This window comes from Anser anser (genome assembly GCF_964211835.1).
Source record: "Anser anser genome assembly, chromosome: 18".
Lineage (NCBI taxonomy): Eukaryota > Metazoa > Chordata > Aves > Anseriformes > Anatidae > Anser > Anser anser.
In genome coordinates, this window is record NC_139739.1 from 14,771,672 (window position 1) to 14,909,413 (window position 137,742).

Here is a 137,742-nt window from a genome sequence, read left to right on the forward strand (position 1 = left end):
ACCCAGGCTGTGACAAACCCTCTTTGGGCATCAGAACAGAATCTTGAAGTCTGCGGTGCCCAAAGTGAAACCTTTTTCTTCACTCCTTATAAAATAAACATTAAAGTTAACTCTTAAGGAGATAATGAGATTAAGGAAGTACATGCTAAACATAGAAGACTATAATACGCAACTTTTTGCCCAAAATATGCTCATTGTCATCCCAGGGTGGGACAGATAAGCTTAGGATATAAAAGTGTTAGGAGGTAGTGGTAAAAAAGTTAATGACAGCAAAACCCTAGAGTGAGGAAAAAAGGGAGAGCTGGGGAGTTGGGGGGGAGAAGAAAAATTGAAAACCTACAAGAGGCAGTCGATGTTCTGTGCTCCTTCTCCACCAAGACAGGGACACCTCCTTGGTAAGCTCTGCACCTTCACCTTCACTTTGGTGAGGAATACCTGCGATAGCATTTATACGTTAAATAAACATATTAACTGCCTATTGGGTTAGGGGCATAGATTCATTTTACCTGCCTATCGGGTCAGTGGAATAGACCCACAAGAAAGAGGACAATCCCTTGTCATGAAGACCTCAGGGTTCTCCCATTTGGCTGCATCTGTTCAAAAACCAGCCTGCATACAAGTGATGCAGGAGAAGGATCTCACGGAGATCCCCAAAGGCTAGCCCTGATTGATCTGGCAAGGTTAACTCCCTCTTAGCTGTAGCCTCCCAGACAGCATAAAGACACATGTAGCTAGTCTCCAAGACCACATACAAACTGCCTGTGCTATCAATGCTGCCCTGGATGCCACACAGCTGGCAGATCTGGTTTGCCAAAACCTTGTGGCTACCTACACATACAGATTTACTTTGGGATCCTGCCCTCAGATCGCTTCAGGCTAGGTACCTGACAACTTTGCCCAATTTCCGATGGAGGTACCTGCCTGGGTACCTTCACTTCCCTTCCCTCATCTTGTTTTCCAAAACTTCTGGGCTAGCTCCAAATACACAACTGCTTGTCAATACCAGCTGAAGACCCCTCCACGTTACGTCTCTCTCAACTTTGGCCCTACTTTGGACGTAGCTGCATGCCTGCAAGCTCCCTCTGCTTCCTCCACAAGAGGTTCTCAAAATGTATGGGATTCTGCCTGAGACACATTTAGCTCTGGGTACCAGCGGCAAAGCCCTTCAGGGTAGGGACACCACAAGTTTCGCCAAGTTTAGAGGGAAGTGTATGCCTGGTAGCTACCCTTGCCCTCTCACCTCGGCATGCTTCTGCAAAAGATTTGGCTTCCTCCAACAGAGATTTTTTCTTTGGGGATCCTAAACTCGGATACCTCTGGGCTAGGTAACAGAGAATTTGGGCTACTTTGGAGGTTGGTACATGCCCGGTAGCATACTTTGCCTCTGCCAGATTGTACTTAGGAAAACGTTTCGCCTACCCGCGGCTGTTCTGGACAAAAGCAGTGTACCCGTCTGGGGTAGCTACCTGAAATTTGGCCAAATTGGGAATTATGTGCATGCCCAGTAGCTACCCGTTCCTCCTCCCAGGCATACTTTCTGAAATGTTTTGGACTCTTCCAGAGAGATAGGGACTTGTGGATTCGGTCCGCAGAACCCTTTCAGGATAGGTACCCGAGAACTTTGCCCAATTTTCGACGGAGGTGCATGCCAAGAGGCTTCTCTTGCCTCTGCCTCATCTGGTTTGCCAAAACCTTGTGCCTACCTCCACATACAGATTTACTTTGGGATCCTGCCCTCAGATCGCTTCAGGCTAGGTACCTGACAACTTTGCCCAATTTCCGACGGAGGTACCTGCCTGGGTACCTTCAATTCCCTTCCCTCATCTTGTTTTCCAAAACTTCTGGGCTAGCTCCAAATAAACAACTTTTTGTCAATACCAGCTAAAGACATCTCCACGTTACGTCTCTCTCAACTTTGGTCCTACTTTGGACGTAGCTGCATGCCTGCTAGCTACCTCTGCTTCCTCCACAAAAGTTTCTCAAAATGTATGGGATTCTGCCTGAGACACAATTAGCTCTGGGTACCAGCTGCAAAGCCCTTCAGGGTAGGGACACCACAAGTTTGGCCAAGTTTACAGGGAAGTGTATGCCTGGTAGCTACCCTTGCCTTCTCACCTCGGCATGTTTCTAGAAAAAAGATTTGGCTTCCTCCAACAGAGATTTTTTCTTTGGGGATCCTAAACTCGGATTCCCCTGGGCTAGGTAACAGAGAATTTGGGCTACTTTGGAGGTTGGTACATGCCCGGTAGCATACTTTGCCTCCGCCAGATTGTACTTAGGAAAACGTTTAACCTCCATGCGGCTGTTCTGGACGAAAGCAGCGTACCCGTCACGGGCAGCTACAGGAATTTTGGCCAAATTGGGAATTATCTGCATGCCCAGTAGCTACCAGTTCCTCCTCCCAGGCATACTTTCTGAAATGTTTTGGGCCTCTTCCAGAGAGAGAGGGACTTGTGGATTCGGTCCGCAGAACCCTTTCAGGATAGGTACCCAATAACTTGGGCCGATTTTCGACGGAGGTGCATGCCAAGAGGCTTCTCTTGCCTCTGCCTGATCTGGTTTGCCAAAACCTTGTGGCTACCTCCACATACAGATTTACTTTGGGATCCTGCCCTCAGATCGCTTCAGGCTAGGTACCTGACAACTTTGCCCAATTTCCGACGGAGGTACCTGCCTGGGTACCTTCACTTCCCTTCCCTCATCTTGTTTTCCAAAACTTCTGGGCTAGCTCCAAATAAACAAGTGCTTGTCAATACCAGCTGAAGACCCCTCCACGTTACGTCTCTCTCAACTTTGGCCCTACTTTGGACGTAGCTGCATGCCTGCTAGCAACCATCGCTTCCTCCACAAGAGGTTCTCAAAATGTATGCGATTCTGCCTGAGACACATTTAGCTCTGGGGACCAGCTGCAAAACCCTTCAGGGTAGGGACACCACAAGTTTGGCCAAGTTTATGCATAACTGTATGCCTGGTAGCTACCCTTGCCTTCTCACCTTGGCATGCTTCTAGAAAAAAGATTTGGCTTCCTCCAACAGAGATTTTTTCTTTGGGGATCCTAAACTCGGATTCCCCTGGGCTAGGTAACAGAGAATTTGGGCTACTTTGGAGGGTGGTATATGCCCGGTAGAATACTTTGCCTCCACCAGATAGTACTTAGGAAAACGTTTCACCTCCATGCGGCTGTTCTGGACAAAAGCAGCGTACCCGTCTGGGGTAGCTACAGGAATTTTGGCCAAATTGGGAATTATGTGCATGCCCAGTAGCTACCCGTTCCTCCTCCCAGGCATACTTTCTGAAATGTTTTGGGACTCTTCCAGAGAGAGAGGGACTTGTGGATTCGGTCCGCAGAAGCCTTCAGGCTAGGTACCTGAGAACTTGGGCCAATTTTCGACGGAGGTGCATGCCAAGAGGCTTCTCTTGCCTCCGCCTGATCTGGTTTGCCAAAACCTTGAGCCTACATCCACATACAGATTTACTTTGGGATCCTGCCCTCAGATCGCTTCAGGCTAGGTACCTGACAACTTTGCCCAATTTGGGACCGAGGTACCTGCCTGGGTACCTTCACTTCCCTTCCCTAATCTTGTTTTCCAAAACTTTTGGGCTAGCTCCAAATAAACAACTGCTTGTCAATACCAGCTGAAGACCCCTCCATGTTACGTCTCTCTCAACTTTGGCCCTACTTTGGACGTAGCTGCATGCCTGCTAGCTCCCTCTGCTTCCTCCACAAGAGGTTCTCAAAATGTATGGGATTCTGCCTGAGACACATTTAGCTCTGGGTACCAGCTGCAAAACCCTTCAGGGTAGGGACACCACAAGTTTGGCCAAGTTTAGAGGGAAGTGTATGCCTGGTAGCTACCCTTGCCTTCTCACCTCGGCATGCTTCTGCAAAGGATTTGGCTTCCTCCAACAGAGATTTTTTCTTTGGGGATCCTAAACTGGGATACCTCTGAGCTAGGTAACAGAGAATTTGGGCTACTTTGGAGGTTTTTACATGCCCGGTAGAATACTTTGCCTCCGCCAGATGTTACTTAGGAAAAAGTTTCGCCTCCCTGCGGCAGTTCTGGACAAAAGCAGAGTACACGTCTGGGGTAGCTACAGGAATTTTGGCCAAATTGGGAATTATCTGCATGGCCAGTAGCTACCCTTTCCTCCTCCCAGGCATACTTTCTGAAAAGTTTTGGGCCTCTTCCAGAGAGAGAGGGACTTGTGGATTCGGTCCGCAGAACCCTTCAGGCTAGGTACCCGAGATCTTGGGCCAATTTTCGACGGATGTGCATGCGAAAAGGCTTCTCTTGCCCCCCGCTTATCTTGGTTGCCCAAACCTTGTGGCTACCTCCACATACAGATTTACTTTGGGATCCTGCCCTCAGATCGCTTCAGGCTATGTACCTGACAACGTTGCCCAATTTGGGACGGAAGTACCTGCCTGGGTACCTTCACTTCCCTTCCCTCATCTTGTTTTCCAAAACTTCTGGGCTAGCTCAAATAAACAAGTGCTTGTCAATACCAGCTGAAGACCCCTCCACGTTACGTCTCTCTCAACTTTGGTCCTACTTTGGACGTAGCTGCATGCCTGCTAGCAACCATCGCTTCCTCCACAAAAGCTTCTCAAAATGTATGGGATTCTGCCTGAGACACATTTAGCTCTGGGTACCAGCTGCAAAGCCCTTCAGGGTAGGGACACCACAAGTTTGGCCAAGTTTATGCATAACTGTATGCCTGGTAGCTACCCTTGCCTTCTCACCTTGGCATGCTTCTAGAAAAAAGATTTGGCTTCCTCCAACAGAGATTTTTTCTTTGGGGATCCTAAACTCGGATTCCTCTGGGCTAGATAACAGAGAATTTGGGCTAGTTTGGACGTTGGTACATGCCTCCTAGCTACCTTTGCCTCCGCCACATTGTACTTTTGAAAAAGTTTCCGCTCCCCGCGGCAGTTCTGGACAAAAGCAGCGTACCCGTCTGGGATAGCTACCTGAATTTTGGCCAAATTGGGAATTATGTGCATGCCCAGTAGCTACCCGTTCCTCCTCCCAGGCATACTTCCTGAAATGATTGGGCCTCTTCCAGAGAGAGAGGGACTTGTGGATTCGGTCCGCAGAACCCTTCAGGCTAGGTACCCGAGAACTTGGGCCAATTTGGGACGGAGGTGCATGCGAAAAGTCTTCTCTTGCCTCCCGCTTATCTTGTTTGCCAAAACTTTGTGGCTACCTCCACATACAGATTTACTTTGGGATCCTGCCCTCAGATCGCTTCAGGCTAGGTACCTGACAACTTTGCCCAATTTCCGACGGAGGTACCTGCCTGGGTACCTTCACTTCCCTTCCCTCATCTTGTTTTCCAAAACTTCTGGGCTAGCTCCAAATACACAACTGCTTGTCAATACCCCCACGTTACGTCTCTCTCAACTTTGGCCCTACTTTGGACGTCGCTGCATGCCTGCTAGCTACCTCTGCTTCCTCACAAAAGTTTCTCAAAATGTATGCGATTCTGCCTGAGACACATTTAGCTCTGGGGACCAGCTGCAAAGCCCTTCAGGGTAGGGACACCACAAGTTTGGCCAACTTTATGCATAACTGTATGCCTGGTAGCTACCCTTGCCTTCTCACCTCGGCATGCTTCTCGAAAACAGATTTGGCTTCCTCCAACAGAGATTTTTTCTTTGGGGATCCTAAACTCGGATTCCCCTGGGCTAGGTAACAGAGAATTTGGGCTACTTTGGACGTTGGTACATGCCCGGTAGAATACTTTGCCTCCGCCAGGTTGTACTTAGGAAAACGTTTCACCTCCATGCGGCTGTTCTGGACAAAAGCAGCGTACCCGTCTGGGGTAGCTACAGGAATTTTGGCCAAATTGGGAATTATGTGCATGCCCAGTAGCTACCCGTTCCTCCTCCCAGGCATACTTTCTGAAATGTTTTGGCCTCTTCCAGAGAGAGAGGGACTTGTGGATTCGGTCCGCAGAACCCTTCAGGATAGGTACCCAATAACTTGGGCCGATTTTCGACGGAGGTGCATGCCAAGAGGCTTGTCTTGCCACTGCCTGATCTGGTTTGCCAAAACTTTGTGGCTACCTCCACATACAGATTTACTTTGGGATCCTGCCCTCAGATCGCTTCAGGCTAGGAACCTGACAACTTTGCCCAATTTGGGACCGAGGTACCTGTCTGGGTACCTTCACTTCCCTTCGCTCATCTTGTTTTCCAAAACTTCTGGGCTAGCTCCAAATAAACAACTGCTTGTCAATACCAGCTGAAGACCCCTCCACGTTACGTCTCTCTCAACTTTGGCCCTACTTTGGACGTAGCTGCATGCCTGCTAGCTACCTTTGCTTCCTCCACAAAAGCTTCTCAAAATGTATGGGATTCTGCCTGAGATACATTTAGCTCTGGGTACCAGCTGCAAAGCCCTTCAGGGTAGGGACACCACGAGTATGGCCAAGTTTATGCATAACTGTATGCCTGGTAGCTACCCTTGCCTTCTCACCTCGGCATGCTTCTGCAAAAGATTTGGCTTCCTCCAACAGAGATTTTTCCTTTGGGGATCCTAAACTCGGATTCCCCTGGGCTAGGTAACAGAGAATTTGGGCTACTTTGGACGTCGGTACATGCCCGGTAGCATACTTTGCCTCCGCCAGACTGTACTTTTGAAAAAGTTTAGCCTCCCTGCAGCAGTTCTGGACAGAAGCAGCGTACCCATCTGGGGTAGCTACCTGAATTTTGGACAAATTGGGAATTATGCGCATGCCCAGTAGCTACCTGTTCCTCCTCCCAGGCATAATTTCCAAAATGTTTTGGACCTCTTCCAGAGAGAGAGGGACATGTGGATTCGGTCCGCAGAACCCTTCAGGCTAGGTACCTGAGAACTTGGGCCAATTTTCGACGGAGGTGCATGCCAAGAGGCTTCTCTTGCCTCTGCCTGATCTGGTTTGCTTAAACCTTGTGGCTACCTCCACATACAGATTTACTTTGGGATCCTGCCCTCAGATCGCTTCAGGCTAGGTACCTGACAACTTTGCCCAATTTCCGACCGAGGTACCTGCCTGGGTACCTTCACTTCCCTTCCCTCATCTTGTTTTCCAAAACTTTTGGGCTAGCTCAAATAAACAACTGCTTGTCAATACCAGCTGAAGACCCCTCCACGTTACGTCTCTCTCAACTTTGGCCCTACTTTGGACGTAGATGCTTGCCTGCTAGCAACCATCGCTTCCTCCACAAAAGTTTCTCAAAATGTATCGGATTCTGCCTGAGACACATTTAGCTCTGGGTACCAGCTGCAAAACCCTTCAGGGTAGGGACACCACAAGTTTGGCCAACTTTATGCATAACTGTATGCCTGGTAGCTACCCTTGCCTTCTCACCTTGGCATGCTTCTAGAAAAAAGATTTGGCTTCCTCCAACAGAGATTTTTTCTTTGGGGATCCTAAACTTGAATACCTCTGGGCTAGGTAACAGAGATTTGGGCTACTTTGGAGGTTGGTACATGCCCGGTAGCATACTTTGCCTCCGCCAGATTGTACTTAGGAAAACGTTTCGCCTACCCGCGGCTGTTCTGGACAAAAGCAGTGTACCCGTCTGGGGTAGCTACCTGAATTTTGGCCAAATTGGGAATTATGTGCATGCCCAGTAGCTACCCGTTCCTCCTCCCAGGCATACTTTCTGAAATGTTTTGGCCTCTTCCAGAGAGAGAGGGACTTGTGGATTCTCACCGCAGAACCCTTCAGGATAGGTACCTGAGATCCTGGGCCAATTTTCGACGGAGGTGCATGACAAGAGGCTTCACTTGCCTCTGCCTGATCTGGTTTGCCAAATCCTTGTGGCTACCTCCACATACAGATTTACTTTGGGATCCTGCCCTCAGATCGCTTCAGGCTATGTACCTGACAACGTTGCCCAATTTGGGACGGAGGTACCTGCCTGGGTACCTTCACTTCCCTTCCCTCATCTTGTTTTCCAAAACTTCTGGGCTAGCTCAAATAAACAAGTGCTTGTCAATACCAGCTGAAGACCCCTCCACGTTACGTCTCTCTCAACTTTGGTCCTACTTTGGACGTAGCTGCATGCCTGCTAGCAACCATCGCTTCCTCCACAAAAGCTTCTCAAAATGTATGGGATTCTGCCTGAGACACATTTAGCTCTGGGGACCAGCTGCAAAGCCCTTCAGGGTAGGGACACCACAAGTTTGGCCAAGTTTATGCATAACTGTATGCCTGGTAGCTACCCTTGCCTTCTAACCTTGGCATGCTTCTAGAAAAAAGATTTGGCTTCCTCCAACAGAGATTTTTTCTTTGGGGATCCTAAACTCGGATTCCTCTGGGCTAGATAACAGAGAATTTGGGCTAGTTTGGACGTTGGTACATGCCTCCTAGCTACCTTTGCCTCCGCCACATTGTACTTTTGAAAAAGTTTCCCCTCCCCGCGGCAGTTCTGGACAAAAGCAGCGTACCCGTCTGGGATAGCTACCTGAATTTTGGCCAAATTGGGAATTATCTGCATGCCCAGTAGCTACCCGTTCCTCCTCCCAGGCATACTTCCTGAAATGATTGGGCCTCTTCCAGAGAGAGAGGGACTTGTGGATTCGGTCCGCAGAACCCTTCAGGCTAGGTACCCGAGAACTTGGGCCAATTTGGGACGGAGGTGCATGCGAAAAGTCTTCTCTTGCCTCCCGCTTATCTTGTTTGACAAAACCTTGTGGCTACCTCCACATACAGATTTACTTTGGGATCCTGCCCTCAGATCGCTTCAGGCTAGGTACCTGACAACTTTGCCCAATTTCCGACGGAGGTACCTGCCTGGGTACCTTCACTTCCCTTCCCTCATCTTGTTTTCCAAAACTTCTGGGCTAGCCCCAAATACACAACTGCTTGTCAATACCAGCTGAAGACCCCCCCACGTTACGTCTCTCTCAACTTTAGCCCTACTTTGGACGTCGCTGCATGCTTGCTAGCTACCTCTGATTCCTCACAAAATTTTCTCAAAATGTATGCGATTCTGCCTGAGACACATTTAGCTCTGGGGACCAGCTGCAAAGCCCTTCAGGGTAGGGACACCACAAGTTTGGACAACTTTATGCATAACTGTATGCCTGGTAGCTACCCTTGCCTTCTCACCTCGGCATGCTTCTCGAAAACAGATTTGGCTTCCTCCAACAGAGATTTTTTCTTTGGGGATCCTAAACTCGGATTCCCCTGGGCTAGGTAACAGAGAATTTGGGCTACTTTGGACGTTGGTACATGCCCGGTAGAATACTTTGCCTCCGCCAGGTTGTACTTAGGAAAACGTTTCACCTCCATGCGGCTGTTCTGGACAAAAGCAGCGTACCCGTCAGGGGTAGCTACAGGAATTTTGGCCAAATAGGGAATTATGTGCATGCCCAGTAGCTACCCGTTCCTCCTCCCAGGCATACTTTCTGAAATGTTTTGGCCTCTTCCAGAGAGAGAGGGACTTGTGGATTCGGTCCGCAGAACCCTTCAGGATATGTACCCAATAACTTGGGCCGATTTTCGACGGAGGTGCATGCCAAGAGGCTTCTCTTGCCACTGCCTGATCTGGTTTGCCAAAACTTTGTGGCTACCTCCACATACAGATTTACTTTGGGATCCTGCCCTCAGATCGCTTCAGGCTAGGAACCTGACAACTTTGCCCAATTTGGGACCGAGGTACCTGTCTGGGTACCTTCACTTCCCTTCGCTCATCTTGTTTTCCAAAACTTCTGGGCTAGCTCCAAATAAACAAGTGCTTGTCAATACCAGCTGAAGACCCCTCCACGTTACGTCTCTCTCAACTTTGGCCCTACTTTGGACGTAGCTGCATGCCTGCTAGCTACCTTTGCTTCCTCCACAAAAGCTTCTCAAAATGTATGGGATTCTGCCTGAGATACATTTAGCTCTGGGGACCAGCTGCAAAGCCCTTCAGGGTAGGGACACCACGAGTATGGCCAAGTTTATGCATAACTGTATGCCTGGTAGCTACCCTTGCCTTCTCACCTCGGCATGCTTCTGCAAAAGATTTGGCTTCCTCCAACAGAGATTTTTCCTTTGGGGATCCTAAACTCGGATTCCCCTGGGCTAGGTAACAGAGAATTTGGGCTACTTTGGACGTCGGTACATGCCCGGTAGCATACTTTGCCTCCGCCAGACTGTACTTTTGAAAAAGTTTAGCCTCCCTGCAGCAGTTCTGGACAGAAGCAGCGTACCCATCTGGGGTAGCTACCTGAATTTTGGACAAATTGGGAATTATGCGCATGCCCAGTAGCTACCTGTTCCTCCTCCCAGGCATAATTTCCGAAATGTTTTGGACCTCTTCCAGAGAGAGAGGGACATGTGGATTCGGTCCGCAGAACCCTTCAGGCTAGGTACCCAAGAACTTGGGCCCACTTTCGATGGAGGTGCATGCCAAGAGGCTTCTCTTGCCTCTGCCTGATCTGGTTTGCTTAAACCTTGTGGCTACCTCCACATACAGATTTACTTTGGGATCCTGCCCTCAGATCGCTTCAGACACATTTAGCTCTGGGTACGAGCTGCAAAGCCCTTCAGGGTAGGGACACCACAAGGTTGGCCAACTTTATGCATAACTGTATGCCTGGTAGCTACCCTTGCCTTCTCACCTTGGCATGCTTCTAGAAAACAGATTTGGCTTCCTCCAACAGAGATTTTTTCTTTGGGGATCCTAAACTCGGATTCCCCTGGGCTAGGTAACAGAGAATTTGGGCTACTTTGGAGGTTGGTACATCCCCGTTAGCTACCTTTGCCTCTGCCACATGGTACTTTTGAAAAAGTTTCGCCTCCCTGTGGCTGTTCTGGACAAAAGCAGCGTACACGTCTGGGGTAGCTACGGGAGTTTTAGCCAAATTGGGAATTATGTGCATGCCCAGTAGCTACCCGTTCCTCCTCCCAGGCATACTTTCTGAAATGTTTTGGCCTCTTCCAGAGAGAGAGGGACTTGTGGATTCGGTCCGCAGAACCCTTCAGGCTAGGTACCCAAGAACTTGGGCCCATTTTCGATGGAGGTGCATGCCAAGAGGCTTCTCTTGCCTCTGCCTGATCTGGTTTGCCAAAACCTTGTGGCTACCTCCACATACAGATTTACTTTGGGATCCTGCCCTCAGATCGCTTCAGGCTAGGTACCTGACAACTTTGCCCAATTTCCGACGGAGGTACCTGCCTGGGTACCTTCACTTCCCTTCCCTCATCTTGTTTTCCAAAACTTCTGGGCTAGCTCCAAATACACAACTGCTTGTCAATACCAGCTGAAGACCCCTCCACGTTACGTCTCTCTCAACTTTGGCCCTACTTTGGACGTAGCTGCATGCCTGCTAGCTACCTCTGCTTCCTCACAAAAGTTTCTCAAAATGTATGCGATTCTGCCTGAGACACATTTAGCTCTGGGGACCAGCTGCAAAGCCCTTCAGGGTAGGGACACCACAAGTTTGGACAACTTTATGCATAACTGTATGCCTGGTAGCTACCCTTGCCTTCTCACCTCGGCATGCTTCTAGAAAACAGATTTGGCTTCCTCCAACAGAGATTTTTTCTTTGGGGATCCTAAACTCGGATTCCCCTGGGCTAGGTAACAGAGAATTTGGGCTACTTTGGACGTTGGTACATGCCCGGTAGAATACTTTGCCTCCGCCAGATTGTACTTAGGAAAACGTTTCACCTCCATGCGGCTGTTCTGGACAAAAGCAGCGTACCCGTCTGGGGTAGCTACAGGAATTTTGGCCAAATAGGGAATTATGTGCATGCCCAGTAGCTACCCGTTCCTCCTCCCAGGCATACTTTCTGAAATGTTTTGGCCTCTTCCAGAGAGAGAGGGACTTGTGGATTCGGTCCGCAGAACCCTTCAGGATAGGTACCCAAGAACTTGGGCCGATTTTCGACGGAGGTGCATGCCAAGAGGCTTCTCTTGCCACTGCCTGATCTGGTTTGCCAAAACCTTGTGGCTACCTCCACATACAGATTTACTTTGGGATCCTGCCCTCAGATCGCTTCAGGCTAGGAACCTGACAACTTTGCCCAATTTGGGACCGAGGTACCTATCTGGGTACCTTCACTTCCCTTCGCTCATCTTGTTTTCCAAAACTTCTGGGCTAGCTCCAAATAAACAACTGCTTGTCAATACCAGCTGAAGACCCCTCCACGTTACGTCTCTCTCAACTTTGGCCCTACTTTGGACGTAGCTGCACGCCTGCTAGCAACCATTGCTTCCTCCACAAGAGGTTCTCAAAATGTATGCGATTCTGCCTGAGACACATTTAGCTCTGGGGACCAGCTGCAAAGCCCTTCAGGGTAGGGACACCACAAGTTTGGCCAAGTTTATGCATAACTGTATGCCTGGTAGCTACCCTTGCCTTCTCACCTTGGCATGCTTCTAGAAAAAAGATTTGGCTTCCTCCAACAGAGATTTTTTCTTTGGGGATCCTAAACTCGGATTCCCCTGGGCTAGGTAACAGAGAATTTGGGCTAATTTGGACGTTGGTACATGCCCGCTAGCTACCTTTGCCTCCGCCACAATGTACTTTTGAAAAAGTTTTGCCTACCTGCGGCAGTTCTGGATAAAAGCAGCGTACCCGTCTGGGGTAGCTACCTGAATTTTGGCCGAATTGGGAATTATGTGCATGACAAGTAGCTACCCGTTCCTCCTCCCAGGCATACTTTCTGAAATGTTTTGGTCCTCTTCCAGAGAGAGAGGGACATGTGGATTCGGTCCGCAGAACCCTTCAGGCTAGGTACCCAAGAACTTGGGCCAATTTTCGATGGAGGTGCATGCCAAGAGGCTTCTCTTGCCTCTGCCTGATCTGGTTTGCTTAAACCTTGTGGCTACCTCCACATACAGATTTACTTTGGGATCCTGCCCTCAGATCGCTTCAGACACATTTAGCTCTGGGTACGAGCTGCAAAGCCCTTCAGGGTAGGGACACCACAAGGTTGGCCAACTTTATGCATAACTGTATGCCTGGTAGCTATCCTTGCCTTCTCACCTTGGCATGCTTCTAGAAAACAGATTTGGCTTCCTCCAACAGAGATTTTTTCTTTGGGGATCCTAAACTCGGATTCCCCTGGGCTAGGTAACAGAGAATTTGGGCTACTTTGGAGGTTGGTACATCCCCGTTAGCTACCTTTGCCTCTGCCACATGGTACTTTTGAAAAAGTTTCGCCTCCCTGTGGCTGTTCTGGACAAAAGCAGCGTACACGTCTGGGGTAGCTACGGGAGTTTTAGCCAAATTGGGAATTATGTGCATGCCCAGTAGCTACCCGTTCCTCCTCCCAGGCATACTTTCTGAAATGTTTTGGCCTCTTCCAGAGAGAGAGGGACTTGTGGATTCGGTCCGCAGAACCCTTCAGGCTAGGTACCCAAGAACTTGGGCCAATTTTCGACGGAGCTGCATGCCAAGAGGCTTCTCTTGCCTCTGCCTCATCTGGTTTGCCAAAACCTTGTGGCTACCTCCACATACAGATTTACTTTGGGATCCTGCCCTCTGATCGCTTCAGGCTAGGTACCTGACAACTTTGCCCAATTTCCGACGGAGGTACCTGCCTGGGTACCTTCACTTCCCTTCCCTCATCTTGTTTTCCAAAACTTCTGGGCTAGCTCCAAATAAACAAGTGCTTGTCAATACCAGCTGAAGACCCCTCCACGTTACGTCTCTCTCAACTTTGGCCCTACTTTGGACGTCACTGCATGCCTGCTAGCTACCTTTGCTTCCTCCACAAAAGTTTCTCAAAATGTATGGGATTCTGCCTGAGACACATTTAGCTCTGGGTACCAGCTACAAAGCCCTTCAGGGTAGGGACACCACGAGTTTGGCCAAGTTTATGCATAACTGTATGCCTGGTAGCTACCCTTGCCTTCTCACCTTGGCATGCTTCTAGAAAACAGATTTGGCTTCCTCCAACAGAGATTTTTTCTTTGGGGATCCTAAACTCGGATTCCCCTGGGCTAGGTAACAGAGAATTTGGGCTACTTTGGAGGTTGGTACATCCCCGTTAGCTACCTTTGCCTCTGCCACATGGTACTTTTGAAAAAGTTTCGCCTCCCTGTGGCTGTTCTGGACAAAAGCAGCGTACACGTCTGGGGTAGCTACGGGAGTTTTAGCCAAATTGGGAATTATGTGCATGCCCAGTAGCTACCCGTTCCTCCTCCCAGGCATACTTTCTGAAATGTTTTGGCCTCTTCCAGAGAGAGAGGGACTTGTGGATTCGGTCCGCAGAACCCTTCAGGCTAGGTACCCAAGAACTTGGGCCCATTTTCGATGGAGGTGCATGCCAAGAGGCTTCTCTTGCCTCTGCCTGATCTGGTTTGCCAAAACCTTGTGGCTACCTCCACATACAGATTTACTTTGGGATCCTGCCCTCAGATCGCTTCAGGCTAGGTACCTGACAACTTTGCCCAATTTCCGACGGAGGTACCTGCCTGGGTACCTTCACTTCCCTTCCCTCATCTTGTTTTCCAAAACTTCTGGGCTAGCTCCAAATACACAACTGCTTGTCAATACCAGCTGAAGACCCCTCCACGTTACGTCTCTCTCAACTTTGGCCCTACTTTGGACGTAGATGCATGCCTGCTAGCTACCTCTGCTTCCTCACAAAAGTTTCTCAAAATGTATGCGATTCTGCCTGAGACACATTTAGCTCTGGGGACCAGCTGCAAAGCCCTTCAGGGTAGGGACACCACAAGTTTGGACAACTTTATGCATAACTGTATGCCTGGTAGCTACCCTTGCCTTCTCACCTCGGCATGCTTCTAGAAAACAGATTTGGCTTCCTCCAACAGAGATTTTTTCTTTGGGGATCCTAAACTCGGATTCCCCTGGGCTAGGTAACAGAGAATTTGGGCTACTTTGGACGTTGGTACATGCCCGGTAGAATACTTTGCCTCCGCCAGATTGTACTTAGGAAAACGTTTCACCTCCATGCGGCTGTTCTGGACAAAAGCAGCGTACCCGTCTGGGGTAGCTACAGGAATTTTGGCCAAATAGGGAATTATGTGCATGCCCAGTAGCTACCCGTTCCTCCTCCCAGGCATACTTTCTGAAATGTTTTGGCCTCTTCCAGAGAGAGAGGGACTTGTGGATTCGGTCCGCAGAACCCTTCAGGATAGGTACCCAAGAACTTGGGCCGATTTTCGACGGAGGTGCATGCCAAGAGGCTTCTCTTGCCTCTGCCTGATCTGGTTTGCTTAAACCTTGTGGCTACCTCCACATACAGATTTACTTTGGGATCCTGCCCTCAGATCGCTTCAGACACATTTAGCTCTGGGTACGAGCTGCAAAGCCCTTCAGGGTAGGGACACCACAAGGTTGGCCAACTTTATGCATAACTGTATGCCTGGTAGCTATCCTTGCCTTCTCACCTTGGCATGCTTCTAGAAAACAGATTTGGCTTCCTCCAACAGAGATTTTTTCTTTGGGGATCCTAAACTCGGATTCCCCTGGGCTAGGTAACAGAGAATTTGGGCTACTTTGGAGGTTGGTACATCCCCGTTAGCTACCTTTGCCTCTGCCACATGGTACTTTTGAAAAAGTTTCGCCTCCCTGTGGCTGTTCTGGACAAAAGCAGCGTACACGTCTGGGGTAGCTACGGGAGTTTTAGCCAAATTGGGAATTATGTGCATGCCCAGTAGCTACCCGTTCCTCCTCCCAGGCATACTTTCTGAAATGTTTTGGCCTCTTCCAGAGAGAGAGGGACTTGTGGATTCGGTCCGCAGAACCCTTCAGGCTAGGTACCCAAGAACTTGGGCCAATTTTCGACGGAGCTGCATGCCAAGAGGCTTCTCTTGCCTCTGCCTCATCTGGTTTGCCAAAACCTTGTGGCTACCTCCACATACAGATTTACTTTGGGATCCTGCCCTCTGATCGCTTCAGGCTAGGTACCTGACAACTTTGCCCAATTTCCGACGGAGGTACCTGCCTGGGTACCTTCACTTCCCTTCCCTCATCTTGTTTTCCAAAACTTCTGGGCTAGCTCCAAATAAACAAGTGCTTGTCAATACCAGCTGAAGACCCCTCCACGTTACGTCTCTCTCAACTTTGGCCCTACTTTGGACGTCACTGCATGCCTGCTAGCTACCTTTGCTTCCTCCACAAAAGTTTCTCAAAATGTATGGGATTCTGCCTGAGACACATTTAGCTCTGGGTACCAGCTACAAAGCCCTTCAGGGTAGGGACACCACGAGTTTGGCCAAGTTTATGCATAACTGTATGCCTGGTAGCTACCCTTGCCTTCTCACCTCGGCATGCTTCTAGAAAAAAGATTTGGCTTCCTCCAACAGAGATTTTTCCTTTGGGGATCCTAAACTCGGATTCCCCTGGGCTAGGTAACAGAGAATTTGGGCTAGTTTGGACGTTGGTACATGCCCGGTAGCATACTTTGCCTCCGCCAGACTGTACTTTTGAAAAAGTTTAGCCTCTCTGCAGCAGTTCTGGACAAAAGCACCGTACCCGTCTGGGGTAGCTACCTGAATTTTGGCCAAATTGGGAATTATGTGCATGCCCAGTAGCTACCCGTTCCTCCTCCCAGGCATACTTTCTGAAATGTTTTGGCCTCTTCCAGAGAGAGAGGGACTTGTGGATTCGGTCCGCAGAACCCTTCAGGCTAGGTACCTGAGAACTTGGGCCAATTTTCGACGGAGGTGCATGCCAAGAGGCTTCTCTTGCCTCCCGCTTATCTTGGTTACCAAAACCTTGTGGCTACCTCCACATACAGATTTACTTTGGGATCCTGCCCTCAGATCGCTTCAGGGTAGGTACCTGACAACTTTGCCCAATTTCCGACGGAGGTACCTGCCTGGGTACCTTCACTTCCCTTCCCTCATCTTGTTTTCCAAAACTTCTGGGCTAGCTCCAAATAAACAAGTGCTTGTCAATACCAGCTGAAGACCCCTCCACGTTACGTCTCTCTCAACTTTGGCCCTACTTTGGACGTAGCTGCATGCCTGCTAGCAACCATTGCTTCCTCCACAAAAGCTTCTCAAAATGTATGGGATTCTGCCTGAGACACATTTAGCTCTGGGGACCAGCTGCAAAGCCCTTCAGGGTAGGGACACCACAATTTTGGCCAGGTTTTCAGGGAAGTGTATGCCTGGTAGCTACCCTTGCCTTCTCAACTCGGCATGCTTTTAGAAAAAAGATTAGGCTTCCTCCAACAGAGATTTTTTCTTTGAGGATCCTAAACCCGGATCCCTCTAGGCTAGGTAACAGAGAATTCTGGCTAATTTGGACGTTGGTACATGCCTGCTAGCTACCTTTGCCTCCACCACATTTTACTTAGGGAAAATTTTGCCTTACCTGCATTACTTCTGGAAAAGCAGCTTACCTGTCTGGTATTTGTTACCTGCCTGTGTCTGCATGTCCTGTAGCTCTCACGGATTACCTCAAATTGCACGGAGGTTCCCCACTTTTTTCTCCATTTGTTGAGGTCTGGTCCTGTTTGACCCTTAAGGCTCTTTCCAAGCATCTCTTTGAGCCTTTCCTTTTGGCATTCTCTGAACACAGCTGAAACCTCGGCTTGCTGCCTCAAACTCCTCCAAGGCTGTTGCTCTAATTCCTTTGTGTCCATCGGTGTACGTTCCCAACCCTGCAACAATGGAATAGACAGTTTTTCTTTGATTTTGTTTTCTTTGGGTGTTTCTTTGCATTACGACCTTTTCTTTCTTTGGTCTTTCCTTCAATCCTACCACTTTTGTTACTTTGAATCTCCTCTTAGTTTTGTTGTTTCTTTGCTTTTTTCAAACATCAGCACCCCACCCCATATTCCTTGTGCACCGCCTCCCTCATAGAATCCTACAATGCCTGGGGTTGGAAGGGACCTTAAAGACCATCCAGCTCGAGCCCACCTGCACTGGTGCCCCAGGACCCTGTTGGGAGCCGCACGTCTGGGCTGGGGCCAGCTCTGCCTTGGGGGTGACTGAGGCTGTGCCTGTCAGCCCTGCACTGGGACATGGCGGTTGCCTAGCACCACTCCGGGTCACAATATGCACTGCCCCTCACAGCACAGGGCTGCCATGTGGTCACGGTCCCTGTCCTTGGCTTCCCAAGGAGCTGCATCCCCATGCTTGGTCCTGAGCGAGGTGGTGCATGTGCGAGTCCAGGAGTCCCCAAGTGCCACAGGGTGGACTTCTCTCTCTTTCCCCTGGAGATGAACACTCTCTTTTGCATCCACCATACCTGTGCCCCTGAGAAGCTCCGCAGCCAGGACGTCCATGGCCCAGCTCTCTCAAGCTCACGGCTGGGCTGTCCTGCCCCAGGGGGTCCTGACAGGTGCCTGGAGCACACTGGAAAAGTTGGGCCTACATGCCTTAGTTCTGAACAAAAGCAGCATACCCAGGCTGTGACAAACCCTCTTTGGGCATCAGAACAGAATCTTGAAGTCTGCGGTGCCCAAAGTGAAACCTTTTTCTTCACTCCTTATAAAATAAACATTAAAGTTAACTCTTAAGGAGATAATGAGATTAAGGAAGTACATGCTAAACATAGAAGACTATAATACGCAACTTTTTGCCCAAAATATGCTCATTGTCATCCCAGGGTGGGACAGATAAGCTTAGGATATAAAAGTGTTAGGAGGTAGTGGTAAAAAAGTTAATGACAGCAAAACCCTAGAGTGAGGAAAAAAGGGAGAGCTGGGGAGTTGGGGGGGAGAAGAAAAATTGAAAACCTACAAGAGGCAGTCGATGTTCTGTGCTCCTTCTCCACCAAGACAGGGACACCTCCTTGGTAAGCTCTGCACCTTCACCTTCACTTTGGTGAGGAATACCTGCGATAGCATTTATACGTTAAATAAACATATTAACTGCCTATAGGGTTAGTGGCATAGATTCATTTTACCTGCCTATCGGGTCAGTGGAATAGACCCACAAGAAAGAGGACAATCCCTTGTCATGAAGAACTCAGGGTTCTCCCATTTGGCTGCATCTGTTCAAAAACCAGCCTGCATACAAGCGATGCAGGAGAAGGATCTCACGGAGATCCTCAAAGCTAGCCCTGATTGATCTGGCAAGGTTAACTCCCTCTTAGCTGTAGCCTCCCAGACAGCATAAAGACACACGTAGCTAGTCTCCAAGACCACATACAAACTGCCTGTGCTATCAATGCTGCCCTGGATGCCACACAGCTGGCAGATCTGGTTTGCCAAAACCTTGTGGCTACCTACACATACAGATTTACTTTGGGATCCTGCCCTCAGATCGCTTCAGGCTAGGTACCTGACAACTTTGCCCAATTTCCGATGGAGGTACCTGCCTGGGTACCTTCACTTCCCTTCCCTCATCTTGTTTTCCAAAACTTCTGGGCTAGCTCCAAATAAACAACTGCTTGTCAATACCAGCTGAAGACCCCTCCACGTTACGTCTCTCTCAACTTTGGCCCTACTTTGGACGTAGCTGCATGCCTGCTAGCAACCATCGCTTCCTCCACAAGAGGTTCTCAAAATGTATGGGATTCTGCCTGAGACACATTTAGCTCTGGGGACCAGCTGCAAAGCCCTTCAGGGTAGGGACACCACAAGTTTGGCCAACTTTATGAATAATTGTATGCCTGGTAGCTACCCTTGCCTTCTCACCTTGGCATGCTTCTAGAAAAAAGATTTGGCTTCCTCCAACAGAGATTTTTTCTTTGGGGATCCTAAACACGGATTCCCCTGGGCTAGGTAACAGAGAATTTGGGCTAGTTTGGACGTTGGTACATGCCCGCTAGCTACCTTTGCCTCTGCCACATTGTACTTTTGAAAAAGTTTTGCCTACCTGCGGCAGTTCTGGACAAAAGCAGCGTACCCGTCTGGGGTAGCTACCTGAATTTTGGCCCAATTGGGAATTATGTGCATGCCCAGTAGCTACCAGTTCCTCCTCCCAGGCATACCTTCTGAAATGTTTTGGGCCTCTTCCAGAGAGAGAGGGACTTGTGGATTCGGTCCGCAGAACCCTTTGGCTAGGTACCCAAGAACTTGGGCCCATTTTCGATGGAGGTGCATGCCAAGAGGCTTCTCTTGCCTCTGCCTGATCTGGTTTGACAAAACCTTGTGGCTACCTCCACATACAGATTTACTTTGGGATCCTGCCCTCAGATCGCTTCAGGCTAGGTACCTGACAACTTTGCCCAATTTCCGACGGAGATACCTGCCTGGGTACCTTCACTTCCCTTCCCTCATCTTGTTTTCCAAAACTTCTGGGGTAGCTCCAAATACACAACTGCTTGTCAATACCAGCTGAAGACCCCTCCACGTTACGTCTCTCAACTTTGGCCCTACTTTGGACGTAGCTGCATGCCTGCTAGCTCCCTCTGCTTCCTCCACAAGAGGTTCTCAAAATGTATGGGATTCTGCCTGAGACACATTTAGCTCTGGGTACCAGCTGCAAAGCCCTTCAGGGTAGGGACACCACAAGTTTGGCCAAGTTTATGCATAACTGTATGCCTGGTAGCTACCCTTGCCTTCTCACCTCGGCATGCTTCTAGAAAAAAGATTTGGATTCCTCCAACAGAGATTTTTTCTTTGGGGATCCTAAACTCGGATTCCCCTGGGCTAGGTAACAGAGAATTTGGGCTACTTTGGAGGTTGGTACATGCCCGGTAGCATACTTTGCCTCCGCCAGATTGTACTTTTGAAAACGTTTCACCTCCATACGGCTGTTCTGGACGAAAGCAGCGTACCCGTCAGGGGTAGCTACAGGAATTTTGGCCAAATTGGGAATTATGTGCATGCCCAGTAGCTACCCGTTCCTCAACCCAGGCATACTTTCTGAAATGTTTTGGGCCTCTTCCAGAGAGAGAGGGACTTGTGGATTCTCACCGCAGAACCCTTCTGGATAGGTACCTGAGATCTTGGGCCAATTTTCGAGGGACGTGCATGACAAGAGGCTTCTCTTGCCTCTGCCTGATCTGGTTTGACAAAACCTTGTGGCTACCTCCACATACAGATTTACTTTGGGATCCTGCCCTCAGATCGCTTCAGGCTAGGTACCTGACAACTTTGCCCAATTTTCGACGGAGGTACCTGCCTGGGTACCTTCACTTCCCTTCGCTCATCTTGTTTTCCAAAACTTTTGGGCTAGCTCAAATAAACAACTGCTTGTCAATACCAGCTGAAGACCCCTCCACGTTACGTCTCTCTCAACTTTGGCCCTACTTTGGACGTAGCTGCATGCCTGCTAGCAAGCATCGCTTCCTCCACAAAAGCTTCTCAAAATGTATGGGATTCTGCCTGAGACACATTTAGCTCTGGGGACCAGCTGCAAAGCCCTTCAGGGTAGGGACACCACAAGTTTGGCCAACTTTATGCATAACTGTAGGCCTGGTAGCTACCCTTGCCTTCTCACCTCGGCATGCTTCTAGAAAAAAGATTTGGCTTCCTCCAACAGAGATTTTTTCTTTGGGGATCCTAAACTCGGATTCCCCTGGGCTAGGTAACAGAGAATTTGGGCTACTTTGGAGGTTGGTACATGCCCAGTAGAATACTTTGCCTCCGCCAGATTGTACTTAGGAAAACGTTTCACCTCCATGCGGCTGTTCTGGACAAAAGCAGCGTACCCGTCTGGGGTAGCTACCTGAATTTTGGCCAAATTGGGAATTATGTGCATGCCCAGTAGCTACCCGTTCCTCCTCCCAGGCATACTTTCTGAAATGTTTTGGGCCTCTTCCAGAGAGAGAGGGACTTGTGGATTCGGTCCGCAGAACCCTTCAGGCTAGGTACCCAAGAACTTCGGCCTATTTTCGACGGAGGTGCATGCCAAGAGGCTTCTCTTGCCTCTGCCTGATCTGGTTGCCAAAACCTTGTGGCTACCTCCACATACAGATTTACTTTGGGATCCTGCCCTCAGATCGCTTCAGGCTAGGTACCTGACAACTTTGCCCAATTTCCGACCGAGGTACCTGCCTGGGTACCTTCACTTCCCTTCCCTCATCTTGTTTTCCAAAACTTCTGGGCTAGCTCAAATAAACAACTGCTTGTCAATACCAGCTGAAGACCCCTCCACGTTACGTCTCTCTCAACTTTGGCCCTACTTTGGACGTAGATGCTTGCCTGCTAGCAACCATCGCTTCCTCCACAAAAGTTTCTCAAAATGTATGGGATTTTGCCTGAGACACATTTAGCTCTGGGTACCAGCTGCAAAGCCCTTCAGGGTAGGGACACCACAAGTTTGGCCAACTTTATGCATAACTGTATGCCTGGTAGCTACCCTTGCCTTCTCACCTTGGCATGCTTCTAGAAAAAAGATTTGGCTTCCTCCAACAGAGATTTTTTCTTTGGGGATCCTAAACTCGGATTCCCCTGGGCTAGGTAACAGAGAATTTGGGCTAGTTTGGACGTTGGTATATGCCTGGTAGAATACTTTGCCACCGCCAGACTGTACATTTGAAAAAGTTTCGCCTCCCTGCAGCAGTTCTGGACAGAAGCAGCGTACCCATCTGGGGTAGCTACCTGAATTTTGGACAAATTGGGAATTATGTGCATGCCCAGTAGCTACCCGTTCCTCCTCCCAGGCATACTTTCTGAAATGTTTTGGCCTCTTCCAGAGAGAGAGGGACTTGTGGATTCGGTCCGCAGAACCCTTCAGGCTAGGTACCTGAGAACTTGGGCCAATTTGGGGCGGAGATGCATCTGAAAAGGCTTCTCTTGCCTCCCGTTTATCTTGGTTGCCAAAACTTTGTGGCTACCTCCACATACAGATTTACTTTGGGATCCTGCCCTCAGATCGCTTCAGGCTAGGTACCTGACAACTTTGCCCAATTTCCGACGGAGGTACCCGCCTGGGTACCTTCACTTCCCTTCCCTCATCTTGTTTTCCAAAACTTTTGGGCTAGCTCCAAATAAACAAGTGCTTGTCAATACCAGCTGAAGACCCCTCCACGTTACGTCTCTCTCAACTTTGGCCCTACTTTGGACGTAGCTGCATGCCTGCTAGCTACCTTTGCTTCCTCCACAAAAGCTTCTCAAAATGTACGGGATTCTGCCTGAGACACATTTAGCTCTAGGTACCAGCTGCAAAGCCCTTCAGGGTAGGGACACCACAAGTTTGGTCAAGTTTACAGGGAAGTGTATGCCTGGTAGCTACCCTTGCCTTCTCACCTCGGCATGCTTCTAGAAAAAAGGTTTGGCTTCCTCCAACAGAGATTTTTTCTTTGAGGATCCTAAACCCGGATCCCTCTAGGCTAGGTAACAGAGAATTCTGGCTAATTTGGACGTTGGTACATGCCCGCTAGCTACCTTTGCCTCCACCACATTGTACTTAGCGAAAATTTTGCCTTAACTGCATTACTTCTGGAAAAGCAGCTTACCTGTCTGGTATTTGTTACCTGCCTCTGTCTGCATGTCCTGTAGCTCTCATGGATTACCTCAAATTGCACGGAGGTTCCCCACTTTTTTCTCCATTTGTTGAGGTCTGGTCCTGTTTGACCCTTAAGGCTCTTTCCAAGCATCTCTTTGAGCCTTTCCTTTTGGCATTCTCTGAACACAGCTGAAACCTCGGCTTGCTGCCTCAAACTCCTCCAAGGCTGTTGCTCTAGTTCATTTTTGTCCATCGGTGTACGTTCCCAACCCTGCAACAATGGAATAGACAGTTTTTCTTTGATTTTGTTTTGTCTGGTTGTTTGTTTTCATTATGACCTTTTCTTTCTTTGGTCTTTCCTTCAATCCTACCACTTTTGTTAGTTTGAATCCTCCTCTTAGTTTTGTTTTCTTTGCTTTCTTCAGACATCAGCACCCCACCCCATTTTCCCTGTGCACTGCCTCCCTCATAGAATCCTACAATGCCTGGGGTTGGAAGGGACCTTAAAGACCATCCAGCTCGAGCCCACCTGCACTGGTGCCCCAGGACCCTGTTGGGAGCCGCACGTCTGGGCTGGGGCCAGCTCTGCCTTGGGGGTGACTGAGGCTGTGCCTGTCAGCCCTGCACTGGGACATGGCGGTTGCCTAGCACCACTCTGGGTCACAATATGCACTGCCCCTCACAGCACAGGGCTGCCATGTGGTCACGGTCCCTGTCCTTGGCTTCCCAAGGAGCTGCGTCCCCATGCTTGGTCCTGAGCGAGGTGCTGCATGTGCGAGTCCAGGAGTCCCCAAGTGCCACAGGGTGGACTTCTCTCTCTTTCCCCTGGAGATGAACACTCTCTTTTGGTTCCACCATACCTGTGCCCCTGAGAAGCTCCACAGCCAGGACGTCCATGGCCCAGCTCTCTCAAGCTCACGGCTGGGCTGTCCTGCCCCAGGGGGTCCTGACAGGTGCCTGGAGCACACTGGAAAAGTTGGGCCTACATGCCTTAGTTCTGAACAAAAGCAGCATACCCAGGCTGTGACAAACCCTCTTTGGGCATCAGAACAGAATCTTGAAGTCTGCGGTGCCCAAAGTGAAACCTTTTTCTTCATTCCTTATAAAATAAACATTAAAGTTAACTCTTAAGGAGATAATGAGATTAAGGAAGTACATGCTAAACATAGAAGACTATAATACGCAACTTTTTGCCCAAAATATGCTCATTGTCATCCCAGGGTGGGACAGATAAGCTTAGGATATAAAAGTGTTAGGAGGTAGTGGTAAAAAAGTTAATGACAGCAAAACCCTAGAGTGAGGAAAAAAGGGAGAGCTGGGGAGTTGGGGGGGAGAAGAAAAATTGAAAACCTACAAGAGGCAGTCGATGTTCTGTGCTCCTTCTCCACCAAGACAGGGACACCTCCTTGGTAAGCTCTGCACCTTCACCTTCACTTTGGTGAGGAATACCTGCGATAGCATTTATACGTTAAATAAACATATTAACTGCCTATTGGGTTAGGGGCATAGATTCATTTTACCTGCCTATCGGGTCAGTGGAATAGACCCACAAGAAAGAGGACAATCCCTTGCCATGAAGAACTCAGGGTTCTCCCATTTGGCTGCATCTGTTCAAAAACCAGCCTGCATACAAGCGATGCAGGAGAAGGATCTCACGGAGATCCCCAAAGGCTAGCCCTGATTGATCTGGCAAGGTTAACTCCCTCTTAGCTGTAGCCTCCCAGACAGCATAAAGACACACGTAGCTAGTCTCCAAGACCACATACAAACTGCCTGTGCTATCAATGCTGCCCTGGATGCCACACAGCTGGCAGATCTGGTTTGCCAAAACCTTGTGGCTACCTCCACATACAGATTTACTTTGGGATCCTGCCCTCAGATCGCTTCAGGCTAGGTACCTGACAACTTTGCCCAATTTCCGACGGAGGTACCCGCCTGGGTACCTTCACTTCCCTTCCCTCATCTTGTTTTCCAAAACTTCTGGGCTAGCTCCAAATACACAACTGCTTGTCAATACCAGCTGAAGACCCCTCCACGTTACATCTCTCTCAACTTTGGTCCTACTTTGGACGTAGCTGCATGCCTGCTAGCAACCATCGCTTCCTCCACAAGAGGTTCTCAAAATGTATGCGATTCTGCCTGAGACACATTTAGCTCTGGGGACCAGCTGCAAAGCCCTTCAGGGTAGGGACACCACAAGTTTGGCCAAGTTTATGCATAACTGTATGCCTGGTAGCTACCCTTGTCTTCGCACCTTGGCATGCTTCTAGAAAAAAGATTTGGCTTCCTCCAACAGAGATTTTTTCTTTGGGGATCCTAAACTCGGATTCCCCTGGGCTAGGTAACAGAGAATTTGGGCTACTTTGGAGGGTGGTATATGCCCGGTAGAATACTTTGCCTCCACCAGATTGTACTTAGAAAAACGTTTCACCTCCATGCGGCTGTTCTGGACAAAAGCAGCGTACCCGTCTGGGGTAGCTACCTGAATTTTGGCCAAATTGGGAATTATGTGCATGCCCAGTAGCTACCCGTTCCTCCTCCAAGGCATACTTTCTGAAATGTTTTGGGACTCTTCCAGAGAGAGAGGGACTTGTGGATTCGGTCCGCAGAACCCTTCAGGATAGGTACCTGAGAACTTGGGCCAATTTTCGACGGAGGTGCATGCCAAGAGGCTTCTCTTGCCTCCGCCTGATCTGGTTTGCCAAAATCTTGAGCCTACCTCCACATACAGATGTACTTTGGGATGCTGCCCTCAGATCGCTTCAGGCTAGGTACCTGACAACTTTGCCCAATTTCCGACGGAGATACCTGCCTGGGTACCTTCACTTCCCTTCCCTCATCTTGTTTCCCAAAACTTTTGGGCTAGCTCCAAATACACAACTGCTTGTCAATACCAGCTGAAGACCCCTCCACGTTACGTCTCTCTCAACTTTGGCCCTACTTTGGACGTAGCTGCATGCCTGCTAGCAACCATTGCTTCCTCCACAAGAGGTTCTCAAAATGTATGGGATTCTGCCTGAGACACATTTAGCTCTGGGTACCAGCTGCAAAACCCTTCAGGGTAGGGACACCGCAAGTTTGGTCAAGTTTACAGGGAAGTGTATGCCTGGTAGCTACCCTTGCCTTCTCACCTCGGCATGCTTCTAGAAAAAAGGTTTGGCTTCCTCCAACAGAGATTTTTTCTTTGAGGATCCTAAACCCGGATCCCTCTAGGCTAGGTAACAGAGAATTCTGGCTAGTTTGGACGTTGGTACATGCCCGCTAGCTACCTTTGCCTCCACCACATTGTACTTAGCGAAAATTTTGCCTTAACTGCATTACTTCTGGAAAAGCAGCTTACCTGTCTGGTATTTGTTACCTGCCTCTGTCTGCATGTCCTGTAGCTCTCATGGATTACCTCAAATTGCACGGAGGTTCCCCACTTTTTTCTCCATTTGTTGAGGTCTGGTCCTGTTTGACCCTTAAGGCTCTTTCCAAGCATCTCTTTGAGCCTTTCCTTTTGGCATTCTCTGAACACAGCTGAAACCTCGGCTTGCTGCCTCAAACTCCTCCAAGGCTGTTGCTCTAATTCCTTTGTGTCCATCGGTGTACGTTCCCAACCCTGCAACAATGGAATAGACAGTTTTTCTTTGATTTTGTTTTGTCTGGTTGTTTGTTTTCATTATGACCTTTTCTTTCTTTGGTCTTTCCTTCAGTCCTACCACTTTTGTTAGTTTGAATCCTCCTCTTAGTTTTGTTTTCTTTGCTTTCTTCAGACATCAGCACCCCACCCCATTTTCCCTGTGCACTGCCTCCCTCATAGAATCCTACAATGCCTGGGGTTGGAAGGGACCTTAAAGACCATCCAGCTCGAGCCCACCTGCACTGGTGCCCCAGGACCCTGTTGGGAGCCGCACGTCTGGGCTGGGGCCAGCTCTGCCTTGGGGGTGACTGAGGCTGTGCCTGTCAGCCCTGCACTGGGACATGGCGGTTGCCTAGCACCACTCTGGGTCACAATATGCACTGCCCCTCACAGCACAGGGCTGCCATGTGGTCACGGTCCCTGTCCTTGGCTTCCCAAGGAGCTGCGTCCCCATGCTTGGTCCTGAGCGAGGTGCTGCATGTGCGAGTCCAGGAGTCCCCAAGTGCCACAGGGCGGACTTCTCTCTCTTTCCCCTGGAGATGAACACTCTCTTTTGGTTCCACCATACCTGTGCCCCTGAGAAGCTCCGCAGCCAGGACGTCCATGGCCCAGCTCTCTCAAGCTCACGGCTGGGCTGTCCTGCCCCAGGGGGTCCTGACAGGTGCCTGGAGCACACTGGAAAAGTTGGGCCTACATGCCTTAGTTCTGAACAAAAGCAGCATACCCAGGCTGTGACAAACCCTCTTTGGGCATCAGAACAGAATCTTGAAGTCTGCGGTGCCCAAAGTGAAACCTTTTTCTTCACTCCTTATAAAATAAACATTAAAGTTAACTCTTAAGGAGATAATGAGATTAAGGAAGTACATGCTAAACATAGAAGACTATAATACGCAACTTTTTGCCCAAAATATGCTCATTGTCATCCCAGGGTGGGACAGATAAGCTTAGGATATAAAAGTGTTAGGAGGTAGTGGTAAAAAAGTTAATGACAGCAAAACCCTAGAGTGAGGAAAAAAGGGAGAGCTGGGGAGTTGGGGGGGAGAAGAAAAATTGAAAACCTACAAGAGGCAGTCGATGTTCTGTGCTCCTTCTCCACCAAGACAGGGACACCTCCTTGGTAAGCTCTGCACCTTCACCTTCACTTTGGTGAGGAATACCTGCGATAGCATTTATACGTTAAATAAACATATTAACTGCCTATTGGGTTAGGGGCATAGATTCATTTTAGCTGCCTATCGGGTCAGTGGAATAGACCCATAAGAAAGAGGACAATCCCTTGTCATGAAGAACTCAGGGTTCTCCCATTTGGCTGCATCTGTTCAAAAACCAGCCTGCATACAAGCGATGCAGGAGAAGGATCTCACGGAGATCCCCAAAGCTAGCCCTGATTGATCTGGCAAGGTTAACTCCCCCTTATCTGTAGCCTTCCAGACAGCATAAAGACACACGTAGCCAGTCTCCAAGACCACATACAAACTGCCTGTGCTATCAATGCTGCCCTGGATGCCACACAGCTGGCAGATCTGGTTTGCCAAAACCTTGTGGCGACCTCCACATACAGATTTACTTTGGGATCCTGCCCTCACATCGCTTCAGGCTAGGTACCTGACAACTTTGCCCAATTTCCGACGGAGGTACCCGCCTGGGTACCTTCACTTCCCTTCCCTCATCTTGTTTTCCAAAACTTTGGGGCTAGCTCCAAATACACAACTGCTTGTCAATACCAGCTGAAGACCCCTCCACGTTACGTCTCTCTCAACTTTGGCCCTACTTTGGACATAGTTGCATGCCTGCTAGCAACCATCGCTTCCTCCACAAAAGCTTCTCAAAATGTATGGGATTCTGCCTGAGACACATTTAGGTCTGGGGACCAGCTGCAAAGCCCTTCAGGGTAGGGACACCACAAGTTTGGACAACTTTATGCATAACTGTATGCCTGGTAGCTACCCTTGCCTTCTCACATTGGCATGCTTCTAGAAAACAGATTTGGCTTCCTCCAACAGAGATTTTTTCTTTGGGGATCCTAAACTCGGATTCCCCTGGGCTAGGTAACAGAGAATTTGGGCTGGTTTGCAGGTTTTTACATGCCCGCTGGCTACCTTTGCCTCCGCCACAATGTACTTTTGAAAAAGTTTCGCCTACCTGCGGCAGTTCTGGATAAAAGCAGCGTACCCCTCTGGGGTAGCTACCTGAATTTTGGCCAAATTGGGAATTATGTGCATGCCCAGTAGCTACCCGTTCCTCCTCCCAGGCATACTTTCTGAAATCTTTTGGCCTCTACCAGAGAGAGAGGGACTTGTGGATTCTCACCGCAGAACCCTTCAGGATAGGTACCTGAGAACTTGGGCCAATTTTCGACGGAGGTGCATGCCAAGAGGCTTCTCTTGCCACTGCCTGATCTGGTTTGCCAAAACCTTGTGGCTACCTCCACATACAGATTTACTTTGGGATCCTGCCCTCAGATCGCTTCAGGCTAGGTACCTGACAACTTTGCCCAATTTCCGACGGAGGTACCTGCCTGGGTACCTTCACTTCCCTTCCCTCATCTTGTTTTCCAAAACTTCTGGGCTAGCTCCAAATACACAACTGCTTGTCAATACCAGCTGAAGACCCCTCCACGTTACGTCTCTCTCAACTTTGGCCCTACTTTGGACGTAGCTGCACGCCTGCTAGCAACCATTGCTTCCTCCACAAGAGGTTCTCAAAATGTATGGGATTCTGCCTGAGACACATTTAGCTCTGGGGACCAGCTGCAAAGCCCGTCAGGGTAGGGACACCACAAGTTTGGCCAAGTTTATGCATAACTGTATGCCTGGTAGCTACCCTTGCATTCTCACCTCGGCATGCTTATAGAAAACAGATTTGGCTTCCTCCAACAGAGATTTTTTATTTGGGGATACTAAACTCGGATACCTCTGGGGTAGGTAACAAAATTTTGACTATTTTGGACGTTGGTACATGCCCGGTAGAATACTTTGCCTCCACCAGACTGTACTTTTGAAAAAGTTTTGCCTCCCTGCGGCAGTTCTGGATAAAAGCAGCGTACCCGTCTGGGGTAGCTATCGGAATTTTGGCCAAATTGGGAATTATCTGCATGCCCAGTAGCTACCCGTTCCTCCTCCCAGGCATACTTTCTGAAATGTTTTGGCCTCTTCCAGAGAGAGAGGGACTTGTGGATTCGGTCCGCAGAACCCTTCAGGATAGGTACCTGAGATCTTGGGCCAATTTTCGACGGAGGTGCATGCCAAGAGGCTTCTCTTCCCTCTGCCTGATCTGGTTTGACAAACCCTTGTGGCTGCCTCCACATACAGATTTACTTTGGGATCCTGCCCTCAGATCGCTTCAGGCTAGGTACCTGACAACTTTGCCCAATTTGGGAACGAGGTACCTGTCTGGGTACCTTCACTTCCCTTCGCTCATTTGTTTTCAAAAACTTCTGGGCTAGCTCAAATAAACAACTGCTTGTCAATACCAGCTGAAGACCCCTCCACGTTACGTCTCTCTCAACTTTGGCCCTACTTTGGACGTAGCTGCATGCCTGCTAGCAACCATCGCTTCCTCCACAAAAGCTTCTCAAAATGTACGGGATTCTGCCTGAGACACATTTAGCTCTGGGTACCAGCTGCAAAGCCCTTCAGGGTAGGGACACCACAAGTTTGGACAACTTTATGCATAACTGTATGCCTGGTAGCTACCCTTGCCTTCTCACCTTGGCATGCTTCTAGAAAAAAGATTTGGCTTCCTCCAACAGAGATTTTTTCTTTGGGGATCCTAAACTCGGATACCTCTCGGCTAGGTAACAGAGAATTTGGGCTACTTTGGAGGTTGGTACATGCCCGGTAGCATACTTTGCCTCCGCCACATTGTACTTAGGAAAAAGTTTTGCCTCCCTGCGGCAGTTCTGGACAAAAGCAGCGTACCCGTCTGGGGTAGCTACCGGAATTTTGGCCAAATTGGGAATTATCTGCATGCCCTGTAGCTACCCGTTCCTCCTCCCAGGCATACTTTCTGAAATCTTTTGGCCTCTTCCAGAGAGAGAGGGACTTGTGGATTCGGTCCGCAGAACCCTTCAGGATAGGTACCTGAGATCTTGGGCCAATTTTCGAGGAAGGTGCATGCCAAGAGGCTTCTCTTGCCTCTGCCTGATCTGGTTTGCGAAAACCTTGTGGCTACCTCCACATGCAGATTTACTTTGGGATCCTGCCCTCAGATCGCTTCAGGCTAGGTACCTGACAACTTTGCCCAATTTCCGACGGAGGTACCTGCCTGGGTACCTTCACTTCCCTTCCCTCATCTTGTTTTCCAAAACTTCTGGGCTAGCTCCAAATACACAACTGCTTGTCAATACCAGCTGAAGACCCCTCCACGTTACGTCTCTCTCAACTTTGGCCCTACTTTGGACGTAGCTGCATGCCTGCTAGCAACCATTGCTTCCTCCACAAAAGCTTCTCAAAATGTATGGGATTCTGCCTGAGACACATTTAGCTCTGGGGACCAGCTGCAAAGCCCTTCAGGGTAGGGACACCACAAGTTTGGACAACTTTATGCATAACTGTATGCCTGGTAGCTACCCTTGCCTTCTCACCTTGGCATGCTTCTAGAAAACAGATTTGGCTTCCTCCAACAGAGATTTTTTCTTTGGGGATCCTAAACTCGGATTCCCCTGGGCTAGGTAACAGAGAATTTGGGCTGGTTTGCAGGTTTTTACATGCCCGCTGGCTACCTTTGCCTCCGCCAGACTGTACTTTTGAGAAAGTTTCGCCTCCCTGCGGCAGTTCTGGACAAAAGCAGCGTACCCGTCTGGGGTAGCTATCGGAATTTTGGCCAAATTGGGAATTATCTGCATGCCCAGTAGCTACCCGTTCCTCCTCCCAGGCATACTTTCTGAAATGTTTTGGCCTCTTCCAGAGAGAGAGGGACTTGTGGATTCGGTCCGCAGAACCCTTCAGGCTAGGTACCTGAGATCTTGGGCCAATTTTCGACGGAGGTGCATGCCAAGAGGCTTCTCTTGCCTCTGCCTGATCTGGTTTGCCAAACCCTTGTGGCTGCCTCCACATACAGATTTACTTTGGGATCCTGCCCTCAGATCGCTTCAGGCTAGGTACCTGACAACTTTGCCCAATTTCCGATGGAGGTACCTGCCTGGGTACCTTCACTTCCCTTCGCTCATTTGTTTTCAAAAACTTCTGCGCTAGCTCAAATAAACAACTGCTTGTCAATACCAGCTGAAGACCCCTCCACGTTACGTCTCTCTCAACTTTGGCCCTACTTTGGACGTAGCTGCATGCCTGCTAGCAACCATCGCTTCCTCCACAAAAACTAATCAAAATGTATGGGATTCTGCCTGAGACACAATTAGCTCTGGGGACCAGCTGCAAAGCCCTTCAGGGTAGGGACACCACAAGTTTGGCCAAGTTTATGCATAACTGTATGCCTGGTAGCTACCCTTACCTTCTCACCTTGGCATGCTTCTAGAAAAAAGATTTGGCTTCCTCCAACAGAGATTTTTTCTTTGGGGATCCTAAACTCGGATACCTCTGGGCTAGGTAACAAAATTTTGACTATTTTGGACGTTGGTACATGCCCGGTAGAATACTTTGCCTCCGCCAGACTGTACTTTTGAAAAAGTTTTGCCTACCTGCGGCAGTTCTGGACAAAAGCAGCGTACCCGTCTGGGGTAGCTACCGGAATTTTGGCCAAATTGGGAATTATCTGCATGCCCAGTAGCTACCCGTTCCTCCTCCCAGGCATACTTTCTGAAATCTTTTGGCCTCTTCCAGAGAGAGAGGGACTTGTGAATTCGGTCCGCAGAACCGTTCAGGCTAGGTACCTGAGAACTTGGGCCTATTTTCGACGGAGGTGCATGCCAAGAGGCTTCTCTTGCCTCTGCCTGATCTGGTTTGCCAAAACCTTGTGCCTACCTCCACATACAGATTTACTGTGGGATCCTGCCCTCAGATCGCTTCAGGCTAGGTACCTGACAACTTTGCCCAATTTCCGACAGAGGTACCTGCCTGGGTACCTTCACTTCCCTTCCCTCATCTTGTTTTCCAAAACTTTTGGGCTAGCTCCAAATAAACAACTGCTTGTCAATACCAGCTGAAGACCCCTCCACGTTATGTCTCTCTCAACTTTGGCCCTACTTTGGACGTAGCTGCATGCCTGCTAGCTACCTTTGCTTCCTCCACAAAAGCTTCTCAAAATGTACGGGATTCTGCCTGAGACACATTTAGCTCTAGGTTCCAGCTGCAAAGCCCTTCAGGGTAGGGACACCGCAAGTTTGGTCAAGTTTACAGGGAAGTGTATGCCTGGTAGCTACCCTTGCCTTCTCACCTCGGCATGCTTCTAGAAAAAAGGTTTGGCTTCCTCCAACAGAGATTTTTTCTTTGAGGATCCTAAACCCGGATCCCTCTAGGCTAGGTAACAGAGAATTCTGGCTAGTTTGGACGTTGGTACATGCCCGCTAGCTACCTTTGCCTCCACCACATTGTACTTAGGGAAAATTTTGCCTTAACTGCATTACTTCTGGAAAAGCAGCTTACCTGTTTGGTATTTGTTACCTGCCTGTGTCTGCATGTCCTGTAGCTCTCACGGATTACCTCAAATTGCACGGAGGTTCCCCACTTTTTTCTCCATTTGTTGAGGTCTGGTCCTGTTTGACCCTTAAGGCTCTTTCCAAGCATCTCTTTGAGCCTTTCCTTTTGGCATTCTCTGAACACAGCTGAAACCTCGGCTTGCTGCCTCAATCTCCTCCAAGGCTGTTGCTCTAATTCCTTTGTGTCCATCGGTGTACGTTCCCAACCCTGCAACAATGGAATAGACAGTTTTTCTTTGATTTTGTTTTGTCTGGTTGTTTGTTTTCATTATGACCTTTTCTTTCTTTGGTCTTTCCTTCAGTCCTACCACTTTTGTTAGTTTGAATCCTCCTCTTAGTTTTGTTTTCTTTGCTTTCTTCAGACATCAGCACCCCACCCCATTTTCCCTGTGCACTGCCTCCCTCATAGAATCCTACAATGCCTGGGGTTGGAAGGGACCTTAAAGACCATCCAGCTCGAGCCCACCTGCACTGGTGCCCCAGGACCCTGTTGGGAGCCGCACGTCTGGGCTGGGGCCAGCTCTGCCTTGGGGGTGACTGAGGCTGTGCCTGTCAGACCTGCACTGGGACATGGCGGTTGCCTAGCACCACTCTGGGTCACAATATGCACTGCCCCTCACAGCACAGGGCTGCCATGTGGTCACGGTCCCTGTCCTTGGCTTCCCAAGGAGCTGTGTCCCCATGCTTGGTCCTGAGCGAGGTGCTGCATGTGCGAGTCCAGGAGTCCCCAAGTGCCACAGGGCGGACTTCTCTCTCTTTCCCCTGGAGATGAACACTCTCTTTTGGTTCCACCATACCTGTGCCCCTGAGAAGCTCCGCAGCCAGGACGTCCATGGCCCAGCTCTCTCAAGCTCACGGCTGGGCTGTCCTGCCCCAGGGGGTCCTGACAGGTGCCTGAAGCACACTGGAAAAGTTGGGCCTACATGCCTTAGTTCTGAACAAAAGCAGCATACCCAGGCTGTGACAAACCCTCTTTGGGCATCAGAACAGAATCTTGAAGTCTGCGGTGCCCAAAGTGAAACCTTTTTCTTCACTCCTTATAAAATAAACATTAAAGTTAACTCTTAAGGAGATAATGAGATTAAGGAAGTACATGCTAAACATAGAAGACTATAATACGCAACTTTTTGCCCAAAATATGCTCATTGTCATCCCAGGGTGGGACAGATAAGCTTAGGATATAAAAGTGTTAGGAGGTAGTGGTAAAAAAGTTAATGACAGCAAAACCCTAGAGTGAGGAAAAAAGGGAGAGCTGGGGAGTTGGGGGGGAGAAGAAAAATTGAAAACCTACAAGAGGCAGTCGATGTTCTGTGCTCCTTCTCCACCAAGACAGGGACACCTCCTTGGTAAGCTCTGCACCTTCACCTTCACTTTGGTGAGGAATACCTGCGATAGCATTTATACGTTAAATAAACATATTAACTGCCTATTGGGTTAGGGGCATAGATTCATTTTAGCTGCCTATCGGGTCAGTGGAATAGACCCATAAGAAAGAGGACAATCCCTTGTCATGAAGAACTCAGGGTTCTCCCATTTGGCTGCATCTGTTCAAAAACCAGCCTGCATACAAGCGATGCAGGAGAAGGATCTCACGGAGATCCCCAAAGCTAGCCCTGATTGATCTGGCAAGGTTAACTCCCCCTTATCTGTAGCCTTCCAGACAGCATAAAGACACACGTAGCCAGTCTCCAAGATCACATACAAACTGCCTGTGCTATCAATGCTGCCCTGGATGCCACACAGCTGGCAGATCTGGTTTGCCAAAACCTTGTGGCGACCTCCACATACAGATTTACTTTGGGATCCTGCCCTCACATCGCTTCAGGCTAGGTACCTGACAACTTTGCCCAATTTCCGACCGAGGTACCCGCCTGGGTACCTTCACTTCCCTTCCCTCATCTTGTTTTCCAAAACTTCTGGGCTAGCTCAAATAAACAAGTGCTTGTCAATACCAGCTGAAGACCCCTCCACGTTACGTCTCTCTCAACTTTGGCCCTACTTTGGACGTAGCTGCATGCCTGCTAGCTACCTCTGCTTCCTCCACAAAAGTTTCTCAAAATGTATGCGATTCTGCCTGAGACACATTTAGCTCTGGGGACCAGCTGCAAAGCCCTTCAGGGTAGGGACACCACAAGTTTGGCCAAGTTTATGCATAACTGTATGCCTGGTAGCTACCCTTGCCTTCTCACCTTGGCATGCTTCTAGAAAAAAGATTTGGATTCCTCCAACAGAGATTTTTTCTTTGGGGATCCTAAACTCGGATACCTCTGGGCTAGGTAACAAAATTTTGACTATTTTGCACGTTCGTACATGCCCGGTAGAATACTTTGCCTCCGCCAGACTGTACTTTTGAAAAAGTTTCGCCTCCCTGCGGCAGTTCTGGACAAAAGCAGCGTACCCGTCTGGGGTAGCTACAGGAATTTTGGCCAAATTGGGAATTATCTGCATGCCCAGTAGCTACCCGTTCCTCCTCCCAGGCATAATTTCTGAAATGTTTTGGACCTCTTCCAGAGAGAGAGGGACTTGTGGATTCGGTCCGCAGAACCCTTCAGGCTAGGTACCTGAGAACTTTGCCCAATTTGGGACGGAGGTGCATGCCAAGAGGCTTCTCTTGCCTCTGCCTGATCTGGTTTGCCAAAACCTTGTGGCTACCTCCACATACAGATTTACTTTGGGATCCTGCCCTCAGATCGCTTCAGGCTAGGTACCTGACAACTTTGCCCAATTTGGGACCGAGGTACCTGCCTGGGTACCTTCACTTCCCTTCCCTCATCTTCTTTTCCAAAACTTCTGGGCTAGCTCCAAATACACAACTGCTTGTCAATACCAGCTGAAGACCCCTCCACGTTACGTCTCTCTCAACTTTGGCCCTACTTTGGACGTAGCTGCATGCCTGCTAGCAACCATCGCTTCCTCCACAAGAGGTTCTCAAAATGTATGCGATTCTGCCTGAGACACATTTAGCTCTGGGGACCAGCTGCAAAGCCCTTCAGGGTAGGGACACCACAAGTTTGGCCAACTTTATGCATAACTGTATGCCTGGTAGCTACCCTTGCCTTCTCACCTTGGCATGCTCTAGAAAAAAGGTTTGGCTTCCTCCAACAGAGATTTTTTCTTTGGGGATCCTAAACTCGGATACCTCTGGGCTAGGTAACAGAGAATTTGGGCTACTTTGGAGGTTGGTACATGCCCGCTAGCTACCTTTGCCTCCGCCACATTGTACTTTTGAAAAAGTTTTGCCTACCTGCGGGAGTTCTGGACAAAAGCAGCGTACCCGTCTGGGGTAGATACCTGAATTTTGGCCAAATTGGGAATTATCTGCATGCCCAGTAGCTACCCGTTCCTCCTCCCAGGCATAATTTCTGAAATGTTTTGGACCTCTTCCAGAGAGAGAGGGACTTGTGGATTCGGTCCGCAGAACCCTTCAGGCTAGGTACCTGAGAACTTTGCCCAATTTGGGACGGAGGTGCATGCCAAGAGGCTTCTCTTGCCTCTGCCTGATCTGGTTTGCCAAAACCTTGTGGCTACCTCCACATACAGATTTACTTTGGGATCCTGCCCTCAGATCGCTTCAGGCTAGGTACCTGACAACTTTGCCCAATTTGGGACCGAGGTACCTGCCTGGGTACCTTCACTTCCCTTCCCTCATCTTCTTTTCCAAAACTTCTGGGCTAGCTCCAAATACACAACTGCTTGTCAATACCAGCTGAAGACCCCTCCACGTTACGTCTCTCTCAACTTTGGCCCTACTTTGGACGTAGCTGCATGCCTGCTAGCAACCATCGCTTCCTCCACAAGAGGTTCTCAAAATGTATGGGATTCTGCCTGAGACACATTTAGCTCTGGGGACCAGCTGCAAAGCCCTTCAGGGTAGGGACACCACAAGTTTGGCCAACTTTATGCATAACTGTATGCCTGGTAGCTACCCTTGCCTTCTCACCTTGGCATGCTCTAGAAAAAAGGTTTGGCTTCCTCCAACAGAGATTTTTTCTTTGGGGATCCTAAACTCGGATACCTCTGGGCTAGGTAACAGAGAATTTGGGCTACTTTGGAGGTTGGTACATGCCCGCTAGCTACCTTTGCCTCCGCCAGATTGTACTTTTGAAAAAGTTTTGCCTACCTGCGGGAGTTCTGGACAAAAGCAGCGTACCCGTCTGGGGTAGATACCTGAATTTTGGCCAAATTGGGAATTATCTGCATGCCCAGTAGCTACCCGTTCCTCCTCCCAGGCATACCTTCTGAAATGTTTTGGGCCTCTTCCAGAGAGAGAGGGACTTGTGGATTCGGTCCGCAGAACCCTTCAGGCTAGGTACCCAAGAACTTTGCCCAATTTGGGACGGAGGTGCATGCCAAGAGGCTTCCCTTGCCCCCCGCTTATCTTGGTTGCCCAAACCTTTTGGCTACCTCCACATACAGATTTACTTTGTGATCCTGCCCTCAGATCGCTTCAGGCTAGGTACCTGACAACTTTGCCCAATTTCCGACGGAGGTACCTGCCTGGGTACCTTCACTTCCCTTCCTTCATCTTCATTTCCAAAACTTCTGGGCTAGCTCCAAATACACAACTGCTTGTCAATACCAGCTGAAGACCCCTCCACATTACGTCTCTCTCAACTTTGGCCCTACTTTGCACGTAGCTGCATGCCTGCTAGCAACCATCGCTTCCTCCACAAAAGCTTCTCAAAATGTATGGGATTATGCCTGAGACACATTTAGCTCTGGGGACCAGCTGCAAAGCCCTTCAGGGTAGGGACACCACAAGTTTGGCCAAGTTTACAGGGAAGTGTATGCCTGGAAGCTACCCTTGCATTCTCACCTCGGCATGCTTCTAGAAAAAAGATTTGGCTTCCTCCAACAGAGATTTTTTCTTTGGGGATCCTAAACTCGGATTCCCCTGGGCTAGGTAACAGAGAATTTGGGCTACTTTGGAGGTTGGTACATGCCCGGTAGCATACTTTGCCTCCGCCAGATTGTACTTTTGAAAAAGTTTTTCCTCCCTGCGGCAGTTCTGGATAAAAGCACCGTACCCGTCTGGGGTAGATACCTGAATTTTGGCCAAATTGGGAATTATGTGTATGCCCAGTAGCTACCCGTTCCTCCTCCCAGGCATACTTTCTGAAATCTTTTGGCCTCTTCCAGAGAGAGAGGGACTTGTGGATTCGGTCCGCAGAACCCTTCAGGCTAGGTACCTGAGAACTTGGGCCAATTTTCGACGGAGGTGCATGCCAAGAGGCTTCTCTTGCCTCTGCCTGATCTTGGTTGCCAAAACCTTGTGGCTACCTCCACATACAGATTTACTTTGGGATCCTGCCCTCAGATCGCTTCAGGCTAGGTACCTGACAACTTTGCCCAATTTGGGACCGAGGTACCTGCCTGGGTACCTTCACTTCCCTTCCCTCATCTTGTTTTCCAAAACTTTTGGGCTAGCTCAAATAAACAACTGCTTGTCAATACCAGCTGAAGACCCCTCCACGTTACGTCTCTCTCAACTTTGGTCCTACTTTGGACGTAGCTGCTTGCCTGCTAGCAACCATCGCTTCCTCCACAAAAGCTTCTCAAAATGTACGGGATTCTGCCTGAGACACATTTAGCTCTGGGGACCAGCTGCAAAGCCCTTCAGGGTAGGGACACCACAAGTTTGGCCAAGTTTATGCATAACTGTATGCCTGGTAGCTACCCTTGCCTTCTCACCTCGGCATGCTTCTAGAAAAAAGATTTGGCTTCCTCCAACAGAGATTTTTTCTTTGGGGATCCTAAACTCGGATTCCCCTGGGCTAGGTAACAGAGAATTTGGGCTACTTTGGAGGTTGGTACATGCCCGGTAGAATACTTTGGCTCCGCCAGACTGTACTTTTGAAAAAGTTTCGCCTCCCTGCAGCAGTTCTGGACAAAAGCAGCGTACCCGTCTGGGGTAGCTACCGGAATTTTGGCCAAATTGGGAATTATCTGCATGCCCAGTAGCTACCCGTTCCTCCTCCCAGGCATACTTTCTGAAATCTTTTGGCCTCTTCCAGAGAGAGAGGGACTTGTGGATTCGGTCCGCAGAACCCTTCAGGCTAGGTACCTGAGAACTTGGGCCAATTTTCGATGGAGGTGCATGCCAAGAGGCTTCTCTTGCCTCCCGCTTATCTTGGTTACCAAAACCTTGTGGCTACCTCCACATACAGATTTACTTTGGGATCCTGCCCTCAGATCGCTTCAGGCTAGGTACCTGACAACTTTGCCCAATTTCCGACGGAGGTACCTGCCTGGGTACCTTCACTTCCCTTCCTTCATCTTGTTTTCCAAAACTTCTGGGCTAGCTCCAAATACGCAACTGCTTGTCAATACCAGCTGAAGACCCCTCCACATTACGTCTCTCTCAACTTTGGCCCTACTTTGGACGTAGCTGCACGCCTGCTAGCAACCATCGCTTCCTCCACAAAAGCTTCTCAAAATGTATGGGATTATGCCTGAGACACATTTAGCTCTGGGGACCAGCTGCAAAGCCCTTCAGGGTAGGGACACCACAAGTTTGGCCAAGTTTATGCATAACTGTATGCCTGGTAGCTACCCTTGCCTTCTCACCTCGGCATGCTTCTAGAAAAAAGATTTGGCTTCCTCCAACAGAGATTTTTTCTTTGAGGATCCTAAACCCGGATCCCTCTGGGCTAGGTAACAGAGAATTTGGGCTAGTTTGGACGTTGGTACATGCCCGCTAGCTACCTTTGCCTCCACCACATTGTACTTAGGGAAAATTTTGCCTTACCTGCATTACTTCTGGAAAAGCAGCTTACCTGTCTGGTATTTGTTACCTGCCTCTGTCTGCATGTCCTGTAGCTCTCACAGATTACCTCAAATTGCACGGAGGTTCCCCACTTTTTTCTCCATTTGTTGAGGTCTGGTCCTGTTTGAGCCTTAAGGCTCTTTCCAAGCATCTCTTTGAGCCTTTCCTTTTAGCATTCACTGAACACAGCTGAAACCTCGGCTTGCTGCCTCAAACTCCTCCAAGGCTGTTGCTCTAGTTCATTTTTGTCCATCGGTGTACGTTCCCAACCCTGCAACAATGGAATAGACAGTTTTTCTTTGATTTTGTTTTGTCTGGTTGTTTCTATTCATTATGACCTTTTCTTTCTTTGGTCTTTCCTTCAATCCTACCACTTTTGTTAGTTTGAATCTCCTCTTAGTTTTGTTGTTTCTTTGCTTTCTTCAGACATCAGCACCCCACCCCATTTTCCCTGTGCACTGCCTCCCTCATAGAATCCTACAATGCCTGGGGTTGGAAGGGACCTTAAAGACCATCCAGCTCGAGCCCACCTGCACTGGTGCCCCAGGACCCTGTTGGGAGCCGCACGTCTGGGCTGGGGCCAGCTCTGCCTTGGGGGTGACTGAGGCTGTGCCTGTCAGCCCTGCACTGGGACATGGCGGTTGCCTAGCACCACTCTGGGTCACAATATGCACTGCCCCTCACAGCACAGGGCTGCCATGTGGTCACGGTCCCTGTCCTTGGCTTCCCAAGGAGCTGCGTCCCCATGCTTGGTCCTGAGCGAGGTGCTGCATGTGCGAGTCCAGGAGTCCCCAAGTGCCACAGGGCGGACTTCTCTCTCTTTCCCCTGGAGATGAACACTCTCTTTTGGTTCCACCATACCTGTGCCCCTGAGAAGCTCCACAGCCAGGACGTCCATGGCCCAGCTCTCTCAAGCTCACGGCTGGGCTGTCCTGCCCCAGGGGGTCCTGACAGGTGCCTGGAGCACACTGGAAAAGTTGGGCCTACATGCCTTAGTTCTGAACAGAAGCAGCATACCCAGGCTGTGACAAACCCTCTTTGGGCATCAGAACAGAATCTTGAAGTCTGCGGTGCCCAAAGTGAAACCTTTTTCTTCACTCCTTATAAAATAAACATTAAAGTTAACTCTTAAGGAGATAATGAGATTAAGGAAGTACATGCTAAACATAGAAGACTATAATACGCAACTTTTTGCCCAAAATATGCTCATTGTCATCCCAGGGTGGGACAGATAAGCTTAGGATATAAAAGTGTTAGGAGGTAGTGGTAAAGAAGTTAATGACAGCAAAACCCTAGAGTGAGGAAAAAAGGGAGAGCTGGGGAGTTGGGGGGGAGAAGAAAAATTGAAAACCTACAAGAGGCAGTCGATGTTCTGTGCTCCTTCTCCACCAAGACAGGGACACCTCCTTGGTAAGCTCTGCACCTTCACCTTCACTTTGGTGAGGAATACCTGCGATAGCATTTATACGTTAAATAAACATATTAACTGCCTATTGGGTTAGGGGCATAGATTCATTTTACCTGCCTATCGGGTCAGTGGAATAGACCCACAAGAAAGAGGACAATCCCTTGTCATGAAGACCTCAGGGTTCTCCCATTTGGCTGCATCTGTTCAAAAACCAGCCTGCATACAAGCGATGCAGGAGAAGGATCTCACGGAGATCCCCAAAGCTAGCCCTGATTGATCTGGCAAGGTTAACTCCCCCTTAGCTGTAGCCTCCCAGACAGCATAAAGACACATGTAGCTAGTCTCCAAGACCACATACAAACTGCCTGTGCTATCAATGCTGCCCTGGATGCCACACAGCTGGCAGATCTGGTTTGCCAAAACCTTGTGGCTACCTCCACATACAGATTTACTTTGGGATCCTACCCTCACATCGCTTCAGGCTAGGTACCTGACAACTTTGCCCAATTTGGGACCGAGTTACCTGCCTGGGTACCTTCACTTCCCTTCCCTCATCTTGTTTTCCCAAACTTCTGGGCGAGCTCCAAATACACAACTGCTTGTCAATACCAGCTGAAGACCCCTCCACGTTACGTCTCTCTCAACTTTGGTCCTACTTTGGATGTAGCTGCATGCCTGCTAGCAACCATCGCTTCCTCCACAAAAGCTTCTCAAAATGTATGGGATTCTGCCTGAGACACATTTAGCTCTGGGGACCAGCTACAAAGCCCTTCAGGGTAGGGACACCACAAGTTTGGCTAACTTTATGCATAACTGCATGCCTGGTAGCTACCCTTGCCTTCTCACCTTGGCATGCTTCTAGAAAAAAGATTTGGCTTCGTCCAACAGAGATTTTTTGTTTGGGGATCATAAACTCGGATTCCCCTGGGCTAGGTAACAGAACTTTGGCTATTTTGGATGTTGGTACATGCCCGGTAGCATACTTTGCCTCCGCCAGATTGTACTTTTGAAAAAGTTTTGCCTCCCTGCAGCAGTTCTGGAAAAAAGCAGTGTACCCATGTGGGATAGCTACCTGAATTTGGGCCAAATTGGGAATTATGTTCATGCCCAGTAGCTACCCGTTCCTCCTCCCAGGCATACTTTCTGAAATGTTTTGGTCCTCTTCCAGAGAGAGAGGGACTTGTGGATTCGGTCCGCAGAACCCTTCAGGCTAGGTACCCAAGAACTTGGGCCAATTTTAGACGGAGGTGCATGCCAAGAGGCTTCTCTTGCCTCTGCCTGATCTGGTTTGCCAAAACCTTGTGGCTACCTCCACATACAGATTTACTTTGGGATCCTGCCCTCACATCGCTTCAGGGTAGGTACCTGACAACCTTGCCCAATTTGGGACAGAGGTACCTGCCTGGGTACCTTCACTTCCCTTCCCTCATCTTGTTTTCCAAAACTTCTGGGCTAGCTCCAAATACACAAATGCTTGTCAATACCAGCTGAAGACCCCTCCACGTTACGTCTCTCTCAACTTTAGCCCTACTTTCGACGTAGCTGCATGCCTGGTAGCAACCATCGCTTCCTCCACAAAAGCTTCTCAAAATGTTTGGGATTATTCCTGGGAGAGATTTACCTCTGGGTACCAGCTGCAAAGCCCTTCAGGGTAGGGACACCACAAGTTTGCCCAAGTTTATGCATAACTGTATGCCTGGTAGCTACCCTTGCCTTCTAACCTCGGCATGCTTCTAGAAAAAAGATTTGGATTCCTCCAACAGAGATTTTTTCTTTGGGGATCCTAAACTCAGATTCCCCTGGGCTAGGTAACATAGAATTTGGGCTACTTTGGAGGTTGGTACATGCCCGCTAGCTAATTTTGCCTCCGCCACATTGTACTTTTGAAAAAGTTTCGCCTCCCGGCGGCAGTTCTTGATAAAAGCAGCGTACCCGTCTGGGGTAGCTACCTGAATTTTGGCCAAATTGGGAATTATGGGCATGCCCAGTAGCTACCCGTTCCTCCTCCCAGGCATACTTTCTGAAATGTTTTGGGCCTCTTCCAGAGAGAGAGGGACTTGTGGATTTGGTCCGCAGAACCCTTCAGGCTAGGTACCCAAGAACTTGGGCCAATTTTCGACGGAGGTGCATGCCAAGAGGCTTCTCTTGCCTCTGCCTGATCTGGTTTGCCAAAACCTTGTGCCTACCTCCACATACAGATTTACTTTGGGATCCTGCCCTCAGATCGCTTCAGGCTAGGTACCTGACAACTTTGCCCAATTTGGGACCGAGGTACCTGCCTGGGTACCTTCACTTCCCTTCGCTCATCTTGTTTTCCAAAACTTCTGGGCTAGCTCCAAATACACAACTGCTTGTCAATACCAGCTGAAGACCCCTCCACGTTACGTCTCTTTCAACTTTGGCCCTACTTTGGACGTAGCTGCATGCCTGCTAGCTACCTTCGCTTCCTCCACAAAAGTTTCTCAAAATGTATGGGATTCTGCCTGAGACACATTTAGCTCTGGGTACCAGCTGCAAAACCCTTCAGGGTAGGGACACCACAAGTTTGGCCAAGTTTATGCATAACTGTATGCCTGGTAGCTACCCTTGCCTTCTCACCTTGGCATGCTTCTAGAAAAAAGATTTGGCTTCGTCCAACAGAGATTTTTTCTTTGGGGACCCTAAACTCAGATTCCCCTGGGCTAGGTAACAGAGAATTTGGGCTACTTTGGAGGTTCGTACATGCCCGGTAGCATACTTTGCCTCCGCCAGATTGTACTTTTGAAAAAGTTTTGGCTCCCTGCGGCAGTTCTGGACAAAAGCAGCGTACCCGTCTGGGGTAGCTACCTGAATTTGGGCCAAATTGGGAATTATCTGCATGCCCAGTAGCTACCCGTTCCTCCTCCCAGGCATAACTTCTGAAATGTTTTGGGCCTCTTCCAGAGAGAAAGGGACTTGTGGATTCGGTCCGCAGAACCCTTCAGGATAGGTACCTGAGATCTTGGGCCAATTTTCGAGGAAGGTGCATGCCAAGAGGCTTCTCTTGCCTCTGCCTGATCTGGTTTGCGAAAACCTTGTGGCTACCTCCACATGCAGATTTACTTTGGGATCCTGCCCTCAGATCGCTTCAGGCTAGGTACCTGACAACTTTGCCCAATTTCCGACGGAGGTACCTGCCTGGGTACATTCACTTCCCTTCCCTCATCTTGTTTTCCAAAACTTCTGGGCTAGCTCCAAATACACAACTGCTTGTCAATACCAGCTGAAGACTCCTCCACGTTACGTCTCTCTCAACTTTGGCCCTACTTTGGACGTAGCTGCATGCCTGCTAGCAACCATCGCTTCCTCCACAAAAGCTTCTCAAAATGTATGGGATTATTCCTGGGAGAGATTTACCTCTGGGGACCAGCTGCAAAGCCCTTCAGGGTAGGGACACCACAAGTTTGGACAACTTTATGCATAACTGTATGCCTGGTAGCTACCCTTGCCTTCTCACCTTGGCATGCTTCTAGAAAAAAGATTTGGCTTTCTCCAACAGAGATTTTTTCTTTGGGGATCCTAAACTCGGATTCCTCTGGGCTAGGTAACAGAGAATTTGGGCTACTTTGGAGGTTGGTACATGCCTGCTAGCTACCTTTGCCTCCGCCACATTGTACTTTTGAAAAAGTTTTGCCTACCTGCGGCAGTTCTGGACAAAAGAAGCGTACCCGTCTGGGGTAGCTACCTGAATTTTGGCCAAATTGGGAATTATGTGCATGCCCAGTAGCTACACGTTCCTCCTCCCAGGCATACTTTCTGAAATGTTTTGGGCCTCTTCCAGAGAGAGAGGGACTTGTGGATTTGGTCCGCAGAACCCTTCAGGCTAGGTACCCAAGAACTTGGGCCAATTTTCGATGGAGGTGCATGCCAAGAGGCTTCTCTTGCCTCTGCCTGATCTGGTTTGCCAAAACCTTGTGGCTACCTCCACATACAGATTTACTTTGGGATCCTGCCCTCACATCGCTTCAGGCTAGGTACCTGACAACTTTGCCCAATTTCCGACCGAGGTACCTGCCTGGGTACCTTCACTTCCCTTCCCTCATCTTGTTTTCCAAAACTTCTGGGCTAGCTCCAAATACACAACTGCTTGTCAATACCAGCTGAAGACCCCTCCACGTTACGTCTCTCTCAACTTTGGCCCTACTTTGGACGTAGCTGCATTCCTCCTAGCAACCATCGCTTCCTCCACAAAAGCTTCTCAAAATGTATGGGATTCTGCCTGAGACACATTTAGCTCTGGGTACCAGCTGCAAAACCCTTCAGGGTAGGGACACCACAAGTTTGGCCAAGTTTACAGGGAAGTGTATGCCTGGAAGCTACCCTTGCCTTCTAACCTCGGCATGATTCTAGAAAAAAGATTTGGCTTCCTCCAACAGAGATTTTTTCTTTGGGGATCCTAAACTCGGATTCCCCTGGGCTAGGTAACAGAGAATTTGGGCTAATTTGCAGGTTTTTACATGCCGGTAGCATACTTTGCCTCTGCCAGATTGTACTTTTGAAAAAGTTTTGCCTCCCTGCGGCACTTCTGGACAAAAGCAGCGTACCCGTCTGGGGTAGCTACCGGAATTTTGGGCAAATTGGGAATTATCTGCATGCCCAGTAGCTACCCGTTCCTCCTCCCAGGCATACTTTCTGAAATGTTTTGGCCTCTTCCAGAGAGAGAGGGACTTGTGGATTCGGTCCGCAGAACCCTTCAGGCTAGGTACCTGAGAACTTTGCCTAATTTGGGACCGAGGTACCTGCCTGGGTACCTTCACTTCCCTTCGCTCATCTTGTTTTCCAAAACTTCTGGGCTAGCTCCAAATACACAACTGCTTGTCAATACCAGCTGAAGACCCCTCCACGTTACGTCTCTCTCAACTTTGGCCCTACTTTGGATGTAGCTGCATGCCTGCTAGCAACCATCGCTTCCTCCACAAAAGCTTCTCAAAATGTACGGGATTCTGCCTGAGACACATTTAGCTCTGGGGACCAGCTGCAAAGCCCTTCAGGGTAGGGACACCACAGGTTTGGTCAAGTTTACAGGGAAGTGTATGCCTGGTAGCTACCCTTGCCTTCTCACCTCGGCATGCTTCTAGAAAAAAGATTTGGCTTCCTCCAACAGAGATTTTTTCTTTGAGGATCCTAAACCCGGATCCCTCTAGGCTAGGTAACAGAGAATTCTGGCTAATTTGGACGTTGGTACATGCCCGCTAGCTACCTTTGCCTCCGCCACATTGTACTTAGGGAAAATTTTGCCTTACCTGAATTACTTCTGGAAAAGCAGCTTACCTGTCTGGTATTTGTTACCTGCCTCTGTCTGCATGTCCTGTAGCTCTCATGGATTACCTCAAATTGCACGGAGGTTCCCCACTTTTTTCTCCATTTGTTGAGGTCTGGTCCTGTTTGAGCCTTAAGGCTCTTTCCAAGCATCTCTTTGAGCCTTTCCTTTTGGCATTCTCTGAACACAGCTGAAACCTCGGCTTGCTGCCTCAAACTCCTCCAAGGCTGTTGCTCTAGTTCATTTTTGTCCATCGGTGTACGTTCCCAACCCTGCAACAATGGAATAGACAGTTTTTCTTTGATTTTGTTTTGTCTGGTTGTTTCTTTTCATTATGACCTTTTCTTTCTTTGGTCTTTCCTTCAATCCTACCACTTTTGTTAGTTTGAATCCTCCTCTTAGTTTTGTTGTTTCTTTGCTTTCTTCAGACATCAGCACCCCACCCCATTTTCCCTGTGCACTGCCTCCCTCATAGAATCCTACAATGCCTGGGGTTGGAAGGGACCTTAAAGACCATCCAGCTCGAGCCCACCTGCACTGGTGCCCCAGGACCCTGTTGGGAGCCGCACGTCTGGGCTGGGGCCAGCTCTGCCTTGGGGGTGACTGAGGCTGTGCCTGTCAGCCCTGCACTGGGACATGGCGGTTGCCTAGCACCACTCCGGGTCACAATATGCACTGCCCCTCACAGCACAGGGCTGCCATGTGGTCACGGTCCCTGTCCTTGGCTTCCCAAGGAGCTGCGTCCCCATGCTTGGTCCTGAGCGAGGTGCTGCATGTGCGAGTCCAGGAGTCCCCAAGTGCCACAGGGTGGACTTCTCTCTCTTTCCCCTGGAGATGAACACTCTCTTTTGGTTCCACCATACCTGTGCCCCTGAGAAGCTCCACAGCCAGGACGTCCATGGCCCAGCTCTCTCAAGCTCACGGCTGGGCTGTCCTGCCCCAGGGGGTCCTGACAGGTGCCTGGAGCACACTGGAAAAGTTGGGCCTACATGCCTTAGTTCTGAACAGAAGCAGCATACCCAGGCTGTGACAAACCCTCTTTGGGCATCAGAACAGAATCTTGAAGTCTGCGGTGCCCAAAGTGAAACCTTTTTCTTCACTCCTTATAAAATAAACATTAAAGTTAACTCTTAAGGAGATAATGAGATTAAGGAAGTACATGCTAAACATAGAAGACTATAATACGCAACTTTTTGCCCAAAATATGCTCATTGTCATCCCAGGGTGGGACAGATAAGCTTAGGATATAAAAGTGTTAGGAGGTAGTGGTAAAGAAGTTAATGACAGCAAAACCCTAGAGTGAGGAAAAAAGGGAGAGCTGGGGAGTTGGGGGGGAGAAGAAAAATTGAAAACCTACAAGAGGCAGTCGATGTTCTGTGCTCCTTCTCCACCAAGACAGGGACACCTCCTTGGTAAGCTCTGCACCTTCACCTTCACTTTGGTGAGGAATACCTGCGGTAGCATTTATACGTTAAATAAACATATTAACTGCCTATTGGGTTAGGGGCATAGATTCATTTTAGCTGCCTATCGGGTCAGTGGAATAGACCCACAAGAAAGAGGACAATCCCTTGTCATGAAGAACTCAGGGTTCTCCCATTTGGCTGCATCTGTTCAAAAACCAGCCTGCATACAAGCGATGCAGGAGAAGGATCTCATGGAGATCCCCAAAGCTAGCCCTGATTGATCTGGCAAGGTTAACTCCCCCTTAGCTGTAGCCTCCCAGACAGCATAAAGACACATGCAGCTAGTCTCCAAGACCACATACAAACTGCCTATGCTATCAATGCTGCCCTGGATGCCACACAGCTGGCAGATCTGGTTTGCCAAAACCTTGTGGCTACCTCCACATACAGATTTACTTTGGGATCCTGCCCTCACATCGCTTCAGGCTAGGTACCTGACAACTTTGCCCCATTTTCGACGGAGGTACCTGCCTGGGTACCTTCACTTCCCTTCCCTCATCTTGTTTTCCAAAACTTCTGGGCTAGCTCCAAATACACAACTGCTTGTCAATACCAGCTGAAGACCCCTCCACGTTACGTCTCTCTCAACTTTGGCCCTACTTTGGACGTAGCTGCATGCCTGCTAGCAACCATCGCTTCCTCCACAAAAGCTTCTCAAAATGTATGGGATTCTGCCTGAGACACATTTAGCTCTGGGGACCAGCTGCAAAGCCCTTCAGGGTAGGGACACCACAAGTTTGGCCAAGTTTATGCATAACTGTATGCCTGGTAGCTACCCTTGCCTTCTCACCTTGGCATGCTTCTAGAAAAAAGATTTGGCTTCTTCCAACAGAGATTTTTTCTTTGGGGATCCTAAACTCGGATTCCCCTGGGCTAGGTAACAGAATTTTGGCTATTTTGGATGTTGGTACATGCCCGGTAGCATACTTTGCCTCCGCCAGATTGTACTTTTGAAAAAGTTTGGCCTCCCTGCAGCAGTTCTGGAAAAAAGCAGTGTACCCATGTGGGATAGCTACCTGAATTTGGGACAAATTGGGAATTATGCGCATGCCCAGTAGCTACCCGTTCCTCCTCCCAGGCATACTTTCTGAAATGTTTTGGGCCTCTTCCAGAGAGAGAGGGACTTGTGGATTCCGTCCGCAGAACCCTTCAGGCTAGGTACCTGAGAACTTGGGCCAATTTTTGACGGAGGTGCATGCCAAGAGGCTTCTCTTGCCTCTGCCTGATCTGGTTTGCCAAAACCTTGTGGCTACCTCCACATACAGATTTACTTTGGGATCCTGCCCTCAGATCGCTTCAGGCTAGGTACCTGACAACTTTGCCCCATTTTCGACAGAGGTACCTGCCTGGGTACCTTCACTTCCCTTCGCTCATCTTGTTTTCCAAAACTTATGGGCTAGCTCAAATAAACAACTGCTTGTCAATACCAGCTGAAGACCCCTCCACGTTACGTCTCTCTCAACTTTGGCCGTACTTTGGACGTAGCTGCATGCCTGCTAGCAACCATCGCTTCCTCCACAAAAGCTTCTCAAAATGTTTGGGATTATTCCTGGGAGAGATTTACCTCTGGGTACCAGCTGCAAAGCCCTTCAGGGTAGGGACACCACAAGTTTGGCCAAGTTTAGACGGAAGTCTATGCCTGGTAGCTACCCGTGCCTTCTCACCTCGGCATGCTTCTGCAAAGGATTTGGCTTCCTCCAACAGAGATTTTTCATCTGCGGATCCTAAACTCGGATTCCCCTGGGCTAGGTAACAGAGAATTTGGGCTACTTTGAAGGTTTATACATGCCCGGTAGAATACTTTGCCTCCGCCAGATGTTACTTAGGAAAACGTTTCCCCTCCCTGAGGCAGTTCTGGATAAAAGCAGCGTACCCGTCTGGGGTAGCTACCTGAATTTTGGCCAAATTGGGAATTATGTGCATGCCCAGTAGCTACCCGTTCCTCCTCCCAAGCATACTTTCTGAAATGTTTTGGGCCTCTTCCAGAGAGAGAGGGACTTGTGGATTCGGTCCGCAGAACCCTTCAGGCTAGGTACCTGAGAACTTGGGCCAATTTTCGACGGAGGTGCATGCCAAGAGGCTTCTCTTGCCTCTGCCTGATCTGGTTTGACAAAACCTTGTGGCTACCTCCACATACAGATTTACTTTGGGATCCTGCCCTCAGATCGCTTCAGGCTAGGTACCTGACAACTTTGCCCAATTTCCGACGGAGGTACCTGCCTGGGTACCTTCACTTCCCTTCGCTCATCTTGTTTTCCAAAACTTCTGGGCTAGCTCCAAATAAAAAACTGCTTGTCAATACCAGCTGAAGACCCCTCCACGTTAAGTCTCTCTCAACTTTAGTGCTAATTTGGACGTAGCTGCATGCCTGCTAGCAACGATCGCTTCCTCCACAAAAGCTTCTCAAAATGTATGGGATTCTGACTGAGAAACATTTAGCTCTGGGTACCAGCTGCAAAGCCCTTCAGGGTAGGGACACCACAAGTTTGGCCAGGTTTATGCATAACTGTATGCCTGGTAGCTACCCTTGCCTTCTCACCTTGGCATGCTTCTAGAAAAAAGATTTGGCTTCCTCCAACAGAGATTTTTTCTTTGGGGATCCTAAACTCGGATTCCCCTGGGCTAGGTAACAGAGAATTTGGGCTCCTTTGGAGGTTGGTACATGCCCGGTAGAATACTTTGCCTCCGCCAGATGGTACTTAGGAAAACGTTGCGCCTCCATGCGGCTGTTCTGGACAAAAGCAGCGTACCCGTCTGGGGTAGCTACAGGAATTTTGGACAAATTGGGAATTATGTGCATGCCCAGTAGCTACCCGTTCCTCTTCCCAGGCATACTTTCTGAAATGTTTTGGCCTCTTCCAGAGAGAGAGGGACTTGTGGATTCTCACCGCAGAACCCTTCAGGATAGGTACCTAAGAACTTGGGCCAATTTTCGACGGAGGTGCATGCCAAGAGGCTTCTCTTGCCTCTGCCTGATCTGCTTTGCCAAAACCTTGTGGCTACCTCCACATACAGATTTACTTTGGGTTCCTGCCCTCAGATCGCTTCAGGCTAGGTACCTGACAACTTTGCCCAATTTCCGACAGAGGTACCTGCCTGGGTACCTTCACTTCCCTTCGCTCATCTTGTTTTCCAAAACTTCTGGGCTAGCTCCAAATACACAACTGCTTGTCAATACCAGCTGAAGACCCCTCCACGTTACGTCTCTCTCAACTATGGCCCTACTTTGGACATAGCTGCATGCCTGCTAGCTACCATTGCCTCCTGCAGGGAAGCTTCTGCAAATGTTCGAGATTCAGCCTGAGACACATTTAGCTCTGGGGACCAGCTGCAAAGCCCTTCAGGGTAGGGACACCACAAGTTTGGCTAACTTTATGCATAACTGTATGCCTGGTAGCTACCCTTGCCTTCTCACCTCGGCATGCTTCTGCAAAAGATTTGGCTTGCTCCAAGAAAGATTTTTTCTCTGGGGACGCTAAACTCGAATTCCTCTGGGCTTGGTAACAAAGAATTTAGGCTACTTTGGAGGTTGGTACATGCCCGCTAGCTAACTTTGCCTCCGCCACATTGTACTTTTTAAAACATTTCACCTACCTGCGGCAGATCTGGACAAAAGCAGCATACCCGTCTGGGGTAGCCACCTGAATTTTGGCCAAATTGGGAATTATGTGCATGCCCAGTAGCTACCCGTTCCTCCTCCCAGGCATACTTTCTGAAATGTTTTGGCCTCTTCCAGAGAGAGAGCGACTTGTGGATTCGGTCCGCAGAACCCTTCAGGCTGGCTACCTGAGAACTTGGGCCAATTTTCGACGGAGGTGCATGCCAAGAGGCTTCTCTTGCCTCTCCCTGATCTAGTTTGCCAAAACCTTGTGGCTACCTCCGCATACAGATTTACTTTGGGATCCTCTCCTCAGATCGCTTCAGCGTAGGTACCTGACAACTTTGCCCAATTTCCGACGGAGGTACCTGCCTGGGTACCTTCACTTCCCTTCACAGTATCACAGATTTCTAGGTTGGAAGAGACCTCAAGATCGTCGAGTCCAACCTCCGACCTAACACTAAGTACTCCACTAAACCATATCGCTAATCTCTACATCTAAACGTCTTTTAAAGACCTCCAGGGATGGTGACTCCACCACCTCCCTGGGCAGCCCGTTCCAATGCTTAATAACCCTTTCGGTAAAGAAGTACTTCCTAACATCCAACCTAAAACTCCCCTGTCGCAACTTTCGCCCATTCCCCCTCGTCCTGTCACCAGGCACGTAGGAGAACAGACCAACCCCCACCTCTTTACAGCCTCCTCTAAGGTAACTGTAGAGAGCGATAAGGTCGCCCCTGAGCCTCCTCTTCTCCAGGCTGAACAAGCCCAGCTCCCTCAGCCGCTCCTCGTAAGACTTGTTCTCCAGACCCCTCACCAGCTTGGTCGCCCTTCTCTGGACTCGCTCAAGCACGTCCATGTCCTTCCTGTAGCGAGGGGCCCAAAACTGAACACAGTACTCGAGGTGCGGCCTCACCAGAGCCGAGTACAGGGGCACAATCACTTCCCTAGACCTGCTGGCCACACTGCTTCTTACGCAGGCCAGGATGCTGTTGGCCTTCTTGGCCACCTGGGCACACTGCTGGCTCATATTCAGCCGACTATCCACCAATACTCCCAGGTCCCTCTCGGCCAGGCAGCTTTCCAGCCACTCATCTCCCAGCCTGTAGCTCTGCTTGGGGTTGTTGCGCCCCAGGTGCAGGACCCGGCACTTGGCCATGTTGAACTTCATACAGTTGACCTCAGCCCTTCGCTCCAGCCTATCCAGATCCTCCTGCAGAGCCTTCCTGCCCTCGAGCAGATCGACACACGCACTTAGCTTGGTGTCGTCTGCAAACTTACTGAGGGTGCACTGGACGCCCTCATCCAGATCATCGATAAAGATATTAAAGAGGACTGGCCCCAGTACCGAGCCCTGGGGGACACCACTAGTGACCGGCCTCCAACCAGATTTGACTCCATTCACCACAACTCTCTGAGCCCGGTTATCCAGACAGTTTCTAACCCAGCAAAGCGTACGCCAGTCCAAGCCCCGAGCAGCCAGTTTCTTGAGGAGAATGTTGTGGGGAACTGTGTCAAAAGCCTTACTGAGGTCAAGGTAAACCACATCCACAGCCTTTCCCTCATCCACCAAGCGCGTCACTTGGTCATAGAAGGAGATCAGGTTCGTCAAGCAGGACCTGCCTTTCATAAACCCATGCTGACTGGGCCTGATCGCCTGCTTGCCCTGCAAGTGCCGCGTGATGACCCTCAAGATAATCTGCTCCATGAGCTTTCCTGGCACTGAGGTCGAACTGACAGGCCTATAGTTCCCCGGGTCTGCCCTCCGGCCATTCTTATAGATGGGCGTCACATTGGCTAGCCGCCAGTCAACCGGGACCTCCCCCGATAGCCAGGACTGCCGATAAATGATGGTAAGCGGCTCGGCCAGCTCCTCCGCCAGTTCTTTCAGTACCCTCGGGTGCATCCCATCCGGCCCCATCGACTTGCGCACATCCAAGCTCCGTAGCAGGTCGCCAACCATTTCCTCATGGATAGCGAATGGATTCTGCCTGAGACACTTTTAGCTCTGGGTACCAGCTGCAAAACCCTTCAGGGTAGGTACACCACAAGTTTGGCCAAGTTTATGCATAACTGCATGCCTGCTAGCTACCTTTGCTTCCTCCACAAAAGCTTCTCAAAATGTATGGGATTCTGCCTGACACACATTTAGCTCTGGGGACCAGCTGCAAAGCCCTTCAGGGTAGGGACACCACAAGTTTGGCCAACTTTATGCATAACTGTATGCCTGGTAGCTACCCTTGCCTTCTCACCTTGGCATGCTTCTAGAAAAAAATTTGGCTTCCTCCAACAGAGATTTTTTCTTTGGGGATCCTGAACTCAGATACCTCTGGGCTAGGTAACAGAGAATTTGGGCTAATTTGGAGGTTGGTACATGCCCGGTAGCATTATTTGCCTCCGCCAGATTGTACTTTTGAAAAAGTTTCGCCTCCCTGCGGCTTTTCTGGATAAAAGCACCGTACCCGTATAGGGTAGCTACAGGAATTTTGGCCAAATTGGGAATTATGTGCATGCCCAGTAGCTACCCGTTCCTCCTCCCAGGCATACTTTCTGAAATGTTTTGGCCTCTTCCAGAGAGAGAGGGAATTGTGGATTCGGTCCGCAGAACCCTTCAGGCTAGGTACCCAAGAACTTGGGCCAATTTTCGACGGAGGTGCATGCCAAGAGGCTTCACTTGCCTCTGCCTCATCTGGTTTGCCAAAACCTTGTGGCTACCTCCACATACAGATTTACTTTGGGATCCTGCCCTCAGATCGCTTCAGGCTAGGTACCTGACAACTTTGCCCAATTTCCGACAGAGGTACCTGCCTGGGTACCTTCACTTCCCTTCCCTCATCTTCTTTTCCAAAACTTCTGGGCTAGCTCCAAATAAACAAGTGCTTGTCAATACCAGATGAAGACCCCTCCACGTTACGTCTCTCTCAACTTTGGCCCTACTTTGGACGTAGCTGCATGCCTGCTAGCAACCATCGCTTCCTCCACAAAAGCTTCCCAAAATGTATGGGATTCTGCCTGAGACACATTTAGCTCTGGGTACCAGCTGCAAAGCCCTTCAGGGTAGGGACACCACAAGTTTGGCCAACTTTATGCATAACTGTATGCCTGGTAGCTACCCTTGCCTTCTCACCTTGGCATGCTTCTAGAAAAAAGATTTGGCTTCCTCCAACAGAGATTTTTTCTTTGGGGATCCTAAACACGGATTCCTCTGGGCTAGGTAACAGAGAATTTGGGCTACTTTGGAGGTTTTTACATGCCCACTAGCTAACTTTGCCTCACCAGATTGTACTTTTGAAAAAGTTTCGCCTCCCTGCGGCAGTTCTGGATAAAAGCAGCGTACCCGTCTGGGGTAGCTACCGGAATTTTGGCCAAATTGGGAATTATGTGCATGCCCAGTAGCTACCCGTTCCTCTTCCCAGGCATACTTTATGAAATGTTTTGGCCTCTTCCAGAGAGAGAGGGACTTGCGGATTCGGTCCGCAGAACCCTTCAGGCTAGGCACCTGAGAACTTGGGCCAATTTTCGACGGAGTTGCATGCCAAGAGGCTACTCTTGCCTCTGCCTGATCTGGTTTGCCAAAACTTTGTGGCTACCTCCACATACAGATTTACTTTGGGATCCTGCCCTCAGATCGCTTCAGGCTAGGTACCTGACAACTTTGCCCCATTTTCGACAGAGGTACCTGCCTGGATACCTTCACTTCCCTTCGCTCATCTTGTTTTCCAAAACTTCTGGGCTAGCTCCAAATAAACAACTGCTTGTCAATACCAGCTGAAGACCCCTCCACGTTACGTCTCTCTCAACTTTGGCCCTACTTTGGACGTAGCTGCATGCCTGCTAGCTACCTTTGCTTCCTCCACAAAAGCTTCTCAAAATGTTTGGGATTCTGCCTGACACACATTTAGCTCTGGGGACCAGCTGCAAAGCCCTTCAGGGTAGGGACACCACAAGTTTGGCCAAGTTTATGCATAACTGTATGCCTGGTAGCTACCCTTGCCTTCTCACCTTGGCATGCTTCTAGAAAAAAGATTTGGCTTCCTCCAACAGAGATTTTTTTCTTTGGGGATCCTAAACTCGGATTCCCCTGGGCTACGTAACAGAGAATTTGGGCTACCTTGGAGGTTGGTACATGCCCGGTAGCATACTTTGCCTCCGCCACATTGTACTTTTGAAAAACTTTTGCCTCCCTGCGGCAGTTCTGGATAAAAGCAGCGTACCCGTCTGGGGTAGCTACCGGAATTTTGGCCAAATTGGGAATTATCTGCATGCCCAGTAGCTACCCGTTCCTCCTCACAGGCATACTTTCTGAAATGTTTTGGCCTCTTCCAGAGAGAGAGGGACTTGTGGGTTCGGTCCACAGAACCCTTCAGGCTGGGTACCTGAGTACTTGGGCCAATTTCGGAGGGAGGTGCATACCAAGAGGCTTCTCTTGCCTCTGCCTGATCTGGTTTGACAAAACCTTGTGGCTACCTCCACATACAGATTTACTTTGGGATCCTGCCCTCAGATCGCTTCAGGCTAGGTACCTGACAACTTTGCCCAATTTCCGACAGAGGTACCTGCCTGGGTACCTTCACTTCCCTTCCCTCATCTTGTTTTCCAAAACTTCTGGGCTTGCTCCAAATACACAACTGCTTGTCAATACCAGCTGAAGACCCCTCCACGTTACGTCTCTCTCAACTTTGGCCCTACTTTGGACGTAGCTGCATGCCTGCTAACTACCTCTGCTTCCTCCACAAAAGCTTCTCAAAATGTTTGGGATTCTGCCTGAGACACATTTAGCTCTGGGGACCAGCTGCAAAGCCCTTCAGGGTAGGGACACCACAAGTTTGGCCAAGTTTACTGGGAAGTGTATGCCTGGTAGCTACCCCTGCCTTCTCACCTTGGCATGCTTCTAGAAAAAAGATTTGGCTTCCTCCAACAGAGATTTTTTCTTTGGGGATCCTAAACTCGGATTCCCCTGGGATAGGTAACAGAGAACTTGGGCTACTTTAGAGGTTGGTACATGCCCACTAGCTAACTTTGCCTCACCAGAGTGTACTTAGGAAAACGTTTCCCCTCCCTGCGGCAGTTCTCGATAAAAGCAGCGTACCCGTCTGGGGTAGCTACCTGAATTTTGGCCAAATTGGGAATTATGTGCATGCCCAGTAGCTACCCGTTCCTCCTCCCAGGCATACTTTCTGAAATGTTTTGGGCCTCTTCCAGAGAGAGAGGGACATGTGGATTCGGTCCGCAGAACCCTTCAGGCTAGGTACCAGAGAACTACGTCTCTCTCAACTTTGGCCGTACTGTGGACGTACCTGCATGTGTGCTAGCAACCATCGCTTCCTCCACAAAAGTTTCTCAAAATGTATGGGATTCTGCCTGAGACACATTTAGCTCTGGGTACCAGCTGCAAAACCCTTCAGGGTAGGGACACCACAAGTTTGGCCAACTTTATGCATAACTGTATGCCTGGTAGCTACCCTTGCCTTCTCACCTTGGCATGCTTCTAGAAAAAAGATTTGGCTTCGTCCAACAGAGATTTTTTCTTTGGGGACCCTAAACTCAGATTCCCCTGGGCTAGGTAACAGAGAATTTGGGCTACTTTGGAGGTTCGTACATGCCCGGTAGCATACTTTGCCTCCGCCAGATTGTACTTTTGAAAAAGTTTTGGCTCCCTGCGGCAGTTCTGGACAAAAGCAGCGTACCCGTCTGGGGTAGCTACCTGAATTTGGGACAAATTGGGGATTATGTGCATGCCCAGTAGCTACCCGTTCCTCCTCCCAGGCATACTTTCTGAAATGTTTTGGGCCTCTTCCAGAGAGAAAGGGACTTGTGGATTCGGTCCACAGAACCCTTCAGGCTAGGTACCTGAGAACTTGGGCCAATTTTCGACGGAGTTGCATGCCAAGAGGCTTCTCTTGCCTCTGCCTGATCTGGTTTGCCAAAACCTTGTGCCTACCTCCACATACAGATTTACTTTGGGATCCTGCCCTCAGATCGCTTCAGGCTAGGTACCTGACAACTTTGCCCAATTTGGGACCGAGGTACCCGCCTGGGTACCTTCACTTCCCTTCGCTCATCTTGTTTTCCAAAACTTCTGGGCTAGCTCCAAATACACAACTGCTTGTCAATACCAGCTGAAGACCCCTCCACGTTACGTCTCTCTCAACTTTGGCCCTACTTTGGACGTAGCTGCATGCCTGCTTGCTACCTCTGCTTCCTCCACAAAAGCTTCTCAAAATGTATGGGATTCTGCCTGAGACACATTTAGCTCTGGGGACCAGCTGCAAAGCCCTTCAGGGTAGGGACACCACAAGTTTGGCCAATTTTACAGGGAAGTGTATGCCTGGTAGCTACCCTTGCCTTCTCACCTCGGCATGCTTCTAGAAAAAAGATTTGGCTTCCCCCAACAGAGATTTTTTCTTTGAGGATCCTAAACCCGGATCCCTCTGGGCTAGGTAACAGAGAATTCTGGCTAATTTGGACGTTGGTACATGCCCGCTAGCTACATTTACCTCCACCACATTGTACTGGGTAAGGGAAAATTGTACATTGTAAGGGAAAATTTTGCCTTACCTGCGTTAGTTCTGGAAAAGCAGCTTACCTGTCTGGTATTTGTTACCTGCCTCTGTCTGCATGTCCTGTAGCTCTCATGGATTACCTCAAATTGCACGGAGGTTCCCCACTTTTTTCTCCATTTGTTGAGGTCTGGTCCTGTTTGAGCCTTAAGGCTCTTTCCAAGCATCTCTTTGAGCCTTTCCTTTGGCATTCTCCGAACACAGCTGAAACCTCGGCTTGCTGCCTCAAACTCCTCCAAGGCTGTTGCTCTAATTCCTTTGTGTCCATCGGTGTACGTTCCCAACCCTGCAACAATGGAATAGACAGTTTTTCTTTGATTTTGTTTTGTCTGGTTGTTTCTTTTCATTATGACCTTTTCTTTCTTTGGTCTTTCCTTCAATCCTACCACTTTTGTTAGTTTGAATCCTCCTCTTAGTTTTGTTGTTTCTTTGCTTTTTTCAGACATCAGCACCCCACCCCATTTTCCCTGTGCACTGCCTCCCTCATAGAATCCTACAATGCCTGGGGTTGGAAGGGACCTTAAAGACCATCCAGCTCGAGCCCACCTGCACTGGTGCCCCAGGACCCTGTTGGGAGCCGCATGTCTGGGCTGGGGCCAGCTCTGCCTTGGGGGTGACTGAGGCTGTGCCTGTCAGCCCTGCACTGGGACATGGCGGTTGCCTAGCACCACTCTGGGTCACAATATGCACTGCCCCTCACAGCACAGGGCTGCCATGTGGTCACGGTCCCTGTCCTTGGCTTCCCAAGGAGCTGCGTCCCCATGCTTGGTCCTGAGCGAGGTGCTGGATGTGCGGGTCCAGGAGTCCCCAAGTGCCACAGGGTGGACTTCTCTCTCTTTCCCCTGGAGCTGAACACTCTCTTTTGCATCCACCATACCTGTGCCCCTGAGAAGCTCCGCAGCCAGGACGTCCATGGCCCAGCTCTCTCAAGCTCACGGCTGGGCTGTCCTGCCCCAGGGGGTCCTGACAGGTGCCTGGAGCACACTGGAAAAGTTGGGCCTACATGCCTTAGTTCTGAACAGAAGCAGCATACCCAGGCTGTGACAAACCCTCTTTGGGCATCAGAACAGAATCTTGAAGTCTGCGGTGCCCAAAGTGAAACCTTTTTCTTCACTCCTTATAAAATAAACATTAAAGTTAACTCTTAAGGAGATAATGAGATTAAGGAAGTACATGCTAAACATAGAAGACTATAATACGCAACTTTTTGCCCAAAATATGCTCATTGTCATCCCAGGGTGGGACAGATAAGCTTAGGATATAAAAGTGTTAGGAGGTAGTGGTAAAAAAGTTAATGACAGCAAAATCCAAGAGTGAGGAAAAAGGGAAGAGCTGGGGATTGGGGAGGAGAAGAAAAATTGAAAACCTACAAGAGGCAGTCGATGTTCTGTGCTCCTTCTCCACCAAGACAGGGACACCTCCTTGGTAAGCTCTGCACCTTCACCTTCACTTTGGTGAGGAATACCTGCGATAGCATTTATACGTTAAATAAACATATTAACTGCCTATTGGGTTAGGGGCATAGATTCATTTTAGCTGCCTATCGGGTCAGTGGAATAGACCCACAAGAAAGAGGACAATCCCTTGTCATGAAGAACTCAGGGTTCTCCCATTTGGCTGCATCTGTTCAAAAACCAGCCTGCATACAAGCGATGCAGGAGAAGGATCTCACGGATATCCCCAAGGCTAGCCCTGATTGATCTGGCAAGGTTAACTCCCCCTTATCTGTAGCCTCCCAGACAGCATAAAGACACACGTAGCTAGTCTCCAAGACCACATACAAACTGCCTGTGCTATCAATGCTGCCCTGGATGCCACACAGCTGGCAGATCTGGTTTGCCAAAACCTTGAGGCTACCTCCACATACAGATTTACTTTGGGATCCTGCCCTCAGATCACTTCAGGGTAGGTACCTGACAACTTTGCCCAATTTGGGACCGAGTTACCTGCCTGGGTACCTTCACTTCCCTTCCCTCATCTTGTTTTCCAAAACTTCTGGGCTGGCCCCAAATAAACAACTGCTTGTCAATACCAGCTGAAGACCCCTCCACGTTACGTCTCTCTCAACTTTGGCCCTACTTTGGGCGTAGCTGCATGCCTGCTAGCTACCTCTGCTTCCTCCACAAAAGCTTCTCAAAATGTATGGGATTCTGCCTGAGACACATTTAGCTCTGGGTACCAGCTGCAAAGCCCTTCAAGGTAGGGACACCACGAGTTTGGCTAACTTTATGCATAACTGTATGCCTGGTAGCTACCCTTGCCTTCTCACCTCGGCATGCTTCTGCAAAAGATTTGGCTACCTCCAACAGAGATTTTTTCTTTGGGGACCCTAAACTCGGATTCCTCTGGGCTAGGTAACAGAGAATTTGGGCTACTTTGGAGGTTGGTACATGCCCGGTAGCATACTTTGCCTCCGCCAGATTGTACTTTTGAAAAAGTTTTGCCTCCCTGCGGCACTTCTGGACAAAAGCAGCGTACCCGTCTCGGGTAGCTAACTGAATTTTGGCCAAATTGGGAATTGTGTGCATGCCCAGTAGCTACCCGTTCCTCCTCCCAGGCATACTTTCTGAAATGTTTTGGCCTCTTCCAGAGAGAGAGGGACTTGTGGATTCTCACCGCAGAACCCTTCAGGCTAGGTACCTGAGAAATTGGGCCAATTTGGTACGGAGGTGCATGCCAAGAGGCTTCTCTTGCCTCTGCCTGATCTGGTTTGCCAAAACCTTGTGCCTACGTCCACATACAGATTTACGTTGGGATCCTGCCCTCAGATCACTTCAGGGTAGGTACCTGACAACTTTGCCCAATTTCCGACGGAGGTACCTGCCTGGGTACCTTCACTTCCCTTCACTCATCTTCTTTTCCAAAACTTCTGGGCTAGCTCCAAATAAACAACTGCTTGTCAATACCAGCTGAAGACCCCTCCACGTTACGTCTCTCTCAACTTTGGCCCTACTTTGGACGTAGCTGCATGCCTGCTAGCTCCCTCTGCTTCCTCCACAAGAGGTTCTCAAAATGTATGGGATTCTGCCTGAGACACATTTAGCTCTGGGGACCAGGTGCAAAGCCCTTCAGGGCAGGGACACCACAAGTTTGGCCAAGTTTACAGGGAAGTGTATGCCTGGTAGCTACCCTTGCCTTCTCACCTCGGCATGCTTCTGCAAAAGATTTGGCTTCCTCCAACAGAGATTTTTTCTTTGGGGATCCTGAACTCGGATACCTCTGGGCTAGGGAACAGAGAATTTGGGCTACTTTGGAGGTTGGTACATGCCCGGTAGCATACTTTCCCTCCGCCAGATTGTACTTTTGAAAAAGTTTTGCCTACCTGCGGCACTTCTGGACAAAAGCAGCGTACCCATCTGGGGTAGCTACCTGAATTTTGGCCAAATTGGGAATTGTGTGCATGCCCAGTAGCTACCCGTTCCTCCTCCCAGGCATACTTTCTGAAATGTTTTGGCCTCTTCCAGAGAGAGAGGGACTTGTGGATTCGGACCGCAGAACCCTTCAGGCTGGGTACCTGAGTACTTGGGCCAATTTTCGACGGAGGTGCATGCCAAGAGGCTTCTCTTGCCTCTGCCTGATCTGGTTTGCTTAAACCTTGTGGCTACCTCCACATACAGATTTACTTTGGGATCCTGCCCTCAGATCGCTTCAGACACATTTAGCTCTGGGTACGAGCTGCAAAGCCCTTCAGGGTAGGGACACCACAAGGTTGGCCAACTTTATGCATAACTGTATGCCTGGTAGCTACCCTTGCCTTCTCACCTTGGCATGCTTCTAGAAAACAGATTTGGCTTCCTCCAACAGAGATTTTTTCTTTGGGGATCCTAAACTCGGATTCCCCTGGGCTAGGTAACAGAGAATTTGGGCTACTTTGGAGGTTGGTACATCCCCGTTAGCTACCTTTGCCTCTGCCACATGGTACTTTTGAAAAAGTTTCGCCTCCCTGTGGCTGTTCTGGACAAAAGCAGCGTACACGTCTGGGGTAGCTACGGGAGTTTTAGCCAAATTGGGAATTGTGTGCATGCCCAGTAGCTACCCGTTCCTCCTCCCAGGCATACTTTCTGAAATGTTTTGGCCTCTTCCAGAGAGAGAGGGACTTGTGGATTCGGTCCGCAGAACCCTTCAGGCTAGGTACCCAAGAACTTGGGCCCATTTTCGGTGGAGGTGCATGCCAAGAGGCTTCTCTTGCCTCTGCCTGATCTGGTTTGCCAAAACCTTGTGGCTACCTCCACATACAGATTTACTTTGGGATCCTGCCCTCAGATCGCTTCAGGCTAGGTACCTGACAACTTTGCCCAATTTCCGACGGAGGTACCTGCCTGGGTACCTTCACTTCCCTTCGCTCATCTTGTTTTCCAAAACTTCTGGGCTAGCTCCAAATAAACAACTGCTTGTCAATACCAGCTGAAGACCCCTCCACGTTACGTCTCTCTCAACTTTGGCCCTACTTTGGACGTAGCTGCACGCCTGCTAGCAACCATTGCTTCCTCCACAAGAGGTTCTCAAAATGTATGCGATTCTGCCTGAGACACATTTAGCTCTGGGGACCAGCTGCAAAGCCCTTCAGGGTAGGGACACCACAAGTTTGGCCAAGTTTATGCATAACTGTATGCCTGGTAGCTACCCTTGCCTTCTCACCTTGGCATGCTTCTAGAAAAAAGATTTGGCTTCCTCCAACAGAGATTTTTTCTTTGGGGATCCTAAACTCGGATTCCCCTGGGCTAGGTAACAGAGAATTTGGGCTACTTTGGAGGTTGGTACATCCCCGTTAGCTACCTTTGCCTCTGCCACATGGTACTTTTGAAAAAGTTTCGCCTCCCTGTGGCTGTTCTGGACAAAAGCAGCGTACACGTCTGGGGTAGCTACGGGAGTTTTAGCCAAATTGGGAATTATGTGCATGCCCAGTAGCTACCCGTTCCTCCTCCCAGGCATACTTTCTGAAATGTTTTGGCCTCTTCCAGAGAGAGAGGGACTTGTGGATTCGGTCCGCAGAACCCTTCAGGCTAGGTACCCAAGAACTTGGGCCAATTTTCGACGGAGCTGCATGCCAAGAGGCTTCTCTTGCCTCTGCCTCATCTGGTTTGCCAAAACCTTGTGGCTACCTCCACATACAGATTTACTTTGGGATCCTGCCCTCTGATCGCTTCAGGCTAGGTACCTGACAACTTTGCCCAATTTCCGACGGAGGTACCTGCCTGGGTACCTTCACTTCCCTTCCCTCATCTTGTTTTCCAAAACTTCTGGGCTAGCTCCAAATAAACAAGTGCTTGTCAATACCAGCTGAAGACCCCTCCACGTTACGTCTCTCTCAACTTTGGCCCTACTTTGGACGTCACTGCATGCCTGCTAGCTACCTTTGCTTCCTCCACAAAAGTTTCTCAAAATGTATGGGATTCTGCCTGAGACACATTTAGCTCTGGGTACCAGCTACAAAGCCCTTCAGGGTAGGGACACCACGAGTTTGGCCAAGTTTATGCATAACTGTATGCCTGGTAGCTACCCTTGCCTTCTCACCTCGGCATGCTTCTAGAAAAAAGATTTGGCTTCCTCCAACAGAGATTTTTCCTTTGGGGATCCTAAACTCGGATTCCCCTGGGCTAGGTAACAGAGAATTTGGGCTAGTTTGGACGTTGGTACATGCCCGGTAGCATACTTTGCCTCCGCCAGACTGTACTTTTGAAAAAGTTTAGCCTCTCTGAAGCAGTTCTGGACAAAAGCACCGTACCCGTCTGGGGTAGCTACCTGAATTTTGGCCAAATTGGGAATTATGTGCATGCCCAGTAGCTACCCGTTCCTCCTCCCAGGCATACTTTCTGAAATGTTTTGGCCTCTTCCAGAGAGAGAGGGACTTGTGGATTCGGTCCGCAGAACCCTTCAGGCTAGGTACCTGAGAACTTGGGCCAATTTTCGACGGAGGTGCATGCCAAGAGGCTTCTCTTGCCTCCCGCTTATCTTGGTTACCAAAACCTTGTGGCTACCTCCACATACAGATTTACTTTGGGATCCTGCCCTCAGATCGCTTCAGGCTAGGTACCTGACAACTTTGCCCAATTTCCGACGGAGGTACCTGCCTGGGTACCTTCACTTCCCTTCCCTCATCTTGTTTTCCAAAACTTCTGGGCTAGCTCCAAATAAACAAGTGCTTGTCAATACCAGCTGAAGACCCCTCCACGTTACGTCTCTCTCAACTTTGGCCCTACTTTGGACGTAGCTGCATGCCTGCTAGCAACCATCGCTTCCTCCACAAGAGGTTCTCAAAATGTATGGGATTCTGCCTGAGACACATTTAGCTCTGGGGACCAGCTGCAAAGCCCTTCAGGGTAGGGACACCACAAGTTTGGCCAAGTTTATGCATGACTGTATGCCTGGTAGCTACCCTTGCCTTCTCACCTTGCCATGCTTCTGCAAAATTTTTGTCTACCTCCAACAGAGATTTTTTCTTTGGGGATCGTAAACTCGGATTCCCCTGGGCTAGGTAACAGAGAATTTGGGCTACTTTGGAGGTTGGTACATGCCCGGTAGCATACTTTGCCTCTGCCAGATTGTACTTTTGAAAAAGTTTTGCCTCCCTGCGGCAGTTCTGGATAAAAGCAGCGTACCCATCTGGGGTAGCTACCTGAATTTTGGCCAAATTGGGAATTATGTGCATGCCCAGTAGCTACCCGTTCCTCCTCCCAGGCATACTTTCTGAAATGTTTTGGCCTCTTCCAGAGAGAGAGGGACTTGTGGATTCGGTCCGCAGAACCCTTCAGGCTAGGTACCTGAGAACTTGGGCCAATTTTCGACGGAGGTGCATGCCAAGAGGCTTCTCTTCCCTCTGCCTGATCTGGTTTGCCAAAACCTTGTGCCTACCTCCACATACAGATTTACCTTGCGATCCTGCCCTCAGATCGCTTCAGGCTAGGTACCTGACAACTTTGCCCAATTTGGGACCGAGGCACCTGCCTGGGTACCTTCACTTCCCTTCCCTCGTTTTCCAAAACTTTTGGGCTAGCTCCAAATACACAACTGCTTGTCAATACCAGCTGAAGACCCCTCCACGTTACGTCTCTCTCAACTTTGGCCCTACTTTGGACGTAGCTGCATGCCTGCTAGCTACCTCTCCTTCCTCCACAAAAGCTTCTCAAAATGTATGGGATTCTGCCTGAGATACATTTAGCTCTGGGTACCAGCTGCAAAGCCCTTCAGGGTAGGGACACCACAAGTTTGGTCAAGTTTAGAGGGAAGTGTATGCCTGGTAGCTACCCTTGCCTTCTCACCTCGGCATGCTTCTAGAAAAAAGATTTGGCTTCCTCCAACAGAGATTTTTTCTTTGGGGATCCTAAACTCGGATTCCCCTGGGCTAGGTAACAGAGAATTTGGGCTAATTTGGAGGTTGGTACATGCCCGGTAGCATACTTTGCCTCCGCCAGATTGTACTTAGGAAAACGTTTAACCTCCATGCGGCTTTTCTGGACGAAAGCAGCGTACCCGTCACGGGTAGCTACAGGAATTTTGGCCAAATTGGGAATTATCTGCATGCCCAGTAGCTACCCGTTCCTCCTCCCAGGCATACTTTCTGAAATGTTTTGGCCTCTTCCAGAGAGAGAGGGACTTGTGGATTCTCACCGCAGAACCCTTCTGGATAGGTACCTGAGATCTTGGGCCAATTTTCGACGGAGGTGCATGACAAGAGGCTTCTCTTGCCTCTGCCTGATCTGGTTTGACAAAACCTTGTGGCTACCTCCACATACAGATTTACTTTGGGATCCTGCCCTCAGATCGCTTCAGGCTAGGTACCTGACAACTTTGCCCAATTTGGGATGGAGGTACCTGCCTGGGTACCTTCACTTCCCTTCCCTCATCTTGTTTTCCAAAACTTCTGGGCTAGCTCCAAATAAACAAGTGCTTGTCAATACCAGCTGAAGACCCCTCCACGTTACGTCTCTCTCAACTTTGGCCCTACTTTGGACGTAGCTGCATGCCTGCTAGCAACCATCGCTTCCTCCACAAAACCTTCTCAAAATGTATGGGATTCTGCCTGAGACACATTTAGCTCTGGGTACCAGCTGCAAAGCCCTTCAGGGTAGGGACACCACAAGTTTGGCCAACTTTATGAATAATTGTATGCCTGGTAGCTACCCTTGCCTTCTCACCTTGGCATGCTTCTAGAAAAAAGATTTGGCTTCCTCCAACAGAGATTTTTTCTTTGGGGATCCTAAACACGGATTCCCCTGGGCTAGGTAACAGAGAATTTGGGCTAGTTTGGACGTTGGTACATGCCCGCTAGCTACCTTTGCCTCTGCCACATTGTACTTTTGAAAAAGTTTTGCCTACCTGCGGCAGTTCTGGACAAAAGCAGCGTACCCGTCTGGGGTAGCTACCTGAATTTTGGCCAAATTGGGAATTATGTGCATGCCCAGTAGCTACCAGTTCCTCCTCCCAGGCATACCTTCTGAAATGTTTTGGGCCTCTTCCAGAGAGAGAGGGACTTGTGGATTCGGTCCGCAGAACCCTTTGGCTAGGTACCCAAGAACTTGGGCCCATTTTCGATGGAGGTGCATGCCAAGAGGCTTCTCTTGCCTCTGCCTGATCTGGTTTGACAAAACCTTGTGGCTACCTCCACATACAGATTTACTTTGGGATCCTGCCCTCACATCGCTTCAGGCTAGGTACCTGACAACTTTGCCCAATTTCCGACGGAGATACCTGCCTGGGTACCTTCACTTCCCTTCCCTCATCTTGTTTTCCAAAACTTCTGGGCTAGCTCCAAATACACAACTGCTTGTCAATACCAGCTGAAGACCCCTCCACGTTACGTCTCTCTCAACTTTGGCCCTACTTTGGACGTAGCTGCATGCCTGCTAGCTCCCTCTGCTTCCTCCACAAGAGGTTCTCAAAATGTATGGGATTCTGCCTGAGACACATTTAGCTCTGGGTACCAGCTGCAAAGCCCTTCAGGGTAGGGACACCACGAGTTTGGCCAAGTTTATGCATAACTGTATGCCTGGTAGCTACCCTTGCCTTCTCACCTCGGCATGCTTCTAGAAAAAAGATTTGGATTCCTCCAACAGAGATTTTTTCTTTGGGGATCCTAAACTCGGATTCCCCTGGGCTAGGTAACAGAGAATTTGGGCTACTTTGGAGGTTGGTACATGCCCGGTAGCATACTTTGCCTCCGCCAGATTGTACTTTTGAAAACGTTTCACCTCCATACGGCTGTTCTGGACGAAAGCAGCGTACCCGTCAGGGGTAGCTACAGGAATTTTGGCCAAATTGGGAATTATGTGCATGCCCAGTAGCTACCCGTTCCTCCTCCCAGGCATACTTTCTGAAATGTTTTGGGCCTCTTCCAGAGAGAGAGGGACTTGTGGATTCTCACCGCAGAACCCTTCTGGATAGGTACCTGAGATCTTGGGCCAATTTTCGAGGGACGTGCATGACAAGAGGCTTCTCTTGCCTCTGCCTCATCTGGTTTGACAAAACCTTGTGGCTACCTCCACATACAGATTTACTTTGGGATCCTGCCCTCAGATCGCTTCAGGCTAGGTACCTGACAACTTTGCCCAATTTTCAACGGAGGTACCTGCCTGGGTACCTTCACTTCCCTTCGCTCATCTTGTTTTCCAAAACTTTTGGGCTAGCTCAAATAAACAACTGCTTGTCAATACCAGCTGAAGACCCCTCCACGTTACGTCTCTCTCAACTTTGGCCCTACTTTGGACGTAGCTGCATGCCTGCTAGCAAGCATCGCTTCCTCCACAAAAGCTTCTCAAAATGTATGGGATTCTGCCTGAGACACATTTAGCTCTGGGGACCAGCTGCAAAGCCCTTCAGGGTAGGGACACCACAAGTTTGGCCAAGTTTATGCATAACTGTAGGCCTGGTAGCTACCCTTGCCTTCTCACCTCGGCATGCTTCTAGAAAAAAGATTTGGCTTCCTCCAACAGAGATTTTTTCTTTGGGGATCCTAAACTCGGATTCCCCTGGGCTAGGTAACAGAGAATTTGGGCTACTTTGGAGGTTGGTACATGCCCAGTAGAATACTTTGCCTCCGCCAGATTGTACTTAGGAAAACGTTTCACCTCCATGCGGCTGTTCTGGACAAAAGCAGCGTACCCGTCTGGGGTAGCTACCTGAATTTTGGCCAAATTGGGAATTATGTGCATGCCCAGTAGCTACCCGTTCCTCCTCCCAGGCATACTTTCTGAAATGTTTTGGGCCTCTTCCAGAGAGAGAGGGACTTGTGGATTCGGTCCGCAGAACCCTTCAGGCTAGGTACCCAAGAACTTCGGCCTATTTTCGACGGAGGTGCATGCCAAGAGGCTTCTCTTGCCTCTGCCTGATCTGGTTGCCAAAACCTTGTGGCTACCTCCACATACAGATTTACTTTGGGATCCTGCCCTCAGATCACTTCAGGCTAGGTACCTGACAACTTTGCCCAATTTCCGACCGAGGTACCTGCCTGGGTACCTTCACTTCCCTTCCCTCATCTTGTTTTCTAAAACTTCTGGGCTAGCTCAAATAAACAACTGCTTGTCAATACCAGCTGAAGACCCCTCCACGTTACGTCTCTCTCAACTTTGGCCCTACTTTGGCCGTAGATTCTTGCCTGCTAGCAACCATCGCTTCCTCCACAAAAGTTTCTCAAAATGTATGGGATTTTGCCTGAGACACATTTAGCTCTGGGTACCAGCTGCAAAGCCCTTCAGGGTAGGGACACCACAAGTTTGGACAACTTTATGCATAACTGTATGCCTGGTAGCTACCCTTGCCTTCTCACCTTGGCATGCTTCTAGAAAAAAGATTTGGCTTCCTCCAACAGAGATTTTTTCTTTGGGGTTCCTAAACTCGGATTCCCCTGGGCTAGGTAACAGAGAATTTGGGCTACTTTGGAGGTTTTTACATGCCCGGTAGAATACTTTGCCTCCGCCAGATGTTACTTAGGAAAAGTTTCGCCTCCCTGCGGCAGTTCTGGACAAAAGCAGAGTACACGTCTGGGGTAGCTACAGGAATTTTGGCCAAATTGGGAATTATGTGCATGCCCAGTAGCTACCCGTTCCTCCTCCCAGGCATACTTTCTGAAAAGTTTTGGGCCTCTTCCAGAGAGAGAGGGACTTGTGGATTCGGTCCGCAGAACCCTTCAGGCTAGGTACCCGAGAACTTGGGCCAATTTTCGACGGATGTGCATGCGAAAAGGCTTCTCTTGCCTCCCGTTTATCTTGGTTGCCAAAACTTTGTGGCTACCTCCACATACAGATTTACTTTGGGATCCTGCCCTCAGATCGCTTCAGGCTAGGTACCTGACAACTTTGCCCAATTTCCGACGGAGGTACCCGCCTGGGTACCTTCACTTCCATCCCTCATCTTGTTTTCCAAAACTTTTGGGCTAGCTCCAAATAAACAAGTGCTTGTCAATACCAGCTGAAGACCCCTCCACTATACGTCTCTCTCAACTTTGGCCCTACTTTGGACGTAGCTGCATGCCTGCTAGCTACCTTTGCTTCCTCCACAAAAGCTTCTCAAAATGTACGGGATTCTGCCTGAGACACATTTAGCTCTAGGTTCCAGCTGAAAAGCCCTTCAGGGTAGGGACACCGCAAGTTTGGTCAAGTTTACAGGGAAGTGTATGCCTGGTAGCTACCCTTGCCTTCTCACCTCGGCATGCTTCTAGAAAAAAGGTTTGGCTTCCTCCAACAGAGATTTTTTCTTTGAGGATCCTAAACCCGGATCCCTCTAGGCTAGGTAACAGAGAATTCTGGCTAGTTTGGACGTTGGTACATGCCCGCTAGCTACCTTTGCCTCCGCCACATTGTACTTAGGGAAAATTTTGCCTTACCTGCAGTACTTCTGGAAAAGCAGCTTACCTGTCTGGTATTTGTTACCTGCCTCTGTCTGCATGTCCTGTAGCTCTCATGGATTACCTCAAATTGCACGGAGGTTCCCCACTTTTTTCTCCATTTGTTGAGGTCTGGTCCTGTTTGACCCTTAAGGCTCTTTCCAAGCATCTCTTTGAGCCTTTCCTTTTGGCATTCTCTGAACACAGCTGAAACCTCGGCTTGCTGCCTCAGTCTCCTCCAAGGCTGTTGCTCTAATTCCTTTGTGTCCATCGGTGTACGTTCCCAACCCTGCAACAATGGAATAGACAGTTTTTCTTTGATTTTGTTTTGTCTGGTTGTTTGTTTTCATTATGACCTTTTCTTTCTTTGGTCTTTCCTTCAATCCTACCACTTTTGTTAGTTTGAATCCTCCTCTTAGTTTTGTTTTCTTTGCTTTCTTCAGACATCAGCACCCCACCCCATTTTCCCTGTGCACTGCCTCCCTCATAGAATCCTACAATGCCTGGGGTTGGAAGGGACCTTAAAGACCATCCAGCTCGAGCCCACCTGCACTGGTGCCCCAGGACCCTGTTGGGAGCCGCACGTCTGGGCTGGGGCCAGCTCTGCCTTGGGGGTGACTGAGGCTGTGCCTGTCAGCCCTGCACTGGGACATGGCGGTTGCCTAGCACCACTCTGGGTCACAATATGCACTGCCCCTCACAGCACAGGGCTGCCATGTGGTCACGGTCCCTGTCCTTGGCTTCCCAAGGAGCTGCGTCCCCATGCTTGGTCCTGAGCGAGGTGCTGCATGTGCGAGTCCAGGAGTCCCCAAGTGCCACAGGGCGGACTTCTCTCTCTTTCCCCTGGAGATGAACACTCTCTTTTGGTTCCACCATACCTGTGCCCCTGAGAAGCTCCGCAGCCAGGACGTCCATGGCCCAGCTCTCTCAAGCTCACGGCTGGGCTGTCCTGCCCCAGGGGGTCCTGACAGGTGCCTGGAGCACACTGGAAAAGTTGGGCCTACATGCCTTAGTTCTGAACAAAAGCAGCATACCCAGGCTGTGACAAACCCTCTTTGGGCATCAGAACAGAATCTTGAAGTCTGCGGTGCCCAAAGTGAAACCTTTTTCTTCACTCCTTATAAAATAAACATTAAAGTTAACTCTTAAGGAGATAATGAGATTAAGGAAGTACATGCTAAACATAGAAGACTATAATACGCAACTTTTTGCCCAAAATATGCTCATTGTCATCCCAGGGTGGGACAGATAAGCTTAGGATATAAAAGTGTTAGGAGGTAGTGGTAAAAAAGTTAATGACAGCAAAACCCTAGAGTGAGGAAAAAAGGGAGAGCTGGGGAGTTGGGGGGGAGAAGAAAAATTGAAAACCTACAAGAGGCAGTCGATGTTCTGTGCTCCTTCTCCACCAAGACAGGGACACCTCCTTGGTAAGCTCTGCACCTTCACCTTCACTTTGGTGAGGAATACCTGCGATAGCATTTATACGTTAAATAAACATATTAACTGCCTATTGGGTTAGGGGCATAGATTCATTTTACCTGCCTATCGGGTCAGTGGAATAGACCCATAAGAAAGAGGACAATCCCTTGTCATGAAGAACTCAGGGTTCTCCCATTTGGCTGCATCTGTTCAAAAACCAGCCTGCATACAAGCGATGCAGGAGAAGGATCTCACGGAGATCCCCAAAGCTAGCCCTGATTGATCTGGCAAGGTTAACTCCCCCTTATCTGTAGCCTTCCAGACAGCATAAAGACACACGTAGCCAGTCTCCAAGACCACATACAAACTGCCTGTGCTATCAATGCTGCCCTGGATGCCACACAGCTGGCAGATCTGGTTTGCCAAAACCTTGTGGCTACCTCCACATACAGATTTACTTTGGGATCCTGCCCTCAGATCGCTTCAGGCTAGGTACCTGACAACTTTGCCCAATTTCCGACGGAGGTACCTGCCTGGGTACCTTCACTTCCCTTCCCTCATCTTGTTTTCCAAAACTTCTGGGCTAGCTCCAAATACACAACTGCTTGTCAATACCAGCTGAAGACCCCTCCACGTTACGTCTCTCTCAACTTTGGCCCTACTTTGGACGTAGCTGCATGCCTGCTAGCAACCATTGCTTCCTCCACAAAAGCTTCTCAAAATGTATGGGATTCTGCCTGAGACACATTTAGCTCTGGGGACCAGCTGCAAAGCCCGTCAGGGTAGGGACACCACAAGTTTGGCCAAGTTTATGCATAACTGTATGCCTGGTAGCTACCCTTGCATTCTCACCTCGGCATGCTTATAGAAAAAAGATTTGGCTTCCTCCAACAGAGATTTTTTATTTGGGGATACTAAACTTGGATACCTCTGGGGTAGGTAACAAAATTTTGACTATTTTGGACGTTGGTACATGCCCGGTAGAATACTTTGCCTCCGCCACATTGTACTTAGGAAAAAGTTTTGCCTCCCTGCGGCAGTTCTGGACAAAAGCAGCGTACCCGTCTGGGGTAGCTACCGGAATTTTGGCCAAATTGGGAATTATCTGCATGCCCAGTAGCTACCCGTTCCTCCTCACAGGCATACTTTCTGAAATCTTTTGGCCTCTTCCAGAGAGAGAGGGACTTGTGGATTCGGTCCGCAGAACCCTTCAGGATAGGTACCTGAGATCTTGGGCCAATTTTCGACGGAGGTGCATGACAAGAGGCTTCTCTTCCCTCTGCCTGATCTGGTTTGCCAAACCCTTGTGGCTGCCTCCACATACAGATTTACTTTGGGATCCTGCCCTCAGATCGCTTCAGGCTAGGTACCTGACAACTTTGCCCAATTTGGGAACGAGGTACCTGTCTGGGTACCTTCACTTCCCTTCGCTCATTTGTTTTCAAAAACTTCTGGGCTAGCTCAAATAAACAACTGCTTGTCAATACCAGCTGAAGACCCCTCCACGTTACGTCTCTCTCAACTTTGGCCCTACTTTGGACGTAGCTGCATGCCTGCTAGCAACCATCGCTTCCTCCACAAAAGCTTCTCAAAATGTACGGGATTCTGCCTGAGACACATTTAGCTCTGGGTACCAGCTGCAAAGCCCTTCAGGGTAGGGACACCACAAGTTTGGACAACTTTATGCATAACTGTATGCCTGGTAGCTACCCTTGCCTTCTCACCTTGCCATGCTTCTAGAAAAAAGATTTGGCTTCCTCCAACAGAGATTTTTTCTTTGGGGATCCTAAACTCGGATACCTCTCGGCTAGGTAACAGAGAATTTGGGCTACTTTGGACGTTGGTACATGCCCGGTAGAATACTTTGCCTCCGCCAGACTGTACTTTTGAGAAAGTTTCGCCTCCCTGCGGCAGTTCTGGACAAAAGCAGCGTACCCGTCTGGGGTAGCTACCGTAATTTTGGCCAAATTGGGAATTATCTGCATGCCCAGTAGCTACCCGTTCCTCCTCCCAGGCATACTTTCTGAAATGTTTTGGCCTCTTCCAGAGAGAGAGGGACTTGTGGATTCGGTCCGCAGAACCCTTCAGGATAGGTACCTGAGATCTTGGGCCAATTTTCGACGGAGGTGCATGCCAAGAGGCTTCTCTTGCCTCTGCCTGATCTGGTTTGACAAAACCTTGTGGCTACCTCCACATACAGATTTACTTTGGGATCCTGCCCTCAGATCGCTTCAGGCTAGGTACCTGACAACTTTGCCCAATTTCCGACCGAGGTACCTGCCTGGGTACCTTCACTTCCCTTCCCTCATCTTGTTTTCCAAAACTTCTGGGCTAGCTCCAAATAAACAACTGCTTGTCAATACCAGCTGAAGACCCCTCCGCGTTACGTCTCTCTCAACTTTGGCCCTACTTTGGACGTAGCTGCATGCCTGCTAGCTACCTTTGCTTCCTCCACAAAAGTTTCTCAAAATGTATGGGATTCTGCCTGAGACACATTTAGCTCTGGGTACCAGCTGCAAAACCCTTCAGGGTAGGGACACCACAAGTTTGGCCAAGTTTATGCATAACTGTATGCCTGGTAGCTACCCTTGCCTTCTCACCTCGGCATGCTTCTAGAAAAAAGATTTGGCTTCCTCCAACAGAGATTTTTTCTTTGGGGACCCTAAACTCGGATTCCCCTGGGCTAGGTAACAGAGAATTTGGGCTACTTTGGAGGTTGGTACATGCCCGGTAGCATACTTTGCCTCCGCCAGATTGTACTTAGGAAAACGTTTCGCCTACCCGCGGCTGTTCTGGACAAAAGCAGCGTACCCGTCTGGGGTAGCTACCTGAATTTTGGCCAAATTGGGAATTATGTGCATGCCCAGTAGCTACCCGTTCCTCCTCCCAGGCATACTTTCTGAAATGTTTTGGGCCTCTTCCAGAGAGAGAGGGACTTGTGGATTTGGTCCACAGAAATCTTCAGGCTGGGTACCCAAGAACTTGGGCCAATTTTCGAGGGAGGTGCATGCCAAGAGGCTTCTCTTGCCTCTGCCTGATCTGGTTTGCCAAAACCTTGTGCCTACCTCCACATACAGATTTACTTTGGGATCCTGCCCTCAGATCGCTTCAGGCTAGGTACCTGACAACTTTGCCCAATTTCCGACCGAGGTACCTGCCTGGGTACCTTCACTTCCCTTCGCTCATCTTGTTTTCCAAAACTTCTGGGCTAGCTCCAAATAAACAACTTCTTGTCAATACCAGCTAAAGACCCCTCCACGTTACGTCTCTCTCAACTTTGGCCCTACTTTGGACGTAGCTGCATGCCTGCTAGCTACCTCTGCTTCCTCCTCAAAAGTTTCTCAAAATGTATGGGATTCTGCCTGAGACACAATTAGCTCTGGGTACCAGCTGCAAAGCCCTTCAGGGTAGGGACACCACAAGTTTGGCCAACTTTATGCATAACTGTATGCCTGGTAGCTACCCTTGCCTTCTCACCTTGGCATGCTTCTAGAAAAAAGATTTGGCTTCCTCCAACAGAGATTTTTTCTTTGGGGATCCTAAACTCGGATACCTCTGGGCTAGGTAACAAAATTTTAGCTATTTTGGACGTTGGTACATGCCCGGTAGAATACTTTGGCTCCGCCAGATTGTACTTTTGAAAAGGTTTTGCCTACCTGCGGCAGTTCTGGACAAAAGCAGCGTACCCGTCTGGGGTAGCTACCTGAATTTTGGCCAAATTGGGAATTATGTGCATGCCCAGTAGCTACCCGTTCCTCCTCCCAGGCATACTTTCTGAAATGTTTTGGGCCTCTTCCAGAGAGAGAGGGACTTGTGGATTTGGTCCACAGAAATCTTCAGGCTGGGTACCCAAGAACTTGGGCCAATTTTCGAGGGAGGTGCATGCCAAGAGGCTTCTCTTGCCTCTGCCTGATCTGGTTTGCCAAAACCTTGTGGCTACCTCCACATACAGATTTACTTTGGGATCCTGCCCTCAGATCGCTTCAGGCTAGGTACCTGACAACTTTGCCCAATTTCCGATGGAGGTACCTGCCTGGGTACCTTCACTTCCCTTCGCTCATATTGCTTTCCAAAACTTCTGGGCTAGCTCCAAATACACAACTGCTTAGCAATACCAGCTGAAGACCCCTCCACGTTACATCTCTCTCAACTTTGGCCCTACTTTGGACGTAGCTGCAAGCCTGCTAGCAACCATCGCTTCCTCCACAAAAGCTTCTCAAAATGTTTGGGATTATTCCTGGAGAGATTTACCTCTGGGTACCAGCTGCAAAGCCCTTCAGGGTAGGGACACCACAAGTTTGGCCACGTTTACAAGGAAGTGTATGCCTGGTAGCTACCCTTGCCTTCTCACCTCGGCATGCTTCTAGAAAAAAGGTGTGGCTTCCTCCAACAGAGATTTTTTCTTTGGGGATCGTAAACTCGGATTCCCCTGGGCTAGGTAACAGAGAATTTGGGCTAGTTTGGACGTTGGTACATGCCCGGTAGCATACTTTGCCTCTGCCACATTGTACTTTTGAAAAAGTTTTGCCTCCCTGCGGCACTTCTGGACAAAAGCAGCGTACCCATCTGGGGTAGCTACAGGAATTTTGGCCAAATTGGGAATTATGTGCATGCCCAGTAGCTACCCGTTCCTCCTCCCAGGCATACTTTCTGAAATGTTTTGGCCTCTTCCAGAGAGAGAGGGACTTGTGGATTCGGTCCGCAGAACCCTTCAGGCTAGGTACCTGAGAACTTGGGCCAATTTTCGACGGACGTGCATGCCAAGAGGCTTCTCTTCCCTCTGCCTGATCTGGTTTGCCAAAACCTTGTGCCTACCTCCGCATAAAGATTTACTTTGGGATCCTGACCTCAGATCGCTTCAGGCTAGGTACCTGACAACTTTGCCCAATTTCCGACGGAGGTACCTGCCTGGGTACCTTCACTTCCCTTCCCTCATCTTGTTTTCCAAAACTTCTGGGCTAGCTCCAAATACACAACTGCTTGTCAATACCAGCTGAAGACCCCTCCACGTTACGTCTCTCTCAACTTTGGCCCTACTTTGGACGTAGCTGCATGCCTGCTAGCAACCATCGCTTCCTCCACAAAAGCTTCTCAAAATGTATGGGATTCTGCCTGAGACACATTTAGCTCTGGGGACCAGCTGCAAAGCCCTTCAGGGTAGGGACACCACAATTTTGGCCAGGTTTTCAGGGAAGTGTATGCCTGGTAGCTACCCTTGCCTTCTCAACTCGGCATGCTTTTAGAAAAAAGATTAGGCTTCCTTCAACAGAGATTTTTTCTTTGAGGATCCTAAACCCGGATCCCTCTAGGCTAGGTAACAGAGAATTCTGGCTAATTTGGACGTTGGTACATGCCCGCTAGCTACCTTTGCCTCCACCACATTTTACTTAGGGAAAATTTTGCCTTACCTGCAGTACTTCTGGAAAAGCAGCTTACCTGTCTGGTATTTGTTACCTGCCTGTGTCTGCATGTCCTGTAGCTCTCACGGATTACCTCAAATTGCACGGAGGTTCCCCACTTTTTTCTCCATTTGTTGAGGTCTGGTCCTGTTTGACCCTTAAGGCTCTTTCCAAGCATCTCTTTGAGCCTTTCCTTTTGGCATTCTCTGAACACAGCTGAAACCTCGGCTTGCTGCCTCAAACTCCTCCAAGGCTGTTGCTCTAATTCCTTTGTGTCCATCGGTGTACGTTCCCAACCCTGCAACAATGGAATAGACAGTTTTTCTTTGATTTTGTTTTCTTTGGGTGTTTCTTTGCATTACGACCTTTTCTTTCTTTGGTCTTTCCTTCAATCCTACCACTTTTGTTACTTTGAATCTCCTCTTAGTTTTGTCGTTTCTTTGCTTTTTTCAAACATCAGCACCCCACCCCATTTTCCCTGTGCACTGCCTCCCTCATAGAATCCTACAATGCCTGGGGTTGGAAGGGACCTTAAAGACCATCCAGCTCGAGCCCACCTGCACTGGTGCCCCAGGACCCTGTTGGGAGCCGCACGTCTGGGCTGGGGCCAGCTCTGCCTTGGGGGTGACTGAGGCTGTGCCTGTCAGCCCTGCACTGGGACATGGCGGTTGCCTAGCACCACTCTGGGTCACAATATGCACTGCCCCTCACAGCACAGGGCTGCCATGTGGTCACGGTCCCTGTCCTTGGCTTCCCAAGGAGCTGCGTCCCCATGCTTGGTCCTGAGCGAGGTGCTGCATGTGCGAGTCCAGGAGTCCCCAAGTGCCACAGGGTGGACTTCTCTCTCTTTCCCCTGGAGATGAACACTCTCTTTTGGTTCCACCATACCTGTGCCCCTGAGAAGCTCCGCAGCCAGGACGTCCATGGCCCAGCTCTCTCAAGCTCACGGCTGGGCTGTCCTGCCCCAGGGGGTCCTGACAGGTGCCTGGAGCACACTGGAAAAGTTGGGCCTACATGCCTTAGTTCTGAACAAAAGCAGCATACCCAGGCTGTGACAAACCCTCTTTGGGCATCAGAACAGAATCTTGAAGTCTGCGGTGCCCAAAGTGAAACCTTTTTCTTCACTCCTTATAAAATAAACATTAAAGTTAACTCTTAAGGAGATAATGAGATTAAGGAAGTACATGCTAAACATAGAAGACTATAATACGCAACTTTTTGCCCAAAATATGCTCATTGTCATCCCAGGGTGGGACAGATAAGCTTAGGATATAAAAGTGTTAGGAGGTAGTGGTAAAAAAGTTAATGACAGCAAAACCCTAGAGTGAGGAAAAAAGGGAGAGCTGGGGAGTTGGGGGGGAGAAGAAAAATTGAAAACCTACAAGAGGCAGTCGATGTTCTGTGCTCCTTCTCCACCAAGACAGGGACACCTCCTTGGTAAGCTCTGCACCTTCACCTTCACTTTGGTGAGGAATACCTGCGATAGCATTTATACGTTAAATAAACATATTAACTGCCTATTAGGTTAGGGGCATAGATTCATTTTAGCTGCCTCTCGGGTCAGTGGAATAGACCCACAAGAAAGAGGACAATCCCTTGTCATGAAGACCTCAGGGTTCTCCCATTTGGCTGCATCTGTTCAAAAACCAGCCTGCATACAAGCGATGCAGGAGAAGGATCTCACGGAGATCCCCAAAGGCTAGCCCTGATTGATCTGGCAAGGTTAACTCCCTCTTAGCTGTAGCCTCCCAGACAGCATAAAGACACATGTAGCTAGTCTCCAAGACCACATACAAACTGCCTGTGCTATCAATGCTGCCCTGGATGCCACACAGCTGGCAGATCTGGTTTGCCAAAACCTTGTGGCTACCTCCACATACAGATTTACTTTGGGATCCTGCCCTCAGATCGCTTCAGGCTAGGTACCTGACAACTTTGCCCAATTTCCGACGGAGGTACCTGCCTGGGTACCTTCACTTCCCTTCCCTCATCTTGTTTTCCAAAACTTCTGGGCTAGCTCCAAATAAACAAGTGCTTGTCAATACCAGCTGAAGACCCCTCCACGTTACGTCTCTCTCAACTTTGGCCCTACTTTGGACGTCACTGCATGCCTGCTAGCTACCTTTGCTTCCTCCACAAAAGCTTCTCAAAATGTATGGGATTCTGCCTGAGACACATTTAGCTCTGGGTACCAGCTACAAAGCCCTTCAGGGTAGGGACACCACGAGTTTGGCCAAGTTTATGCATAACTGTATGCCTGGTAGCTACCCTTGCCTTCTCACCTCGGCATGCTTCTAGAAAAAAGATTTGGCTTCCTCCAACAGTGATTTTTTCTTTGGGGATCCTAAACTCGGATTCCCCTGGGCTAGGTAACAGAGAATTTGGGCTAGTTTGGACGTTGGTACATGCCCGGTAGCATACTTTGCCTCCGCCAGACTGTACTTTTGAAAAAGTTTAGCCTCCCTGCAGCAGTTCTGGACAAAAGCAGCGTACCCATCTGGGGTAGCTACCTGAATTTTGGACAAATTGGGAATTATGTGCATGCCCAGTAGCTACCCGTTCCTCCTCCCAGGCATACTTTCTGAAATGTTTTGGCCTCTTCCAGAGAGAGAGGGACTTGTGGATTCGGTCCGCAGAACCCTTCAGGATAGGTACCTGAGAACTTGGGCCAATTTTCGACGGAGGTGCATGCCAAGAGGCTTCTCTTGCCTCTGCCTGATCTGGTTTGCCAAAACCTTGTGGCTACCTACACATACAGATTTACTTTGGGATCCTGCCCTCAGATCGCTTCAGGCTAGGTACCTGACAACTTTGCCCAATTTCCGATGGAGGTACCTGCCTGGGTACCTTCACTTCCCTTCCCTCATCTTGTTTTCCAAAACTTCTGGGCTAGCTCAAATAAACAAGTGCTTGTCAATACCAGCTGAAGACCCCTCCACGTTACGTCTCTCTCAACTTTGGCCCTACTTTGGACGTAGCTGCATGCCTGCTAGCTACCTCTGCTTCCTCCACAAAAGTTTCTCAAAATGTATGCGATTCTGCCTGAGACACATTTAGCTCTGGGGACCAGCTGCAAAGCCCTTCAGGGTAGGGACACCACAAGTTTGGCCAAGTTTATGCATAACTGTATGCCTGGTAGCTACCCTTGCCTTCTCACCTTGGCATGCTTCTAGAAAAAAGATTTGGATTCCTCCAACAGAGATTTTTTCTTTGGGGATCCTAAACTCGGATACCTCTGGGCTAGGTAACAAAATTTTGACTATTTTGCACGTTCGTACATGCCCGGTAGAATACTTTGCCTCCGCCAGACTGTACTTTTGAAAAAGTTTCGCCTCCCTACGGCAGTTCTGGACAAAAGCAGCGTACCCGTCTGGGGTAGCTACAGGAATTTTGGCCAAATTGGGAATTATCTGCATGCCCAGTAGCTACCCGTTCCTCCTCCCAGGCATAATTTCTGAAATGTTTTGGACCTCTTCCAGAGAGAGAGGGACTTGTGGATTCGGTCCGCAGAACCCTTCAGGCTAGGTACCTGAGAACTTTGCCCAATTTGGGACGGAGGTGCATGCCAAGAGGCTTCTCTTGCCTCTGCCTGATCTGGTTTGCCAAAACCTTGTGGCTACCTCCACATACAGATTTACTTTGGGATCCTGCCCTCAGATCGCTTCAGGCTAGGAACCTGACAACTTTGCCCAATTTGGGACCGAGGTACCTGCCTGGGTACCTTCACTTCCCTTCGCTAATCTTGTTTTCCAAAACTTCTGGGCTAGCTCAAATACACAACTGCTTGTCAATACCAGCTGAAGACCCCTCCACGTTACGTCTCTCTCAACTTTGGCCCTACTTTGGACGTAGCTGCATGCCTGCTAGCAACCATCGCTTCCTCCACAAAAACTTCTCAAAATGTTTGGGATTATTCCTGGGAGAGATTTACCTCTGGGTACCAGCTGCAAAGCCCTTCAGGGTAGGGACACCACAAGTTTGGCCAAGTTTACAGGGAAGTGTATGCCTGGTAGCTACCCTTGCCTTCTCACCTCGGCATGCTTCTAGAAAAAAATTTGGCTTCCTCCAACAGAGATTTTTTCTTTGGGGATCCTAAACTCGGATTCCCCTGGGCTAGGTAACAGAGAATTTGGGCTAATTTGGAGGTTTTTACATGCCGGTAGCATACTTTGCCTCGGCCAGATTGTACTTTTGAAAAAGTTTTGCCTCCCTGCGGCAGTTCTGGATAAAAGCAGCGTACCCGTCTGGGGTAGCTACCTGAATTTTGGCCAAATTGGGAATTATGCGCATGCCCAGTAGCTACCTGTTTCTCCTCCCAGGCATACTTTCTGAAATGTTTTGGGCCTCTTCCAGAGAGAGAGGGACTTGTGGATTCGGTCCGCATAACCCTTCAGGCTAGGTACCTGAGAACTTGGGCCAATTTTCGACGGAGGTGCATGCCAAGAGACTTCTCTTGCCACTGCCTGATCTGGTTTGCCAAAACCTTGTGGCTACCTCCACATGCAGATTTACTTTGGGATCCTGCCCTCAGATCGCTTCAGGCTAGGTACCTGACAACTTTGCCCAATTTGGGACCGAGGTACCTGCCTGGGTACCTTCTCTTCCCTTCCCTCATCTTGTTTTCCAAAACTTTTGGGCTAGCTCCAAATACACAACTGCTTGTCAATACCAGCTGAAGACCCCTCCACGTTACGTCTCTCTCAACTTTGGCCCTACTTTGGACGTAGCTGCATGCCTGCTAGCTACCTCGGCTTCCTCCACAAGAGGTTCTCAAAATGTATGGGATTCTGCCTGAGACACATTTAGCTCTGGGGACCAGCTGCAAAGCCCTTCAGGGTAGGGACACCACAAGTTTGGCCAAGTTTAGAGGGAAGTGTATGCCTGGTAGCTACCCTTGCTTTCTCACCTCGGCATGCTTCTGCAAAGGATTTGGCTTCCTCCAACAGAGATTTTTTCTTTGGGGATCCTAAACTCAGATTCTCCTGGGCTAGGTAACAGAGCATTTGGGCTACTTTGAAGGTTTTTACATGACCGGTAGAATACTTTGCCTCCGCCAGATGTTACTTAGGAAAACGTTTTGCCTCCCTGCGGCAGTTCTGGACAAAAGCAGAGTAGACGTCTGGGGTAGCTACCTGAATTTTGGCCAAATTGGGAATTATGTACATGCCAAGTAGCTACCCATTCCTCCTCCCAGGCATACTTTCTGAAATGTTTTGGCCTCTTCCAGAGAGAGAGGGACTTGTGGATTCGGTCCGCAGAACCCTTCAGGCTAGGTACCCGAGAACTTGGGCCAATTTTCGACGGAGGTGCATGCGAAAAGGCTTCTCTTGCCTCCCGCTTATCTTGGTTGCCAAAACCTTGTGGCTACCTCCACATACAGATTTACTTTGGGATCCTGCCCTCAGATCGCTTCAGGCTAGGTACCTGACAACTTTGCCCAATTTGGGACCGAGGTACCTGCCTGGGTACCTTCACTTCCCTTCCCTCATCTTGTTTTCCAAAACTTTTGGGCTAGCTCAAATAAACAACTGCTTGTCAATACCAGCTGAAGACCCCTCCACGTTACGTCTCTCTCAACTTTGGTCCTACTTTGGACGTAGCTGCTTGCCTGCTAGCAACCATCGCTTCCTCCACAAAAGCTTCTCAAAATGTACGGGATTCTGCCTGAGACACATTTAGCTCTGGGGACCAGCTGCAAAGCCCTTCAGGGTAGGGACACCACAAGTTTGGCCAAGTTTATGCATAACTGTATGCCTGGTAGCTACCCTTGCCTTCTCACCTTGCCATGCTTCTAGAAAAAAGATTTGGCTTCCTCCAACAGAGATTTTTTCTTTGGGGATCCTAAACTCGGATTCCCCTGGGCTAGGTAACAGAGAATTTGGGCTACTTTGGAGGTTGGTACATGCCCGGTAGAATACTTTGGCTCCGCCAGACTGTACTTTTGAAAAAGTTTCGCCTCCCTGCAGCAGTTCTGGACAAAAGCAGCGTACCCGTCTGGGGTAGCTACCGGAATTTTGGCCAAATTGGGAATTATCTGCATGCCCAGTAGCTACCCGTTCCTCCTCCCAGGCATACTTTCTGAAATCTTTTGGCCTCTTCCAGAGAGAGAGGGACTTGTGGATTCGGTCCGCAGAACCCTTCAGGCTAGGTACCTGAGAACTTGGGCCAATTTTCGATGGAGGTGCATGCCAAGAGGCTTCTCTTGCCTCCCGCTTATCTTGGTTACCAAAACCTTGTGGCTACCTCCACATACAGATTTACTTTGTGATCCTGCCCTCAGATCGCTTCAGGCTAGGTACCTGACAACTTTGCCCAATTTCCGACGGAGGTACCTGCCTGGGTACCTTCACTTCCCTTCCTTCATCTTGTTTTCCAAAACTTCTGGGCTAGCTCCAAATACACAACTGCTTGTCAATACCAGCTGAAGACCCCTCCACATTACGTCTCTCTCAACTTTGGCCCTACTTTGGACGTAGCTGCATGCCTGCTAGCAACCATCGCTTCCTCCACAAAAGCTTCTCAAAATGTATGGGATTATGCCTGAGACACATTTAGCTCTGGGGACCAGCTGCAAAGCCCTTCAGGGTAGGGACACCACAAGTTTGGCCACGTTTACAGGGAAGTGTATGCCTGGAAGCTACCCTTGCATTCTCACCTCGGCATGCTTCTAGAAAAAAGATTTGGCTTCCTCCAACAGAGATTTTTTCTTTGGGGATCCTAAACTCGGATTCCCCTGGGCTAGGTAACAGAGAATTTGGGCTAATTTGGAGGTTTTTACATGCTGGTAGCATACTTTGCCTCCGCCAGATTGTACTTTTGAAAAAGTTTTTCCTCCCTGCGGCAGTTCTGGATAAAAGCACCGTACCCGTCTGGGGTAGATACCTGAATTTTGGCCAAATTGGGAATTATGTGTATGCCCAGTAGCTACCCGTTCCTCCTCCCAGGCATACTTTCTGAAATGTTTTGGCCTCTTCCAGAGAGAGAGGGACTTGTGGATTCGGTCCGCAGAACCCTTCAGGCTAGGTACCTGAGAACTTTGCCCAATTTGGGACGGAGGTGCATGCCAAGAGGCTTCTCTTGCCTCTGGCTGATCTTGGTTGCCAAAACCTTGTGGCTACCTCCACATACAGATTTACTTTGGGATCCTGCCCTCAGATCGCTTCAGGCTAGGTACCTGACAACTTTGCCCAATTTCCGATGGAGGTACCTGCCTGGGTACCTTCACTTCCCTTCCCTCATCTTGTTTTCCAAAACTTTTGGGCTAGCTCAAATAAACAACTGCTTGTCAATACCAGCTGAAGACCCCTCCACGTTACGTCTCTCTCAACTTTGGTCCTACTTTGGACGTAGCTGCTTGCCTGCTAGCAACCATCGCTTCCTCCACAAAAGCTTCTCAAAATGTACGGGATTCTGCCTGAGACACATTTAGCTCTGGGGACCAGCTGCAAAGCCCTTCAGGGTAGGGACACCACAAGTTTGGCCAAGTTTATGCATAACTGTATGCCTGGTAGCTACCCTTGCCTTCTCACCTTGCCATGCTTCTAGAAAAAAGATTTGGCTTCCTCCAACAGAGATTTTTTCTTTGGGGATCCTAAACTCGGATTCCCCTGGGCTAGGTAACAGAGAATTTGGGCTACTTTGGAGGTTGGTACATGCCCGGTAGAATACTTTGGCTCCGCCAGACTGTACTTTTGAAAAAGTTTCGCCTCCCTGCAGCAGTTCTGGACAAAAGCAGCGTACCCGTCTGGGGTAGCTACCGGAATTTTGGCCAAATTGGGAATTATCTGCATGCCCAGTAGCTACCCGTTCCTCCTCCCAGGCATACTTTCTGAAATCTTTTGGCCTCTTCCAGAGAGAGAGGGACTTGTGGATTCGGTCCGCAGAACCCTTCAGGCTAGGTACCTGAGAACTTGGGCCAATTTTCGATGGAGGTGCATGCCAAGAGGCTTCTCTTGCCTCCCGCTTATCTTGGTTACCAAAACCTTGTGGCTACCTCCACATACAGATTTACTTTGTGATCCTGCCCTCAGATCGCTTCAGGCTAGGAACCTGACAACTTTGCCCAATTTCCGACGGAGGTACCTGCCTGGGTACCTTCACTTCCCTTCCTTCATCTTGTTTTCCAAAACTTCTGGGCTAGCTCCAAATACACAACTGCTTGTCAATACCAGCTGAAGACCCCTCCACATTACGTCTCTCTCAACTTTGGCCCTACTTTGGACGTAGCTGCATGCCTGCTAGCAACCATCGCTTCCTCCACAAAAGCTTCTCAAAATGTATGGGATTATGCCTGAGACACATTTAGCTCTGGGGACCAGCTGCAAAGCCCTTCAGGGTAGGGACACCACAAGTTTGGCCAAGTTTACAGGGAAGTGTATGCCTGGAAGCTACCCTTGCATTCTCACCTCGGCATGCTTCTAGAAAAAAGATTTGGCTTCCTCCAACAGAGATTTTTTCTTTGGGGATCCTAAACTCGGATTCCCCTGGGCTAGGTAACAGAGAATTTGGGCTAATTTGGAGGTTTTTACATGCCGGTAGCATACTTTGCCTCCGCCAGATTGTACTTTTGAAAAAGTTTTTCCTCCCTGCGGCAGTTCTGGATAAAAGCACCGTACCCGTCTGGGGTAGATACCTGAATTTTGGCCAAATTGGGAATTATGTGTATGCCCAGTAGCTACCCGTTCCTCCTCCCAGGCATACTTTCTGAAATCTTTTGGCCTCTTCCAGAGAGAGAGGGACTTGTGGATTCGGTCCGCAGAACCCTTCAGGCTAGGTACCTGAGAACTTGGGCCAATTTTCGACGGAGGTGCATGCCAAGAGGCTTCTCTTGCCTCTGGCTGATCTGGTTTGCCAAAACCTTGTGGCTACCTCCACATACAGATTTACTTTGGGATCCTGCCCTCAGATCGCTTCAGGCTAGGTACCTGACAACGTTGCCCAATTTCCGATGGAGGTACCTGCCTGGGTACCTTCACTTCCCTTCGCTCATCTTGTTTTCCAAAACTTCTGGGCTAGCTCCAAATACACAACTGCTTGTCAATACCAGCTGAAGACCCCTCCACGTTACGTCTCTCTCAACTTTGGCCCTACTTTGCACGTAGCTGCATGCCTGCTAGCAACCATCGCTTCCTCCACTAAAGTTTCTCAAAATGTACGGGATTCTGCCTGAGACACATTTAGCTCTGGGGACCAGCTGCAAAGCCCTTCAGGGTAGGGACACCACAAGTTTGGCCAAGTTTACTGGGAAGTGTATGCCTGGTAGCTACCCTTGCCTTCTCACCTCGGCATGCTTCTAGAAAAAAGATTTGGCTTCCTCCAACAGAGATTTTTTCTTTGAGGATCCTAAACCCGGATCCCTTTGGGCTAGGTAACAGAGAATTTGGGCTAGTTTGGACGTTGGTACATGCCCGCTAGCTACCTTTGCCTCCACCACATTGTACTTAGGGAAAATTTTGCCTTACCTGCATTACTTCTGGAAAAGCAGCTTACCTGTCTGGTATTTGTTACCTGCCTCTGTGTGCATGTCCTGTAGCTCTCACAGATTACCTCAAATTGCACGGAGGTTCCCCACTTTTTTCTCCATTTGTTGAGGTCTGGTCCTGTTTGACCCTTAAGGCTCTTTCCAAGCATCTCTTTGAGCCTTTCCTTTTGGCATTCTCTGAACACAGCTGAAACCTCGGCTTGCTGCCTCAAACTCCTCCAAGGCTGTTGCTCTAATTCCTTTGTGTCCATCGGTGTACGTTCCCAACCCTGCAACAATGGAATAGACAGTGTTTGTTTCCTTTTGTTTTCTTTGGGTGTTTCTTTGCATTACGACCTTTTCTTTCTTTGGTCTTTCCTTCAATCCTACCACTTTTGTTAGTTTGAATCCTCCTCTTAGTTTTGTTTTCTTTGCTTTTTTCAGACATCAGCACCCCACCCCATTTTCCCTCTGCACTGCCTCCCTCATAGAATCCTACAATGCCTGGGGTTGGAAGGGACCTTAAAGACCATCCAGCTCGAGCCCACCTGCACTGGTGCCCCAGGACCCTGTTGGGAGCCGCACGTCTGGGCTGGGGCCAGCTCTGCCTTGGGGGTGACTGAGGCTGTGCCTGTCAGCCCTGCACTGGGACATGGCGGTTGCCTAGCACCACTCTGGGTCACAATATGCACTGCCCCTCACAGCACAGGGCTGCCATGTGGTCACGGTCCCTGTCCTTGGCTTCCCAAGGAGCTGCATCCCCATGCTTGGTCCTGAGCGAGGTGGTGCATGTGCGAGTCCAGGAGTCCCCAAGTGCCACAGGGTGGACTTCTCTCTCTTTCCCCTGGAGATGAACACTCTCTTTTGGTTCCACCATACCTCTGCCCCTGAGAAGCTCCGCAGCCAGGACGTCCATGGCCCAGCTCTCTCAAGCTCACGGCTGGGCTGTCCTGCCCCAGGGGGTCCTGACAGGTGCCTGGAGCACACTGGAAAAGTTGGGCCTACATGCCTTAGTTCTGAACAGAAGCAGCATACCCAGGCTGTGACAAACCCTCTTTGGGCATCAGAACAGAATCTTGAAGTCTGCGGTGCCCAAAGTGAAACCTTTTTCTTCACTCCTTATAAAATAAACATTAAAGTTAACTCTTAAGGAGATAATGAGATTAAGGAAGTACATGCTAAACATAGAAGACTATAATACGCAACTTTTTGCCCAAAATATGCTCATTGTCATCCCAGGGTGGGACAGATAAGCTTAGGATATAAAAGTGTTAGGAGGTAGTGGTAAAGAAGTTAATGACAGCAAAACCCTAGAGTGAGGAAAAAAGGGAGAGCTGGGGAGTTGAGGGGGAGAAGAAAAATTGAAAACCTACAAGAGGCAGTCGATGTTCTGTGCTCCTTCTCCACCAAGACAGGGACACCTCCTTGGTAAGCTCTGCACCTTCACCTTCACTTTGGTGAGGAATACCTGCGATAGCATTTATACGTTAAATAAACATATTAACTGCCTATTGGGTTAGGGGCATAGATTCATTTTACCTGCCTATCGGGTCAGTGGAATAGACCCACAAGAAAGAGGACAATCCCTTGTCATGAAGACCTCAGGGTTCTCCCATTTGGCTGCATCTGTTCAAAAACCAGCCTGCATACAAGCGATGCAGGAGAAGGATCTCACGGAGATCCCCAAAGCTAGCCCTGATTGATCTGGCAAGGTTAACTCCCCCTTAGCTGTAGCCTCCCAGACAGCATAAAGACACATGTAGCTAGTCTCCAAGACCACATACAAACTGCCTGTGCTATCAATGCTGCCCTGGATGCCACACAGCTGGCAGATCTGGTTTGCCAAAACCTTGTGGCGACCTCCACATACAGATTTACTTTGGGATCCTGCCCTCAGATCGCTTCAGGCTAGGTACCTGACAACTTTGCCCCATTTCCGACGGAGGTACCTGCCTGGGTACCTTCACTTCCCTTCCCTCATCTTCTTTTCCAAAACTTCTGGGCTAGCTCCAAATACACAACTGCTTGTCAATACCAGTTGAAGACCCCTCCACGTTACGTCTTTATCAACTTTGGCCCTACTTTGGACGTAGCTGCATGCCTGCTAGCAACCATCGCTTCCTCCACAAAAGTTTCTCAAAATGTATGGGATTCTGCCTGAGACACATTTAGCTCTGGGGACCAGCTGCAAAGCCCGTCAGGGTAGGGACACCACAAGTTTGGCCAAGTTTATGCATAACTGTATGCCTGGTAGCTACCCTTGCATTCTCACCTCGGCATGCTTCTGCAAAAGATTTGGCTTTCTCCAACAGAGATTTTTTATTTGGGGATCCTAAACTCGGATTCCCCTGGGCTAGGTAACAGAGAATTTGGGCTACTTTGGAGGTTGGTACATGCCCGGTAGCATAGTTTGCCTCTGCCACATTGTACTTTTGAAAAAGTTTTGCCAACCTGCGGCAGTTCTGGACAAAAGCAGCGTACCCATCTGGGGTAGCTACCGGAATTTTGGCCAAATTGGGAATTATGTGCATGCCCAGTAGCTACCCGTTTCTCCGCCCAGGCATACTTTCTGAAACGATTTGGCCTCTTCCAGAGAGAGAGGGACTTGTGGATTCGGTCCGCAGAACCCTTCAGGCTTGGTACCCAAGAACTTTGCCCAATTTTCGAAGGAGGTGCATGCGAAAAGGCTTCTCTTGCCTCCCGCTTTTCTTGGTTGCCAAAACCTTGTGGCTACCTCCACATACAGATTTACTTTGGGATCCTGCCCTCAGATCGCTTCAGGCTAGGTACCTGGCACCTTTACCCAGTTTTCTACAGAGGTTCCTGCCTGGATACCTTCACTTCCCTTCGCTCATCTTGTTTTCCAAAACTTCTGGGCTAGCTCTAAATAAACAAGTGCTTGTCAATTCCAGCTGAAGACCCCTCCACGTTACGTCTCTCTCAACTTTGGCCCTACTTTGGACGTAGCTGCATGCCTGCTAGCTACCTCTGTTTCCTCCAGAAAAGCTTCTCAAAATGTATGGGATTCTGCCTGACACACATTTAGCTCTGGGGACCAGCTGCAAAGCCCTTCAGGGTAGGGACACCACAAGTTTGGCCAAGTTTACTGGGAAGTGTATGCCTGGTAGCTACCCTTGCCTTCTCACCTCGGCATGCTTCTAGAAAAAAGATTTGGCTTCCTCCAACAGAGATTTTTTCCTTGGGGATCTTAAACTCGGATACCTCTGGGCTAGGTAAAAGAGAATTCGGGCTACTTTGGAGGTTGGTACATGCCCGGTAGCATACTTTGCCTCCGCCAGACTGTACTTTTGAAAAAGTTTTGCCTCCCTGCGGCTGTTCTGGACAAAAGCAGCGTACCCGTCTGGGGTAGCTACCTGAATTTTGGCCAAATTGGGAATTATGTGCATGCCCAGTACCTACCCGTTCCTCCTCCCAGGCATACTTCCTGAAATGATTTGGCCTCTTCCAGAGAGAGAGGGACTTGTGGATTCGGTCCGCAGAACCCTTCAGGCTAGGTACCCAAGAACTTTGCCCAATTTTCGAAGGAGGTGCATGCGAAAAGGCTTCTCTTGCCTCCTGCTTATCTTGGTTGCCAAAACCTTGTGGCTACCTCCACATACAGATTTACTTTGGGATCCTGCCCTCAGATCGCTTCAGGCTAGGTACCTGACAACTCTGCCCAATTTCCGACCGAGGTACCTGCCTGGGTACCTTCACTTCCCTTCCCTCATCTTGTTTTCCAAAACTTTTGGGCAAGCTCAAGTAAACAAGTGCTTGTCAATACCAGCTGAAGACCCCTCCACGTTACGTCTCTCTCAACTTTGGTCTAACATTGGACGTAGCTGCTTGCCTGGTAGCAACCATCGCTTCCTCCACAAAAGCTTCTCAAAATGTATGGGATTCTGCCTGAGACACATTTAGCTCTGGGGACCAGCTGCAAAGCCCTTCAGGGTAGGGACACCACAAGTTTGGCCAACTTTATGCATAACTGTATGCCTGGTAGCTACCCTTGCCTTCTCACCTTGGCATGCTTCTACAAAAAAGATTTGGCTTCCTCCAACAGAGATTTTTTCTTTGGGGATCCTAAACTCGGATACCTCTGAGCTAGGTAACAGAGAATTTGGGCTAATTTGGAGGGTGGTACATGCCCGGTAGCATACTTTGCCTCCGCCACATTGTACTTAGGAAAACGTTTCGCCTCCCTGAGGCTGTTCAGGACAAAAGCAGCGTAGCCGTCTGGGGTAGCTGCCTGAATTTTGGCCAAATTGGGAATTATCTGCATGCCCAGTAGCTACCCGTTCCTCCTCCCAGGCATACTTTCTGAAATGTTTTGGCCTCTTCCAGAGAGAGAGGGACTTGTGGATTCGGTCCGCAGAACCCTTCAGGCTAGGTACCTGAGAACTTTGCCCAATTTGGGACAGAGGTACCTGCCTGGGTACCTTCACTTCCCTTCGCTCATCTTGTTTTCCAAAACTTCTGGGCTAGCTCCAAATACACAACTGCTTGTCAATACCAGCTGAAGACCCCTCCACGTTACGTCTCTCTCAACTTTGGCCCTACTTTGGACGTAGCTGCATGCCTGCTAGCAACCATCGCTTCCTCCACAAAAGCTTCTCAAAATGTACGGGATTCTGCCTGAGACACATTTAGCTCTGGGGACCAGCTGCAAAGCCCTTCAGGGTAGGGACACCACAGGTTTGGTCAAGTTTACAGGGAAGTGTATGCCTGGTAGCTACCCTTGCCTTCTCACCTCGGCATGCTTCTAGAAAAAAGATTTGGCTTCCTCCAACAGAGATTTTTTCTTTGAGGATCCTAAACCCGGATCCCTCTAGGCTAGGTAACAGAGAATTCTGGCTAATTTGGACGTTGGTACATGCCCGCTAGCTACCTTTGCCTCCGCCACATTGTACTTAGGGAAAATTTTGCCTTACCTGCATTACTTCTGGAAATGCAGCTTACCTGTCTGGTATTTGTTACCTGCCTCTGTCTGCATGTCCTGTAGCTCTCACGGATTACCTCAAATTGCACGGAGGTTCCCCACTTTTTTCTCCATTTGTTGAGGTCTGGTCCTGTTTGACCCTTAAGGCTCTTTCCAAGCATCTCTTTGAGCCTTTCCTTTTGGCATTCTCTGAACACAGCTGAAACCTCGGCTTGCTGCCTCAAACTCCTCCAAGGCTGTTGCTCTAGTTCATTTTTGTCCATCGGTGTACGTTCCCAACCCTGCAACAATGGAATAGACAGTTTTTCTTTGATTTTGTTTTGTCTGGTTGTTTCTTTTCATTATGACCTTTTCTTTCTTTGGTCTTTCCTTCAATCCTACCACTTTTGTTACTTTGAATCTCCTCTTAGTTTTGTTGTTTCTTTGCTTTTTTCAGACATCAGCACCCCACCCCATTTTCCCTGTGCACTGCCTCCCTCATAGAATCCTACAATGCCTGGGGTTGGAAGGGACCTTAAAGACCATCCAGCTCGAGCCCACCTGCACTGGTGCCCCAGGACCCTGTTGGGAGCCGCACGTCTGGGCTGGGGCCAGCTCTGCCTTGGGGGTGACTGAGGCTGTGCCTGTCAGCCCTGCACTGGGACATGGCGGTTGCCTAGCACCACTCCGGGTCACAATATGCACTGCCCCTCACAGCACAGGGCTGCCATGTGGTCACGGTCCCTGTCCTTGGCTTCCCAAGGAGCTGCATCCCCATGCTTGGTCCTGAGCGAGGTGCTGCATGTGCGAGTCCAGGAGTCCCCAAGTGCCACAGGGTGGACTTCTCTCTCTTTCCCCTGGAGATGAACACTCTCTTTTGGTTCCACCATACCTGTGCCCCTGAGAAACTCCGCAGCCAGGACGTCCATGGCCCAGCTCTCTCAAGCTCACGGCTGGGCTGTCCTGCCCCAGGGGGTCCTGACAGGTGCCTGGAGCACACTGGAAAAGTTGGGCCTACATGCCTTAGTTCTGAACAGAAGCAGCATACCCAGGCTGTGACAAACCCTCTTTGGGCATCAGAACAGAATCTTGAAGTCTGCGGTGCCCAAAGTGAAACCTTTTTCTTCACTCCTTATAAAATAAACATTAAAGTTAACTCTTAAGGAGATAATGAGATTAAGGAAGTACATGCTAAACATAGAAGACTATAATACGCAACTTTTTGCCCAAAATATGCTCATTGTCATCCCAGGGTGGGACAGATAAGCTTAGGATATAAAAGTGTTAGGAGGTAGTGGTAAAAAAGTTAATGACAGCAAAACCCTAGAGTGAGGAAAAAAGGGAGAGCTGGGGAGTTGGGGGGGAGAAGAAAAATTGAAAACCTACAAGAGGCAGTCGATGTTCTGTGCTCCTTCTCCACCAAGACAGGGACACCTCCTTGGTAAGCTCTGCACCTTCACCTTCACTTTGGTGAGGAATACCTGCGATAGCATTTATACGTTAAATAAACATATTAACTGCCTATTGGGTTAGGGGCATAGATTCATTTTACCTGCCTATCGGGTCAGTGGAATAGACCCACAAGAAAGAGGACAATCCCTTGTCATGAAGACCTCAGGGTTCTCCCATTTGGCTGCATCTGTTCAAAAACCAGCCTGCATACAAGCGATGCAGGAGAAGGATCTCACGGAGATCCCCAAAGCTAGCCCTGATTGATCTGGCAAGGTTAACTCCCCCTTAGCTGTAGCCTCCCAGACAGCATAAAGACACATGTAGCTAGTCTCCAAGACCACATACAAACTGCCTGTGCTATCAATGCTGCCCTGGATGCCACACAGCTGGCAGATCTGGTTTGCCAAAACCTTGTGGCTACCTCCACATACAGATTTACTTTGGGATCCTGCCCTCAGATCGCTTCAGGCTAGGTACCTGACAACTTTGCCCAATTTGGGACCGAGGTACCTGCCTGGGTACCTTCACTTCCCTTCCCTCATCTTGTTTTCCAAAACTTCTGGGCTAGCTCCAAATACACAACTGCTTGTCAATACCAGCTGAAGACCCCTCCACGTCACGTCTCTCTCAACTTTGGCCCTACTTTGGACGTAGCTGCATGCCTGCTAGCAACCATCGCTTCCTCCACAAAAGCTTCTCAAAATGTATGGGATTCTGCCTGAGACACATTTAGATCTGGGGACCAGCTGCAAAACCCTTCAGGGTAGGGACACCACAAGTTTGGCCAACTTTATGCATAACTGTATGCCTGGTAGCTACCCTTGCCTTCTCACCTTGGCATGCTTCTAGAAAAAAGATTTGGCTTCCTCCAACAGAGATTTTTTCTTTGGGGATCCTAAACTCGGATTCCCCTGGGCTAGGTAACAGAGAATTTGGGCTACTTTGGACGTTGGTACATGCCCGCTAGCTACCTTTGCCTCCGCCACATTGTACTTTTGAAAAAGTTTTGCCTACCTGCGGCACTCTGGACAAAAGCACCATACCCGTCTCGGGTAGCTACCTGAATTTTGGCCAAATTGGGAATTATCTGCATGCCCAGTAGCTACCCGTTCCTCCTCCCAGGCATACTTTCTGAAATGTTTTGGCCTCTTCCAGAGAGAGAGGGACTAGAGGAATCTCACCGCAGAACCCTTCAGGATAGGTACCTGAGAACTTTGCCCAATTTGGGACGGAGGTGCATGCCAAGAGGCTTCTCTTGCCTCTGCCTGATCTGGTTTGCCAAAACCTTGTGGCTACCTCCACATACAGATTTACTTTGGGATCCTGCCCTCAGATCGCTTCAGGCTAGGTACCTGACAACTTTGCCCAATTTGGGACCGAGGTACCTGCCTGGGTACCTTCACTTCCCTTCCCTCATCTTGTTTTCCAAAACTTCTGGGCTAGCTCCAAATAAACAAGTGCTTGTCAATACCAGCTGAAGACCCCTCCACGTTACGTCTCTCTCAACTTTGGCCCTACTTTGGACGTAGCTGCATGCCTGCTAGCAACCTTTGCTTCCTCCACAAAAGCTTCTCAAAATGTATGGGATTCTGCCTGAGACACATTTAGCTCTGGGTACCAGCTGCAAAGCCCTTCAGGGTAGGGACACCACGAGTTTGGCCAAGTTTATGCATAACTGTATGCCTGGTAGCTACCCTTGCCTTCTCACCTCGGCATGCTTCTGCAAAAGATTTGGCTTCCTCCAACAGAGATTTTTCCTTTGGGGATCCTAAACTCGGATTCCCCTGGGCTAGGTAACAGAGAATTTGGGCTAGTTTGGACGTTGGTACATGCCCGGTAGCATACTTTGCCTCCGCCAGACTGTACTTTTGAAAAAGTTTAGCCTCCCTGCAGCAGTTCTGGACAGAAGCAGCGTACCCATCTGCGGTAGCTACCTGAATTTTGGACAAATTGGGAATTATGTGCATGCCCAGTAGCTACCCGTTCCTCCTCACAGGCATACTTTCTGAAATGTTTTGGCCTCTTCCAGAGAGAGAGGGACTTGTGGATTCGGTCCGCAGTACCGTTCAGGCTAGGTACCTGAGAACTTGGGCCAATTTTCGACGGAGGTGCATGCCAAGAGGCTTCTGTTGCCTCCCGCTTATCTTGGTTACCAAAACCTTGTGGCTACCTCCACATACAGATTTACTTTGGGATCCTGCCCTCAGATCGCTTCAGGCTAGGTACCTGACAACTTTTCCTATTTTCCGACGGAGGTACCTGCCTGGGTACCTTCACTTCCCTTCCCTCATCTTGTTTTCCAAAACTTCTGGGCTGGCTCCAAATACACAACTGCTTGTCAATACCAGCTGAAGACCCCTCCACGTTACGTCTCTCTCAACTTTGGCCCTACTTTGGACGTAGCTTCATGCGTGCTAGCAACCATCGCTTCCTCCACAAAAGCTTCTCAAAATGTATGGGATTCTGCCTGAGAGACATCTAGCTCTGGGTACCACCTGCAAAGCCCTTCAGGGTAGGGACACCACAAGTTTGGCCAAGTTTATGCATAACTGTATGCCTGGTACCTACCCTTGCCTTCTCACCTCGGCATGCTTCTAGAAAAAAGATTTGGCTTCCTCCAACAGAGATTTTATTCTTTGGGGATCCTAAACTCGGATTCCCCTGAGCTAGGTAACAGAATTTTGGCTATTTTGGACGTTGGTACATGCCCGGTAGCATACTTTGCCTCCGCCAGATTGTACTTTTGAAAAAATTTTGCCTCCCTGCGGCACTTCTGGACAAAAGCATCGTACCCGTCTGGGATAGCTACCTGAATTGTGGCCAAATTGGGAATTATGTGCATGCCCAGTAGCTACCCGTTCCTCCTCCCAGGCATACTTTCTGAAATGATTTAGCCTCTTACAGAGAGAGAGGGACTTGTGGATTCGGTCCGCAGAACCCTTCAGGCTAGGTACCCAAGAACTTGGGCCAATTTTCGATGGAGGTGCATGCCAAGAGGCTTCTCTTGCCTCTGCCTGATCTGGTTTGCCAAAACCTTGTGGCTACCTCCACATACAGATTTACGTTGGGATCCTGCCCTCAGATCGCTTCAGGCTAGGTACCTGACAACTTTGCCCAATTTCCGACAGAGGTACCTGCCTGGGTACCTTCACTTCCCTTCGCTCATCTTGTTTTCCAAAACTTCTGGGCTAGCTCCAAATACACAACTGCTTGTCAATACCAGCTGAAGACCCCTCCACGTTACGTCTCTCCCAACTTTGGCCCTACTTTGGACGTAGCTGCATGCCTGCTAGCTCCCTCTGCTTCCTCCACAAAAGCTTCTCAAAATGTATGCGATTCTGCCTGAGACACATTTAGCTCTGGGTACCAGCTGCAAAGCCCTTCAGGGTAGGGACACCACAAGTTTGGCCAAGTTTATGCATAACTGTATGCCTGGTAGCTACCCTTGCCTTCTCACCTCGGCATGCTTCTAGAAAAAAGATTTGGCTTCCTCCAACAGAGATTTTTTCTTTGGGGATCCTAAACTCGGATTCCCCTGGGCTAGGTAACAGAGAATTTGGGCTAGTTTGGAGGTTGGTACATGCCCGGTAGCATACATTGCCTCCACCAGATTGTACTTAGGAAAACGTTTCACCTCCATGCGGCTGTTCTGGACAAAAGCAGCGTACCCGTCTGGGGTAGCTACAGGAATTTTGCTCAAATTGGGAATTATGTGCATGCCCAGTAGCTACCCGTTCCTCCTCCCAGGCATACTTTCTGAAATCTTTTGGCCTCTTCCAGAGAGAGAGGGACTTGTGGATTCGGTCCGCAGAACCCTTCAGGCTAGGTACCCAAGAACTTGGGCTAATTTTCGACGGAGGTGCATGCCAAGAGGCTTCTCTTGCCTCTGCCTGATCTGGTTGCCAAAACCTTGTGGCTACCTCCACATACAGATTTACTTTGTGATCCTGCCCTCAGATCGCTTCAGGCTAGGTACCTGACAACTTTGCCCAATTTCCGACAGAGGTACCTGCCTGGGTACCTTCACTTCCCTTCCCTCATCTTGTTTTCCAAAACTTCTGGGCTAGCTCCAAATACACAACTGCTTGTCAATACCAGCTGAAGACCCCTCCACGTTACGTCTCTCTCAACTTTGGCCCTACTTTGGACGTAGCTGCATGCCTGCTAGCTACCTCTGCTTCCTCCACAAAAGTTTCTCAAAATGTATGGGATTCTGCCTGAGACACATTTAGCTCTGGGTACCAGCTGCAAAGCCCTTCAGGGTAGGGACACCACAAGTTTGGCCAACTTTATGCATAACTGTATGCCTGGTACCTACCCTTGCCTTCTCACAGATTCACAGATTCACAGATTTCTCTAGGTTGGAAGAGACCTCAAGATCATCGAGTCCAACCTCCGACCTAACACTAAGTACTCCACTAAACCATATCCCTAAGCTCTACATCTAAACGTCTTTTAAAGACCTCCAGGGATGGTGACTCCACCACCTCCCTGGGCAGCCCGTTCCAATGCTTAATAACCCTTTCGGTAAAGAAGTACTTCCTAACACCCAACCTAAAACTCCCCTGTCGCAACTTTAGCCCATTCCCCCTCGTCCTGTCACCAGGCACGTGGGAGAATAGACCAACCCCCACCTCTCTACAGCCTCCTTTCAGGTAACTGTAGAGAGCGATGAGGTCTCCCCTGAGCCTCCTCTTCTCCAGGCTGAACAAGCCCAGCTCCCTCAGCCGCTCCTCGTAAGACTTGTTCTCCAGACCCCTCACCAGCTTGGTCGCCCTTCTCTGGACTCGCTCGAGCACGTCCATGTCCTTCCTGTAGCGAGGGGCCCAAAACTGAACACAGTACTCGAGGTGCGGCCTCACCAGAGCCGAGTACAGGGGCACAATCACTTCCCTCGACCTGCTGGCCACACTGCTTCTTATACAGGCCAGGATGCCGTTGGCCTTCTTGGCCACCTGAGCACACTGCTGGCTCATATTCAGCCGACTATCCACCAATACTCCCAGGTCCTTCTCGGCCAGGCAGCTTTCCAGCCACTCATCTCCCAGCCTGTAGCTCTGCTTGGGGTTGTTGCAGCCCAGGTGCAGGACCCGGCACTTGGCCTTGTTGAACTTCATGCAGTTGACCCCAGCCCATCGCTCCAGCCTATCCAGATCCTCCTGCAGAGCCTTCCTGCCCTCGAGCAGATCGACACACGCACTTAGCTTGGTGTCATCTGCAAACTTACTGAGGGTGCACTGGACGCCCTCATCCAGATCATCAATAAAGATATTAAAGAGGACCGGCCCCAGTACCGAGCCCTGGGGGACTCCACTAGTGACCGGCCTCCAACCAGATTTGACTCCATTCACCACAACTCTCTGGGCCCGGCCATCCAGCCAGTTTCTAACCCAGCGAAGCGTACGCCAGTCCAAGCCCCGAGCAGCCAGTTTCTCGAGGAGAATGTTGTGGGGAACGGTGTCAAAAGCCTTACTGAGGTCAAGGTAGACCACGTCCACAGCCTTTCCCTCATCCACCAAGCGCGTCACTTGGTCATAGAAGGAGATCAGGTTCGTCAAGCAGGACCTGCCTTTCATAAACCCATGCTGACTGGGCCTGATCGCCTGCTTGCCCTGCAAGTGCCGCGTGATGACCCTCAAGATAATCTGCTCCATGAGCTTCCCCGGCACTGAGGTCAAACTGACAGGCCTATAGTTCCCCGGGTCTGCCCTGCGGCCCTTCTTATAGATAGGCGTCACATTGGCTAGCCGCCAGTCAACCGGGACCTCCCCCGATAGCCAGGACTGCCGATAAATGATGGAAAGCGGCTCAGCCAGCTCCTCCGCCAGTTCTCTCAGTACCCTTGGGTGGATCCCATCCGGCCCCATCGACTTGCGCACATCCAAGCTCCGTAGCAGGTCGCCAACCATTTCCTCATGGATAGCGAAGGCCACATCCAGCTCCCCATCCCCTTCCACCAGCTCAGGGCACTGGGTATCCGGAGAACAACCGGTATTGCCGCTAAAGACTGAGGCAAAGGCGGCATTAAGCACCTCAGCCTTTTCCTCATCCTTAGTAACTAGGTTTCCCCTCGCATCCAGTAAAGGATGGAGATTCTCCCTAGTCCTCCGTTTCGCGTTGATGTATTTGTAAAAGGATTTTTTGTTGTCTTTAACGGCAGTAGCCAGATTGAGCTCCAGATGAGCTTTGGCCTTTCTAATTTTCTCCCTGCACAGCCTCGCTACATCCTTGTAGTCCTCCTCAGTGGCCCGCCCTTTTTTCCAAAGATTATAAACCCTCTTTTTTCTGCTAAGCTCCAGCCGCAACTCTCTGTTGAGCCAGGCCGGTCTTCTTCCACGCCGGCTCATCTTTGGGCACGTGGGGACGGACCGCTCCTGTGCCATCACGATTTCCTTCTTGAGGAGCGCCCAGCCTTCCTGGACTCCTCTGCCCTTCAGAACCGCCTCCCAAGGGACTCGGCCAACCAGCGTCCTGAGCAGCTCAAAGTCGGCCCTCCGGAAGTCCAAGACAGCAGTTTTACTGGTCCCCTTCCTGGCCTCGCCAAGAATAGAGAACTCTACCATTTCGTGGTCACTCTGCCCCAGACAGCTTCCGACCACCACATCTCCCACCAGTCCTTCTCTGTTTGTGAAGAGAAGGTCTAGCGGGGCATCACCCCTGGTAGGTTCACTGACCAGCTGCGTCAGGAAGCTATCTCCCACGCTCTCCAGAAACCTCCTAGACTGCTTTCTCTGTGCCGTGTTGTGTTTCCAGGATATGTCCGGGAAGTTGAAGTCCCCCACGAGGACAAGCGCCGACGATTTTGCAACTTCTGTCAGTTGCCTATAAAACTCCTCATCCGTCTCCTCATCCTGGTTCGGCGGTCTATAACAGACCCCCACCAGGATGCTAGCCTTGCCGGCCTTCCCGCGGATCCTAACCCACAGGGATTCAACCTTATCGTTCCCAGCCTGGAGTTCCACAACATCAAAAGATTCTCTAATGTAGAGAGCCACGCCACCACCCCTTCTGTGCTGCCTGTCCCTCCTGAAGAGCCGATAGCCAGGCATTGCAGCACTCCAGTCGTGGGAGCGGTCCCACCACGTCTCCGTGATGGCAACCAAGTCGTAGCCTGCCTGCTGCACAATGGCTTCCAGCTCCTCCTGTTTGTTACCCATGCTGCGTGCATTAGTGTAGATGCACTTCAGCTGGGCCATCGCCTTCTTCCCCGGCCTAGCCATTGTTTCCCCCGGCACAGCTCCGACAAGCCTTGTTTGAGCCCCGTCCCCCTTCTTACCTAGTTTAAAGCTCTCTCTATGAGCCCCGCCAGCTCCTGGCCTAGGATCCGTTTTCCCCTTGGAGATAGAGACCCATCTGGGGTCATCAGGCCGGGTGCCGAGTAAAGCTCCCCATGGTGAAAAAACCCAAAATTTCTGTGCTGGCACCAGCCTCTGAGCCACCTATTAACCACATGAGCTTTCCATGTCCTCTCCGTGCCTCTCCCTTCCCCCGTAGGGATGGACGAAAACACCACCTGCACTCCCGCTCCCTCCACCAATCGTCCCAGCCCCCTATAGTCCTGTTTGATGGCCCTGAGGCTTCTCTTTTCAACATCATCGCTGCCAGCCTGGACTATCAAAAGCGGGTAATAGTCAGAGGGGCGAACCAGGTTTGGAAGCTTCCTGGTAACGTCTCTGACCCTGGCCCCAGGGAGGCAGCAGACTTCCCTATGTGTGGGGTCAGGCCGACAAATAGGGCCCTCCGTTCCCCTGAGGAGGGAGTCGCCTACAACAATCACCCTTCTTTCTTTCTTGGTGGAGGCAGTCCTGAGGCGTGGAGTCAACTTCCTCACCTCAGGCATCCTCCCGGGTAGGCTTCCTACCTCATCCTCACCCACCAGTCTCTCCAGCTCCAGGGCCTCAAACCTATTGTTCAAGGGCACCTGGGAAGGCGGCGCCGGAAGGGGAGGGCATCTCCTGCGAGGTCGAGCAGGGACCTGTCTCCATTCCTCCTCAACTCGCAGGTCCCCTCCCTCTGCCCGATGGCAACAGGGCAGGGGGTCCACCCCCCCTTTGGGGCGTCTCACCCTGGCGTTCTCACCTCGGCATGCTTCTGCAAAAGATTTGGCTTTCTCCAACAGTGATTTTTTCTTTGGGGATCCTAAACTCGGATACCTCTGGGCTAGGTAACAGAGAATTTGGGCTAGTTTGGACGTTGGTACATGCCCGGTAGCATACTTTGCCTCCGCCACATTGTACTTAGGAAAAAGTTTCGCCTCCCTGCGGCAGTTCTTGTTAAAAGCACCGTACCCATCTAGGGTAGCTACCTGAATTTTGGCCAAATTGGGAATTATGTGCATGCCCAGTAGCTACCCGTTCCTCCTCCCAGGCATACTTTCTGAAATGTTTTGGGCTCTTCCAGAGAGAGAGGGACTTGTGGATTCGGTCCGCAGAACCCTTCAGGCTAGGTACCTGAGAACTTGGGCCAATTTTCGACGGAGGTGCATGCCAAGAGGCTTCTCTTGCCTCCCGCTTATCTTGGTTACCAAAACCTTGTGGCTACCTCCACATACAGATTTACTTTGGGATCCTGCCCTCAGATCGCTTCAGGCTAGGTACCTGACAACTTTGCCCAATTTCCGACGGAGGTACCTGCCTGGGTACCTTCACTTCCCTTCCCTCATCTTGTTTTCCAAAACTTCTGGGCTAGCTCCAAATACACAACTGCTTGTCAATACCAGCTGAAGACCCCTCCACGTTTCGTCTCTCTCAACTTTGGCCCTATTATGGACGTAGCTGAATGCCTGCTAGCCACCTCTGCTTCCTCCACAAAAGTTTCTCAAAATGTATGCGATTCTGCCTGAGACACATTTAGCTCTGGGGACCAGCTGCAAAGCCCTTCAGGGTAGGGACACCACAAGTTTGGCCAAGTTTATGCATAACTGTATGCCTGGTAGCTACCCTTGCCTTCTCACCTTGGCATGCTTCTAGAAAAAAGATTTGGCTTCCTCCAACAGAGATTTTTTCTTTGGGGATCCTAAACTCGGATACCTCTGGTCTAGGTAACAGAGAATTCGGGCTACTTTGGAGGTTGGTACATGCCCAGTAGCATACTTTGCCTCCGCCAGGTTGTACTTTTGAAAAAGATTTGCCTCCCTGCGGCAGTTCTGGATAAAAGCACCGTACCCGTCAGGGGTAGCTACCGGAATTTTGGCCAAATTGGGAATTATGTGCATGCCCAGTAGCTACCCGTTTCTCCGCCCAGGCATACTTTCTGAAATGATTTGGCCTCTTCCAGAGAGAGAGGGACTTGTGGATTCGGTCCGCAGAACCCTTCAGGCTTGGTACCCAAGAACTTTGCCCAATTTTCGAAGGAGGTGCATGCGAAAAGGCTTCTCTTGCCTCCCGCTTTTCTTGGTTACCAAAACCTTGTGGCTACCTCCACATACAGATTTACTTTGGGATCCTGCCCTCAGATCGCTTCAGGCTAGGTACCTGACAACTTTGCCCAATTTGGGACGGAGGTACCTGCCTGGCTACCTTCACTTCCCTTCCCTCATCTTGTTTTCCAAAACTTCTGGGCTAGCTCAAATAAACAAGTGCTTGTCAATACCAGCTGAAGACCCCTCCACGTTACGTCTCTCTCAACTTTGGTCCAACATTGGACGTAGCTGCTTGCCTGCTAGCAACCATCGCTTCCTCCACAAAAGCTTCTCAAAATGTATGGGATTCTGCCTGAGACACATTTAGCTCTGGGTACCAGCTGCAAAGCCCTTCAGGGTAGGGACACCACAAGTTTGGCCAACTTTATGCATAACTGTATGCCTGGTAGCTACCCTTCCCTTCTCACCTCGACATGCTTCTGCAAAAGATTTGGCTTCCTCCAACAGAGATTTTTTCTTTGGGGATCCTAAACTCAGATACCTCTGGGCTAGGTAACAGAGAATTTGGGCTAGTTTGGAGGTTGGTACATGGCCGGTAGCATACTTTGCCTCTGCCACATTGTACTTAGGAAAACGTTTCGCCTCCCTGCAGCTGTTCAGGACAAAAGCAGCGTAGCCGTCTGGGGTAGCTACCTGAATTTTGGCCAAATTGGGAATTATGTGCATGCCCAGTAGCTACCCGTTCCTCCTCCCAGGCATACTTTCTGAAATCTTTTGGCCTCTTCCAGAGAGAGAGGGACTTGTGGATTCGGTCCGCAGAACCCTTCAGGCTAGGTACCTGAGAACTTGGGCCAATTTCGGAGGGAGGTGCATGCCAAGAGGCTTCTCTTGCCTCCCACTTATCTTGGTTACCAAAACATTGTGGCTACCTCCATTTACAGATTTACAGAGAGAGGGACTTGTGGATTCGGTCCGCAGAACCCTTCAGGCTAGGTACCTGAGAACTTTGCCCAATTTGGGATAGAGGTACCTGCCTGGGTACCTTCACTTCCCTTCCCTCATCTTGTTTTCCAAAACTTCTGGGCTAGCTCCAAATACACAACTGCTTGTCAATACCAGCTGAAGACCCCTCCACGTTACGTCTCTCTCAACTTTGGCCCTACTTTGGACGTAGCTGCATGCCTGCTAGCAACCATCGCTTCCTCCACTAAAGCTTCTCAAAATGTACAGGATTCTGCCTGACACACATTTAGCTCTGGGGACCAGCTGCAAAGCCCTTCAGGGTAGGGACACCACAGGTTTGGTCAAGTTTACAGGGAAGTGTATGCCTGGTAGCTACCCTTGCCTTCTCACCTTGGCATGCTTCTAGAAAAAAGATTTGGCTTCCTCCAACAGAGATTTTTTCTTTGAGGATCCTAAACCCGGATCCCTCTAGGCTAGGTAATAGAGAATTCTGGCTAATTTGGACGTTGGTACATGCCCGCTAGCTACCTTTGCCTCCGCCACATTGTACTTAGGGAAAATTTTGCCTTACCTGAATTACTTCTGGAAAAGCAGCTTACCTGTCTGGTATTTGTTACCTGCCTCTGTCTGCATGTCCTGTAGCTCTCACGGATTACCTCAAATTGCACGGAGGTTCCCCACTTTTTTCTCCATTTGTTGAGGTCTGGTCCTGTTTGAGCCTTAAGGCTCTTTCCAAGCATCTCTTTGAGCCTTTCCTTTTAGCATTCACTGAACACAGCTGAAACCTCGGCTTCCTGCCTCAAACTCCTCCAAGGCTGTTGCTCTAGTTCATTTTTGTCCATCGGTGTACGTTCCCAACCCTGCAACAATGGAATAGACAGTTTTTCTTTGATTTTGTTTTGTCTGGTTGTTTCTTTTCATTATGACCTTTTCTTTCTTTGGTCTTTCCTTCAATCCTACCACTTTTGTTAGTTTGAATCCTCCTCTTAGTTTTGTTGTTTCTTTGCTTTCTTCAGACATCAGCACCCCACCCCATTTTCCCTGTGCACTGCCTCCCTCATAGAATCCTACAATGCCTGGGGTTGGAAGGGACCTTAAAGACCATCCAGCTCGAGCCCACCTGCACTGGTGCCCCAGGACCCTGTTGGGAGCCGCACGTCTGGGCTGGGGCCAGCTCTGCCTTGGGGGTGACTGAGGCTGTGCCTGTCAGCCCTGCACTGGGACATGGCGGTTGCCTAGCACCACTCTGGGTCACAATATGCACTGCCCCTCACAGCACAGGGCTGCCATGTGGTCACGGTCCCTGTCCTTGGCTTCCCAAGGAGCTGCGTCCCCATGCTTGGTCCTGAGCGAGGTGCTGCATGTGCGAGTCCAGGAGTCCCCAAGTGCCACAGGGTGGACTTCTCTCTCTTTCCCCTGGAGATGAACACTCTCTTTTGGTTCCACCATACCTGTGCCCCTGAGAAGCTCCACAGCCAGGACGTCCATGGCCCAGCTCTCTCAAGCTCACGGCTGGGCTGTCCTGCCCCAGGGGGTCCTGACAGGTGCCTGGAGCACACTGGAAAAGTTGGGCCTACATGCCTTAGTTCTGAACAGAAGCAGCATACCCAGGCTGTGACAAACCCTCTTTGGGCATCAGAACAGAATCTTGAAGTCTGCGGTGCCCAAAGTGAAACCTTTTTCTTCACTCCTTATAAAATAAACATTAAAGTTAACTCTTAAGGAGATAATGAGATTAAGGAAGTACATGCTAAACATAGAAGACTATAATACGCAACTTTTTGCCCAAAATATGCTCATTGTCATCCCAGGGTGGGACAGATAAGCTTAGGATATAAAAGTGTTAGGAGGTAGTGGTAAAGAAGTTAATGACAGCAAAACCCTAGAGTGAGGAAAAAAGGGAGAGCTGGGGAGTTGGGGGGGAGAAGAAAAATTGAAAACCTACAAGAGGCAGTCGATGTTCTGTGCTCCTTCTCCACCAAGACAGGGACACCTCCTTGGTAAGCTCTGCACCTTCACCTTCACTTTGGTGAGGAATACCTGCGATAGCATTTATACGTTAAATAAACATATTAACTGCCTATTGGGTTAGGGGCATAGATTCATTTTAGCTGCCTATCGGGTCAGTGGAATAGACCCACAAGAAAGAGGACAATCCCTTGTCATGAAGACCTCAGGGTTCTCCCATTTGGCTGCATCTGTTCAAAAACCAGCCTGCATACAAGCGATGCAGGAGAAGGATCTCACGGAGATCCCCAAAGCTAGCCCTGATTGATCTGGCAAGGTTAACTCCCCCTTATCTGTAGCCTCCCAGACAGCATAAAGACACATGTAGCTAGTCTCCAAGACCACATACAAACTGCCTGTGCTATCAATGCTGCCCTGGATGCCACACAGCTGGCAGATCTGGTTTGCCAAAACCTTATGGCTACCTCCACATACAGATTTACTTTGGGATCCTACCCTCACATCGCTTCAGGCTAGGTACCTGACAACTTTGCCCAATTTGGGACCGAGTTACCTGCCTGGGTACCTTCACTTCCCTTCCCTCATCTTGTTTTCCCAAACTTCTGGGCTAGCTCCAAATACACAACTGCTTGTCAATACCAGCTGAAGACCCCTCCACGTTACGTCTCTCTCAACTTTGGTCCTACTTTGGATGTAGCTGCATGCCTGCTAGCAACCATCGCTTCCTCCACAAAAGCTTCTCAAAATGTATGGGATTCTGCCTGAGACACATTTAGCTCTGGGGACCAGCTACAAAGCCCTTCAGGGTAGGGACACCACAAGTTTGGCTAACTTTATGCATAACTGCATGCCTGGTAGCTACCCTTGCCTTCTCACCTTGGCATGCTTCTAGAAAAAAGATTTGGCTTCGTCCAACAGAGATTTTTTCTTTGGGGATCATAAACTCGGATTCCCCTGGGCTAGGTAACAGAACTTTGGCTATTTTGGATGTTGGTACATGCCCGGTAGCATACTTTGCCTCCGCCAGATTGTACTTTTGAAAAAGTTTTGCCTCCCTGCAGCAGTTCTGGAAAAAAGCAGTGTACCCATGTGGGATAGCTACCTGAATTTGGGCCAAATTGGGAATTATGTTCATGCCCAGTAGCTACCCGTTCCTCCTCCCAGGCATACTTTCTGAAATGTTTTGGTCCTCTTCCAGAGAGAGAGGGACTTGTGGATTCGGTCCGCAGAACCCTTCAGGCTAGGTACCCAAGAACTTGGGCCAATTTTAGACGGAGGTGCATGCCAAGAGGCTTCTCTTGCCTCTGCCTGATCTGGTTTGCCAAAACCTTGTGGCTACCTCCACATACAGATTTACTTTGGGATCCTGCCCTCACATCGCTTCAGGGTAGGTACCTGACAACCTTGCCCAATTTGGGACAGAGGTACCTGCCTGGGTACCTTCACTTCCCTTCCCTCATCTTGTTTTCCAAAACTTCTGGGCTAGCTCCAAATACACAAATGCTTGTCAATACCAGCTGAAGACCCCTCCACGTTACGTCTCTCTCAACTTTAGCCCTACTTTCGACGTAGCTGCATGCCTGGTAGCAACCATCGCTTCCTCCACAAAAGCTTCTCAAAATGTTTGGGATTATTCCTGGGAGAGATTTACCTCTGGGTACCAGCTGCAAAGCCCTTCAGGGTAGGGACACCACAAGTTTGGCCAAGTTTATGCATAACTGTATGCCTGGTACCTACCCTTGCCTTCTAACCTCGGCATGCTTCTAGAAAAAAGATTTGGATTCCTCCAACAGAGATTTTTTCTTTGGGGATCCTAAACTCAGATTCCCCTGGGCTACGTAACATAGAATTTGGGCTACTTTGGAGGTTGGTACATGCCCGCTAGCTAATTTTGCCTCCGCCACATTGTACTTTTGAAAAAGTTTCGCCTCCCGGCGGCAGTTCTTGATAAAAGCAGCGTACCCGTCTGGGGTAGCTACCTGAATTTTGGCCAAATTGGGAATTATGGGCATGCCCAGTAGCTACCCGTTCCTCCTCCCAGGCATACTTTCTGAAATGTTTTGGGCCTCTTCCAGAGAGAGAGGGACTTGTGGATTTGGTCCGCAGAACCCTTCAGGCTAGGTACCCAAGAACTTGGGCCAATTTTCGACGGAGGTGCATGCCAAGAGGCTTCTCTTGCCTCTGCCTCATCTGGTTTGCCAAAACCTTGTGCCTACCTCCACATACAGATTTACTTTGGGATCCTGCCCTCAGATCGCTTCAGGCTAGGTACCTGACAACTTTGCCCAATTTCCGACAGAGGTACCTGCCTGGGTACCTTCACTTCCCTTCCCTCATCTTCTTTTCCAAAACTTCTGGGCTAGCTCCAAATACACAACTGCTTGTCAATACCAGCTGAAGACTCCTCCACGTTACGTCTCTCTCAACTTTGGCCCTACTTTGGACGTAGCTGCATGCCTGCTAGCAACCATCGCTTCCTCCACAAAAGCTTCTCAAAATGTATGGGATTATTCCTGGGAGAGATTTACCTCTGGGGACCAGCTGCAAAGCCCTTCAGGGTAGGGACACCACAAGTTTGGACAACGTTATGCATAACTGTATGCCTGGTAGCTACCCTTGCCTTCTCACCTTGGCATGCTTCTAGAAAAAAGATTTGGCTTTCTCCAACAGAGATTTTTTCTTTGGGGATCCTAAACTCGGATTCCCCTGGGCTAGGTAACAGAGAATTTGGGCTACTTTGGAGGTTGGTACATGCCTGCTAGCTACCTTTGCCTCCGCCACATTGTACTTTTGAAAAAGTTTTGCCTACCTGCGGCAGTTCTGGACAAAAGAAGCGTACCCGTCTGGGGTAGCTACCTGAATTTTGGCCAAATTGGGAATTATGTGCATGCCCAGTAGCTACCCGTTCCTCCTCCCAGGCATACTTTCTGAAATGTTTTGGGCCTCTTCCAGAGAGAGAGGGACTTGTGGATTTGGTCCGCAGAACCCTTCAGGCTAGGTACCCAAGAACTTGGGCCAATTTTCGATGGAGGTGCATGCCAAGAGGCTTCTCTTGCCTCTGCCTGATCTGGTTTGACAAAACCTTGTGGCTACCTCCACATACAGATTTACTTTGGGATCCTGCCCTCACATCGCTTCAGGCTAGGTACCTGACAACTTTGCCCAATTTCCGACCGAGGTACCTGCCTGGGTACCTTCACTTCCCTTCCCTCATCTTGTTTTCGAAAACTTCTGGGCTAGCTCCAAATACACAACTGCTTGTCAATACCAGCTGAAGACCCCTCCACGTTACGTCTCTCTCAACTTTGGCCCTACTTTGGACGTAGCTGCATTCCTCCTAGCAACCATCGCTTCCTCCACAAAAGCTTCTCAAAATGTATGGGATTCTGCCTGAGACACATTTAGCTCTGGGTACCAGCTGCAAAACCCTTCAGGGTAGGGACACCACAAGTTTGGCCAAGTTTACAGGGAAGTGTATGCCTGGAAGCTACCCTTGCCTTCTAACCTCGGCATGATTCTAGAAAAAAGATTTGGCTTCCTCCAACAGAGATTTTTTCTTTGGGGATCCTAAACTCGGATTCCCCTGGGCTAGGTAACAGAGAATTTGGGCTAATTTGGAGGTTTTTACATGCCGGTAGCATACTTTGACTCCGCCAGATTGTACTTTTGAAAAAGTTTTGCCTCCCTGCGGCACTTCTGGACAAAAGCAGCGTACCCGTCTGGGGTAGCTACCGGAATTTTGGGCAAATTGGGAATTATCTGCATGCCCAGTAGCTACCCGTTCCTCCTCCCAGGCATACTTTCTGAAATGTTTTGGCCTCTTCCAGAGAGAGAGGGACTTGTGGATTCGGTCCGCAGAACCCTTCAGGCTAGGTACCTGAGAACTTTGCCTAATTTGGGACCGAGGTACCTGCCTGGGTACCTTCACTTCCGTTCGCTCATCTTGTTTTCCAAAACTTCTGGGCTAGCTCCAAATACACAACTGCTTGTCAATACCAGCTGAAGACCCCTCCACGTTACGTCTCTCTCAACTTTGGCCCTACTTTGGATGTAGCTGCATGCGTGCTAGCAACCATCGCTTCCTCCACAAAAGCTTCTCAAAATGTATGGGATTCTGCCTGAGACACATTTAGCTCTGGGGACCAGCTGCAAAGCCCTTCAGGGTAGGGACACCACAGGTTTGGTCAAGTTTACAGGGAAGTGTATGCCTGGTAGCTACCCTTGCCTTCTCACCTCGGCATGCTTCTAGAAAAAAGATTTGGCTTCCTCCAACAGAGATTTTTTCTTTGAGGATCCTAAACCCGGATCCCTCTAGGCTAGGTAACAGAGAATTCTGGCTAATTTGGACGTTGGTACATGCCCGCTAGCTACCTTTGCCTCCGCCACATTGTACTTAGGGAAAATTTTGCCTTACCTGAATTACTTCTGGAAAAGCAGCTTACCTGTCTGGTATTTGTTACCTGCCTCTGTCTGCATGTCCTGTACCTCTCACGGATTACCTCAAATTGCACGGAGGTTCCCCACTTTTTTCTCCATTTGTTGAGGTCTCGTCCTGTTTGAGCCTTAAGGCTCTTTCCAAGCATCTCTTTGAGCCTTTCCTTTTGGCATTCTCTGAACACAGCTGAAACCTCGGCTTGCTGCCTCAAACTCCTCCAAGGCTGTTGCTCTAGTTCATTTTTGTCCATCGGTGTACGTTCCCAACCCTGCAACAATGGAATAGACAGTTTTTCTTTGATTTTGTTTTGTCTGGTTGTTTCTTTTCATTATGACCTTTTCTTTCTTTGGTCTTTCCTTCAATCCTACCACTTTTGTTAGTTTGAATCCTCCTCTTAGTTTTGTTGTTTCTTTGCTTTCTTCAGACATCAGCACCCCACCCCATTTTCCCTGTGCACTGCCTCCCTCATAGAATCCTACAATGCCTGGGGTTGGAAGGGACCTTAAAGACCATCCAGCTCGAGCCCACCTGCACTGGTGCCCCAGGACCCTGTTGGGAGCCGCACGTCTGGGCTGGGGCCAGCTCTGCCTTGGGGGTGACTGAGGCTGTGCCTGTCAGCCCTGCAGTGGGACATGGCGGTTGCCTAGCACCACTCCGGGTCACAATATGCACTGCCCCTCACAGCACAGGGCTGCCATGTGGTCACGGTCCCTGTCCTTGGCTTCCCAAGGAGCTGCGTCCCCATGCTTGGTCCTGAGCGAGGTGCTGCATGTGCGAGTCCAGGAGTCCCCAAGTGCCACAGGGTGGACTTCTCTCTCTTTCCCCTGGAGATGAACACTCTCTTTTGGTTCCACCATACCTGTGCCCCTGAGAAGCTCCACAGCCAGGACGTCCATGGCCCAGCTCTCTCAAGCTCACGGCTGGGCTGTCCTGCCCCAGGGGGTCCTGACAGGTGCCTGGAGCACACTGGAAAAGTTGGGCCTACATGCCTTAGTTCTGAACAGAAGCAGCATACCCAGGCTGTGACAAACCCTCTTTGGGCATCAGAACAGAATCTTGAAGTCTGCGGTGCCCAAAGTGAAACCTTTTTCTTCACTCCTTATAAAATAAACATTAAAGTTAACTCTTAAGGAGATAATGAGATTAAGGAAGTACATGCTAAACATAGAAGACTATAATACGCAACTTTTTGCCCAAAATATGCTCATTGTCATCCCAGGGCGGGACAGATAAGCTTAGGATATAAAAGTGTTAGGAGGTAGTGGTAAAGAAGTTAATGACAGCAAAACCCTAGAGTGAGGAAAAAAGGGAGAGCTGGGGAGTTGGGGGGGAGAAGAAAAATTGAAAACCTACAAGAGGCAGTCGATGTTCTGTGCTCCTTCTCCACCAAGACAGGGACACCTCCTTGGTAAGCTCTGCACCTTCACCTTCACTTTGGTGAGGAATACCTGCGGTAGCATTTATACGTTAAATAAACATATTAACTGCCTATTGGGTTAGGGGCATAGATTCATTTTAGCTGCCTATCGGGTCAGTGGAATAGACCCACAAGAAAGAGGACAATCCCTTGTCATGAAGAACTCAGGGTTCTCCCATTTGGCTGCATCTGTTCAAAAACCAGCCTGCATACAAGCGATGCAGGAGAAGGATCTCATGGAGATCCCCAAAGCTAGCCCTGATTGATCTGGCAAGGTTAACTCCCCCTTAGCTGTAGCCTCCCAGACAGCATAAAGACACATGCAGCTAGTCTCCAAGACCACATACAAACTGCCTATGCTATCAATGCTGCCCTGGATGCCACACAGCTGGCAGATCTGGTTTGCCAAAACCTTGTGGCTACCTCCACATACAGATTTACTTTGGGATCCTGCCCTCACATCGCTTCAGGCTAGGTACCTGACAACTTTGCCCCATTTTCGACGGAGGTACCTGCCTGGGTACCTTCACTTCCCTTCCCTCATCTTGTTTTCCAAAACTTCTGGGCTAGCTCCAAATACACAACTGCTTGTCAATACCAGCTGAAGACCCCTCCACGTTACGTCTCTCTCAACTTTGGCCCTACTTTGGACGTAGCTGCATGCCTGCTAGCAACCATCGCTTCCTCCACAAAACCTTCTCAAAATGTATGGGATTCTGCCTGAGACACATTTAGCTCTGGGGACCAGCTGCAAAGCCCTTCAGGGTAGGGACACCACAAGTTTGGCCAAGTTTATGCATAACTGTATGCCTGGTAGCTACCCTTGCCTTCTCACCTTGGCATGCTTCTAGAAAAAAGATTTGGCTTCTTCCAACAGAGATTTTTTCTTTGGGGATCCTAAACTCGGATTCCCCTGGGCTAGGTAACAGAATTTTGGCTATTTTGGATGTTGGTACATGCCCGGTAGCATACTTTGCCTCCGCCAGATTGTACTTTTGAAAAAGTTTGGCCTCCCTGCAGCAGTTCTGGAAAAAAGCAGTGTACCCATGTGGGATAGCTACCTGAATTTGGGACAAATTGGGAATTATGCGCATGCCCAGTAGCTACCCGTTCCTCCTCCCAGGCATACTTTCTGAAATGTTTTGGGCCTCTTCCAGAGAGAGAGGGACTTGTGGATTCCGTCCGCAGAACCCTTCAGGCTAGGTACCTGAGAACTTGGGCCAATTTTTGACGGAGGTACCTGCCTGGGTACCTTCACTTCCCTTCGCTCATCTTGTTTTCCAAAACTTATGGGCTAGCTCAAATAAACAACTGCTTGTCAATACCAGCTGAAGACCCCTCCACGTTACGTCTCTCTCAACTTTGGCCGTACTTTGGACGTAGCTGCATGCCTGCTAGCAACCATCGCTTCCTCCACAAAATCTTCTCAAAATGTTTGGGATTATTCCTGGGAGAGATTTACCTCTCGGTACCAGCTGCAAAGCCCTTCAGGGTAGGGACACCACAAGTTTGGCCAAGTTTAGACGGAAGTCTATGCCTGGTAGCTACCCGTGCCTTCTCACCTCGGCATGCTTCTGCAAAGGATTTGGCTTCCTCCAACAGAGATTTTTCATCTGCGGATCCTAAACTCGGATTCCCCTGGGCTAGGTAACAGAGAATTTGGGCTACTTTGAAGGTTTATACATGCCCGGTAGAATACTTTGCCTCCGCCAGATGTTACTTAGGAAAACGTTTCCCCTCCCTGAGGCAGTTCTGGATAAAAGCAGCGTACCCGTCTGGGGTAGCTACCTGAATTTTGGCCAAATTGGGAATTATGTGCATGCCCAGTAGCTACCCGTTCCTCCTCCCAGGCATACTTTCTGAAATGTTTTGGGCCTCTTCCAGAGAGAGAGGGACTTGTGGATTCGGTCCGCAGAACCCTTCAGGCTAGGTACCTGAGAACTTGGGCCAATTTTCGACGGAGGTGCATGCCAAGAGGCTTCTCTTGCCTCTGCCTGATCTGGTTTGACAAAACCTTGTGGCTACCTCCACATACAGATTTACTTTGGGATCCTGCCCTCAGATCGCTTCAGGCTAGGTACCTGACAACTTTGCCCAATTTCCGACGGAGGTACCTGCCTGGGTACCTTCACTTCCCTTCGCTCATCTTGTTTTCCAAAACTTCTGGGCTAGCTCAAATAAAAAACTGCTTGTCAATACCAGCTGAAGACCCCTCCACGTTAAGTCTCTCTCAACTTTAGTGCTAATTTGGACGTAGCTGCATGCCTGCTAGCAACGATCGCTTCCTCCACAAAAGCTTCTCAAAATGTATGGGATTCTGACTGAGAAACATTTAGCTCTGGGTACCAGCTGCAAAGCCCTTCAGGGTAGGGACACCACAAGTTTGGCCAGGTTTATGCATAACTGTATGCCTGGTAGCTACCCTTGCCTTCTCACCTTGGCATGCTTCTAGAAAAAAGATTTGGCTTCCTCCAACAGAGATTTTTTCTTTGGGGATCCTAAACTCGGATTCCCCTGGGCTAGGTAACAGAGAATTTGGGCTCCTTTGGAGGTTGGTACATGCCCGGTAGCATACTTTGCCTCCGCCAGATGGTACTTAGGAAAACGTTGCGCCTCCATGCGGCTGTTCTGGACAAAAGCAGCGTACCCGTCTGGGGTAGCTACAGGAATTTTGGACAAATTGGGAATTATGTGCATGCCCAGTAGCTACCCGTTCCTCTTCCCAGGCATACTTTCTGAAATGTTTTGGCCTCTTCCAGAGAGAGAGGGACTTGTGGATTCTCACCGCAGAACCCTTCAGGATAGGTACCTAAGAACTTGTGCCAATTTTCGACGGAGGTGCATGCCAAGAGGCTTCTCTTGCCTCTGCCTGATCTGCTTTGCCAAAACCTTGTGGCTACCTCCACATACAGATTTACTTTGGGTTCCTGCCCTCAGATCGCTTCAGGCTAGGTAGCTGACAACTTTGCCCAATTTCCGACAGAGGTACCTGCCTGGGTACCTTCACTTCCCTTCGCTCATCTTGTTTTCCAAAACTTCTGGGCTAGCTCCAAATACACAACTGCTTGTCAATACCAGCTGAAGACCCCTCCACGTTACGTCTCTCTCAACTATGGCCCTACTTTGGACATAGCTGCATGCCTGCTAGCTACCATTGCCTCCTGCAGGGAAGCTTCTGCAAATGTTCGAGATTCAGCCTGAGACACATTTAGCTCTGGGGACCAGCTGCAAAGCCCTTCAGGGTAGGGACACCACAAGTTTGGCTAACTTTATGCATAACTGTATGCCTGGTAGCTACCCTTGCCTTCTCACCTCGGCATGCTTCTGCAAAAGATTTGGCTTGCTCCAAGAAAGATTTTTTCTCTGGGGACGCTAAACTCGAATTCCTCTGGGCTAGGTAACAAAGAATTTAGGCTACTTTGGAGGTTGGTACATGCCCGCTAGCTAACTTTGCCTCCGCCACATTGTACTTTTTAAAACATTTCACCTACCTGCGGCAGATCTGGACAAAAGCAGCATACCCGTCTGGGGTAGCCACCTGAATTTTGGCCAAATTGGGAATTATGTGCATGCCCAGTAGCTACCCGTTCCTCCTCCCAGGCATACTTTCTGAAATGTTTTGGCCTCTTCCAGAGAGAGAGCGACTTGTGGATTCGGTCCGCAGAACCCTTCAGGCTGGCTACCTGAGAACTTGGGCCAATTTTCGACGGAGGTGCATGCCAAGAGGCTTCTCTTGCCTCTCCCTGATCTAGTTTGCCAAAACCTTGTGGCTACCTCCGCATACAGATTTACTTTGGGATCCTCTCCTCAGATCGCTTCAGCGTAGGTACCTGACAACTTTGCCCAATTTCCGACGGAGGTACCTGCCTGGGTACCTTCACTTCCCTTCACAGTATCACAGATTTCTAGGTTGGAAGAGACCTCAAGATCGTCGAGTCCAACCTCCGACCTAACACTAAGTACTCCACTAAACCATATCGCTAATCTCTACATCTAAACGTCTTTTAAAGACCTCCAGGGATGGTGACTCCACCACCTCCCTGGGCAGCCCGTTCCAATGCTTAATAACCCTTTCGGTAAAGAAGTACTTCCTAACATCCAACCTAAAACTCCCCTGTCGCAACTTTCGCCCATTCCCCCTCGTCCTGTCACCAGGCACGTAGGAGAACAGACCAACCCCCACCTCTTTACAGCCTCCTCTAAGGTAACTGTAGAGAGCGATAAGGTCGCCCCTGAGCCTCCTCTTCTCCAGGCTGAACAAGCCCAGCTCCCTCAGCCGCTCCTCGTAAGACTTGTTCTCCAGACCCCTCACCAGCTTGGTCGCCCTTCTCTGGACTCGCTCAAGCACGTCCATGTCCTTCCTGTAGCGAGGGGCCCAAAACTGAACACAGTACTCGAGGTGCGGCCTCACCAGAGCCGAGTACAGGGGCACAATCACTTCCCTAGACCTGCTGGCCACACTGCTTCTTACGCAGGCCAGGATGCTGTTGGCCTTCTTGGCCACCTGGGCACACTGCTGGCTCATATTCAGCCGACTATCCACCAATACTCCCAGGTCCCTCTCGGCCAGGCAGCTTTCCAGCCACTCATCTCCCAGCCTGTAGCTCTGCTTGGGGTTGTTGCGCCCCAGGTGCAGGACCCGGCACTTGGCCATGTTGAACTTCATACAGTTGACCTCAGCCCTTCGCTCCAGCCTATCCAGATCCTCCTGCAGAGCCTTCCTGCCCTCGAGCAGATCGACACACGCACTTAGCTTGGTGTCGTCTGCAAACTTACTGAGGGTGCACTGGACGCCCTCATCCAGATCATCGATAAAGATATTAAAGAGGACTGGCCCCAGTACCGAGCCCTGGGGGACACCACTAGTGACCGGCCTCCAACCAGATTTGACTCCATTCACCACAACTCTCTGAGCCCGGTTATCCAGACAGTTTCTAACCCAGCAAAGCGTACGCCAGTCCAAGCCCCGAGCAGCCAGTTTCTTGAGGAGAATGTTGTGGGGAACTGTGTCAAAAGCCTTACTGAGGTCAAGGTAAACCACATCCACAGCCTTTCCCTCATCCACCAAGCGCGTCACTTGGTCATAGAAGGAGATCAGGTTCGTCAAGCAGGACCTGCCTTTCATAAACCCATGCTGACTGGGCCTGATCGCCTGCTTGCCCTGCAAGTGCCGCGTGATGACCCTCAAGATAATCTGCTCCATGAGCTTTCCTGGCACTGAGGTCGAACTGACAGGCCTATAGTTCCCCGGGTCTGCCCTCCGGCCATTCTTATAGATGGGCGTCACATTGGCTAGCCGCCAGTCAACCGGGACCTCCCCCGATAGCCAGGACTGCCGATAAATGATGGTAAGCGGCTCGGCCAGCTCCTCCGCCAGTTCTTTCAGTACCCTCGGGTGCATCCCATCCGGCCCCATCGACTTGCGCACATCCAAGCTCCGTAGCAGGTCGCCAACCATTTCCTCATGGATAGCGAATGGATTCTGCCTGAGACACTTTTAGCTCTGGGTACCAGCTGCAAAACCCTTCAGGGTAGGTACACCACAAGTTTGGCCAAGTTTATGCATAACTGCATGCCTGCTAGCTACCTTTGCTTCCTCCACAAAAGCTTCTCAAAATGTATGGGATTCTGCCTGAGACACATTTAGCTCTGGGGACCAGCTGCAAAGCCCTTCAGGGTAGGGACACCACAAGTTTGGCCAACTTTATGCATAACTGTATGCCTGGTAGCTACCCTTGCCTTCTCACCTTGGCATGCTTCTAGAAAAAAATTTGGCTTCCTCCAACAGAGATTTTTTCTTTGGGGATCCTGAACTCAGATACCTCTGGGCTAGGTAACAGAGAATTTGGGCTAATTTGGAGGTTGGTACATGCCCGGTAGCATTATTTGCCTCCGCCAGATTGTACTTTTGAAAAAGTTTCGCCTCCCTGCGACTTTTCTGGATAAAAGCACCGTACCCGTATAGGGTAGCTACAGGAATTTTGGCCAAATTGGGAATTATGTGCATGCCCAGTAGCTACCCGTTCCTCCTCCCAGGCATACTTTCTGAAATGTTTTGGCCTCTTCCAGAGAGAGAGGGACTTGTGGATTCGGTCCGCAGAACCCTTCAGGCTAGGTACCCAAAAACTTGGGCCAATTTTCGACGGAGGTGCATGCCAAGAGGCTTCACTTGCCTCTGCCTCATCTGGTTTGCCAAAACCTTGTGGCTACCTCCACATACAGATTTACTTTGGGATCCTGCCCTCAGATCGCTTCAGGCTAGGTACCTGACAACTTTGCCCAATTTCCGACAGAGGTACCTGCCTGGGTACCTTCACTTCCCTTCCCTCATCTTCTTTTCCAAAACTTCTGGGCTAGCTCCAAATAAACAAGTGCTTGTCAATACCAGATGAAGACCCCTCCACGTTACGTCTCTCTCAACTTTGGCCCTACTTTGGACGTAGCTGCATGCCTGCTAGCAACCATCGCTTCCTCCACAAAAGCTTCCCAAAATGTTTGGGATTCTGCCTGAGACACATTTAGCTCTGGGGACCAGCTGCAAAGCCCTTCAGGGTAGGGACACCACAAGTTTGGCCAACTTTATGCATAACTGTATGCCTGGTAGCTACCCTTGCCTTCTCACCTTGGCATGCTTCTAGAAAAAAAATTGGCTTCCTCCAACAGAGATTTTTTCTTTGGGGATCCTGAACTCAGATACCTCTATGCTAGGTAACAGAGAATTTGGGCTAATTTGGAGGTTGGTACATGCCCGGTAGCATTATTTGCCTCCGCCAGATTGTACTTTTGAAAAAGTTTCGCCTCCCTGCGGCTTTTCTGGATAAAAGCACCGTACCCGTATAGGGTAGCTACAGGAATTTTGGACAAATTGGGAATTATGTGCATGCCCAGTAGCTACCCGTTCCTCCTCACAGGCATACTTTCTGAAATCTTTTGGCCTCTTCCAGAGAGAGAGGGACTTGTGGATTCGGTCCGCAGAACCCTTCAGGCTAGGTACCCAAGAACTTGGGCCAATTTTCGACGGAGGTGCATGCCAAGAGGCTTCACTTGCCTCTGCCTCATCTGGTTTGCCAAAACCTTGTGGCTACCTCCACATACAGATTTACTTTGGGATCCTGCCCTCAGATCGCTTCAGGCTAGGTACCTGACAACTTTGCCCAATTTCCGACAGAGGTACCTGCCTGGGTACCTTCACTTCCCTTCCCTCATCTTCTTTTCCAAAACTTCTGGGCTAGCTCCAAATAAACAAGTGCTTGTCAATACCAGATGAAGACCCCTCCACGTTACGTCTCTCTCAACTTTGGCCCTACTTTGGACGTAGCTGCATGCCTGCTAGCAACCATCGCTTCCTCCACAAAAGCTTCCCAAAATGTTTGGGATTCTGCCTGAGACACATTTAGCTCTGGGGACCAGCTGCAAAGCCCTTCAGGGTAGGGACACCACAAGTTTGGCCAACTTTATGCATAACTGTATGCCTGGTAGCTACCCTTGCCTTCTCACCTTGGCATGCTTCTAGAAAAAAGATTTGGCTTCCTCCAGCAGAGATTTTTTCTTTGGGGATCCTAAACTCGGATTCCTCTGGGCTAGGTAACAGAGAATTTGGGCTACTTTGGAGGTTTTTACATGCCCACTAGCTAACTTTGCCTCACCAGATTGTACTTTTGAAAAAGTTTCGCCTCCCTGCGGCAGTTCTGGATAAAAGCAGCGTACCCGTCTGGGGTAGCTACCGGAATTTTGGCCAAATTGGGAATTATGTGCATGCCCAGTAGCTACCCGTTCCTCTTCCCAGGCATACTTTATGAAATGTTTTGGCCTCTTCCAGAGAGAGAGGGACTTGCGGATTCGGTCCGCAGAACCCTTCAGGCTAGGCACCTGAGAACTTGGGCCAATTTTCGACGGAGTTGCATGCCAAGAGGCTTCTCTTGCCTCTGCCTGATCTGGTTTGCCAAAACTTTGTGGCTACCTCCACATACAGATTTACTTTGGGATCCTGCCCTCAGATCGCTTCAGGCTAGGTACCTGACAACTTTGCCCCATTTTCGACAGAGGTACCTGCCTGGATACCTTCACTTCCCTTCGCTCATCTTGTTTTCCAAAACTTCTGGGCTAGCTCCAAATAAACAACTGCTTGTCAATACCAGCTGAAGACCCCTCCACGTTACGTCTCTCTCAACTTTGGCCCTACTTTGGACGTAGCTGCATGCCTGCTAGCTACCTTTGCTTCCTCCACAAAAGCTTCTCAAAATGTTTGGGATTCTGCCTGACACACATTTAGCTCTGGGGACCAGCTGCAAAGCCCTTCAGGGTAGGGACACCACAAGTTTGGCCAACTTTATGCATAACTGTATGCCTGGTAGCTACCCTTGCCTTCTCACCTTGGCATGCTTCTAGAAAAAAGATTTGGCTTCCTCCAACAGAGATTTTTTTCTTTGGGGATCCTAAACTCGGATTCCCCTGGGCTACGTAACAGAGAATTTGGGCTACTTTGGAGGTTGGTACATGCCCGGTAGCATACTTTGCCTCCGCCACATTGTACTTTTGAAAAACTTTTGCCTCCCTGCGGCAGTTCTGGATAAAAGCAGCGTACCCGTCTGGGGTAGCTACCTGAATTTTGGCCAAATTGGGAATTATCTGCATGCCCAGTAGCTACCCGTTCCTCCTCCCAGGCATACTTTCTGAAATGTTTTGGCCTCTTCCAGAGAGAGAGGGACTTGTGGGTTCGGTCCACAGAACCCTTCAGGCTGGGTACCTGAGTACTTGGGCCAATTTCGGAGGGAGGTGCATGCCAAGAGGCTTCTCTTGCCTCTGCCTGATCTGGTTTGACAAAACCTTGTGGCTACCTCCACATACAGATTTACTTTGGGATCCTGCCCTCAGATCGCTTCAGGCTAGGTACCTGACAACTTTGCCCAATTTCCGACAGAGGTACCTGCCTGGGTACCTTCACTTCCCTTCCCTCATCTTGTTTTCCAAAACTTCTGGGCTTGCTCCAAATACACAACTGCTTGTCAATACCAGCTGAAGACCCCTCCACGTTACGTCTCTCTCAACTTTGGCCCTACTTTGGACGTAGCTGCATGCCTGCTAACTACCTCTGCTTCCTCCACAAAAGCTTCTCAAAATGTTTGGGATTCTGCCTGAGACACATTTAGCTCTGGGGACCAGCTGCAAAGCCCTTCAGGGTAGGGACACCACAAGTTTGGCCAAGTTTACTGGGAAGTGTATGCCTGGTAGCTACCCCTGCCTTCTCACCTTGGCATGCTTCTAGAAAAAAGATTTGGCTTCCTCCAACAGAGATTTTTTCTTTGGGGATCCTAAACTCGGATTCCCCTGGGATAGGTAACAGAGAACTTGGGCTACTTTGGAGGTTGGTACATGCCCACTAGCTAACTTTGCCTCACCAGAGTGTACTTAGGAAAACGTTTCCCCTCCCTGCGGCAGTTCTCGATAAAAGCAGCGTACCCGTCTGGGGTAGCTACCTGAATTTTGGCCAAATTGGGAATTATGTGCATGCCCAGTAGCTACCCGTTCCTCCTCCCAGGCATACTTTCTGAAATGTTTTGGGCCTCTTCCAGAGAGAGAGGGACATGTGGATTCGGTCCGCAGAACCCTTCAGGCTAGGTACCAGAGAACTACGTCTCTCTCAACTTTGGCCGTACTGTGGACGTACCTGCATGTGTGCTAGCAACCATCGCTTCCTCCACAAAAGTTTCTCAAAATGTATGGGATTCTGCCTGAGACACATTTAGCTCTGGGTACCAGCTGCAAAACCCTTCAGGGTAGGGACACCACAAGTTTGGCCAACTTTATGCATAACTGTATGCCTGGTAGCTACCCTTGCCTTCTCACCTTGGCATGCTTCTAGAAAAAAGATTTGGCTTCGTCCAACAGAGATTTTTTCTTTGGGGACCCTAAACTCAGATTCCCCTGGGCTAGGTAACAGAGAATTTGGGCTACTTTGGAGGTTCGTACATGCCCGGTAGCATACTTTGCCTCCGCCAGATTGTACTTTTGAAAAAGTTTTGGCTCCCTGCGGCAGTTCTGGACAAAAGCAGCGTACCCGTCTGGGGTAGCTACCTGAATTTGGGACAAATTGGGGATTATGTGCATGCCCAGTAGCTACCCGTTCCTCCTCCCAGGCATACTTTCTGAAATGTTTTGGGCCTCTTCCAGAGAGAAAGGGACTTGTGGATTCGGTCCACAAAACCCTTCAGGCTAGGTACCTGAGAACTTGGGCCAATTTTCGACGGAGTTGCATGCCAAGAGGCTTCTCTTGCCTCTGCCTGATCTGGTTTGCCAAAACCTTGTGCCTACCTCCACATACAGATTTACTTTGGGATCCTGCCCTCAGATCGCTTCAGGCTAGGTACCTGACAACTTTGCCCAATTTGGGACCGAGGTACCCGCCTGGGTACCTTCACTTCCCTTCGCTCATCTTGTTTTCCAAAACTTCTGGGCTAGCTCCAAATACACAACTGCTTGTCAATACCAGCTGAAGACCCCTCCACGTTACGTCTCTCTCAACTTTGGCCCTACTTTGGACGTAGCTGCATGCCTGCTTGCTACCTCTGCTTCCTCCACAAAAGCTTCTCAAAATGTATGGGATTCTGCCTGAGACACATTTAGCTCTGGGGACCAGCTGCAAAGCCCTTCAGGGTAGGGACACCACAAGTTTGGCCAATTTTACAGGGAAGTGTATGCCTGGTAGCTACCCTTGCCTTCTCACCTCGGCATGCTTCTAGAAAACAGATTTGGCTTCCCCCAACAGAGATTTTTTCTTTGAGGATCCTAAACCCGGATCCCTCTGGGCTAGGTAACAGAGAATTCTGGCTAATTTGGACGTTGGTACATGCCCGCTAGCTACATTTACCTCCACCACATTGTACTTAGGGAAAATTTTGCCTTACCTGCGTTAGTTCTGGAAAAGCAGCTTACCTGTCTGGTATTTGTTACCTGCCTGTGTCTGCATGTCCTGTAGCTCTCACGGATTACCTCAAATTGCACGGAGGTTCCCCACTTTTTTCTCCATTTGTTGAGGTCTGGTCCTGTTTGAGCCTTAAGGCTCTTTCCAAGCATCTCTTTGAGCCTTTCCTTTGGCATTCTCCGAACACAGCTGAAACCTCGGCTTGCTGCCTCAAACTCCTCCAAGGCTGTTGCTCTAATTCCTTTGTGTCCATCGGTGTACGTTCCCAACCCTGCAGCAATGGAATAGACAGTTTTTCTTTGATTTTGTTTTGTCTGGTTGTTTCTTTTCATTATGACCTTTTCTTTCTTTGGTCTTTCCTTCAATCCTACCACTTTTGTTAGTTTGAATCCTCCTCTTAGTTTTGTTGTTTCTTTGCTTTTTTCAGACATCAGCACCCCACCCCATTTTCCCTCTGCACTGCCTCCCTCATAGAATCCTACAATGCCTGGGGTTGGAAGGGACCTTAAAGACCATCCAGCTCGAGCCCACCTGCACTGGTGCCCCAGGACCCTGTTGGGAGCCGCACGTCTGGGCTGGGGCCAGCTCTGCCTTGGGGGTGACTGAGGCTGTGCCTGTCAGCCCTGCACTGGGACATGGCGGTTGCCTAGCACCACTCTGGGTCACAATATGCACTGCCCCTCACAGCACAGGGCTGCCATGTGGTCACGGTCCCTGTCCTTGGCTTCCCAAGGAGCTGCGTCCCCATGCTTGGTCCTGAGCGAGGTGCTGGATGTGCGGGTCCAGGAGTCCCCAAGTGCCACAGGGTGGACTTCTCTCTCTTTCCCCTGGAGCTGAACACTCTCTTTTGCATCCACCATACCTGTGCCCCTGAGAAGCTCTGCAGCCAGGACGTCCATGGCCCAGCTCTCTCAAGCTCACGGCTGGGCTGTCCTGCCCCAGGGGGTCCTGACAGATGCCTGGAGCACACTGGAAAAGTTGGGCCTACATGCCTTAGTTCTGAACAGAAGCAGCATACCCAGGCTGTGACAAACCCTCTTTGGGCATCAGAACAGAATCTTGAAGTCTGCGGTGCCCAAAGTGAAACCTTTTTCTTCACTCCTTATAAAATAAACATTAAAGTTAACTCTTAAGGAGATAATGAGATTAAGGAAGTACATGCTAAACATAGAAGACTATAATACGCAACTTTTTGCCCAAAATATGCTCATTGTCATCCCAGGGTGGGACAGATAAGCTTAGGATATAAAAGTGTTAGGAGGTAGTGGTAAAAAAGTTAATGACAGCAAAATCCAAGAGTGAGGAAAAAGGGAAGAGCTGGGGATTGGGGAGGAGAAGAAAAATTGAAAACCTACAAGAGGCAGTCGATGTTCTGTGCTCCTTCTCCACCAAGACAGGGACACCTCCTTGGTAAGCTCTGCACCTTCACCTTCACTTTGGTGAGGAATACCTGCGATAGCATTTATACGTTAAATAAACATATTAACTGCCTATTGGGTTAGGGGCATAGATTCATTTTAGCTGCCTATCGGGTCAGTGGAATAGACCCACAAGAAAGAGGACAATCCCTTGTCATGAAGAACTCAGGGTTCTCCCATTTGGCTGCATCTGTTCAAAAACCAGCCTGCATACAAGCGATGCAGGAGAAGGATCTCACGGATATCCCCAAGGCTAGCCCTGATTGATCTGGCAAGGTTAACTCCCCCTTATCTGTAGCCTCCCAGACAGCATAAAGACACACGTAGCTAGTCTCCAAGACCACATACAAACTGCCTGTGCTATCAATGCTGCCCTGGATGCCACACAGCTGGCAGATCTGGTTTGCCAAAACCTTGAGGCTACCTCCACATACAGATTTACTTTGGGATCCTGCCCTCAGATCACTTCAGGCTAGGTACCTGACAACTTTGCCCAATTTGGGACCGAGTTACCTGCCTGGGTACCGTCACTTCCCTTCCCTCATCTTGTTTTCCAAAACTTCTGGGCTGGCCCCAAATAAACAACTGCTTGTCAATACCAGCTGAAGACCCCTCCACGTTACGTCTCTCTCAACTTTGGCCCTACTTTGGGCGTAGCTGCATGCCTGCTAGCTACCTCTGCTTCCTCCACAAAAGCTTCTCAAAATGTATGCGATTCTGCCTGAGACACATTTAGCTCTGGGTACCAGCTGCAAAGCCCTTCAAGGTAGGGACACCACGAGTTTGGCTAACTTTATGCATAACTGTATGCCTGGTAGCTACCCTTGCCTTCTCACCTCGGCATGCTTCTGCAAAAGATTTGGCTACCTCCAACAGAGATTTTTTCTTTGGGGACCCTAAACTCGGATTCCTCTGGGCTAGGTAACAGAGAATTTGGGCTACTTTGGAGGTTGGTACATGCCCGGTAGCATACTTTGCCTCCGCCAGATTGTACTTTTGAAAAAGTTTTGCCTCCCTGCGGCACTTCTGGACAAAAGCAGCGTACCCGTCTCGGGTAGCTAACTGAATTTTGGCCAAATTGGGAATTGTGTGCATGCCCAGTAGCTACCCGTTCCTCCTCCCAGGCATACTTTCTGAAATGTTTTGGCCTCTTCCAGAGAGAGAGGGACTTGTGGATTCTCACCGCAGAACCCTTCAGGCTAGGTACCTGAGAAATTGGGCCAATTTGGTACGGAGGTGCATGCCAAGAGGCTTCTCTTGCCTCTGCCTGATCTGGTTTGCCAAAACCTTGTGCCTACGTCCACATACAGATTTACGTTGGGATCCTGCCCTCAGATCACTTCAGGGTAGGTACCTGACAACTTTGCCCAATTTCCGACGGAGGTACCTGCCTGGGTACCTTCACTTCCCTTCACTCATCTTCTTTTCCAAAACTTCTGGGCTAGCTCCAAATAAACAACTGCTTGTCAATACCAGCTGAAGACCCCTCCACGTTACGTCTCTCTCAACTTTGGCCCTACTTTGGACGTAGCTGCATGCCTGCTAGCTACCTTTGCTTCCTCCACAAAAGCTTCTCAAAATGTATGGGATTCTGCCTGACACACATTTAGCTCTGGGGACCAGGTGCAAAGCCCTTCAGGGCAGGGACACCACAAGTTTGGCCAAGTTTACAGGGAAGTGTATGCCTGGTAGCTACCCTTGCCTTCTCACCTCGGCATGCTTCTGCAAAAGATTTGGCTTCCTCCAACAGAGATTTTTTCTTTGGGGATCCTGAACTCGGATACCTCTGGGCTAGGGAACAGAGAATTTGGGCTACTTTGGAGGTTGGTACATGCCCGGTAGCATACTTTGCCTCCGCCAGATTGTACTTTTGAAAAAGTTTTGCCTCCCTGCGGCACTTCTGGACAAAAGCAGCGTACCCATCTGGGGTAGCTAACTGAATTTTGGCCGAATTGGGAATTGTGTGCATGCCCAGTAGCTACCCGTTCCTCCTCCCAGGCATACTTTCTGAAATGTTTTGGCCTCTTCCAGAGAGAGAGGGACTTGTGGATTCGGACCGCAGAACCCTTCAGGCTGGGTACCTGAGTACTTGGGCCAATTTTCGACGGAGGTGCATGCCAAGAGGCTTCTCTTGCCTCTGCCTGATCTGGTTTGCCAAAACCTTGTGGCTACCTCCACATACAGATTTACGTTGGGATCCTGCCCTCAGATCGCTTCAGGCTAGGTACCTGACAACTTTGCCCAATTTCCGACAGAGGTACCTGCCTGGGTACCTTCACTTCCCTTCACTCATCTTGTTTTCCAAAACTTCTGGGCTAGCTCCAAATACACAACTGCTTGTCAATACCAGCTGAAGACCCCTCCACGTTACGTCTCTCTCAACTTTGGCCCTACTTTGGACGTAGCTGCATGCCTGCTAGCTACCTCTGCTTCCTCCACAAAAGCTTCTCAAAATGTATGGGATTCTGCCTGAGACACATTTAGCTCTGGGGACCAGCTGCAAAGCCCTTCAGGGTAGGGACACCACAAGTTTGGCCAAGTTTATGCATAACTGTATGCCTGGTAGCTACCCCTGCCTTCTCACCTCGGCATGCTTCTAGAAAAAAGATTTGGCTTCCTCCAACAGAGATTTTTTCTTTGGGGACCCTAAACTCGGATTCCTCTGGGCTAGGTAACAGAGAATTTGGGCTACTTTGGAGGTTGGTACATGCCCGGTAGCATACTTTGCCTCCGCCAGATTTTACTTTTGAAAAAGTTTTGCCTCCCTGCGGCACTTCTGGACAAAAGCAGCGTACCCGTCTCGGGTAGCTAACTGAATTTTGGCCAAATTGGGAATTGTGTGCATGCCCAGTAGCTACCCGTTCCTCCTCCCAGGCATACTTTCTGAAATGTTTTGGCCTCTTCCAGAGAGAGAGGGACTTGTGGATTCTCACCGCAGAACCCTTCAGGCTAGGTACCTGAGAAATTGGGCCAATTTGGTACGGAGGTGCATGCCAAGAGGCTTCTCTTGCCTCTGCCTGATCTGGTTTGCCAAAACCTTGTGGCTACCTCCACATACAGATTTACGTTGGGATCCTGCCCTCAGATCACTTCAGGGTAGGTACCTGACAACTTTGCCCAATTTCCGACGGAGGTACCTGCCTGGGTACCTTCACTTCCCTTCACTCATCTTCTTTTCCAAAACTTCTGGGCTAGCTCCAAATAAACAACTGCTTGTCAATACCAGCTGAAGACCCCTCCACGTTACGTCTCTCTCAACTTTGGCCCTACTTTGGACGTAGCTGCATGCCTGCTAGCTACCTTTGCTTCCTCCACAAAAGCTTCTCAAAATGTATGGGATTCTGCCTGACACACATTTAGCTCTGGGGACCAGGTGCAAAGCCCTTCAGGGCAGGGACACCACAAGTTTGGCCAAGTTTACAGGGAAGTGTATGCCTGGTAGCTACCCTTGCCTTCTCACCTCGGCATGCTTCTGCAAAAGATTTGGCTTCCTCCAACAGAGATTTTTTCTTTGGGGATCCTGAACTCGGATACCTCTGGGCTAGGGAACAGAGAATTTGGGCTACTTTGGAGGTTGGTACATGCCCGGTAGCATACTTTGCCTCCGCCAGATTGTACTTTTGAAAAAGTTTTGCCTCCCTGCGGCACTTCTGGACAAAAGCAGCGTACCCATCTGGGGTAGCTAACTGAATTTTGGCCAAATTGGGAATTGTGTGCATGCCCAGTAGCTACCCGTTCCTCCTCCCAGGCATACTTTCTGAAATGTTTTGGCCTCTTCCAGAGAGAGAGGGACTTGTGGATTCGGACCGCAGAACCCTTCAGGCTGGGTACCTGAGTACTTGGGCCAATTTTCGACGGAGGTGCATGCCAAGAGGCTTCTCTTGCCTCTGCCTGATCTGGTTTGCCAAAACCTTGTGGCTACCTCCACATACAGATTTACGTTGGGATCCTGCCCTCAGATCGCTTCAGGCTAGGTACCTGACAACTTTGCCCAATTTCCGACAGAGGTACCTGCCTGGGTACCTTCACTTCCCTTCACTCATCTTCTTTTCCAAAACTTCTGGGCTAGCTCCAAATACACAACTGCTTGTCAATACCAGCTGAAGACCCCTCCACGTTACGTCTCTCTCAACTTTGGCCCTACTTTGGACGTAGCTGCATGCCTGCTAGCTACCTCTGCTTCCTCCACAAAAGCTTCTCAAAATGTATGGGATTCTGCCTGAGACACATTTAGCTCTGGGGACCAGCTGCAAAGCCCTTCAGGGTAGGGACACCACAAGTTTGGCCAAGTTTATGCATAACTGTATGCCTGGTAGCTACCCCTGCCTTCTCACCTCGGCATGCTTCTAGAAAAAAGATTTGGCTTCCTCCAACAGAGATTTTTTCTTTGGGGACCCTAAACTCGGATTCCTCTGGGCTAGGTAACAGAGAATTTGGGCTACTTTGGAGGTTGGTACATGCCCGGTAGCATACTTTGCCTCCGCCAGATTTTACTTTTGAAAAAGTTTTGCCTCCCTGCGGCACTTCTGGACAAAAGCAGCGTACCCGTCTCGGGTAGCTAACTGAATTTTGGCCAAATTGGGAATTGTGTGCATGCCCAGTAGCTACCCGTTCCTCCTCCCAGGCATACTTTCTGAAATGTTTTGGCCTCTTCCAGAGAGAGAGGGACTTGTGGATTCTCACCGCAGAACCCTTCAGGCTAGGTACCTGAGAAATTGGGCCAATTTGGTACGGAGGTGCATGCCAAGAGGCTTCTCTTGCCTCTGCCTGATCTGGTTTGCCAAAACCTTGTGCCTACGTCCACATACAGATTTACGTTGGGATCCTGCCCTCAGATCACTTCAGGGTAGGTACCTGACAACTTTGCCCAATTTCCGACGGAGGTACCTGCCTGGGTACCTTCACTTCCCTTCACTCATCTTCTTTTCCAAAACTTCTGGGCTAGCTCCAAATAAACAACTGCTTGTCAATACCAGCTGAAGACCCCTCCACGTTACGTCTCTCTCAACTTTGACCCTACTTTGGACGTAGCTGCATGCCTGCTAGCTACCTTTGCTTCCTCCACAAAAGCTTCTCAAAATGTATGGGATTCTGCCTGACACACATTTAGCTCTGGGGACCAGGTGCAAAGCCCTTCAGGGCAGGGACACCACAAGTTTGGCCAAGTTTACAGGGAAGTGTATGCCTGGTAGCTACCCTTGCCTTCTCACCTCGGCATGCTTCTGCAAAAGATTTGGCTTCCTCCAACAGAGATTTTTTCTTTGGGGATCCTGAACTCGGATACCTCTGGGCTAGGGAATAGAGAATTTGGGCTACTTTGGAGGTTGGTACATGCCCGGTAGCATACTTTGCCTCCGCCAGATTGTACTTTTGAAAAAGTTTTGCCTACCTGCGGCACTTCTGGACAAAAGCAGCGTACCCATCTGGGGTAGCTACCTGAATTTTGGCCAAATTGGGAATTGTGTGCATGCCCAGTAGCTACCCGTTCCTCCTCCCAGGCATACTTTCTGAAATGTTTTGGCCTCTTCCAGAGAGAGAGGGACTTGTGGATTCGGTCCACAGAACCCTTCAGGCTGGGTACCTGAGTACTTGGGCCAATTTTCGACGGAGGTGCATGCCAAGAGGCTTCTCTTGCCTCTGCCTCATCTGGTTTGCCAAAACCTTGTGGCTACCTCCACATACAGATTTACTTTGGGATCCTGCCCTCAGATCGCTTCAGGCTAGGTACCTGACAACTTTGCCCAATTTGGGACCGAGGTACCTGCCTGGGTACCTTCACTTCCCTTCGCTCATCTTCTTTTCCAAAACTTCTGGGCTAGCTCCAAATACACAACTGCTTGTCAATACCAGCTGAAGACCCCTCCACGTTACGTCTCTCTCAACTTTGGCCCTACTTTGGACGTAGCTGCATGCCTGCTTGCTACCTCTGCTTCCTCCACAAAAGCTTCTCAAAATGTATGGGATTCTGCCTGACACACATTTAGCTCTGGGGACCAGCTGCAAAGCCCTTCAGGGTAGGGACACCACAAGTTTGGCCAACTTTATGCATAACTGTATGCCTGGTAGCTACCCTTGCCTTCTCACCTTGGCATGCTTCTAGAAAAATATTTCGCTTCCTCCAACAGAGATTTTTTCTTTGGGGATCCTAAACTCGGATTCCCCTGGGCTAGGTAACAGAGAATTTGGGCTACTTTGGAGGTTGGAACATGCCCGTTAACATAATTTGCCTCCGCCACATTGTGCTTTTGAAAAAGTTTTGCCTCCCTGCGGCAGTTCCGGACAAAAGCAGCGTACCCGTCTGGGGTAGCTACCTGAATTTGGGACAAATTGGGGATTATGTGCATGCCCAGTAGCTACCCGTTCCTCCTCCCAGGCATACTTTCTGAAATGTTTTGGGCCTCTTACAGAAAGAAAGGGACTTGTGGATTCGGTCCGCAGAACCCTTTAGGCTAGGTACCTGAGAACTTGGGCCAATTTTTGACGGAGGTGCATGCCAAGAGGCTTCTCTTGCCTCTGCCTCATCTGGTTTGCCAAAACCTTGTGGCTACCTCCACATACAGATTTACTTTGGGATCCTGCCCTCAGATCGCTTCAGGCTAGGTACCTGACAACTTTGCCCAATTTCCGACGGAGGTACCTGCCTGGGTACCTTCACTTCCCTTCGCTCATCTTGTTTTCCAAAACTTCTGGGCTAGCTCCAAATACACAACTGCTTGTCAATACCAGCTGAAGACCCCTCCACGTTACGTCTCTCTCAACTTTGGCCCTACTTTGGACGTAGCTGCATGCCTGCTAGCTACCTCTGCTTCCTCCACAAAAGCTTCTCAAAATGTATGGGATTCTGCCTGACACACATTTAGCTCTGGGGACCAGCTGCAAAGCCCTTCAGGGTAGGGACACCACAAGTTTGGCCAAGTTTATGCATAACTGTATGCCTGGTAGCTACCCTTGCCTTCTCACCTTGGCATGCTTCTAGAAAAAAGATTTGGCTTCCTCCAACAGAGATTTTTTCTTTGGGGATCCTAAACTCGGATACCTCTGGGCTAGGTAACAGAGAATTTGGGCTAATTTGGAAGTTGGTACATGGCCGGTAGCATACTTTGCCTCCGCCACATTGTACTTTTGAAAAAGTTTTGCCTCCCTGCGGCACTTCTGGACAAAAGCAGCGTAGCCGTCTGGGGTAGCTACCTGAATTTTGGCCAAATTGGGAATTATGTGCATGCCCAGTAGCTACCCGTTCCTCCTCCCAGGCATACTTTCTGAAATCCTTTGGCCTCTTCCAGAGAGAGAGGGACTTGTGGATTCGGTCCGCAGAACCCTTCAGGATCGGTACCTGAGATCTTGGGCCAATTTTTGACGGAGGTGCATGCCAAGAGGCTTCTCTTGCCTCCCGCTTATCTTGGTTAACAAAACATTGTGGCTACCTCCACATACAGATTTACTTTGGGATCCTGCCCTCAAATCGCTTCAGGCTAGGTACCTGACAACTTTGCCCAATTTCCGACGGAGGTACCTGCCTGGGTACCTTCACTTCCCTTCGCTCATCTTGTTTTCCAAAACTTCTGGGCTAGCTCCAAATACACAACTGCTTGTCAATACCAGCTGAAGACCCCTCCACGTTACGTCTCTCTCAACTTTGGCCCTACTTTGGACGTAGCTGCATGCCTGCTAGCTACCTCTGCTTCCTCCACAAAAGCTTCTCAAAATGTATGCGATTCTGCCTGACACACATTTAGCTCTGGGGACCAGCTGCAAAGCCCTTCAGGGTAGGGACACCACAAGTTTGGCCAACTTTATGCATAACTGTATGCCTGGTAGCTACCCTTGCCTTCTCACCTTGGCATGCTTCTAGAAAAATATTTCGCTTCCTCCAACAGAGATTTTTTCTTTGGGGATCCTAAACTCGGATTCCCCTGGGCTAGGTAACAGATAATTTGGGCTACTTTGGAGGTTGGAACATGCCCGGTAAAATAATTTGCCTCCGCCACATTGTGCTTTTGAAAAAGTTTTGCCTCCCTGCGGCAGTTCCGGACAAAAGCAGCGTACCCGTCTGGGGTAGCTACCTGAATTTGGGACAAATTGTGGAATAATGTGCATGCCCAGTAGCTACCCGTTCCTCCTCCCAGGCATACTTTCTGAAATGTTTTGGGCCTCTTACAGAAAGAAAGGGACTTGTGGATTCGGTCCGCAGAACCCTTCAGGCTAGGTACCTGAGAACTTGGGCCAATTTTCGACGGAGGTGCATGCCAAGAGGCTTCTCTTGCCTCTGCCTGATCTGGTTTGCCAAAACCTTGTGGCTACCTCCACATACAGATTTACTTTGGGATCCTGCCCTCAGATCGCTTCAGGCTAGGTACCTGACAACTTTGCCCAATTTCCGACCGAGGTACCCGCCTGGGTACCTTCACTTCCCTTTGCTCATCTTGTTTTCCAAAACTTCTGGGCTAGCTCCAAATACACAACTGCTTGTCAATACCAGCTGAAGACCCCTCCACGTTACGTCTCTCTCAACTTTGGCCCTACTTTGGACGTAGCTGCATGCCTGCTAGCTACCTTTGCTTCCTCCACAAAAGCTTCTCAAAATGTATGGGATTCTGCCTGACACACATTTAGCTCTGGGGACCAGCTGCAAAGCCCTTCAGGGTAGGGACACCACAAGTTTGGCCAAGTTTATGCATAACTGTATGCCTGGTAGCTACCCTTGCCTTCTCACCTTGGCATGCTTCTAGAAAAAAGATTTGGCTTCCTCCAACAGAGATTTTTTCTTTGGGGATCCTAAACTCGGATACCTCTGGGCTAGGTAACAGAGAATTTGGGCTAATTTGGAAGTTGGTACATGGCCGGTAGCATACTTTGCCTCCGCCACATTGTACTTTTGAAAAAGTTTTGCCTCCCTGCGGCACTTCTGGACAAAAGCAGCGTAGCCGTCTGGGGTAGCTACCTGAATTTTGGCCAAATTGGGAATTATGTGCATGCCCAGTAGCTACCCGTTCCTCCTCCCAGGCATACTTTCTGAAATGTTTTGGCCTCTTCCAGAGAGAGAGGGACTTGTGGATTCGGTCCGCAGAACCCTTCAGGATCGGTACCTGAGATCTTGGGCCAATTTTCGACGGAGGTACATGCCAAGAGGCTTCTCTTGCCTCCTGCTTATCTTGGTTAACAAAACATTGTGGCTACCTCCACATACAGATTTACTTTGGGATCCTGCCCTCAAATCGCTTCAGGCTAGGTACCTGACAACTTTGCCCAATTTCCGACGGAGGTACCTGCCTGGGTACCTTCACTTCCCTTCGCTCATCTTGTTTTCCAAAACTTCTGGGCTAGCTCCAAATACACAAATGCTTGTCAATACCAGCTGAAGACCCCTCCACGTTACGTCTCTCTCAACTTTGGCCCTACTTTGGACGTAGCTGCATGCCTGCTAGCTACCTCTGCTTCCTCCACAAAAGCTTCTCAAAATGTATGGGATTCTGCCTGACACACATTTAGCTCTGGGGACCAGCTGCAAAGCCCTTCAGGGCAGGGACACCACAAGTTTGGCCAATTTTACAGGGAAGTGTATGCCTGGTAGCTACCCTTGCCTTCTCACCTCGGCATGCTTCTGCAAAAGATTTGGCTTCCTCCAACAGAGATTTTTTCTTTGGGGATCCTGAACTCGGATTCCTCTGGGCTAGGTAACAGAGAATTTGGGCTACTTTGGAGGTTCGTACATGCCCGGTAGCATACATTGCCTCCGCCACATTGTACTTTTGAAAAAGTTTTGCCTCCCTGCGGCACTTCTGGACAAAAGCAGCGTACCCGTCTGGGGTAGCTACCTGAATTTTGGCCAAATTGGGAATTATGTGCATGCCCAGTAGCTACCCGTTCCTCCTCCCAGGCATACTTTCTGAAATGTTTTGGCCTCTTCCAGAGAGAGAGGGACTTGTGGATTCGGTCCACAGAACCCTTCAGGCTAGGTACCTGAGTACTTGGGCCAATTTTCGACGGAGGTGCATGCCAAGAGGCTTCTCTTGCCTCTGCCTGATCTGGTTTGCCAAAATCTTGTGGCTACCTCCACATACAGATTTACTTTGGGATCCTGCCCTCAGATCGCTTCAGGCTAGGTACCTGACAACTTTGCCCAATTTCCGACAGAGGTACCTGCCTGGGTACCTTCACTTCCCTTCGCTCATCTTGTTTTCCAAAACTTCTGGGCTAGCTCCAAATACACAAATGCTTGTCAATACCAGCTGAAGACCCCTCCACGTTACGTCTCTCTCAACTTTGGCCCTACTTTGGATGTAGCTGAATGCCTGCTAGCAACCATCGCTTCCTCCACAAAAGCTTCTCAAAATGTTTGGGATTATTCCTGGGAGAGATTTACCTCTGTGTACCAGCTGCAAAGCCCTTCAGGGTAGGGACACCACAAGTTTGGCCAAGTTTATGCATAACTGTATGCCTGGTAGCTACCTTTGCCTTCTCACCTCGGCATGCTTCTGGAAAAGATTTGGATTTCTCCAACAGAGATTTTTTCTTTGGGGATCCTAAACTCGGATTCCCCTGCGCTAGGTAACAGAGAATTTGGGCTACTTTGGAGGTTGGTACATGCCCGCTAGCTAATTTTGCCTCCGCCACATTGTACTTTTGAAAAAGTTTCGCCTCCCTGCGACAGTTCTTGATAAAAGCACCGTACCCGTATAGGGTCGCTACCTGAATTTTGGCCAAATTGGGAATTATGCACATGCCCAGTAGCTACCCATTCCTCCTCCCAGGCATACTTTCTGAAATGTTTTCGCCTCTTCCAGAGAGAGAGGGACTTGTGGATTCGGACCGCAGAACCCTTCAGGCTAGGTACCTGAGAACTTGGGCCAATTTTCGACGGAGGTGCATGCCAAGAGGCTTCTCTTGCCTCTGCCTGATCTGGTTTGCCAAAACTTTGTGGCTACCTCCACATACAGATTTACTTTGGGATCCTGCCCTCAGATCGCTTTAGGCTAGGTACCTGACAACTTTGCCCAATTTGGGACCGAGGTACCTGCCTGGGTACCTTCACTTCCCTTCCCTCATCTTGTTTTCCAAAACTTTGGGGCTAGCTCCAAATACACAAATGCTTGTCAATACCAGCTGAAGACCCCTCCACGTTACGTCTCTCTCAACTTTGGCCCTACTTTGGACGTAGCTGCATGCCTGCTAGCTACCTCTGCTTCCTCCACAAAAGCTTCTCAAAATGTATGCGATTCTGCCTGAGACACATTTAGCTCTGGGGACCAGCTGCAAAACCCTTCAGGGTAGGGACACCACAAGTTTGGCCAACTTTATGCATAACTGTATGCCTGGTAGCTACCCTTGCCTTCTCACCTTGGCATGCTTCTAGAAAAAAGATTTGGCTTCCTCCAACAGAGATTTTTTCTTTGGGGATCCTAAGCTCGGATTCCCCTGCGCTAGGTAACAGAGAATTTGGGCTACTTTGGAGGTTGGTACATGCCCGCTAGCTAATTTTGCCTCCGCCACATTGTACTTTTGAAAAAGTTTCGCCTCCCGGCGGCAGTTCTTGATAAAAGCACCATACCCGTATAGGGTCGCTACCTGAATTTTGGCCAAATTGGGAATTATGCGCATGCCCAGTAGCTACCCATTCCTCCTCCCAGGCATACTTTCTGAAATGTTTTCGCCTCTTCCAGAGAGAGAGGGACTTGTGGATTCGGTCCGCAGAACCCTTCAGGCTAGGTACCTGAGAACTTGGGCCAATTTTCGTCGGAGGTGCATGCCAAGAGGCTTCTCTTGCCTCTGGCTGATCTTGGTTGCCAAAACCTTGTGGCTACCTCCACATACAGATTTACTTTGGGATCCTGCCCTCAGATCGCTTCAGGCTAGGTACCTGACAACTTTGCCCAATTTGGGAACGAGGTACCTGCCTGGGTACCTTCACTTCCCTTCGCTCATCTTGTTTTCCAAAACTTTGGGGCTAGCTCCAAATACACAAATGCTTGTCAATACCAGCTGAAGACCCCTCCACATTACGTCTCTCTCAACTTTGGCCCTACTTTGGACGTAGCTGCATGCCTGCTAGCTACCTTTGCTTCCTCCACAAAAGCTTCTCAAAATGTATGCGATTCTGCCTGAGACACATTTAGCTCTGGGGACCAGCTGCAAAACCCTTCAGGGTAGGGACACCACAAGTTTGGCCAACTTTATGCATAACTGTATGCCTGGTAGCTACCCTTGCCTTCTCACCTTGGCATGCTTCTAGAAAAAAGATTTGGCTTCCTCCAACAGAGATTTTTTCTTTGGGGATCCTAAACTCGGATTCCTCTGGGCTAGGTAACAGAGAATTTGGGCTACTTTGGAGGTTGGTACATGCCCGGTAGCATACTTTGCCTCCGCCAGATGGTACTTAGGAAAACGTTTTGCCTCCCTGCGGCTGTTCTGGACAAAAGCAGCGTACCCGTCTGGGGTAGCTACTTGAATTTTGGACAAATTGGGAATTATGTGCATGCCCAGTAGCTACCCGTTCCTCCTCCCAGGCATACTTTCTGAAATGTTTTGGCCTCTTCCAGAGAGAGAGGGACTTGTGGATTCGGTCCGCAGAACCCTTCAGGCTAGGTACCTGAGAACTTGGGCCAATTTTCGACGGAGGTGCATGCCAAGAGGCTTCTCTTGCCTCTGCCTGATCTGGTTTGCCAAAACCTTGTGGCTACCTCCACATACAGATTTACTTTGGGATCCTGCCCTCAGATCGCTTCAGGCTAGGTACCTGACAACTTTGCCCAATTTGGGACGGAGGTACCTGCCTGGGTACCTTCACTTCCCTTCCCTCATCTTGTTTTCCAAAACTTTTGGGCTAGCTCCAAATACACAAATGCTTGTCAATACCAGCTGAAGACCCCTCCACGTTACGTCTCTCTCAACTTTGGCCCTACTTTGGGCGTAGCTGCATGCCTGCTAGCTACCTTTGCTTCCTCCACAAAAGCTTCTCAAAATGTATGGGATTCTGCCTGAGACACATTTAGCTCTGGGGACCAGCTGCAAAACCCTTCAGGGTAGGGACACCACAAGTTTGGCCAACTTTATGCATAACTGTATGCCTGGTAGCTACCCTTGCCTTCTCACCTCGGCATGCTTCTAGAAAACAGATTTGGCTTCCTCCAACAGAGATTTTTTCTTTGAGAATCCTAAACCCGGATCCCTCTAGGCTAGGTAACAGAGAATTCTGGCTAATTTGGACGTTGGTAGATGCCCGCTAGCTACCTTTGCCTCCACCACATTGTACTTAGGGAAAAGTTTGCCTTACCTGCGTTAGTTCTGGAAAAACAGCTTACCTGTCTGTTATTTGTTACCTGCCTCTGTCTGCATGTCCTGTAGCTCTCACGGATTACCTCAAATTGCACGGTGGTTCCCCACTTTTTTCTCCATTTGTTGAGGTCTGGTCCTGTTTGAGCCTTAAGGCTCTTTCCAAGCACCTCTTTGAGCCTTTCCTTTTGGCATTCTCTGAACACAGCTGAAACCTCGGCTTGCTGCCTCAAACTCCTCCAAGGCTGTTGCTCTAATTCCTTTGTGTCCATCGGTGTACGTTCCCAACCCTGCAACAATGGAATAGACAGTTTTTCTTTGATTTTGTTTTGTCTGGTTGTTTCTTTTCATTATGACCTTTTCTTTCTTTGGTCTTTCCTTCAATCCTACCACTTTTGTTAGTTTGAATCCTCCTCTTAGTTTTGTTGTTTCTTTGCTTTTTTCAGACATCAGCACCCCACCCCATTTTCCCTCTGCACTGCCTCCCTCATAGAATCCTACAATGCCTGGGGTTGGAAGGGACCTTAAAGACCATCCAGCTCGAGCCCACCTGCACTGGTGCCCCAGGACCCTGTTGGGAGCCGCACGTCTGGGCTGGGGCCAGCTCTGCCTTGGGGGTGACTGAGGCTGTGCCTGTCAGCCCTGCACTGGGACATGGCGGTTGCCTAGCACCACTCTGGGTCACAATATGCACTGCCCCTCACAGCACAGGGCTGCCATGTGGTCACGGTCCCTGTCCTTGGCTTCCCAAGGAGCTGCATCCCCATGCTTGGTCCTGAGCGAGGTGCTGGATGTGCGGGTCCAGGAGTCCCCAAGTGCCACAGGGTGGACTTCTCTCTCTTTCCCCTGGAGCTGAACACTCTCTTTTGCATCCACCATACCTGTGCCCCTGAGAAGCTCCGCAGCCAGGACGTCCATGGCCCAGCTCTCTCAAGCTCACGGCTGGGCTGTCCTGCCCCAGGGGGTCCTGACAGGTGCCT

At 49.6% G+C, this 137,742-nt stretch overlaps 3 long non-coding RNA genes across 4 annotated transcripts; all 3 read left to right on the top strand.

Moving 5' to 3' along the window:
• Positions 1–5,388: 5,388 nt before the first annotated feature.
• Positions 5,389–17,150, top strand: LOC310883720. Its single transcript, XR_014573679.1, has 3 exons — positions 5,389–5,975; positions 10,350–10,970; positions 12,723–17,150. It is a non-coding gene; the product is annotated as an uncharacterized lncRNA (long non-coding RNA).
• A 20,697-nt stretch (positions 17,151–37,847) lies between these two features.
• Positions 37,848–52,289, top strand: LOC310883721. 2 transcript variants are annotated; one of them, XR_014573681.1, is made up of 4 exons: positions 37,861–38,686; positions 43,767–43,913; positions 45,668–46,362; positions 49,545–52,289. It is a non-coding gene; the product is annotated as an uncharacterized lncRNA (long non-coding RNA). The 2 variants fall into 2 exon arrangements; XR_014573680.1 differs by lacking the exons at positions 43,767–43,913; positions 45,668–46,362 and having other exon boundaries at positions 37,848–38,686; positions 48,850–52,289.
• A 54,873-nt stretch (positions 52,290–107,162) lies between these two features.
• On the top strand, positions 107,163–114,954 carry LOC310883722. Its single transcript, XR_014573682.1, has 2 exons — positions 107,163–107,603; positions 114,140–114,954. It is a non-coding gene; the product is annotated as an uncharacterized lncRNA (long non-coding RNA).
• The last annotated feature ends 22,788 nt before the right edge of the window (positions 114,955–137,742 follow it).